This window comes from Ranitomeya imitator, chromosome 3 (genome assembly GCF_032444005.1).
Source record: "Ranitomeya imitator isolate aRanImi1 chromosome 3, aRanImi1.pri, whole genome shotgun sequence".
Lineage (NCBI taxonomy): Eukaryota > Metazoa > Chordata > Amphibia > Anura > Dendrobatidae > Ranitomeya > Ranitomeya imitator.
In genome coordinates, this window is record NC_091284.1 from 670,691,080 (window position 1) to 670,835,258 (window position 144,179).

Sequence of the window (144,179 nt, forward strand, 5' to 3'; positions counted from 1 at the left end):
GGAGCGAACTGAACGAATGCAAAAACATTGACAGCTGGCATGGAGTAACGATCTGAGAGGAGTTAAATAGAGAATCCAACCAAAGGATAAACCACGTCACCTGTGTAAGGAACCTCAGAAGCAGCAGCTTCACTCATAGCCACCAGAGGGAGCCCATAGACAGAACTTGCCGAAGTACCATTCACGACCACAGGAGGGAGTTCGACAACAGAATTCACAACAGCAAAGATGGTGATGCTTCCCACAGGTGAAGCAGGGTCCCCAGGGCTCCCAGTGGGTTTGGCAGGGATGGTGAATGCTGGCAAATAAATGGAGGACACAGGGTTGCAGTCTTTACCTGGTTTACTGATGTTGTAGTCAGCCTCAGTCCAGGGTAGCGGCAACAGGTGTTGATGGAGTCCAGGCAGCCTGAAGACAAGATGAATTCCCTTTGTCAGGTCAGTTTGGGAGCCTTCCACTTTGCACTGATTGCTAGTCCCTTGCTGCCTGTAATGTCCTGACAAGGTCCTCGGTTACTCTCTGTCCTGGGACAGTCCCTGCATTGTAGGCAGCTTGAGCCGTTCTCTTGGGGTCTCTGTACACGGTGACTCTGGGCTCTAATTGTTGTTGTACCTCAGGTATTATGTGGGCATGCCACCTTCAGCTTCCTGCCCTCCGATTCTGCTGTGGGACTTGCAGTTCCACACAGCCTCGGGCTCCCGGTTCCCAGTTTCTGCGCTCAGCCTAGAGGGGCCCAATCGCAGCCCTCCTCTAGCTCTTAGGTCATTCTGTGCTCCTTCACTGTCTGCTATCAACTGTCAAACTCCTCCTCCAGACCAGGATGTATATCAGGGAAGTTCCCCTTAAACCGGATTTAGAGCTCCTCCTTCTGGCCTGGAGTCAGAAAGTATTGCATGTAAGATTACCTGCCAAATGGAGTTCTCCTGTCTCCAGGTATGGCATTACCCTCCCAAGAGGAAGGCAGCACCACTGTGGTACCGTGTACCCAAACTCCTGGGGTGCCACATTATACAGTGCAGTGACGAAAAAATAATTTACCGTATATACTCAAGTATAAGCCGAGATTTTCAGCCCAAATTTTTGGGCTGAAAGTGCCCCTCTCGGCTTATACTCGAGTCAAGGTGGGTGGCAGGGTCGGCGGGTGAGGGCGCTGAGGTATACTTACCTAGTCCCAGCGATCCTGGCGCTGTCCCTCCCGTCCCACGGTCGTCTGTGCTGCAGCTTCTTCCCCTCTTCAGCGGTCACGTGGGACCGCTCATTAGAGAAATGAATAGGCAGCTCCACCTCCCATAGGGGTGGAGCCGCCTATTCATTTCTCTAATCAGCGGTAACGGTGACCGCTGATAGAGAAAGAAGCTGCGGCACCGAAGACCGTGGGACAGGCAGAGAGAGCCGGACGTCGGGACCAGGTAAGTATCGCATATTCACCTGTCCCCGTTCCAGCCGCCGGGCGTCGCTCCATCTTCCCGGCGCCGCTCCATCTTCCCGGCGTCTATCTGCGCTCTGACTGTTCAGGTCAGAGGGCGCGATGACGCATATAGTGTGCGCGGCGCCCTCTGCCTGATCAGTCAGCGCAGAGAGACGCCGGGACCGGACGCCGGAACGAGACGCCAGGAGCTGCAATCAAGAGAGGTGAGTATGGCTTTTTTTTTTTTTATTGCAGCAGCGGCACAGATTTATGTGGAGCATCTATGGGGCAGTATGAACGGTGCACAGCACTATATGGGGCACAGATATGGGGGCAGTATGAATGGTGCACAGCACTATATGGGGCACAGATATGGGGCAGTATGAACGGTGCACAGCACTATATGGGGCACAGATATGGGGGCAGTATGAACGATGCAGAGCATATATGGGGCACAGATATGGGGGCAGTATGAACGGTGCAGAGCATATATGGGGCACAGATATGGGGGCAGTATGAACGGTGCACAGCACTATATGGGGCACAGATATGGGGGCAGTATGAACGGTGCAGAGCATATATGGGGCACAGATATGGGGGCAGTATGAACGGTGCACAGCACTATATGGGGCACAGATATGGGGGCAGTATGAACGGTGCACAGCACTATATGGGGCACAGATATGGGGGCAGTATGAATGGTGCAGAGCATATATGGGGCACAGATATGGGGGCAGTATGAACAGTGCAGAGCATATATGGGGCACAGATATGGGGGCAGTATGAACGGTGCACAGCACTATATGGGGCACAGATATGGGGGTAGTATGAACGGTGCACAGCACTATATGGGGCACAGATATGGGGGCAGTATGAACGGTGCAGAGCATATATGGGGCACAGATATGGGGGCAGTATGAACGGTGCAGAGCATATATGGGGCACAGATATGGGGGCAGTATAAACGGTGCACAGCACTATATGGGGCACAGATATGGGGGCAGTATGAACGGTGCAGAGCACTATATGGGGCACAGATATGGGGGCAATATGAACGGTGCAGAGCACTATATGGGGCACAGATATGGGGGCAGTATGAACGGTGCAGAGCACTATATGGGGCATAGATATGGGGGCAGTATGAACGGTGCACAGCACTATATGGGGCACAGATATGGGGGCAGTATGAACGGTGCAGAGCATATATGGGGCACAGATATGGGGGCAGTATGAACGGTGCAGAGCATATATGGGGCACAGATATGGGGGCAGTATGAACGGTGCAGAGCACTATATGGGGCACAGATATGGGGGCAATATGAACGGTGCAGAGCACTATATGGGGCACAGATATGTGGGCAGTATGAACGGTGCAGAGCACTATATGGGGCACAGATATGGGGGCAATATGAACGGTGCAGAGCATACAGGGCACAGATATGGGGCAATATGAACGGTGCAGAGCACTATATGGCACAGATATGGGGAAATATGAACGGTGCAGAGCACTATATGGCAGAGCTATGGGGAAATATGAACGTGCAGAGCACTATATGGCACAGCTATGGGGAAATATGAACGGTGCAGAGCAGTATATGGCACAGCTATGGGGAAATAATGAACGTGCAGAGCACTATATGGCACAGCTATGGGGAAATAATGATCTATTTTTATTTTTGAAATTCACCGGTAAATGCTGCATTTCCACCCTAGGCTTATACTCAAGTCAATAGGTTTTCCCAGTTTTTTGTGGCAAAATTAGGGGGGTCGGCTTATACTCGGGTCGGCTTATACTCGAGTATATACGGTAATTTTTATCTCAAAAAATTTTCTTTAGTCCCAGATTTTACATTTTCACACATGGAAATTGGAAAAAATGACACCAAAATTTGTCACACAATTTCTGCTTAACGTGACAATACCCCATATGTGGTTGTACATTACTACTTAATCACACGGCGAAGCTCGAGAGGGACGGAGCGCTATTTGCCTCCTGGTGTGCAGATTTTCCTAGAATAGTTTGCAGACTCCATATGCAGAGCCCCTAAGTGCTAGAAGAGCAGAAAACCCCCCTCAAGTAACCTCATTTTGCAAATTACACCCCTGCCAAATATTCACGCTAACTGTTGTGTAGGCACACTGTGGAGCTCTTTTAGGGGGTGGGGGCATAGCGCTTTTCAAGAGACTTTGTGCTACCAGTTACGTGGAAGTCCCCTATATTTTTGTTAACAGATGACGGACCTTTTTTGTGGATTGGGTTGAAGCTTTTATTGGGAACATTTTTTATAACATTTGGGATCACATATATCCGGCACTCAAGGCTCAGCACTTACTGTACATCGGGGTTGCCATCTAAATCTCTAAATGACGTGATTCAGATTAAACTCCCGAGGGATCCATTCACTATAATGAGGCAGCAGAGTTACTCTGGACTCTGGCCTCTGTTCAGCGGTATCCTCCTTTTCAGAAGTACACAAAAATGTGGTCGACCACGCTTTTATGAATGCCTAAAAAATGGACACAGCCGGATCGTAGGCCAGACAACGTCCAGAGTGCCTCCATCTGCCTCATTATAGGGAATCTTCTGCCGGGGTTTCTGTCTCAATTACATATTTCAGAGATTTACACAGAAACCCCGGTGTCAGCGCTCTACAAAGTGTGCAGGATAAATTTGAGCCAACCCTTACTGCGATCTTAGGGAGGCAGAAAGAACAAATCAACAGCAGGTGAAAAATGTTTTTTGTTTTTTTTTACGCCATTTCTCGTGCAATATAAGTGATTAGACAACTTTATTCTTTGGCTCGGTGCAATTACAGCGATACCAGATATATAACTTTTGGGGGGATTTGGCTGCTGGCACACAGTAAAATATTGTTTTTTTGGCAAAAGCTTGTTTTTACATCGCCATATTTTGAGAGCTATGTGAGGGCTTGAGTCGTTTGAGGGCTTGAGTCATAAAAGGGCTTGTAATTTAGCGGTACAAGTTGACGTTTTTATTGGTGCCATTTTTAGGCAAATAACATTTTTGATAGCTTTCTATTCTGATTTTTGGGAGGCAGAATGAACAAAAACCAGCAATTCAGGAATTGCTATTTGTTTTTGCTTTTTTATACTGTTTAGCATTTGGTAAAATTCATAAGGCAACTTTATTCTTCGGGTCAGAACGATTACACCGATACCTCATTTATGTAATTTTTTTTATGTTTTGGTGCTTTTTCAACATAAAAAGTTATAGAAAAAAATTATTTTTCATTGCTATATTCTGAGAGCTATAACTTTTTAATTTTTCTGCTGATGGAGCTGTATGGTCGCTTTTTTTTGTGGGACAAGATTACATGTTCATCTATATCATTTCTATTTACATTTATATTTTTGATCATGTTTTAGTCCACTCTTTTCCAGCAATATGATGAAAAAGCATAGTTTGGCAGATAATTTTTATGGTCACAGCATTAAGGGGGATAAACAGCCAGGGGCTGGCACCGTCCCTGGCTGTTAGTGCACAAGCTCCGCCACTAGCAGCGCCGAGTTCCTGCTGTGATCGGGTGGGATGTGCTGATATTTCTGCACCACTTGGATGATTATGCTGTAGTCATTCAGATTGACTGACTGATCACAGCGTCCTGAGTTCGGGGACTGATGGCATGGGTCCTCGCACTTCTTCAGGTGCCGCTGAGAAGTCACTGACAGTTTAAATGAAGGACAGACTTAACAGTCATGATGCAGCAACTGCCACCCATTCTAGACATGCTATGTTGTGTAAAGGTCAACCTAATTTAGTTGAGAGCGGCAGAAACACTGCAACTTCAAAATCTCATCAAATACTTATTATGGGAACATAACCCGAATAATAACCCTGTCAAAAAAACAAAACTGATCAGCTCCTCCTGGCAAAATGAACTAAATGGACAAGTTCAATTTGCAGTGATTGTATTGCTTTAAAGCACCACTCCAGAGTTGTTTTTTTCACCTCTGGAGTGACGCTTTAAGTGTACGCCTCCTGCCCACATTCTTATACTCACCTTCCGGCGACTTCATTTTTTATTGATGGCGCTCTGATCCCGCAGTGCCATCTTGTGCCCGTAACTTCTACCTGGTTGGAAGTCAGAAGCTATGTCACAAGAGCTCAATGCATGTCTATGAGAGCGAGAATGAGGCTCTCAGAGATGTATTGAAAAGGGACCTTCTGTGCTCTCCATGAAATACTGGAGCTGCTGACTAGAGTTGAGCGACCTTGACCTTTTTAGAGTCGAGCCGGGTTTTGCGAAACCCGACTATGTCCAAAGTCGGGTCGAGTGAAATCGGCCGATTATGACGTAAAGTCGGGATCGACCGAAACACGAAACCCAATGCAAGTCAATGGGGCAGCATAGTCGGCAGTGAGTGGGGGCCAGGAAAACACCTAGAGTGCCCATTTTAATGTCAAAACCATCCATTCTTCTTAATGAAGCTTGTCAAGCGTAATTTACCTTAAAATAATTGGAAGGCATTTGAAATTGGGGGTCATTTGGCTAAAGTTGTGGGGGGTAGGGCTGGTTCAAGTAATTAGTGGGCCCAGTAAATCTGGACCACGTCACGGCAGTGGAGCAGGGAGAGGTAAGTATTTCAACTTTGCAAGTGCTGTGATCCTGAGCAAGCAGGGGGGGCCCACTCGTTGGCATTGGCACTGGCACAGGGCCCCTCAAAGTACAGCGGTGTGTTTGCACGGCGGGGGCGCCTCCCACCGGCAGCAACACTTTTGCGTACTATGAGAGGCCCTGTGCCAGTGACGTCGCCAACTAGTATTCCTCCCCCCACCTGATGAAGGAACCTGCACTTTCATCTGCACCTTCCTCTTTGTCCCCGTGTAAGGAGGTATGGTATGCGGGAAGAGCAACCTGACTTTCAGCAGGGTCACAATGTTGTTGTGTAGCGTGCACGGGGAATGTTGCGTTATGGGTCAATGTACCAGCAGACTCATCTATCACTGGCTGGGCAATGGGCACGATGAAGTGGAAACACAGATATAGGCCCAAAGAAGAAAGTGGGCTAAATGCAGTTCAAAATTGGTAACACAGGAATAACCAGGGGGCATTGCAGTGGAGGACAACTGGAATGAGAGGCTGACACAGAGAGTAGGCCCAAATCAGTAAGTAGTCGAAATGCAGTTCAAAATTGGCAACCGTAGTAAACAGGCGGCACAGCTTTGTTCAGTGGAGGAGAACAGCAAGGAGTGGCAGACACCGATAGTAGGCCCCAACCCAACTAGTAGGCCAAATGCAGTCTAACATTAACAACTACTTAACGAGAGGCTGAAAATGGAATTTCAGGACAGGAAACCAGGAGAACAGCAAGGAGTGGCAGACACCGATAGTAGGCCCCAAACCAACTAGTACGCCAAATGCAGTTGTTCCATTTAACCACAATTTAATGAGAGCCTGAAGATAGAAGCTCAGGAAAGGCAACCTGGGGAACACCTTGGAGTGTAACACACCATCTCTCTCCACCCCATACCCATTTTGTAGGCCTAATGCTGTGTACTTTTCTACAACTACTAAACGAGAGTCGGAAGACCGAAGCAATGGCAAGGAAACCTGGGGAACACCTTGGAGTGTAACACACCATCTCTCTCCACCCCATACCCAATTTGTAGGCCTAATGCAGCCTACTTTCCGACACCTACTAAACGAGAGCATGAAGATCGAAGCTCAGGAAAGGCAACCTGGGGAACACCTTGGAGTGTAACACAACCTCTCTCTACACCACGGAAGGGCTGATTCTTAGGAAGGAAGGCTGTTGTAAATAAGCATTGCGCGTCCGAGGGTGATTATATTCTTATTCGGTATCTACTCACCCTCGGACGCGCCATGCTTCTTGATTTGTAATTAATGTTTATTTGCAATGTGCTTTTGACTTACTCAATTATTTTTTTAATTATTGATTTTATTAAATTAATAGTTTAACATCTTATTGGAAATAATTTAAAGGAGACGCGACAGGACAACACTCGGTGGATGCCATATCTGTGTTAACAACTCCAAAAAACTTTCAGTTAACTTCTTGCAGGAGAAAGAAATTGTAGCTGTTGGACCTTTGTAGTACAGTTCCAGATATTTGTTGTGTGTTTGTTTTGATTGTTAAAATGTCTGCATTTGAGATCTCAACACGATCTTATTTTTTATAATCAAATTAATTTTTTAAATATTTTATTAGGTTGGTTCAAGGGGTACACGGGCCGCAGTAGACAGGTCAGTGGAGGCCTAGTGGAAGGAGGGACCGCAGATGCGCCACTGTTTCACCCATACACAATTAGTAGGCCTAATGCAGCGTAGTTTCCAACAGCTACTAAACGAGAGCCGGAAGATCGAAGCTCAGGAAAGGCAACCTGGGGAACACCTTGGAGTGTAACAACAACCTCTCTCTACACCACGGAAGGGCTGATTCTTAGGAAGGAAGGCTGTTGTAAATAAGCATTGCGCGTCCGAGGGTGATTATATTCTTATTCGGTATCTACTCACCCTCGGACGCGCCATGCTTCTTGATTTGTAATTAATGTTTATTTGCAATGTGCTTTTGACTTACTCAATTATTTTTTTAATTATTGATTTTATTAAATTAATAGTTTAACATCTTATTGGAAATAATTTAAAGGAGACGCGACAGGACAACACTCGGTGGATGCCATATCTGTGTTAACAACTCCAAAAAACTTTCAGTTAACTTCTTGCAGGAGAAAGAAATTGTAGCTGTTGGACCTTTGTAGTACAGTTCCAGATATTTGTTGTGTGTTTGTTTTGATTGTTAAAATGTCTGCATTTGAGATCTCAACACGATCTTATTTTTTATAATCAAATTAATTTTTTAAATATTTTATTAGGTTGGTTCAAGGGGTACACGGGCCGCAGTAGACAGGTCAGTGGAGGCCTAGTGGAAGGAGGGACCACAGACAGGCATCGAAGGCCTAAAATAATAACACATGGCTGTAGGCAATTTTAAATTGGTTCCAGGGGTACACGGGCAGCAGTGCCCTGGTCAGTGTAGTAGTAGTTGAAAGAATGGACCGCAGACAGGCATCGAAGGCCTAAAATAAAAAAATTGGGCTGGCTGTAGGCAATTTTAAATTGGTTCCAGGGGTACACGGGCAGCAGTGGTGTGGTCAGTGGAGGCCTAGTGGAAGGAGTGACCGCAGACAGGCATCGAAGGCCTAAAATAATCACACATGGCTGTAGGCAATTTTAAATTGGTTCCAGGGGTACACGGGCAGCAGTGGTGTGGTCAGTGGAGGCCTAGTGGAAGGAGTGACCACAGACAGGCATCGAAGGCCTAAAATATTAACACATGGCTGTAGTCAATTTTAAATTGGTTCCAGGGGTACTTGGGCAGCAGTGCCCTGGTCAGTGTAGTAGTAGTTGAAAGAATGGACCGCAGACAGGCATCGAAGGCCTAAAATAAAAAAATTGGGCTGGCTGTATGCAATTTTAAATTGGTTCCAGGGGTACACGGGCAGCAGTGGTGTGGTCAGTGGAGGCCTAGTGGAAGGAGTGACCGCAGACAGGCATCGAAGGCCTAAAATAATCACACATGGCTGTAGGCAATTTTAAATTGGTTCCAGGGGTACACGGGCAGCAGTGGTGTGGTCAGTGGAGGCCTAGTGGAAGGAGTGACCGCAGACAGGCATCGAAGGCCTAAAATAATAACACATGGCTGTAGGCAATTTTAAATTGGTTCCAGGGGTACACGGGCAGCAGTGCCCTGGTCAGTGTAGTAGTAGTTGAAAGAATGGACCGCAGACAGGCATCGAAGGCCTAAAATAAAAAAATTGGGCTGGCTGTAGGCAATTTTAAATTGGTTCCAGGGGTACACGGGCAGCAGTGGTGTGGTCAGTGGAGGCCTAGTGGAAGGAGTGACCGCAGACAGGCATCGAAGGCCTAAAATAATCACACATGGCTGTAGGCAATTTTAAATTGGTTCCAGGGGTACACGGGCAGCAGTGGTGTGGTCAGTGGAGGCCTAGTGGAAGGAGTGACCACAGACAGGCATCGAAGGCCTAAAATATTAACACATGGCTGTAGTCAATTTTAAATTGGTTCCAGGGGTACTTGGGCAGCAGTGCCCTGGTCAGTGTAGTAGTAGTTGAAAGAATGGACCGCAGACAGGCATCGAAGGCCTAAAATAAAAAAATTGGGCTGGCTGTAGGCAATTTTAAATTGGTTCCAGGGGTACATGGGCAGCAGTGTATGGTCAGTGGAAGTCTAGTGGAAGGAGTGACGGCAGACAGTCTTCGAAGGCCTAACATAACAAAATTGGGCTGACTGTGGGCACTTTTAAATTGGTTCCAGGGGTACACGGGCAGCAGTGGTGTGGTCAGTGGAGGCCTAGTGGAAGGAGTGACCGCAGACAGGCATCGAAGGCCTAAAATAATAACACATGGCTGTAGGCAATTTTAAATTGGTTCCAGGGGTACACGGGCAGCAGTGCCCTGGTCAGTGTAGTAGTAGTTGAAAGAATGGACCGCAGACAGGCATCGAAGGCCTAAAATAAAAAAATTGGGCTGGCTGTAGGCAATTTTAAATTGGTTCCAGGGGTACACGGGCAGCAGTGGTGTGGTCAGTGGAGGCCTAGTGGAAGGAGTGACCGCAGACAGGCATCGAAGGCCTAAAATAATCACACATGGCTGTAGGCAATTTTAAATTGGTTCCAGGGGTACACGGGCAGCAGTGGTGTGGTCAGTGGAGGCCTAGTGGAAGGAGTGACCACAGACAGGCATCGAAGGCCTAAAATATTAACACATGGCTGTAGTCAATTTTAAATTGGTTCCAGGGGTACTTGGGCAGCAGTGCCCTGGTCAGTGTAGTAGTAGTTGAAAGAATGGACCGCAGACAGGCATCGAAGGCCTAAAATAAAAAAATTGGGCTGGCTGTAGGCAATTTTAAATTGGTTCCAGGGGTACACGGGCAGCAGTGCCCTGGTCAGTGTAGTAGTAGTTGAAAGAATGGACCGCAGACAGGCATCGAAGGCCTAAAATAAAAAAATTGGGCTGGCTGTAGGCAATTTTAAATTGGTTCCAGGGGTACACGGGCAGCAGTGGTGTGGTCAGTGGAGGCCTAGTGGAAGGAGTGACCGCAGACAGGCATCGAAGGCCTAAAATAATCACACATGGCTGTAGGCAATTTTAAATTGGTTCCAGGGGTACACGGGCAGCAGTGGTGTGGTCAGTGGAGGCCTAGTGGAAGGAGTGACCACAGACAGGCATCGAAGGCCTAAAATATTAACACATGGCTGTAGTCAATTTTAAATTGGTTCCAGGGGTACTTGGGCAGCAGTGCCCTGGTCAGTGTAGTAGTAGTTGAAAGAATGGACCGCAGACAGGCATCGAAGGCCTAAAATAAAAAAATTGGGCTGGCTGTATGCAATTTTAAATTGGTTCCAGGGGTACACGGGCAGCAGTGCCCTGGTCAGTGTAGTAGTAGTTGAAAGAATGGACCGCAGACAGGCATCGAAGGCCTAAAATAAAAAAATTGGGCTGGCTGTAGGCAATTTTAAATTGGTTCCAGGGGTACACGGGCAGCAGTGGTGTGGTCAGTGGAGGCCTAGTGGAAGGAGTGACCGCAGACAGGCATCGAAGGCCTAAAATAATAACACATGGCTGTAGGCAATTTTAAATTGGTTCCAGGGGTACACGGGCAGCAGTGCCCTGGTCAGTGTAGTAGTAGTTGAAAGAATGGACCGCAGACAGGCATCGAAGGCCTAAAATAAAAAAATTGGGCTGGCTGTAGGCAATTTTAAATTGGTTCCAGGGGTACACGGGCAGCAGTGGTGTGGTCAGTGGAGGCCTAGTGGAAGGAGTGACCGCAGACAGGCATCGAAGGCCTAAAATAATAACACATGGCTGTAGGCAATTTTAAATTGGTTCCAGGGGTACACGGGCAGCAGTGCCCTGGTCAGTGTAGTAGTAGTTAAAAGAATGGACCGCAGACAGGCATCGAAGGCCTAAAATAAAAAAATTGGGCTGGCTGTAGGCAATTTTAAATTGGTTCCAGGGGTACACGGGCAGCAGTGGTGTGGTCAGTGGAGGCCTAGTGGAAGGAGTGACCGCAGACAGGCATCGAAGGCCTAAAATAATCACACATGGCTGTAGGCAATTTTAAATTGGTTCCAGGGGTACACGGGCAGCAGTGGTGTGGTCAGTGGAGGCCTAGTGGAAGGAGTGACCACAGACAGGCATCGAAGGCCTAAAATATTAACACATGGCTGTAGTCAATTTTAAATTGGTTCCAGGGGTACTTGGGCAGCAGTGCCCTGGTCAGTGTAGTAGTAGTTGAAAGAATGGACCGCAGACAGGCATCGAAGGCCTAAAATAAAAAAATTGGGCTGGCTGTATGCAATTTTAAATTGGTTCCAGGGGTACACGGGCAGCAGTGGTGTGGTCAGTGGAGGCCTAGTGGAAGGAGTGACCGCAGACAGGCATCGAAAGCCTAAAATAATCACACATGGCTGTAGGCAATTTTAAATTGGTTCCAGGGGTACACGGGCAGCAGTGGTGTGGTCAGTGGAGGCCTAGTGGAAGGAGTGACCGCAGACAGGCATCGAAGGCCTAAAATAATAACACATGGCTGTAGGCAATTTTAAATTGGTTCCAGGGGTACACGGGCAGCAGTGCCCTGGTCAGTGTAGTAGTAGTTGAAAGAATGGACCGCAGACAGGCATCGAAGGCCTAAAATAAAAAAATTGGGCTGGCTGTAGGCAATTTTAAATTGGTTCCAGGGGTACACGGGCAGCAGTGGTGTGGTCAGTGGAGGCCTAGTGGAAGGAGTGACCGCAGACAGGCATCGAAGGCCTAAAATAATCACACATGGCTGTAGGCAATTTTAAATTGGTTCCAGGGGTACACGGGCAGCAGTGGTGTGGTCAGTGGAGGCCTAGTGGAAGGAGTGACCACAGACAGGCATCGAAGGCCTAAAATATTAACACATGGCTGTAGTCAATTTTAAATTGGTTCCAGGGGTACTTGGGCAGCAGTGCCCTGGTCAGTGTAGTAGTAGTTGAAAGAATGGACCGCAGACAGGCATCGAAGGCCTAAAATAAAAAAATTGGGCTGGCTGTAGGCAATTTTAAATTGGTTCCAGGGGTACATGGGCAGCAGTGTATGGTCAGTGGAAGTCTAGTGGAAGGAGTGACGGCAGACAGTCTTCGAAGGCCTAACATAACAAAATTGGGCTGACTGTAGGCACTTTTAAATTGGTTCCAGGGTAACACGGCCAGCAGTGGCCTGGTCAGTGTAGTAGTTGTAGAAAGAAGGGACCGCAGACAGGCTTCGAAGGCCTAACATAACAAAAATGTCAAAACAATGGTATTGTCAGTGCCAGGCATTGAAGGATGTCAGCGCCTAGACTACACATTGGTGAAGCTGTGAGAGATAATTTTGCTAGTGGTAGAGCACTGTTTGAGCTGGGGGGGGGAACTGGCTTGTGGCCGGCGGTACAGGCACAGGGCCCCTCATATTACAACGGTGTGTCTGACGTTGGGTGCGCACCACCACCGCCAGAGACACTTTATTGTACTATGAGGGACCCAGTGGCAGTGCCGTCGACCAAAAGCGGCCACACCCACCTCTTCAGACAAACAGCACTCTCAAGGGTCCAAGCGCAAAGTGGCGATAGCACGGCCCCGTGTGGGGAGTTTGGCCATTTCGTGAGGTGGAAACATGTCGTATGCTGGACAATCAGGTGAAGAAAATTACGAGATTGGAAAAGTCATTCAGAATAGTCCACAGGCAAGACCTTTTCATAGGAAAGCTAGGTGTCAGCCGGGCAGGGTGGGGCAAAAGATTTTGAAATCCAGTTGTGGTTCATTTTAATGAAGGTTAGATCATCTACATTTTGGGTAGCCAGACGAGTCCTTTTTTCTGTTAGTATTGAACCTGCAGCACTGAATACTCTTTCTGATAGGACACTAGCTGCCGGGCAAGCAAGCTCCTGCAATGCATATTCTGCCAATTCTGGCCAGGTGTCTAATTTGGATGCCCAGTAATCAAATGGGAATGACGGTTGAGGGAGAACGTCGATAAGGGATGAAAAATAGTTTGTAACCATACTGGACAAATGTTGTCTCCTGTCACTTTGAATTGATGCTGCAGTACCTGTCCTGTCTGCGGTCATAGAAAAATCACTCCACAACCTGGTCAGAAAACCCCTCTGGCCAACGCCACTTCTGATTTCTGCCCCTCTAACACCTCTGGTCTGCTGGCCCCTGGAGCTCGTGTGAGAACGATCACGGGCGCTGTGTGCAGGGAATGCCAGAAGCAAACGGTCAACAAGAGTTGATTGTTTTGTTGCTAATATTAGTTCCAAGTTCTCATGTGGCATAATATTTTGCAATTTGCCTTTATAGCGAGGATCAAGGAGGCAGGCCAACCAGTAATCGTCATCGTTCATCATTTTTGTAATGCGTGTGTCCCTTTTGAGGATACGCAAGGCATAATCCGCCATGTGGGCCAAAGTTCCCGTTGTCAAATCTGCGGTTGTGCTTGGTTGAGGGGCAGTTGCAGGCAAATCTACGTCACTTGTGTCCCTCAAAAAACCAGAACCCGGCCTTGCCACGCCACCAATTTCCCGTGCCCCCGGGAAAGCTTCCTCATTAAAAATATACTCATCCCCATCATCCTCCTCATCCTCCACCTCCTCTTCGCCCGGTACCTCGTCATGTACACTGCCCTGACCAGACAATCGCTGACTGTCATCAAGGCTTTCCTCTTCCTCTGGTGCAGACGCCTGATCCTTTATGTGCGTCAAACTTTGCATCAGCAGACGCATTAGGGGGATGCTCATGCTTATTATGGCGTTGTCTGCACTAACCAGCCGTGTGCATTCCTCAAAACACTGAAGGACTTGACACATGTCTTGAATCTTCGACCACTGCACACCTGACAACTCCATGTCTGCCATCCTACTGCCTGCCCGTGTATGTGTATCCTCCCACAAAAACATAACAGCCCGCCTCTGTTCACACAGTCTCTGAAGCATGTGCAGTGTTGAGTTCCACCTTGTTGCAACGTCTATGATTAGGCGATGCTGGGGAAGGTTCAAAGAACGCTGATAGGTCTGCATACGGCTGGAGTGTACGGGCGAACGGCGGATATGTGAGCAAAGTCCACGCACTTTGAGGAGCAGGTCGGATAACCCCGGATAACTTTTCAGGAAGCACTGCACCACCAGGTTTAAGGTGTGAGCCAGGCAAGGAATGTGTTTCAGTTGGGAAAGGGAGATGGCAGCCATGAAATTCCTTCCGTTATCACTCACTACCTTGCCTGCCTCAAGATCTACAGTGCCCAGCCACGACTGCGTTTCTTGCTGCAAGAACTCGGACAGAACTTCCGCGGTGTGTCTATTGTCGCCCAAACACTTCATAGCCAATACAGCCTGCTGACGTATGCCAGTAGCTGCCCCATAATGGGAGACCTGGTGTGCAACAGTGGCAGGTGCGGATGGAGTGTTTGTGCGACTGCGGTCTGTGGACGAGCTCTTGCTTCTGCAGGAGGACGAGGAGGAGGAGGAGGAGGAGGGGGTGCGAACGGCTACAGACAACTGTTTACTAGACCGTGGGCTAGGCAGAACTGTCCCAAACTTGCTGTCCCCTGTGGACCCTGAATCCACCACATTTACCCAGTGTGCCGTGATGGACACGTAACGTCCCTGGCCATGCCTACTGGTCCATGCATCTGTTGTCAGGTGCACCTTTGTGCTCACAGATTGCCTGAGTGCATGGACGATGCGCTCTTTAACATGCTGGTGGAGGGCTGGGATGGCTTTTCTGGAAAAAAAGTGTCGACTGGGTAGCTCGTAGCGTGGTACAGCGTAGTCCATCAGGTCTTTGAAAGCTTCGCTTTCAACTAACCGGTAGGGCATCATCTCTAACGAGATTAGTCTAGCTATGTGGGCGTTCAAACCCTGTGTACGCGGATGCGAGGCTAAGTACTTCCTTTTTCTAACCATAGTCTCATGTAGGGTGAGCTGGACTGGAGAGATGGAGATCGTGGAACTAGCGGGGGTGCCGGTGGACATGGCAGACTGAGAGACGGTGGGAGATGGTATTGTTGCCGCCGGTGCCCTAGATGCAGTGTTTCCTACTACGAAACTGGTGATTCCCTGACCCTGACTGCTTTGGCCTGGCAAAGATACCTGCACAGATACAGCAGGTGGTGCGCTAAATGGTGGTCCTACACTGCCGGAAGGGATGTTGCGTTGATGACTAGCTTCATTGGCCGAGGGTGCAACAACCTTAAGGGACGTTTGGTAGTTAGTCCAAGCTTTCAAATGCATGGTGGTTAAATGTCTATGCATGCAACTAGTATTGAGACTTTTCAGATTCTGACCTCTGCTTAAGGAAGTAGAACATTTTTGACAGATGACTTTGCGCTGATCAATTGGATGTTGTTTAAAAAAATGCCAGACTGCACTCTTTCTAGCATCGGATACCTTTTCAGGCATTGCAGACTGAGCTTTAACCGGATGGCCACGCTGTCCTCCACCAGGTTTTGGCTTTGCCACGCGTTTTGGGCAAGATACGGGCCCGGCAGATGGAACCTGTGGCGATGTTGATGCCTGCTGCGGCCCCTCCTCCTCCTCTGCTTCAGAACTGCTGCCGCCTGCACCCTGTTCCCCCAATGGCTGCCAATCGGGGTCAAGAACTGGGTCATCTAATAACTCTTCTTGTACCTCCTGCGCAACTTCGTCTGTGTCACCGTGTCGTTCGGTGGTATAGCGTTCGTGATGGGGCAACATAGTCTCATCAGGGTCTGATTCTTGATCAGCACCCTGCGAGGGCAATGTTGTGGTCTGAGTCAAAGGACCAGCATAGTAGTCTGGCTGTGGCTGTGCGTCAGTGCACTCCATGTCAGATTCAATTTGTAATGGGCATGGACTGTTAACTGCTTCACTTTCTAAGCCAGGGACGGTATGTGTAAAGAGCTCCATGGAGTAACCCGTTGTGTCGCCTGCTGCATTCTTCTCTGTTGTTGTTTTTGCTGAAGAGGACAAGGAAGTGACTTGTCCCTGACCGTGAACATCCACTAACGACGCGCTGCTTTTACTTTTACCAGTTTCACGAGAGGAGGCAAAAGAGCTAGAGGCTGAGTCAGCAAGATAAGCCAAAACTTGCTCTTGCTGCTCCGGCTTTAAAAGCGGTTTTCCTAATCCCAGAAAAGGGAGCGTTCGAGGCCTTGTGTAGCCGGACGACGAACCTGGCTCCACAGCTCCAGACTTAAGGTACCGTCACACATAGCGACGCTGCAGCGATACCGACAACGATCCGGATCGCTGCAGCGTCGCTGTTTGGTCGCTGGAGAGCTGTCACACAGACAGCTCTCCAGCGACCAACGATCCCGAGGTCCCCGGTAACCAGGGTAAACATCGGGTAACTAAGCGCAGGGCCGCGCTTAGTAACCCGATGTTTACCCTGGTTACCATCCTAAAAAGTAAAAAAACAAACGCTACATACTTACCTACCGCTGTCTGTCCTCGGCGCTCTGCTTCTCTGGTCTGGCTGTGAGCGCCAGGCAGCCAGAAAGCAGAGCGGTGACGTCACCGCTCTGCTTTCCGGCTGACCGACGCTCACAGCCAGAGCAGGAGGAGAGCAGAGCACAGCGCTGGAGGACAGACAGCGGTAGGTAAGTATGTAGTGTTTGTTTTTTTACTTTTAGGATGGTAACCAGGGTAAACATCGGGTTACTAAGCGCGGCCCTGCGCTTAGTTACCCGATGTTTACCCTGGTTACCAGCGAAGACATCGCTGAATCGGTGTCACACACGCCGATTCAGCGATGTCTACGGGGAGTCCAGCGACGAAACAAAGTTCTGGACTTTCTTCCCCGACCAGCGATCTCCCAGCAGGGGCCTGATCGCTGCTGCCTGTCACACTGGACGATATCGCTAGCGAGGACGCTGCAACGTCACGGATCGCTAGCGATATCGTCTAGTGTGACGGTACCTTTAGGTGCAATATTTTTTTCCCCACGACCACCTGATGCTCCACCACTACCACTACCCTCATTACCAGCTGACAATGAACGCCCCCGGCCACGACCTCTTCCACTAGACTTCCTCATTGTTTTAAAAACGTAACCAAACTAACGTTATTTGTTGCAGTCACACAACTTATACGGTGAGCTATAACTTCAGTATGATTTAGCTACCCCTTTACAGGTTGGTGAGACCACAGCGAAAATCAGGCCCAATGTTACACACTCTTTTTTTGGTGGCTGCAAATTAGAGAGATGCCCCACACGCAGGACTGTCACTGAAGCACAAATGTTAATATTAATGTCACACTATTATTTTTTTTTTATTTTTATTTTTTTCAGGAACACTTTAGAAACCCCCCCAAAAAAAAAAATTTGATTTTTGCAGGGAGAATTTAGAAAACAAATGTAACAAACTATATGCTTTCTATGGGCCACTGAGTGAGAGATGACGCACACAGGAATCAGGAGTGGCACACAAGCCCAGAGGCCAATATTTTTCTACCAATGATTGATGGAGTTATTTTCTCTGGTAGATTTTGGAACCCAAATCAAGGAAAAAAAATATAGGCTTTCTATGGACCACAATTGGAGAGAGAGAGAGAGAGAGAGAGAGAGAGAGAGATGGCACACCCAGGAGTCAAGACTGGCACACAAGCAGAAAGGCCAATATTAATCTCCCACTGTTTTTTTGGGTTGTTTTTTTTTTTTTTTTTCAGGGAGACTTTAGAAAAAAAAATAATAAAAAAAATATGATTTTATCAGGAAGAATTTAGAAACCAAATAAAATAAAATGATTTTTTCAGGGAGAATTTATAAAACAAATAAAACCAAAAATAGGCGTTCTATGGCCCACTGACTGAGAGATGACGCACACAGGAATCAGGAGTGGCACACAAGCCCAGAGGCCAATATTTTTCTACCAATGATTGATGGAGTTATTTTCTCTGGTAGATTTTGGAACCCAAATCAAGGAAAAAAAATATAGGCTTTCTATGGACCACAATTGGAGAGAGAGAGAGAGAGAGAGAGAGAGAGAGAGATGGCACACCCAGGAGTCAAGACTGGCACACAAGCAGAAAGGCCAATATTAATCTCCCACTGTTTTTTTTGGTTGTTTTTTTTTTTTTTTTTCAGGGAGACTTTAGAAAAAAAAATAATAAAAAAAATATGATTTTATCAGGAAGAATTTAGAAACCAAATAAAATAAAATGATTTTTTCAGGGAGAATTTATAAAACAAATAAAATCAAAAATAGGCGTTCTATGGCCCACTGACTGAGAGATGACGCACACAGGAATCAGGAGTGGCACACAAGCCCAGAGGCCAATATTTTTCTACCAATGATTGATGGAGTTATTTTCTCTGGTAGATTTTGGAACCCAAATCAAGGAAAAAAAATATAGGCTTTCTATGGACCACAATTGGAGAGAGAGAGAGAGAGAGAGAGAGAGATGGCACACCCAGGAGTCAAGACTGGCACACAAGCAGAAAGGCCAATATTAATCTCCCACTGTTTTTTTTGGTTGTTTTTTTTTTTTTTTTTCAGGGAGACTTTAGAAAAAAAAATAATAAAAAAAATATGATTTTATCAGGAAGAATTTAGAAACCAAATAAAATAAAATGATTTTTTCAGGGAGAATTTAGAAAACAAATAAAACCAAAAATAGGCGTTCTATGGCCCACTGACTGAGAGATGACGCACACAGGAATCAGGAGTGGCACACAAGCCCAGAGGCCAATATTTTTCTACCAATGATTGATGGAGTTATTTTCTCTGGTAGATTTTGGAACCCAAATCAAGGAAAAAAAATATAGGCTTTCTATGGACCACAATTGGAGAGAGAGAGAGAGAGAGAGAGAGAGAGAGAGAGAGATGGCACACCCAGGAGTCAAGACTGGCACACAAGCAGAAAGGCCAATATTAATCTCCCACTGTTTTTTTTGGTTGTTTTTTTTTTTTTTTTTTCAGGGAGACTTTAGAAAAAAAAATAATAAAAAAAATATGATTTTATCAGGAAGAATTTAGAAACCAAATAAAATAAAATGATTTTTTCAGGGAGAATTTAGAAAACAAATAAAACCAAAAATAGGCGTTCTATGGCCCACTGACTAAGAGAGAGAGAGAGAGATGGAACGCTTAGTACTGGCACACAAGCCCAAAGGGCAATATTAATCTCCCTTTTTTTTTCCAGGGAGAATTTCTAAAACCCCCCCCAAAAAAAAAATAGGCTTTCTATGGCCCACTATTTGTGAGAGAGATGGGACGCTCAGGACTGGCACAGATGGCACGCTCAGGACTGGCACAGAAGCCCAGAGGCCAATATTAATCTCCCTTTTTTTCTGGGAGAATTTATAAAACCAAAAAAATACTTAAATAGGCTTTCTATGGCCCACTATTTGTGAGAGAGATGGCACGCTCAGGACTGGCACAGATGGCACGCTCACAACTGGCACACAAGCCCAGAGGCCAATATTAATCTCCCTTTTTTCAGGGAAAATTTATAAAACCAAAAAAAAAATTAAATAGGCTTTCTATGGCCCACTATTTGTGAGAGAGATGGCACGCTCAGGACTGGCACAGATGGCACGCTCACAACTGGCACACAAGCCCAGAGGCCAATATTAATCTCCCTTTTTTCAGGGAAAATTTATAAAACCAAAAAAAAAATTAAATAGGCTTTCTATGGCCCACTATTTGTGAGAGAGATGGGACGCTCAGGACTGGCACAGATGGCACGCTCAGGACTGGCACAGAAGCCCAGAGGCCAATATTAATCTCCCTTTTTTTCTGGGAGAATTTATAAAACCAAAAAAATATTTAAATAGGCTTTCTATGGCCCACTATTTGTGAGAGAGATGGCACGCTCAGGACTGGCACAGATGGCACGCTCACAACTGGCACACAAGCCCAGAGGCCAAAATTAATCTCCCTTTTTTCAGGGAAAATTTATAAAACCAAAAAAAAAATTAAATAGGCTTTCTATGGCCCACTATTTGTGAGAGAGATGGGACGCTCAGGACTGGCACAGATGGCACGCTCAGGACTGGCACAGAAGCCCAGAGGCCAATATTAATCTCCCTTTTTTTCTGGGAGAATTTATAAAACCAAAAAAATATTTAAATAGGCTTTCTATGGCCCACTATTTGTGAGAGAGATGGCACGCTCAGGACTGGCACAGATGGCACGCTCACAACTGGCACACAAGCCCAGAGGCCAATATTAATCTCCCTTTTTTCAGGGAAAATTTATAAAACCAAAAAAAAAATTAAATAGGCTTTCTATGGCCCACTATTTGTGAGAGAGATGGCACGCTCAGGACTGGCACAGATGGCACGCTCACAACTGGCACACAAGCCCAGAGGCCAATATTAATCTCCCTTTTTTTCAGGGAGAATTTATAAAACCAAAAAAAAAATTAAATAGGCTTTCTATGGCCCACTATTTGTGAGAGAGATGGCACGCTCAGGGCTGGCACAGATGGCACGCTCAGGACTGGCACACAAGCCCAGAGGCCAATATTAATCTCCCTTTTTTTCAGGGAGAATTTATAAAACCCAAAAAAAAATAAAATAGGCTTTCTATGGCCCACTATTTGTGAGAGAGATGGCACACTCAGGACTGGCACACAAGCCCAAAGGCCAATATTAATCTCCCACTGTATTTTTATCAGGGAGAATTTATACACCCCACAAAAAAAATACAGAAAAATGAAAAGGCTTTCTATGGCCCACTATGTGAGAGAGATGGCACACACAGGGATGGCACTCTAGCAGAAATGCCAAATTGCCAATCTTAATCTCCCACCAAAAAAAAAAAAAAAAAAAAAAAACAGGGAATGTCCTACAATTACTATCTCCCTGCCTGAAGTAATCTCAGCCAGGTATGGCAGGCAGCTACTATCTCCCTGCCTGCAGTAATCTCAGCCAGGTATGGCAGGCAGCAATAAGGAGTGGACTGATGCACAAATGAAATAAAAAGTGTGGACAAACAAAAAAGATAGCTGTGCAGAAAGGAAGGAACAAGAGGATTTGTGCTTTGAAAAAAGCAGTTGGTTTGCACAGCGGCGTACACACAGCAATGCAGCTATCAGGGAGCCTTCTAAAGCAGCCCAATGAGCTACAGCGCTGAGGGGAAAAAAAAAAAAAAAAAACTTCCACTGTCCCTGCACACCGAGGGTGGTGTTGGACAGTGCAAATCGCTGCAGCACAAGCGGTTTTGTGGTTAATGGACCCTGCCTAACGCTATCCCTGCTTCTGACAAAGCGGCAGCAACCTCTCCCTAAGCTCAGATCAGCAGCAGTAAGATGGCGGTCGGCGGGAACGCCTCTTTATAGCCCCTGTGACGTTGCAGACAGCAAGCCAATCACTGCAATGCCCTTCTCTAAGATGGTGGGGACCAGGACCTATGTCATCACGCTGCCCACACTCTGCGTTTACCTTCATTGGCTGAGAAATGGCGCTTTTCGCGTCATTGAAACGCGACTTTGGCGCGAAAGTCGCGTACCGCATGGCCGACCCCGCACAGGGGTCGGATCGGGTTTCATGAAACCCCGACTTAGCCAAAAGTCGGCGACTTTTGAAAATGTTCGACCCGTTTCGCTCAACCCTACTGCTGACAGCTCATTTTTTGCAGGAGACCGACAGGAGCAACACTGGAAAAGAGAGCAAATGACTGTTTTTCCACTGCATTTTTTTCTTGATGCTTTTAGAATGAGTCTGCGTCAAAATATGCAATAGCATACTGCTTTGATTATTGCATCTACAGTTTCTTGCAAAAGTATTGACCTCTTTGGCCTTTTTTGTGTATTGCTTCCTCACAACTTGAATTTCACGGTTTTTAGGGTTTGTATTAGTTCATGTAATGCATACACCTGTGAGCATTTGGTTTTCTATTTATTGTGAAGCAAGCAACAAATAGGACAAAATTACTGAAAATGTCAGTGTGCATAACTATTCACTCCCTAAAGTCAGTACTTTGTAAAGTGTCTTTTTGTGGAAATTACAGCTGAAGGTCACTTTGGTAAAGTCTCTGAATTTTCCACATCTTGCCACTGGGATTTTTGCCCATTCCTCAATGCAAAACTGATCTAGCTCCTTCACATCAAATGTTTTCCTCTGGTGAACAGCAATCTTCAAGTCTGACCACAGATTCTAAATTGGATTAAGGTCTGGGTTTTGACTAGGTCACTAAACATTAACACGTTTTCCCTTAAACCACTCAAGTGTTGCTTTAGCAGTATGCTTTGGATTATTGTCCCGTTGGAAGGTGAACCTCCGTCCCAGTCTCAAATATCTGAGAGACAAACAGGTTTTTCTCAAGAACATCCCTGTATTTCGCACTGTCCATCTTCCCCTTGACTCAGACCATTTTTCCTGTGCCTGCTGCCAAAAAAATCCCCAAAGAATGATGCTGCCAGCACCATGTTTCACAGTGGCACAGTGGGAATAGTGTTCTTGGGGTGATGAGCTCTGTTGGCTTGATGCCAGACATAGCGTTTACTTTGGTGGCCAATAAGTTAAATTTTGGTCTCATCCGACCACAGCACTTTCCTCTATACATTTGGGGAATCTCCCACAAGTCTCAAAACAAGCCTAACAATTTTTGTGTATAAGTAAAGTCTTTTTTCTGCCCACTCTTCCATAGAGGCCCCCTCTATTGGGTGTACGACTTACTGTGGTCGTATGGACAGATGCTCCAGTTTCGCTTGGGAACTCTGCAGCTCCTTCAGGGTTACCTTTTGTCTCTGTGCTGCTTCTCTGATTAATGCCCTCCTTGCCTGGGCTGCGAGTTATGTTGGGAAGCCATCTCTTGGGAGGTTTGTTGTGGTACTATGCTCTTTCCATTTGATGATAATGGATTTGATGATGTTCCTGAGGATCATTGGAAATTGGGTTTTATTTATTTATTCATTTTCTATAACAGACCCCTGACTTGTACTTCCCAACAACTTGAGCTTAGCTAAACGCTAAGGTGGTGGTGGTGGTGGTGGTGGTGGGGGGGTTAATACTTTCGCCTCTCACTGTATAAACACTTCTGTACTCACAGACACATGCTGGTAGCTCTGACTATCTATATCCACTGATTTACTTACAATGGGGGCATCTATATAAACAAACACATGCAGAGAAAGCAGGTGCCTAACCTAAATAATGCACATAACATACGACTACCACCACCTGTCACGGTTTTATAGCCTCTTGTGAATAAAGCTATTGACTGAACACAAGAGGGGTCATGCAGTTTCTCTCGTAACTACCATACAAGTCAATGGTCTTCAATGAGCTGTGCTATCGGTGCTCTGAGTTCGGTGTAGTATTTCAGAAAAAATACTGAATGTTCTCACTAAAGCTGCCTACACACCAACATTTACAGAATTTCCCAAACACAAAAAAGTAATGCCTTAAGATTGCACATATAGCAACATTTTTAAGTGTGAACGACCAAATAGCATCTGTGGATTTATACTGGACAATAATAATCATTTCAACTGACTGGAAACAAATTGTAAAAACCTCTTACAGAAAATTGGCCTCTATAGTTAAAGTTCCCACAACAAGTTTTTGATGTTTTAGATTTTCTGCTCCTCTTATGTAAGTTAGATTATTTGAATTTTCTCAGTTTTTTTAACATGTGTTTTATCTAGTTTTTAACTCTCTGGGTTTTGTCCTTTTGGTGTGTCATGTTTTAAATAAAGCGTCTTTGTTTTTAATACTTCCTGGTATTTGGCTTTAACAAAACTTTATTAAAACTGTCATGTGTAGCTTACATGCATTTTTTATGTGGTTTTGCAGTAGAAAAGAACTAAAAATGCACCAATTTTTTAGCTGTGGATTTTCTGTATCTAATGCAATTCTGTGGAGAAAATCCACATATAAAACTCAGCATACTCGCAGGAGAAATTGACATGTTGCAGATTTCAAACACACACAAAAAAATAAATACCCAGCTCAACCTTCAGCAAAAGTCCAACAGATGAAGGAGTCCCTGATCATGCCACTGCATAATGTCCCGTGAAAGTGCGGCGCCCCAGGGTCCTGGTTGTCACAGTGGTATTGCTTTCCTCTCGGGGAGAGTGATGCTATGTTTGGAAGCAAAGAAGGATAACTGCATCCAGGTATCACAAACATTCAACACATTTCACACTCTAGGCCACCAGGGGGAGCTCTTGCTCTATTTATTAGGTCACTCCCCACATTGGTAATACTGGTTGCCTGTAGGGAAAGTTAGTTAGTTGCTGGCTGAGCTCCGCTCAGGTAGTTGGTCCTTGACAGGGGTGGGATCCTGTCAGAGAATGAAGGAGACGGACACGGAGCTGTGCATGCCCTCAGAGCTGCAGCTCCTAGAAAAAGACATCGAATGCAGAATTGTATTGCAGTGAGCGTGCAAAAGAAGTCGTAGCAAAGGAGTGGATATCAGAAGGTGACCAGCCCTACACAGGCTGCTTCCTTCTGAGGTGCAGAAGCCCGATAGCCGGAACACCGAGGGAGTAACGACCTTTATGCCTTGCTCCAGAGACCGGCAGGACAGCTAATTTCATTTTATCTGTCCGCCCTATACCCAGGAGGCATGATGGCACCCCTCAGAGGCTGGGGCATGATAGAGTCCCTATAAACCACCTCAAGCCACCAGTCATACAGGTTTGTCCTTTCCTATCCGGGGGACAGAGAGAGAGAGACATAACATCTACAACAGTTGTGAGGACCTTATGAGAAGGAGGGAGGGACTACAACATTGCAGCGCTAGAGGAAGGCTACTGATTTCCACCTGGACAAGGTGACTCTGGACTTGCCTCCAACCCGGCCGGACTCTGCCAGCCCTGTGATCTGGTGCCCTGGACTGTGGATGCTGAAGTCTTCAGTAAAGGTAAAGAGACTTCGACCTTGTGTCCTCATTCTTCTCTGCTCCTCTCACCATCCACCATCTACACACCGGGAAGCCCTGGGGACATACTTCACCTGTGGGAAGGTATACCATCTAGCTGCCATAACATCACCCCAGCGGACCCCTTAAGGCAGTGTCGGTCACCCTGACCGAATACCACAGGTGGCGTCACGAACATTCCCCTTAAAGACGTTTCCATTTTACACGGACGTCCCAGGGCCATGGGCCGGGTCAGCCACCGTGACATCCCCCTGTGAACCGAGTACCCCACGGCCCCATGGGGCGCTCCAAAATCAAACAGCAAAGACAATCAGGCATCATTACAAAGTCTCCTTTATTGTAAATTGTTAAAATGTATATAATACATGACCATGGGTTCTAGTGTGTAAGGGGTATGGGGAAAAACAAGTTGAAGAACAAAGTGTGAGTTCGAAACACGTTTAGTTGTCTCATGATGTTTTCCCGTACCCCCTTACACACTAAAATCCATGGTGTGTCATGTATTTTATGCATTTTAATCATTTACAATAAAAGGACATTTTTCAGTGATACCGGATCGGAAGTCGGATTGTCTTTCCTCCTTGATTTCAAACACGCACTGTAGGTCAGTTTACGCAGCATAAAAAAAGGCACATCGGACATGGATATTTCTATAAATACCATCCACTTTGCTAGAACGGTAAGACACTGCGAAAATAAGCACCATCCAAACCCTGTGAAGTCAGCCTAAGCCAGTCAAACACATATAAAACAGACAATTTCGCAATGTACAATTCTGACAGTTTTTCATTATTATCACCCATTTAGGGTATAGTCACACCATATATTGTGGTATTTACAGTCTGGATTTATGGGGGGAAACTTCTACAGCAAGTTCCAAAAGCACACTACCATATCTTATTCACGAAATGTGCAAAAAAAATCAGCATAGTAAATTGTATGGCCAACTTTAAATTTGACATTTTGCAGAAAATTATAAAGTAACTCTCTTATATATATAAGGTGACATTAAGCCGACTTAGTAATGGGGAGGTGCCAATAAGACACCTATCCATTAATAATCCCACAGTCGTCCCAAGTCCCAAGATTGCCTTGCGCAGGCGTGTACTACAGAGGACAGAGAATGAACTTTAAATGCAATATTGCAGCCAGCATGCAGCCAGTGGGTAAGGAAAGGGTGAATCAAACACCCAAAAACTCCGCCCATATGACCGAAAACCAGTCCCGCCAAATTCAGGTGACAGGTTCCCTTTAAGGGGTCCGCTGGGGTGATGTTATGGCAGCTAGATGGTATACCTTCCCACAGGTGGAGTATGCCCCCAGGGCTTCCCAGTGTATAGATGGTGGATGTTTGAGGCGCAGTGAAGAACGAGGACACAAGGTTGCAGTCTCTTTACCTTTTACTGAAGGCTTCAGCATCCACAGTCCAGAGCACCAGAGCACAGGGCAGGCAGAGTCCGGCCGGTTTGGAGGCAAATCCAGAGTCTCCTTATCCAGTTAGAAACTGCTAAGCCTCTCATAAGGTCCTCACAGATGTTGTAGATGGTATTGATGTTATCTCTCTCTCTGTCCCCCAGATGGATAGGACAAACCCGTATGACTGGTGGCTTGAGGCTTTTTACAAGGACTCTATCATGCCCCGGCCTCTCGTGGGTGCCATCTTGCCTCCTGGGTATAGGGCGGATCAGCAACTTGCAGTTAGCTGTCCTGTCGGTCTCTGGAGCAAGGCTTAAAGGACTGTTGCTCCCTCGGTGTTACAGCTACCGGATCCTGCACCTTAGAAGGAGGCAGCCTGTGAAGGGCAGAACTCCTTCTGGTATCCACTCCTTTGCTATGACTTCTTCTCCCTCTCTACAATACAATTCTCTTTTTTTGTCCTTTCTTAGGAACTGCCGCACATCGGGCAGGCGCAGCTCTGTGACCTTCTGTCTAGGCCTATGACAGGCTCCCACCCCTGTCATGGACCAACTACCTGAACGAAGCTCAGCCAGCAACTGCCTAACTTCCTCTCCAGGCCACCAGTTTTACCTAAATGTGAAGAGTGCCCTAATAAATAGGAGCATAGCTCCCCCTGGTGGACTGGAGTATGAAATGTGTTGTATGTTTGTGTTACCTGGTAAAGAACTCTCCTTTATTGCCTCCAAACGTAAAATCACTCCCCCCTAGAGGAAAATGATATTACTGCAATGACCAGGACCCTGGGGCGCTGCATGAACATACCATGAAGGGTCACACAAATAGTTTGGAGCATTCCAATTCATTGTGTTATTTTCCTCAATATAAAGCAGCAAGGAGTTTGTCTATTCAACCTGTAGTAGATCGGCTGTGTGCTTGGAAATACTTGTAGACACGGGAACACTGTCTCTTAAGATCTAGTCACCGAAGCTCTGCTCCCTGCATTTCATTCATTCCCGTCGTTTACAGCCAGGAGCAGTCCCATTAGCAGCGCTCCCGGTTGTAAAATGTAAATGCCCCCAGATATGGATTATGCCATGGGACTGACTGTATGGCGGACAGGTATGTGTATATTGTTGGTTTTTTATTTTGACTTTATTCCAGGATATCAAGGGCTTCGCTTGGATTAACTGTAACAATAAAATCATCAAACTGTATGTATTGTTTTACTTCATTAAAATTATTTTTTCTTACTGTGTGTGTTTTATTAACCCTTTAACGACTGTGGGATTATTAATGGATAGGTGTCTTATTGGCACCTCCCCATTACTAAGCCGGCTTAATGTCACCTTACAATAGCAAGGTGACATTAAGCCCTCATTACCCCATATGCCAATGCTACAGGCAGTGGGAAGAACTGGGCAAAGCTCCAGAATTGGCGCATCTAATAGATGCGCCTTTTCTGGGCAGCTGCGGGCTGCTGTTTTTAGGCAGGGGGGTCATATCCATGGCCCCTTACCAGCCTGAGAATAGCAGCCCGCACCTGTGAGTTTTGCCGGGTTGGTTATAAAATATAGGGGGTCCCCACGTCGTTTTTCTCTTTCATCCCTTCTCCCATGCTCGCGCTGATCGCCGGCAGAGAAGGGGAGAACGGATGACAGCCGGCTTCACAGCACCACACGCAGGGGGACAGCAGCTTACAGTACTGCTGTTTCTCCCACGGTCATCTGTGTGCACGCTGTTCTCCGTGTGCACGTGTGCGGGCCGTTTGGCGGGCCGTGTGTCTGGGGAAAAACGAACATGACATGTCCTCATATGAACTCGAGCCTGGGAAAATATTCTGAAAAGTTCCCAGGCTCGAGTTCATATGATCCAGCAGAGGGCGCATCACCACAACTCGAGGTAACTACAGGTCATTCACCTACATTCCATTCATTTGCTGGGTTTTTACAGGCAGGGGCAGCTGCATTAGCAGGCTTCTGCTTGTAAAATTAGTTAACCCTTTCAGATGGATTTACAGAGTGGGACGAGAATGATCGTCGGAAGGTAAGGAATATTGTTGTTTGTTTGTTTGTTTTGTTTACATTTGTTTCAGGTGATAAGGGTCTTCAGGTGGATTACCAGTATAATAAAATTTTACAACAACCTGTGTATTTATTTCATTAAAATACTTTGTAATAATGTGTGTGTTTTTTTATCCATTTCATATTATTGGATTAATAATGGATAGGTGTCATAATTGACGCCTCTCCATTATTAATCTGGCTTAATGTCACCCTACAATAGCAAGGTGACATTAACCCTTCATTACCCCATATCCCACCGCTACACGGGAATGGGAAGAGAGTGGCCAAGTGCCAGAATAGGCGCATCTTCCAGATGTGCCTTTTCTGAGGTGGCTGGGGGCAGATGTTTTTAGCCAGGGGGGGCAATAACCATGGTCCCTCTCCAGGCTCTTAATATCTGCCCTCAGTCACTGGCTTTACCACTCTGGCGGAGAAAATTGCGCGGGAGCCCATGCCAATTTTTCCCGCGATTTAACCTTTTAATTTAATAGCTAGAGCGCCAAAATTTTGCACACACACACTACTAACATTAGTAGTGTGGAATATGCAAAAAAAAGGGATATGAGATGGTTTACAGTGTAAACCATGTCTCATATCATGTCGGGTTTCAGAAGGAGATAGGAAAAGCCGGCAATTGAATTACCAGCTTTTCTGCTATCTAGTGCTGTATTATATATTAATATATATACATATATGTGTCTCACTGACACATATATATACAGGTCCTTCTCAAAAAATTAGCATATAGTGTTAAATTTCATTATTTACCATAATGTAATGATTACAATTAAACTTTCATATATTATAGATTCATTATCCACCAACTGAAATTTGTCAGGTCTTTTATTGTTTTAATACTGATGATTTTGGCATACAACTCCTGATAACCCAAAAAACCTGTCTCAATAAATTAGCATATTTCACCCATCCAATCAAATAAAAGTGTTTTTTAATAACAAACAAAAAAACCATCAAATAATAATGTTCAGTTATGCACTCAATACTTGGTCGGGAATCCTTTGGCAGAAATGACTGCTTCAATGCGGCGTGGTATGGAGGCAATCAGCCTGTGACACTGCTGAGATGTTATGGAGGCCCAGGATGCTTCAATAGCGGCCTTAAGCTCATCCAGAGTGTTGGGTCTTGCGTCTCTCAACTTTCTCTTCACAATATCCCACAGATTCTCTATGGGGTTCAGGTCAGGAGAGTTGGCAGGCCAATTGAGCACAGTAATACCATGGTCAGTAAACCATTTACCAGTGGTTTTGGCACTGTGAGCAGGTGCCAGGTCAGCATGAAGTGCTCCAAAATCTCCTGATAGCTAGCTGCATTGACCCTGCCCTTGATGAAACACAGTGGACCAACACCAGCAGCTGACATGGCACCCCACACCATCACTGACTGTGGGTACTTGACACTGGACTTCAGGCATTTTGGCATTTCCTTCTCCCCAGTCTTCCTCCAGACTCTGGCACCTTGATTTCCGAATGACATGCAAAATTTGCTTTCATCAGAAAAAAGTACTTGGGACCACTTAGCAACAGTCCAGTGCTGCTTCTCTGTAGCCCAGGTCAGGCGCCTCTGCCGCTGTTTATGGTTCAAAAGTGGCTTTACCTGGGGAATGCGGCACCTGTAGCCCATTTCCTGCACACACCTGTGCACGGTGGCTCTGGATGTTTCCACACCAGACTCAGTCCACTGCTTCCTCAGGTTCCCCAAGGTCTGGAATCGGTCCTTCTCCACAATCTTCCTCAGGGTCCGGTCTCCTCTTCTCGTTGTACAGCGTTTTCTGCCACATTGTTTCCTTCCAACAGACTTACCATTGAGGTGCCTTGATACAGCACTCTGGGAACAGCCTATTTGTTGAGAAATTTCTTTCTGGGTCTTACCCTCTTGCTTGAGGGTGTCAATGATGGCCTTCTTGACATCTGTCAGGTCGCTAGTCTTACCCATGATGGGGGTTTTGAGTAATGAACCAGGCAGGGAGTTTATAAAAGCCTCAGGTATCTTTTGCATGTGTTTAGAGTTAATTAGTTGATTCAGAAGATTAGGGTAATAGGTCGTTTAGAGAACCTTTTCTTGATATGCTAATTTATTGAGACAGGTTTTTTGGGTTATCAGGAGTTGTATGCCAAAATCATCAGTATTAAAACAATAAAAGACCTGACAAATTTCAGTTGGTGGATAATGAATCTATAATATATGAAAGTTTAATTGTAATCATTACATTATGGTAAATAATGAAATTTAACACTATATGCTAATTTTTTGAGAAGGACCTGTATATATATATATATATATATATATATATATATATAGTATATATGTTGTTACGATTATTTGAGCCCATGGATCCATTGTATGTCCGTATTGCAAGCCTGCGAGAGAATCTCGCAGTACAGATGCCATACGGATTACATATGGAGGATGCCATGCGCAAAATACGTTGACACACCCTGCCTAGGGATGACATACGGATCACTATTTTGGGGACTTTTCTGCGTATTACGGCTGTAAATAACGGAACGTATTTTCATACGCTGAGTGTGACGCCGGCCTAAGACAGGGGTCACACTTGTGACTGCAATGTGAAAAACTCGTGTGAGTCTCTCGCCTCAATACCCTGGCACTGCCGCCGCAGCATGTATTTCTATGCAGCTGAACGCTCCGGTCCCAAGTGCCTGCGGCCGTGTCGGTTATTGAAGCGAGAGACTCGCACGAGTTTCTCACATTGCAGTCGCAAATGTGACCCCGCCTAAGGCTCGGCATTTTTACTACGCTTCTTTGATGCATTTTTTTAATGCTAATTTTCAGCTGCGTTTTAGGCCTCGCACATCAGTATTTTTGGTCAGTATTTCATCAGTATTTGTATGCCAAAACCAGGAGTGTCTCCAAAACACAGAACATGTGTCAATCTTTTAATTATAGTTTTTCTCTATAAGTTCCACTCCTGGGTTTGGCATACAAACACTGATGCAAAAATACTGATGTGTGAATAAGGCCTTATACTACCAGCAAAGCCTATGAGATTTTTATGAAATGCACATATATTTTTTGCATCAGTATTTTTTGCTTTGCATGGTTTTTTGGACATAGAGCATGTCACTTCGTTCAGCGTTTTTTCAGCATTTTTCACCCATTGACTTGAAAGGGTGGTGAAAAAATGCTGAAAAAATGCACCAAAAATGCAGGTATCATTTTTCTGCGTTTTTTTTGTGTCAAAACCTGATTCTATGGAATAGTACTTTTTTTTCAACACTAAACTTTATCAGCATGCAAAAGAGACAAATCTTGCATGCCAAAACTTCAACAAAAAAATGCATAAAAAAGCTGCAAGAAAAAACAAGGAAAACATGCTTTTTTCCTGCAGCTTTTTTCTAGCCAAGAGATCAGGTATTGCTGCAGAAAAAAACTCTGAAAAAACACCTAGTGTCAACTTACCATTAGGCTGTGTGCACACAATGCGGAATCTGTGTGGATCTGCAGCGGATTATTCCACGCAGAAACGCTGCAGTTCCGCACAGTGATTTACAGTATGTAAATCAATAGGCAAAAAAAAAAGCTGTGCTAATGGTGCGGAAAAATCCGCATTGAATCCGCTGCGGATTGAAAAGAAGTGCATGTCACTTCTTTGTGCGGAACTGCAGAGTTTCTGCACCCTTCCATTATAGAAATCCGCAGTGGTAAAAACCGCAGAAAATCCACACAAAATCCGCATTAATTCCTCATAAAAAATGCACAAAATCTGCGGTTTCTGCCAGGAGATGCGGATTTTGTGCAGAAAATTCTGCACCCCATTCCGCAACCTGTGCACATAGCCTTAAGGTCAACCTGAAGGCAGAGCAGGAGGCATAGAGCAGCAGCCTGAACCAATGATGAGACCAGAGATGTGCCTCAGACTACCTGTAGACTCTGTAGTTAAACTGTAGTCACAAATCACACCTAAACCTAATAAGCAGCTAAAACGCATGAACTTAGGAAAAGCCCCTATCCCCTGTAGGTAGTGACTTACCTAAGGCCGGGATCACACATGTGAGAAACATGTCCGTGTCTCGCATGTGAAATCCAAGCTCTGGCGCCGGCACTCCAGAGCGGAGCGTGCGGCTCCATGTGTTGCTATGTGGCCGCACGCTCCACTCTGGAGTGCCGGTGCCAGAGCTTGGATTTCACATGCGAGACACGGACGTGTTTCTCGCATGTGTGATCCCGGCCTGACACTTTGACTGGGCAATCATTTTAATGAGATGGTGTGGCCACCAGCTATCCTATTTCCAGTTCTCTTGCTGTGGAAGACATTATCAGGATAGAAGTGTGATGCTTCACAAGGGCAGCCTTTACTAAATCTCTAACATAATAATCATAGCAATTAAATTAAATGAGCAGCGTTTATGCCACAGAAACCTTCTAAATCGAATAATGACACATCATTTACATAAGTCTAATTACTAACTCCCATGTTGAGTTCAGATTATTTTAGGTGCAAAATGTTGGTAATTTGTATTACTACCATTTAATTATGGATAACGATTATTAATTTGTAGAAATGAAAGATGCAAATACTTTACTCATTGAACAACATTCATCGTACAGCATATAAAACTATTTTACAAATAAAAACTGTCATTTCTGATATCTTCTGTGGGAGAAGTAATTACTTTTACTTGGCTTTTAAAGGGGTTGTCTCAGGGGCAGATATACCTCCAATGCAGCTGCATCAGGGCCCGAAGGTGGAGAGGGGGCCCATACAGGACGGCTAATATGGCAATCTGGACTAATATTGTAAAGGAAAAAGTGTTATGCAAGTAGTGGACAACCCCTTTAAAAGGACTCTGTCAGCACAGAATAAGGCTGTCGTCACACTAGCAGTATTTGATCAGTATTTTACATCAGTATTTGCAAGCCAAAACCAGGAGTGGGTGATAAATGCAGAAGTGGTGCATATGTTTCTGTTATACTTTTCCTCTATTTGTGCCACTCCTGGTTTTGGCTTACAAATACTGATGTAAAATACTGACCAAATACTGCTAGTGTGGCGGCAGCCTAACTGTTAAAACCAAGTCCCACTGCTCGGTGCTTCATGGTGGGGCCAATCATTTATATAGACATTCCCATAGAAGGGTAAAGTTGGAAGGGACCTCCTAGGTCAACTGGTCCAACCCCCTTCACCACACCGATGGGTCTCTGTGAATTCAACTACATTCCGTTCGGACTGTGCAACGCCCCAGGGACATTTCAGAGGATGATGGCGTGCTGTCTTGGACACAAGAATTTCGAAACCGTCTTGCTGTATCTGGACGATGTCATTGTCTTCTCCAAGACTTATGAGGACCACCTGAAGCACCTGGCCGAGGTGTTTGAAGCTCTGTCCAACTTTGGACTAAAGGTAAAACCATCCAAATGCCATCTGTTAAAGCCGAAAGTGCAGTACCTGGGCCATGTGGTGAGCGCTGAAGGAGCGGCCCCAGACCCTGGCAAGGTCACTGTGATCAGAGACTGGCCGAAGCCCAGCAACCTCCATGAAGTTCGGCAGTTCCTCGGGTTGGTAGGCTCCTACAGAAGATTTATCAAAGACTTCACCAAGAAAGCCGCACCACTGCAAGACTTGTTAATGGCCCAATCCAAGAAAACCAAGGGTAAGAATACCCCATTTGACGGGGACGACGGACTGGAGAGATCCTTCACTCATTTGAAGTTGGCTCTGATGGGAGATGAGGTACTGACTTACCCTGAATATGACCAAACGTTTGTGCTGTACACGGACGCCAGCAACATGGGACTAGGAGCCGTGTTGTCCCAGGTCCAGAAAGGCAAAGAAAGGGTAATTGCCTACGCCAGCAGGAAACTTCATCCCACCGAAAGGAACCTTGAAAACTACAGTTCCTTTAAGCTGGAGTTCCCCGCCATCGTCTTGGCAGTGACAGAGAGATTCAAGCACTAACTGGCCTCAGCAAGATTTACCGTCTTCACGGATAACAATCCCCTGACACATTTGGACACAGCAAAACTAGGTGCCTTGGAGCAACGGTGGATGATTCGGTTGTCCTATTATGATTTCACCATCAAGTACCGTGCAGGGCACAAGAATGCGAATGCCAATGCATTGTCTAGAATGCCCAACTTGCCGGAAATAAGAGAAGATTCAGAAACACTCGAAGAAATAGAGTTACCAGCTTTCCATCACCCAAGGACGACTCAGCATTCCCATCACCTGAGGAATAGGCACCAAAAGAAGCCAGACGCCACCCTGAACCCATTGCCACACCATGGGTGGGCAGAGACCCAGGACAGTGACCCCGCGGTCCATCTGGTGAAAGAACTCTTGACGCAGGCAGGTTCACACCCTGGTCCAGATGATCCACAAGAGACGCAACAACTGTGGAAGGAGAAAGGCAACCTATTTATCTACAATGGTAAGCTGTGCGGAGAAACATCGACCCACGCACTCACAAGTTAGTTTGGCAGATAGTGGTCCCAAGACAAGATACGCCAATGGTTCTGGAAGCGTACCACGATGTAGCAGGACACTCGGATGGAAGAAGTTAGAGATTTTACTTCGTGGAAGGTTCTACTGGGTTGGCATGAGAAAAGCCATCGAAAAGTGGTGCCAAGAGTGTGGCCCATGTAGCTTGCGCAGAAAGTACCGTGACAGCCAGAGGGCACCCCTACAGCCCATAGTCACCAAACAGCCACTTGAACTGGTGGCCTTAGACCATGTGAAGCTAACTCCAAGTCGGTCAGGCTATGTCTACGCTTTGGCTATTGTGGATCACTACTCCAGATTCCTGGTAGTCATACTTGTCAAGGACCTGACAGCAAAGACGGCAGCCAAAGCCTTCCAACAGCACTTCTGTAGACCACAAGGATACCCAGAGAAAGTGCTTACTGACCAAGGACCAGCTTTCGAAGCGGAAGTGTTTCAAGAATTCTGCAACCTCTACGGATGTAAAAAGATCAGAACCACACCGTACCACCCACAAACCAACGGAATGTGTGAGAAGATGAACCGAGTAGTGATTGACCTACTGAAAACCTTACCTATACAAGGAAGGAACTTATAGCCAGAAAAGTTACCAGACTTGGTAGACTTATACAACCACATTCCAGTGAATTCCACCAACTGCACTCCAGCATACCTGATTAGAGGAAGATCCAGCAAACTACCTGTTGATCTAGATATGGGAGTCCTAACCCCAGAAAATACCTCATCCATCTGATGCAGATTGTGATACAGAAAGACAACAAAGCTACCGCCAAGTACAAGAGTGTGTTGAAAGAAGTCTATCACAAGCGAGACAAAGCAAGTAAGAGACTATAACCAACATGCCCCTGCAATTCCCTTGTCACCATGTGAACAAGTGCTCAAACGTAAAAGAAGATTGCACAAACTTGATGACCAGTGGGAAGCAGAACCTTACACTATTCTACCTTCCAACTTTGACAACACAAAAGTCTGCCTTATCAGCAAAGATGGAGGAGAAACTTCAACTGCAGTATCCAGAGACCATCTCAAAATATGCCCTGATAAATTGAGAAACAGAGAAACAGACCCAGGAACATCTCCACCCATGGAACCAGAGGAAAAGAAGATTCGCACTGTTCTTGGAGATTTTCCCCAGTCTTGGACTCAAGTACATCAGGCCATCGTGATACCTGTCTTAACTTTTCCCCAGCTGGAAATACCAGAACAAAATGTGGTTACAGACCATCCTGAACCAGAAGAGACTCTGCACCAACAGGTTCAAGCAGCAAATGTCACCACAGCAGTGGAACAAGAAAATCTACCCTCTGCTATTGGTGAATCTGTTAGACCTATGGTGAATCTAAGAATTCTAAGAAGACGCAGACTCTTGCCCAATTTACTTACAGATAGTACACACACGCAAGAGTATGCAAGAGTCCCTATAAACCGCCTCAAGCCATCAGCCATATGGGTTTTGTCCTATCCGACTATGGGGACAGAGAGAGAAACACCACATCTGTGAAGACCTTATTTGAAGCTTATGCAGTAAGGAACTACACCACTACAGCGCAAGGGAAGGCTATTGATTTCCACCTAGACAAGGGGACTCTGGACTTGCCTCCAAACCGTCCGGACTCTACCTGCCCTGTGATCTGGTGCCCTGGACTGTGGATGCTGAAACCAACAGTAAACAAAGTAAAAAGACTGCAATCCTGTGTCCTCGTTCTTCACTGCACCTCTCACCATTCTACCATCTACATACTGGGAAGCCCTGGAGATATACTTAGCCTGTGGGAAGGTATACCATCTAGCTGCCATAACATCACCCCAGCGGACCCCTTAAAGCAGCGTCGGTCACCCTGACCGAATACCACAGGTGGTGTCATGAACATAAACCTTATCCCTTTAAAGACCTTTCACTTTTATATGGATGTCCCAGGGCCACGGACCGGGTCATCCACCGTGACATCCCCCTGTGAACCGCAGGACCCGGTACCGAGTAACCCCTTGCCCTGACGGGGTGCTCCATCTGTATTACTCCTCCTCACATACTCTATGTTGATGATGTGTCTCTAACAAATGTGTTATTTAGTTATGCTTAGCAGCTGATGTAAATGTATTATTAATACATCTAAAAATTCTACTAAATTAGTAGTAAGATTATGTTGTTAATGCTAAATTCACATAGCCAGTGTTAATTTTTGAAGGAACTGCTAGCCTGGCTTGTTAGTTCCACACAGTATGGCAGGCGCGGTATTGTATAAGGAATGCAGCTCTGACTGTGGAGCCCATATAACAAACAACAATAAAATACGGTCAGTGCCCAGTTCCCCCCTCGCATCACTCCCCTTGGTGATGCACTAATTGGGATGCCCAAACCGGCCAATGGTCCCAAAAGGGGAATGGTCCCACTGCCACTCCTACCGAGGTTAGATCCAGGTGTCCGTGCCAATAACTTCCTCTTTTCCCCGGCGGACACCTGGAAGTTTTTGTCCCACCCTCCCTCCCTTATAGGGGTTAATGGGGGTAAATGGCCACACTAACTGGTGGAAAAATGTAAATTTGTAAATTATATTGTAATATTAGAAAATGTATATTGGTGGGAGGGGGGAAGGCACTGGTTACAACACACAGGTCTCCACAGTCCTTGTGGTCTATAGAAATGTTCTAAATCATTCAAACCTTGTAATTTTTATTTTTGTCTGCTTTCAGCTTCCTGACAACTGGCCTTTCGTATGCTGCCCAACATCTGGAATGTTTGATTGGGAGGTCAACTGTCTCCGGCATAGTCCGGTCTACCTGTGTGGAAATCTGGTCCAGACTTCATCAAATGGTCATGCCTGTGCCCAAGATGGAAGAAAGACTGGATGCGGATTGCGTGTGGGTTTCAGGAGCATTGTCAATTTCCAAATTGCATTGGAGCCCTTGATCGCAAACACATCCGTGTGCGTAAGCTGCCAAACTCAGGGTCCCAAGTCTATAATTATAAACAATATTTTTCGGTAGTGTTGTTGGCTGTGGTTGACAGTCACTACAGGTTTTTAATTGTAGATATTGGGGCCTATAGGAGAACTGGAGACTCTAGAGTCTTCAATTCTTCCATTATGGGTCGGCGGCTGCGCAATAACCAGTTGGACATACAACCACCACGTCAACTTCCAGGCTCCAATGAAGAATCTGTGCCGTATGTCCTTGTGGCAGAGGAGGCCTTCCAGTTAGCCAGACATGTAATGAGGCCATATCCCCGTCGAAACCTGGACCACCGGCTTAGGATATTTAACTTGCGTCTATCACATGCACGGCGACTGGTGCAGTGCGCCTTTGGCATTCTTTGTCCTCCAGTCCGCAATTCAGCTGAGTGAAGGCAATATCAATGAGGTCATCAAGGCTTGTGTGGTCCTACATAATTTCACCCAACTTCATGAATGCTCATCTGATGGTGTTGGACAATGTGGGTAGGCCTACACCACATGTCATCCCTCAGCGTCATCCACTTTCAGGACTGAAAGTCCGTGATATCTTTACTAATTATTTTCTTACACCTCAGGGTGCTACTCCCTGGCAAGAGCATGTCTCTATGTTCTAAGTTTCAAATTTTTGTCTATATAAATATCATTTTTTCATTTAAGTTACTGTGTGTGTTGATTTTACTTATTTAAAGAGATTGTTTTTAATATAATTTGGTATGTTGTAGTAATTATTGTACGAAGAAACATAAATTTGCTTTTAAAACTTTTTCATAACGCCAAAAACAAATTTTCTAGTAATCCAAACCATATTAAAGTCATATGGTTTTTGTGGCCATAGAAATTTGGCCATACATATTTGTCACACATACTTTAAAATTTAAAGCATAAACCAAATTTATTTAGCAACAGCAAAAGACATAACAAAAACAAAATTAAAGATTTTGAAAAGTTGTTAGAGGTGATGGCGGCAGTCCAGACTCACTCTCTTGCTGCATTTGTTGGCCAAATTGTCCTTCATCCTGTGTGGGTACATACTCTTGGCCATGCCGTATATTTTGCCCATGGTCAGATTGGAGAGTAGCCAAGTGACCATAGGGATATTGGAGATGTGATTCCTGGGGATTATGGAACCCACGTGACTCATACCCCCCAATATGGCCATGTCGTCCAAACCCAGGTTGGAACCAGCCTCCAACACTGGGTCTGTACAAGTGGCCATATTGGGAAGGTTGGTTATAGGATGCCATTTGTGCCTGTTGTGGCCATGGTTGGTTTTGTGGGGGAATGGGTTGAGGTGTAGGCACACGTGGAGGAGGTGCATCAGATCCCTGTTGATCATGCACTTGGGGGTTTGTAGGAAGTCTCATGAGATTACGGGGTGACAGTTGCCACCTCTCCAAGAATTCAAACACCTCATATGGGGTATTGGGGGTGTGCATGCATCAATAAGGATCTGAATGCACCCTCTCACACGTAGCCTCACCTCACGGGGTAAGGGGCGAAGGTACCGTGTCAGACTGCGTGAGTATGCTTCCTCACCCTCATCCCGAGCAGCCCTGGACAGATAATTAAGAACCCCTGTATCCATATGCCTCCTGGAATCTGAGGCAGGGTTCTCTCTCCTTTGTTGCCCCTTGCTTGGATATGACATCAGGCTGTGGGGAGGCCTCCAGAGGTACACTAGGGCTGCTGCTGTTTCCTGGATCTTCCAAGCTGACGGGTCCTAATGCAGCCGTGGGTGCTGGTGCAGCTTCTGTGCCTGTTGTAGGAGGAGCTTCTGGTGCTGGTGCAGAAGGACCTTGAGGGATGCAGATAGAAGGCTGAGAGGGGCCAGCCACCTCTTCACCTTCCCTGACCGGATCAATATTGGCCTCAGATTCAGACCCTGTCTCCCTCTCAGTGAGGTTGGACTGAGTTCTGTTATGAAAGTGTGAAATAAAAAAAATATATAAAACATATGACCATAAAATACATATATGTAATGTGGTGTGATGTAAGAACTTACCGTCTGAGGTCCATACTGGGATCCAAAAAAGCAAGCCGATCATAATAAATGTACTTCCACTTTGTTGGTGCGGAAGCACCACTCCTGGCCCGCTACTGGCGTTCCCACCTATACTGGTCCCGGATGCTGCGCCAGCATCTCATAACATGTTCCACTGCAATGACAGACAATAAAATAATGTATAAGGACATTGCGCACAGTGAATCAACAAGTTTAGTGAGATTTTACATAGTCATATGGCCTAGTAAGCTGTATTTTTTAAACATTATCTTCATTCATAATAATTGTATAAAAAAAAATCACACTAGGATTTGAAGGGATAGGGTTAAAACCTGTTATTTAGTGCAGTTTATAATATTATTTGCAAAACAGGAATGAACTTACTTACCGTATATACTCAAGTATAAGCCGAACCCCTAATTTTGCCACAAAAAACTGGGAAAACTTAAAGGGACACTGTCACCTGAATTTGGAGGGAACAATCTTCAGCCATAGAGGCGGGGTTTTGGGGTTTTTGATTCACCCTTTCCTTACCCGCTGGTTGCAATATTTGATTGAAGTTCATTCTCTGCCCTCCGTAGTAGATGCCTGCACAAGGCAATCCTCCCTTGCGCAGGCGTGTACTATGGAGGACAGAGAATGAACTTCAATCCAATATTGCAGCCAGCATGCAGCCAGCGGGTAAGGAAAGGGTGAATCAAACACCCAAAAACCCCGCCTCCATGGCTGAAGATTGTTCCCTCCAAATTCAGGTGACAGTGTCCCTTTAATGACTCGATTGCTGTAAGTGAGAGCACCCGAGCTGATCAGCTGATGAACTCCAGTGAACTCTCAAGGCAGGTCAGTGATATGCGGGAGTGATTACCACATCCCCCGATGTATGTGTACACGTATTCTGGGTCCACTGCGGATTTTTCTGCAGCGGATTCCAGCAGATTTGATAAATCCGCAGTGGAAAACCGCTGTGGATTTATTGCGGATTTACCGCGGTTTTTCTGCGGTTTTCACTGCGGTTTTACAACTGCGGTTTTCCATAGGGGCAGTTGTAAAACCGCTGCGGAATCCGCAGAAAGAAGTGATGTGCTGCTTAATGTAAACCGCTGCGTTTCCGCACGTTTTTTCCGCAGCATGTGTACAGCGTTTTTTGTTTCCCATAGGTTTACATTGAACTGTAAACGCATGGGCAACTGCTGCGGACCTGCAGCTGCGGAAACGCTGCAGATCCGCAGCAAAATCCGCATCGTGTGCACACACCCTTACTGTTCTACACCTGAGATCGCCGTGGGACACTCAGGATTACGTGGACTACGGTGAACAGGTGAATATATGTTGGTTTATTATTTTACATTATTTCTAGCAGACTAGGGCATCGGGGATTTGGCGTTAGGTGAGTATAATGGGTTTTTATTTTTATCTGAATGTGTATGTCATTATTTTACATTTTGTTTTTAACTGTGAGCACAGGCGACTGCAGATGAGACCATATTTCTTTTTACTGCAGGTCACCGCAGCAGGTGTCAGTCACAGCTACCGGGTTGCAAGGGGTGGCAGAAACTGGTGTATGCCCCACCCCTTTAAATATGTCTGAGGTAATTGTTTGTAAAATGTTATGCCATTACAAGTGCTGCTGTGTATACGTATGACCTTCATGTATATGCTGTTATAGGGAAAGAGCAGTGCTTAATTTAGCCACTAGATGGGGGCACAGAGAAACATGTGAATAGTTAAGATAGGAGCGGCACGGTGGGTAAGACAGGAAGGACTTCCTTATAGATCTCAGTTGGGGCCAGGTCGCCCGTGCAGCTCACTTGGGCTAGCCAGCCCGTGCAACACCGCACCAAGCAACGTTAAGAAAGCAGTGAAGCCCAGCCATTCGAGGGGTCCTTAGGACTGAAGAGCAGTATTAAGAATCAGTGTTGCAGCAGTAAAGGGGAGAAGAAAGAAAGAAGTCCGGGAAGAGTACAGGGTGCAGATTGTCGAATATGTGGCAGGTCATTGCGTGGGCTGATATCCCTCGATTCGGGGAGAAACGGAAGAGGAGAACCCCCAAATACAGTGAGTCTGGACAAGGAGGACGCTGCGGTATCATCAAAGCCGCTATTACCCCCTAATGTACTGGAGGACGTGGCAAGTAGTGCAGAGAAAGGTGAAGATACATGTGCTGTGCAACTTGTGGTTTATGCTGTGAAATACTTGGATATGCTGAGAAATGGAAACAGTAAAGATGTTCAGTTTCAAGTTGGAATAGACTGTGTCTCAATTCTTGCAATATCATCTGCAGACAGCCTTCAGTGGCGCAGAAGAGAACCTGACGATGCTGGATCTGAAGACACAGGTAGGCTGACTAAGGAGCACCGTGTTTATGTGAGGGGAGGCCGGGGTGCGATGGAGTGGGAGTCCTCAGCCATGACTACTGCCCCGGCCAACCACCCCTACACTTGGCGTAGTCGGCAGGATGTCGAAATCGTGCAGCATGGAAAAGATGTGAGTGATTAGATTGATGTGACAAGAAAAGATGAGACTGCAGCTTTGAGGAAAGGAACAAATGTCTCAGATGTGATTGGAACCCTGGAACAAGTAATTGCTGTGACCAGGAAGACAGAAGATGAAGACATGGTGAATGCTGCTGTAATGGTGGATGTGACTGATATACCGGACTTGTGAAATTCCCTGAAAGAGACTGACAGCATGATCTCTATGATGGCAGCCATGAGGATGGCGGGAAATGGTGTTAGAGTAGAAAACGACAACAGGGACCCCCTCCTTTATGGGAGTATCAGTACAAAGATGGAGCCAAAATTTAACTGTCTATATCCCGCCGGTCCGCCCATGGTGGGCGTGGATGAAGAGAAGAAGGCCTCGCCTTCCCTTATCGAATTCCTGTAAAAGGGTGGAGTGGTCTGAGGCGTCCCCGCCTGGAAATGGGTGGGGCCCAGGAGAAAAACTTGAGTGCAGCTGCGCAGCGTCATTATGTCATTCCGGACTGGCAGCGATGGATCACTCATGCACCCGACACTGCAAGGGCATAGGCCACCTGGAGCTGAAGAAGAGAGGACCCAGCCCGGAAGATTGAGGGGAGACAGCGAGGAGTTCTCTTCTTACCGGTGGCCGGAGTCGCTTCCACTGCAAGATTGGCAGCTGCCAAAGTTGGACGGAGTGCGGAACATGAGTCAGGAGGAGGAACCTCTTCACCCGCAACCAGTGTTGCTGACTCAGTTGGGACCAAGTGCACCGACCGCCCCAGAGGAACCAGCGCCAAAAGCCGAGGCCAAGCCGGAACCCTATGTATCATCGATGGAGTGCGCGGCCGTGGAAGAATTTAGCATTCCCGGGTTGGGCGTGGCTAATGTTCTCGGAACGATGAGTGTACCCCAGCCCCTGAACCCGGAGGGATGTGTTATGAAAGGCAATTCAGTACCACAATGGACATAGCGGTCAGAGCAAATACAGTGATCTGACAATAACCCAAAATCATAGAACGAGCTCTGAGACGTGGGAACTCTGCAGTCCGCAATCCCTAATCCTCTCCAAACAACACTAGAGGCAGCCGTGGATTGCGCCTAACTCTGCCTATGCAACTCGGCACAGCCTGAGAAACTAACTAGCCTGAAGATAGAAAATAAGCCTACCTTGCCTCAGAGAAATACCCCAAAGGAAAAGGCAGCCCCCCACATATGACTGTGAGTTAAGATGAAAAGACAAACGTAGAGATGAAATAGATTCAGCAAAGTAAGGCCCGACATTCTTAACAGAGCGAGGACAGAAAAGGTAACTTTGCGGTCTACACAAAACCCTAAAGAAAACCACGCAAAGGGGGCAAAAAGACCCTCCGTACCGAACTAACGGCACGGAGGTACACCCTTTGCGTCCCAGAGCTTCCAGCAAAAAATTAGACAAGCTGGACAGAAAAAATAGCAAACAAATAGCAAAGAAGAACTTAGCTATGCAGAGCAGCAGGCCACAGGAATGATCCAGGGAAAAGCAAGTCCAACACTGGAACATTGACAGGAAGCCAGGATCAAAGCATTAGGTGGAGTTAAGTAGAGAAGCACCTAACGACCTCACCAGATCACCTGAGGGAGGAAACTCAGAAGCCACAGTACCACTTCCCTCCACCAACAGAAGCTCACAGAGAGAATCAGCCGAAGTACCACTTGTGACCACAGGAGGAAGCTTTGCCACAGAATTCACAACAGTACCCCCCCTTGAGGAGGGGTCACCGAACCCTCACCAGAGCCCCCAGGCCGACCAGGATGAGCCACATGAAAGGCACGAACAAGATCGGGAGCATGGACATCAGAGGCAAAAACCCAGGAATTATCTTCCTGAGCATAACCCTTCCATTTAACCAGATACTGGAGTTTCCGTCTAGAAACACGAGAATCCAAAATCTTCTCCACAATATACTCCAATTCCCCCTCCACCAAAACCGGGGCAGGAGGGTCAACAGATGGAACCATAGGTGCCACGTATCTCCGCAACAATGACCTATGGAAGACGTTATGTATGGAAAAAGAATCTGGAAGGGTCAGACGAAAAGACACAGGATTAAGAACCTCAGAAATCCTACACGGACCAATGAAACGAGGTTTAAACTTAGGAGAGGAAACCTTCATAGGAATATGACGAGAAGATAACCAAACCAGATCCCCAACACGAAGTCGGGGACCCACACGGCGTCTGCGATTAGCGAAACGTTGAGCCTTCTCCTGGGACAAGGTCAAATTGTCCACTACATGAGTCCAAATCTGCTGCAACCTGTCCACCACAGTATCCACACCAGGACAGTCCGAAGACTCAACCTGTCCTGAAGAGAAACGAGGATGGAACCCAGAATTGCAGAAAAATGGCGAAACCAAGGTAGCCGAGCTGGCCCGATTATTAAGGGCGAACTCAGCCAAAGGCAAAAAGGACACCCAGTCATCCTGATCGGCAGAAACAAAGCATCTCAGATATGTTTCCAAGGTCTGATTGGTTCGTTCGGTCAGGCCATTAGTCTGAGGATGGAAAGCCGAGGAAAAAGACAAGTCAATGCCCATCCTACCACAAAAGGCTCGCCAAAACCTTGAAACAAACTGGGAACCTCTGTCAGAAATGATATTCTCTGGAATGCCATGTAAACGAACTACATGCTGGAAGAACAATGGCACCAAATCAGAGGAGGAAGGCAATTTAGACAAGGGTACCAAATGGACCATCTTAGAAAAGCGATCACAGACCACCCAAATGACTGACATCTTTTGAGAAACGGGAAGATCAGAAATAAAATCCATAGAGATATGTGTCCAAGGCCTCATCGGGACCGGCAAGGGCAAAAGCAACCCACTGGCACGAGAACAGCAGGGCTTAGCCCGAGCACAAATCCCACAGGACTGCACAAAAGTACGCACATCCCGCGACAGAGACGGCCACCAAAAGGATCTAGCCACTAACTCTCTGGTACCAAAGATTCCAGGATGAACAGCCAACACCGAACAATGAACCTCAGAGATAACTTTATTGGTCCACTTATCAGGGACAGTCTCTCCGCTGGACAACGATCAGGTTTATTAGCCTGAAATTTTTGCAGCACCCGCCGCAAATCAGGGGAGATGGCAGACACAATTACTCCTTCCTTGAGGATACCCGCCTGCTCAGACAAACCCGGAGAGTCGGGCACAAAACTCCTAGACAGAGCATCCGCCTTCACATTTTTAGAGCCCGGAAGGTACGAAATCACAAAGTCAAAACGGGCAAAAAACAGCGACCAACGAGCCTGTCTAGGATTCAACCGCTTAGCAGACTCAAGATAAGTCAAGTTCTTATGATCAGTCAATACCACCACGCGATGCTTAGCTCCTTCAAGCCAATGACGCCACTCCTCGAATGCCCACTTCATGGCCAGCAACTCTCGGTTGCCCACATCATAATTTCGCTCAGCAGGCGAAAACTTCCTGGAAAAAAAAGCGCATGGTTTCATCACTGAGCAATCAGAACCTCTCTGCGACAAAACAGCCCCTGCTCCAATCTCAGAAGCATCAACCTCGACCTGGAACGGAAGAGAAACATCTGGTTGACACAACACAGGGGCAGAAGAAAAACGACGCTTCAACTCTTGAAAAGCTTCCACAGCAGCAGAAGACCAATTGACCAAATCAGCACCCTTCTTGGTCAAATCGGTCAATGGTTTGGCAATACTAGAAAAATTGCAGATGAAGCGACGATAAAAATTAGCAAAGCCTAGGAACTTTTGCAGACTTTTCAGAGATGTCGGCTGAGTCCAATCATGGATGGCTTGGACCTTAACAGGATCCATCTCGATAGTAGAAGGGGAAAAGATGAACGCAAAAAATGAAACCTTCTGCACACCAAAGAGAAACTTTGATCCCTTCACAAACAAAGAATTAGCACGCAGGACCTGAAAAACTGTTCTGACCTGCTTCACATGAGACTCCCAATCATCCGAGAAGATCAAAATGTCATCCAAGTACACAATCAGGAATTTATCCAGGTACTCTCGGAAGATGTCATGCATAAAGGACTGAAACACTGATGGAGCATTGGCAAGTCCGAATGGCATCACTAGATACTCAAAATGACCCTCGGGCGTATTAAATGCAGTTTTCCATTCATCTCCTCGCCTGATTCGCACCAGATTATACGCACCACGAAGATCTATCTTGGTGAACCAACTAGCCCCCTTAATCCGAACAAACAAATCAGATAACAATGGCAAGGGGTACTGAAATTTAACCGTGATCTTATTTAGAAGGCGGTAATCTATACAAGGTCTCAGCGAACCATCCTTCTTGGCTACAAAAAAGAACCCTGCTCCTAATGGTGACGATGACGGGCGAATATGCCCCTTCTCCAGGGATTCCTTCACATAACTGCGCATAGCGGCCTGCGCATAGCGGCGTGCTCAGGCACGGATAAATTAAACAGTCGACCTTTTGGGAATTTACTACCAGGAATCAAATTGATAGCACAATCACAATCCCTATGCGGAGGTAGGGCATCGGACTTGGGTTCATCAAATACATCCCGGTAATCAGACAAGAACTCTGGAACCTCAGAAGGGGTGGATGACGAAATTGACAGAAATGGAACATCACCATGTACCCCCTGACAACCCCAGCTGGACACCGACATGGATTTCCAATCTAATACTGGATTATGGGCTTGTAGCCATGGCAACCCCAACACGACCACATCATGCAGATTATGCAACACCAGAAAGCGAATAACCTCCTGATGTGCAGGAGCCATGCACATGGTCAGCTGGGTCCAGTATTGAGGCTTATTCTTGGCCAAAGGCGTGGCATCAATTCCTCTCAATGGAATAGGACACTGCAAGGGCTCTAAGAGAAACCCACAACGCTTAGCATACTCCAAGTCCATCAAATTCAGGGCAGCGCCCGAATCCACAAATGCCATGACAGAATATGATGACAAAGAGCAGATCAAGGTAACAGACAGAAGAAATTTTGACTGTACCGTACCAATGGTGGCAGACCTAGCGAACCGCTTAGTGCGCTTAGGACAATCAGAGATAGCATGAGTGGAATCACCACAGTAGAAACACAGCCCATTCAGACGTCTGTGTTCTTGCCGTTCAACTCTGGTCAAAGTCCTATCGCACTGCATAGGCTCAGGTTTAAGCTCAGGTAATACCGCCAAATGGTGCACAGATTTACGCTCACGCAAGCGTCGACTGATCTGAATGGCCAAAGACATAGACTCATTCAAACCAGCAGGCATAGGAAATCCCACCATGACATCCTTAAGGGCTTCAGAGAGACCCTTTCTGAACATAGCTGCCAGCGCAGATTCATTCCATTGAGTGAGCACGGACCACTTTCTAAATTTCTGACAATATACCTCTATCTCATCCTGACCCTGACAAAGAGCCAGCAAATTTTTCTCTGCCTGATCCACTGAATTAGGTTCATCGTACAGCAATCCGAGCGCCAGGAAAAACGCATCGATATTACTCATTGCAGGATCTCCTGGCGCAAGAGAAAATGCCCAGTCCTGAGGGTCGCCGCGCAAAAAAGAAATAACAATCAAAACCTGTTGAACTGCATCACCAGAGGAGCGAGGTTTCAAGGCCAGAAATAATTTACAATTATTTTTGAAACTCAGAAACTTAGTTCTATCTCCAAAAAACAAATCAGGAATAGGAATTCTTGGTTCTAACATAGATTTCTGATCAATAGTGTCTTGAATCTTTTGTACTCTTGCCGAGAGCTGATCCACAGATGAAGACAGATTTCTTATGTCCATCGCTACACCTGTGTACTGAACCACCCAAATGTCTAGGGGAAAAAAAAGGCAAAACACAGTGCAAAGAAAAAAAAATGGTCTCAGAACTTCTTTTTTCCCTCTATTGAGAATCATTAGTACTTTTGGCTTCCTGTACTGTTATGAAAGGCAATTCAGTACCACAATGGACATAGCGGTCAGAGCACATACAGTGATCTGACAATAACCCAAAATCATAGAACGAGCTCTGAGACGTGGGAACTCTGCAGTCCGCAATCCCTAATCCTCTCCAAACAACACTAGAGGCAGCCGTGGATTGCGCCTAACTCTGCCTATGCAACTCGGCACAGCCTGAGAAACTAACTAGCCTGAAGATAGAAAATAAGCCTACCTTGCCTCAGAGAAATACCCCAAAGGAAAAGGCAGCCCCCCACATATAATGACTGTGAGTTGAGATGAAAAGACAAACGTAGAGATGAAATAGATTCAGCAAAGTGAGGCCCGACTTTCTTAACAGAGCGAGGACAGAAAAAGTAACTTTGCGGTCTACACAAAACCCTAAAGAAAACCACGCAAAGGGGGCAAAAAGACCCTCCGTACCGAACTAACGGCACGGAGGTACACCCTTTGCGTCCCAGAGCTTCCAGCAAAAAATTAGACAAGCTGGACAGAAAAAATAGCAAACAAATAGCAAAGAAGAACTTAGCTATGCAGAGCAGCAGGCCACAGGAATGATCCAGGGAAAAGCAAGTCCAACACTGGAACATTGACAGGAAGCCAGGATCAAAGCATTAGGTGGAGTTAAGTAGAGAAGCACCTAACGACCTCACCAGATCACCTGAGGGAGGAAACTCAGAAGCCGCAGTACCACTTCCCTCCACCAACATAAGCTCACAGAGAGAATCAGCCGAAGTACCACTTGTGACCACAGGAGGGAGCTTTGCCACAGAATTCACAACAGGGATGGTCTTTGTCACGGGCCCCTGTATCGGAGGCTGTCATCCGGCCCTGGGTCCATGAAGGGGGATCTGCAGCTCGGCCTTTTTCCTCAGAAGTCCAACCTGTCTCCAACATCGCCATGTCCCTGGGTGGCTCTCACTTCCATTTTTCAGCGGAGGGCCCTTTTTCTACACCTGGGCAGGCTGGCTGGCTGGATTGAAAGTGTTATAAAGAGGCAGAATTAGCAGGAAAAAGAGGTGTGGGCTGAATTGCGCCAACCCGGAGGGGGCGCTCTGGCTGGTCAATGCACCTGCTAGAATATAGGGACATTGACAGAGGGTACGGATTTATCCATGAAGATGGACTGATGCTAAAATCTAGGTGAACGCGGCATCAGTGAAGTTCGGGAAGCCCTTACAAGAAGGGGACCGGGTTTCATTTTTTAAGGAGGACTCCTCCCATGGGTACTACGCGATCGCGGTCACCCTGTACAGGGAAGATGACATGGGACTTTTTCCGGGCCAGGAGCAAGCTCAGTTAGCACCAGACATACATGCCTTGTGCAGGCATGTACTACGGAGGACAGAGAATGAACTTCAATCCAATATTGCAGCCAGCATGCAGCCAGCGGGTAAGGAAAGGGTGAATCAAACACCCGAAAACCCCGCCCCTATGGCTGAAGATTGTTCCCTCCAAATTCAAGTGACAGAGTCCCTTTAAGGAGCTGAAACTCCTAAACCCTTCATCCAATTTTAATGTGTGTGGATACCCTCAAATGAAAGCAGAAAGTCTGAACTTCAACTGCATCTGAATTGTTTTGTTTAAAATTAATTGTGGTAATGTCTATAACCAAAACTAGAAAAATGTTGTCTCTGTCCAAATATATATGGACCTAACTGTATGTCCATGGTAAATGTTTGTATAATGTTATGCCATTACAAGTGCTGCTGTGTATACATATGACCTTCATGTATATGTTGTTATAGGGAAAGAGCAGTGCAAGGCAACACTGCACCATGCAACGTTAAGAAAGCAGTGAAGCCCAGCTTTTAGGGGGGTCCTTAGGACCGAAGAGCTGTATGAAGAATAATATTAATCTTTATATAGCGCCAACATATTCCGCAGCGCTTTACAGTTTAACAGTTTCAAACACAACAGTCATAAGTAACAACGTTAACAATTCAATATTTAAAGCAAAATAAGATGACCCTGCTTGTGAGAGCTTACAATCTACAATGAGGTGGGGGAGATACAAAGTACAGGTGTGTATTTACAATGATGTATTTACAATGATGGTCCAGCCATTTTCAGGGGGTAGGGGATAGTTGGCAGTAGTGAATGGGCTATATACACACACAAGCATAAAATGACTTTGATTAGTGACCGTGATAGGCCGCTCTGAACAAATGTGTTTTGAGGGAGCGCCTAAAACTATGCAAATTGTGGATGGGCCTAATATTTGGGAAAGAGTATTCCAGGGGATTGGCACAGCATGGGAGAAGTCTTGGAGTTGGGAGTGGGAGGTACGGATCAGTGCAGAGGTTAGTCGAAAGTTCTTTACAGAGTGCAGCGATAGGCTAGGCAGATAGACAGAAATGAGGGAGGAGATGTAAGGGTGTGCCGCACTGTGGAGAGCTTTGTCGATGAGAACAAGTTCTTTGAATTGGATTCTATAATGAATGGGCATGTCTGAATACCGAATAGCTAAATGGACAACCCTGGCTGCTGCATTAAGGATAGACTGGAGAGGGGAAAGTCGAGTGAGGGGGAGGGAGGCCAATTAATAGGGCGTTACAGTAGTCCAGGCGGGAATGGAACAAGGCGACAGTGAGGGTTTTTGTTGTTTCAATGGTGAGAAAACGACGGATTCTAGAGATGTTCTTTAGGTGTAAACGGCACGAGCGGGCAAGAGATTGTACAGTATAAGGGATGTCAGGGTGCGATGGAGTGGGAGTCCTCAGCCATGACTACCGCCCCAGCTGACCCCTACACTGTCACGCTGACATCGGACAGCACGATCCCGCAGTGCTCTGACCAACAGTCTTAGGCTATGTGCACATGTTAACCTACAAGAGAAAAAAGTAAACGAAAACCCTGATGTAACTAAGTAAAAAAGAAAAAGTGCATTTAAATAACACAGAGTTTTTAGTAATACTGTTTTTTGATAAAAAAATAGCACAAAAGCCATCCCACCTCGTCACGGTAACTCTGATCGGAACAGTCCTACACTGTCTAATATTAAAACCTTACATTGTGTCAATGTTGACCTCAGTGTGAATAAGGGCAGACAAAAGGACTGGGCCCAACCAGTGAAACACTAGACTGGGGAAGCCTTATATAGTCTCTAGCTCAGAAACAGGGAGGCCACACCCCGGCTTGCACAGAATGCAACAATACAGAGGAAAAAAAAACAACACAAAATTGAGCTTAAATTGAGTTGGTATACATGTTGCGGATTTTTTTGTGGATCCGTGTTTTTTCGCTGCGGAATTGCACCAAATCTGCAAGCGGTAGGTCAATGTTAATCAATGGGAATCCAGAATTGGTTTGCACATCCTGCGGAAAATTCCACACTTATTCATAGCGTTTTATTTTCGGCAGCATGTCAATTCTTTTTGCGGACCTGCAGGGTTTCTCCACCCATTAACTTTCATTAAGTCAGCCAAATCCGCAGCTAAACCACAGGCGTAAAAAGGTTTGCGGATTTGCTGCGGATCTGCGTGCCAAAAACGCTGCGGAAAGGGAGGAGGAAGAGTGTGTGGGTGGAGAATATGTGCAGGTCTGTCTGTGTGTGCTGGTGTCTGCGGCTGCCTGTCTGTACGGCTGTCTGCGGGTGTCTGTGTGTGTTGCCAGGCTTCGTCTTATGGGACTACTACTCCCATCTGGCTATATCTGCTGTCACATATAACAGTGACAGCATGAGTCAATGATGGGACAGTAGTCTCATCATCCAGCGACTGTGTTAAATTGTAAAACAAAACATTCATACTCACCAAACACCTAATCCCCAACACGTGTCTCCTGCAACAAAAATAAAATAATATACTCCCTGTCCGCCGCAGTCCATTTAATGAGGATCCCACGACAATCTCACGTGTAGAACAGTCACATAGAGAGATATGACCTCCCTACCTGGCCTCCGGTGATACACTGACAGGAGCTAATCCCTCCCGTAGTGTATTGCTGCAATGCCGTGAGAGTTCACCGCTGCGTGAGATCGTTCTACACTCGAGATCGTCGTTGGACACTCAGTAGATGGACTACGGTGGACAGAGAGTATTTATGTTGGTTTATTATTTTATTTTTGTTGCAGGAGTTCGAGGGAGTCGGGGATTAGGCGATGCAGTAAGTTTCGTAAATTAAGATTCAATAAAAGAGTCTGTGTGATTATTTCAAATAAAGGACTTTATTCTGGCTGAGTCTTTATTTACCATATAACTATAGGATTAGTACTGGATAGGTGTCTTAATGACACTTCTCCAATACCTATCCGTGGGCTTGATATGACCGGATAATACAAAGGTGACATCAAACCCACAAATATTTCCCCACTTGCTACTGCTACAGGGTAAGTGGGAAGAGTGAGGCTAAGCGCCAGAATTGGCGCATCTATAAGATGCACCTTTTCTCGGGCAGCTGAGAGCTGATGTCTTTAGCCTGGGGAGTTTCACTATACATGGCCCCTTCCCAGGCTATTAATATCAGCCAGCAACTGTCTGCCTAGCCTTTGTTGGTTCGATTTTATAGGGGTTCCCCTGTAAACTAGCCAGTAAAGGCTAAGCAAACATCTGCGAGCTGATATTAATAGCCTGGGAACCTTGATGGCTATTGGCTCCTTCCCAGAATATTAACATCAGCACACAGCTTTCCCTCTGCTGCTTATGAAAATTACGGGGGAGCCCACACAATTAAAAAAATAAACATATTGTGTTTCACGCAAAGTGTATGTGTGTCTTTTATTTAACTCTTTATGTTCCATTTTATTAATGATGGTATCTGGCTGACACATGCATATATAAAGCACTGGCAAAAATTAAGAGACCATACAAAATTTTCAGTATGTCTGATTTTTCTTTTTATAGGTATATTATTGAGTAAAATGTAAAAAAAAAATTGTTATTCTATAAACTACTGAAAACATGTCTTCGAAGTTTCAAGCAATACATTTTGTATTTATTTTCTGAAAATGAGAAATGGTCAAAATAACAAAAAAATGCATTGCTTGCAGACCTCAAATAATGCAAAACAAACAAAACAAAACAAGTTCATAATCATTTAGAAACAACAGTACTAATGTTTTAACTCAGAAGAGTTCAGAAATCAATATTTTGTGGAATAACCATCATTTTTATTCACAGCTTTCATGCGTCTTGGCATGCTTTCCACCAGTCATTCACTCTGCTTTTGAGTGACCTTATGCCACTCCTGGTACAAAAATGTAAGCAGTTCTTCTTTGTTTGATGGCTTGTGACTATCCATCTTCCTCTTGATTACATTCCAGAGGTTTTCACTAGGGTTCAGGTCTGGAGATTGGGCTGGCCATGACAGGGAATTGATGTGGTGATGCTTCATCCACACCTTGATTGACCTAGCTGTGTGACATGGCGCATTGTCCTGCTGGAAAAACCAGTCATCAGAGTTGGGGAACATTGTCTGAGCAGCAGGAAAGTTAGAAAGATAGAACAAAAATGATATATGATATTACCAAAAAGTATCAAGGACAAAAGGTATACTCCAAAGCATAAATGTGTACACAGAAAAAAAAGAGAGTACAAAAAACCCGTTTAAATGATCAAAAAAGATCTTATTTATTTAAATTACATCACATCATCATATTCCAAAAGAAAAATATTTACATGGACCAAAGAATTCAAAAGGTGAAAGACACGAACAGTCAAAGGTCAAAAGCAAACACAAATTGTTTATGGACTGGGAAATTAATCCCCGTTGGACACCAATACATATTACACTTTTAGGGTCCCACAGTACACTGGCAACAATAATAAAACCGTCAAAGCAGAAAAATGTCATAAATTGAGGTTGCCATTAGTGTTATATTTGTATTTGGGGCACCACACGACTGTGAATCAATAAAGTGTCATAGTGCCATCAGATTGGATCTTTACCCATATACAGTAAGTCCTTGTGCGAAAATGAACCACGCAGCCCCAGTCAGTTTATTCTGTAGAGTAAAAGAACAATTTACATTTTACTCAGAAATATACCTATAAAGAGAAAAATCAGACAAACTGAACATTTTGCAGTGGTCTCTTTATTTTTGCCAGAACATTCACTTATATTTGACGTGTGTAAACATTATATTTGAACATGGTATGTAATGATATTATGGTCTTCAATGGAGAATGAAATAGAAGAGGTTGGACAAGGAAATGACATCACAATTCTTTTTTTTTTGTTAAATAATCCTTATTTAGCTTACAAATCCGCAGAGAAAACCACGTGAAAATCCGCATCAAAACCGCGCGTATTTTCAACGTCTTTTCTGCCAAGAGGAAGAATCAGCATAGATTTTTCCAACAGGAAATCTGCACGTGCGCACATAGCCGTACCTGCGGTTGTGTTACCGCCGATAAGAACCACTGCACCGATGTTTCATCTGTGTGACAGCGCGGGAAACACCATAGGAAGCCGGTGAACTGCAAAACAAAACTCAGAAAACAAACAAACATTTTTACACCTGCGCTTTTGCTGCGGATTTGACTGACTTCATTTACCCCTTTACCCCCAAGGGTGGTTTGCACGTTATGGACCGGGCCAATTTTTACAATTCTGACCACTATCCCTTTATGAGGTTATAACTCTGGAACGCTTCAACGGATCCCGGTGATTCTGACATTGTTTTCTCATGACATATTGTACTTCATGATAGTGGTAACATTTCTTTGATATTACCTGCGTTTATTTGTGAAAAAAACGGCAATTTGGCGAAAATTTCGCAATTTTCCAACTTTGAATTTTTATGCAATTAAATCACAAAATACTTAATCAGTAACATTTCCCACATGTCTACTTTACATCAGCACAATTTTGGAACCAAAATTTTTTTTTGTTAGGGAGTTATAAGGGTTAAAAGTTGACCAGCAATTTCTCATTTTTACAGCACCATTTTTTTAGGGACCACATCTCATTTGAAGTCATTTTGAGGGGTCTATATGATAGAAAATACCCAAGTGTGACACCATTCTAAAACTGCACCCCTCAAGGTGCTCAAAACCATATTCAAGAAGTTTATTAACCCTTCTGGTGCTTCACAGGAATTTTTGGAATGTTTAAATAAAAATGAACATTTAACTTTTTTTCACAAAAAATTTACTTCGGCTCCAATTTGTTTTATTTTACCAAGGGTAACAGGAGAAAATGGACCCCAAAAATTGTTGTACAATTTGCCTTAGTACACCGATACCCCATATGTGGGGGTAAACCACTGTTTGGGCGCATGGGAGAGGTCGGAAGGGAAGGAGCACCGTTTTGACTTTTCAATGCAAAATTGACAGGAATTGAGATGGGACGCCATGTTGCGTTTGGAGAGCCACTGATGTGCCTAAACATTGAAACCCCCCACGAGTGACACCATTTTGGAAAGTAGACCCCCTAAGGAACTTATCTAGAGGTGTGGTGAGCATTTCAACCCACCAAGTGCTTCACAGAAGTTTATAATGCAGAACCGTAAAAATAAAAAATTATATTTTTTCACAAAAATTATCTTTTCGCCCCCAATTTTTTATTTTCCCAAGGGTAAAAGAAGAAATTGGACCCCAAAATTTGTTGTACAATTTGTCCATAGTACGCTGATACCCCATATGTGGGGGTAAACCACTGTTTGGGCACATGGGAGAGCTCGGAAAAGGAGCGCCGTTTGACTTTTCAATGCAAAATTGACAGGAATTGAGATGGGACGCCATGTTGCGTTTCGAGAGCCACTGATGTGCCTAAACATTGAAACCCCCCACAAGTGAATCCATTATGGAAAGTAGACCCCTTAAGGAACTTATCTAGAGGTGTGGTGAGCACTTTGACCCACCAAGTGCTTCACAGAAGTTTATAATGCAGAACCGTAAAAATAAAAAATCATATTTTTTCACAAAAATTATCTTTTCGCCCCCAATTTTTTATTTTCCCAAGGGTAAGAGAAGAAATTGGACCCCAAAATTTGTCCAATTTGTCCTGAGTACGCTGATACCCCACATGTGGGGGTAAACCACTGTTTGGGCGCATGGGAGAGCTCGGAAGGGAAGGAGCGCCGTTTGACTTTTCAATGCAAAATTGACAGGAATTGAGATGGGACGCCATGTTGCATTTGGAGAGCCACTGATGTGCCTAAACATTGAAACCCCCCACAATTGACACCATTTTGGAAAGTAGACCCCTAAGGAACTTATCTAGATGTGTGGTGAGTGCTTTGACCCACCAAGGGCTTCACAGAAGTTTATAATGCAGAGCCGTAAAAATAAAACAAAAATTTTTTCCCACAAAAATTATTTTTTAGCCCCCAGGTTTGTATTTTCCCAAGGGTAACAGGAGAAATTGGACCCAAAAATGTGTTGTCCAATTTGTCCTGAGTGCGCTGATACCCCATATGTGGGGGGGGGGGGGAACTACTGTTTGGGCGCATGGGAGGGCTCGGAAGGGAGGGAGCGCCATTTGGAATGCAGACTTAGATGGAATGGTCTGCAGGTGTCACATTGCGTTTGCAGAGCCCCTAATGTACCTAAACAGTAGAAACCCCCCACAAGTGACACCATTTTAGAAAGTAGACCCCCTAAGGAACTTATCTAAATGTGTGGTGAGCGCTTTGACCCACCAAGGGCTTCACAGAAGTTTATAATGCAGAGCCGTAAAAATAAAACAAAAATTTTTTCCCACAAAAATTATTTTTTAGCCCCCAGTTTTGTATTTTCCCGAGGGTAAAAGGAGAAATTGGACCCCAAAATTTGTTGTCTAATTTGTCCTGAGTGCGCTGATACCCCATATGTGGGGGGAACCACCGTTTGGACACATGGGAGGGCTCGGAAGGGAAGGAGTGCCATTTGGAATGCAGACCCCCTATTTATCTAGATGTGTTTTGAGCGCTTTGACCCACCAAGGGCTTCACAGAAGTTTATAATGCAGAGCCGTAAAAATAAAACAAATTTTTCCCCACAAAAATTATTTTTTAGCCCCCAGTTTTGTATTTTCCCGAGGGTAACAGGAGAAATTGGACCCCCAAATTTGTTGTTCAATTTGTCCTGAGTACGCTGATACCCCATATGTGGGGGGAACCACTGTTTGGCCGCATGGGAGGGCTCGGAAGGGAAGGAGCGCCATTTGGAATGCAGACTTAGATGGATTGGTCTGCAGGCGTCACATTGCGTTTGCAGAGCCCCTAATGTACCTAAACAGAAGAAACCCCCCACAAGTGACCCCATATTGGAAAGTAGACCCCCCAAGGAACTTATCTAGATGTGTTGTGAGAACTTTGAGCCCCCAAGTGTTTCACTACAGTTAGCGCTCCCGTGCCTAGCTGCAGTGATCGCCGCTACCTCCTTCCTCTACCCAGATTAAAAGTTGTCCCAACATTGCGCAGATACGCCTGGGCATTACGCAAACATAGCATCACCGAGATCCTTATCCCTGCACTCCCTATACGCTCTAAAACTCTCTAAACAAGCGAGTATGATGAAGGCTCTGGTGGAGCCGAAACGTCTCTTATCGCTTTTTTGAAATATTCTGTTATGCTCCCTGAACACATTGAATAAATTTGTTAATATTTTGGCATCAAATTCCCTGTGAGAGTGCGGTGAAATTTATATTTAGCTATCTACGAGACCATTTGGTCCGTTACACCTGCACCCCAATTCTCTGATAGAGTGCACACTATATCCGTTACTAATCCTAACCCTACTCCCAACCGTAAATGTAATCTAAACCCTAACCGTAACTTTAGCCCCAACCCTAACTGTAGCCTTAACCCTAGCCCCAACCCTAACCCTAACCCTAGCCCTAGCCTTAACCCTAATGGGAAAACAGAAATAAATACATTTTTTTATTTTTTCCTAACTAAGGGGGTGATGAAGGGGGGTTTGATTTACTTTTATAGTGGGTTATTTAGCGGATTTTTATGATTGGCAGCCGTCACACACTGAAAGACGCTTTTTATTGCAAAAAATATTTTTTGCGTTACCACATTTTGAGAGCTATAATTTTTCCATATTTTGGTCCACAGAGTCATGTGAGGTCTTGTTTTTTGCGGGACGAGTTGGCGATTTTATTGGTAACATTTTCAGGCACGTGATATTTTTTGATCTCTTTTTATTCCGATTTTTGTGAGGCAGAATGACCAAAAACCAGCTATTCATGAATTTCTTTTGGGGGAGGCGTTTATACCGTTCCGCGTTTGGTAAAATTGATAAAGCAGTTTTATTCTTCAGGTCAGTACGATTACAGCGATACCTCATTTATATCTTTTTTTATGTTTTGGCGCTTTTATACGATAAAAACTATTTGATAGAAAAAATAATTATTTTTGCATCGCATTATTCTCAGGACTATAACTTTTTTATTTTTTTGCTGATGATACTGTATGGCGGCTCGTTTTTTGCAGGACAAGATGACATTTTCAGCGGTACCATGGTTATTTATATCTGTCTTTTTGATCGCGTGTTATTCCACTTTTTGTTCGGCGGTATGAGAATAAAGCGTTGTTTTTTGCCTCGCTTTTTTTCTCTTACGGTGTTTACTGAAGGGGTTAACTAGTGGGACAGTTTTATAGGTTGGGTCGTTACGGACACGGCGATACTAAATATGTGTACTTTTATTGTTTTTTTTTTTAAATTTAGATAAAGAAATGTATTTATGGGAATTATATATATTTTTTTTCATTATTTAGGATTTTTTTTTTTTTTTTACAGATTTGGAAAAAATTTTTTTAACTTTGTCCCAGGGGGGGACATCACAGGTCGGTGATCTGACAGTTTGCACAGCACTCTGTCAGATCACCGATCTGACTTGCAGCACTGCAGGCTTACCAAGTGCCTGCTCTGAGCAGGCGCAGTGAAGCCACCTCCCTCCCTGCAGGACCCGGATCCGCGGCCATCTTGGATCCGGGCCTGCTGCAAGGAGGGAGGTAGGAGACCCTCCCAGCAATGCGATCACATTGCGTTGCTGCAGGGATCACAGGGAAGCCCGCAGGGAGCCCCCTCCCTGTGCGATGCTTCCCTATACCGCCGGCACACCACGATCATGTTTGATCGCGGTGTGCCGGGGGTTAATGTGCCGGGGGCGGTCCATGACCACTCCTGGCACATAGTGCCGGATGTCAGCTGCGATAGGCAGCTGACACTTGGCCGCGCTCCCCCCATGAGTGTGGCTGATCGCGTATGACGTACTATCCCGTCGGTGGGCATACAGGCCCACCCCACCTCGACGGGATAGTACGTCAGATGTCAGAAAGGGGTTAAAGTCAATGGGTGAAAAAATCTGCAGAAACGCCCTTGTCATTGAATTAAGGCTATGTGCACACGTTGCAGATTTCCTGCAGATCTGCAGCTTTTTTTTCCGCGCAGAAACGCTGCAGATCTGCAAGTGATTTACAGTACAATGTAAATCAATGGCAAAAAAATGCTGTGCTGATGGTGCGGAAAAATCTGCACGGAAAATGCAGCAGATTCAAAAAAGGAGCATGTCAATTCTTTTTGAAGATCTGCTGCGCTTCTGCACCCATTCCATAATAGAAATCTGCCAGGGGGGAAAAAGGGAAGAAATCCGCACAAAAATCTGCAACGTGTGCACAGACCAAAAAAAGGAGCAGATTCTGACCTGAATTTTCTGCCAAGAAATTCAGAATCTGCACAGGAAATTCCACAGTCCGCTATGTGCACACGTAGGAAATGTGGTGCAGAATTTTCTGCACTAAATCTGCATCTGCAGATTTGATGCAGTTTCTATGCAGTTTCTGTGCAGTTTCTGTGCAGTTTTTGTGCAGTTTCTGTGCAGTTTCTATGCAGTTTCTGTGCAGTTTCTGTGCAGTTTCTATGCAGTTTCTGTGCAGTTCTGTGCAGTTTCTGTGCAGTACAATGTAAATCAATGTGAAAAGAAAAAAGCTGTGCACATGGTGAAGAAAAATCTGCTGCAGAAACGCTGCAGAACTGCACAAAAGAAGCGACGTGCACTTCTTTGAAATCTGCAGCGTTTCTGCACAGATTTTTCTGCACCATGTGCACAGCTTTTTTCTTTTCACATTGATTTACATTGTACTGTAAATCACAGTGCAGTTCTGCAGCGTTTCTGCTGCAGAAAAATCTGCTGCAGTTCTGCACTAAATCTGCATCGTGTGCACATACCCTTAAAGGCAACGTGTGCACATAGCCTAAAGGATTCCATAGCGTTTTTTGCCCATTTCCGCACAGAAAACCACTGTGAAAACGCATAATAACGCACTGTGTGCACATCGCCTTCGGAGACGCAAGTCCCTGCAATATGTCACCTGTCCAATGTATTGGAGGCGGTGATTTCGCACAAAAGCCGGCAGAAGACATGTGCTCTGTCACTGAACGTGTGCACATGCCATCAGCAGCACACAGAGCACAGCTGCGCTGAACTAATAAATCCCCCTGTAATTTGTGCTCCACACCTCCGGCCATGCCCGCCCTCCTCGGGAGTTCCCGGAGCGCCCCGCCCCCTCCACTGTCCGTGTACGTACTGTAGCATCGATCTCAGCAGTCATTGCATCACGTGATAAATAAAATGCCGCCTCCTGTTACACCACGTGACCTGAGTATCCGCCCCCTCCGTATTCTCCGCCCCTAGAAGTAGAATGCTGTGTTGCTAGGAGACGGAAGAAACTTGGCAGAAAGCGTTTTGGACAGGTATGAGGGGCGACTAGAGGCAGCGCGGTGTCAGACGGTCCTAGTCACGGTGACAGCAGCTGCGCCGCTCCCGGGACGGTGGTGCCGCTAGATCTCTGGTCTGTGTTAGCGCTGGTCCCGTTGTTACTGGTTAGATACACATCAGTGGGGCCGCGCATGGCTGCTGTCCTAGGGAGCACGACCTGTCATTAGAGGGGATTCCACCAGTGACATCAATGTGATGTTTAACCGATGAACGGGGGTCCCAGGTCCTCTTCTTATTAGCAGCAGCACATGAGTGATCACTCACTGCGGTCAGTGGGGTGGTCTCATCGCTGTGGTCAGTGGGGTGGTCTCATCGCTGCGGTCAGTGGGGTGGTCTCATCACTGCGGTCAGTGGGGTGGTCTCATCGCTGTGGTCAGTGGGGTGGTCTCATCGCTGCGGTCAGTGGGGTGGTCTCATCACTGCGGTCAGTGGGGTGGTCTCATCACTGCGGTCAGTGGGGTGGTCTCATCGCTGTGGTCAGTGGGGTGGTCTCATCGCTGCGGTCAGTGGGGTGGTCTCATCACTGCGGTCAGTGGGGTGGTCTCATCGCTGTGGTCAGTGGGGTGGTCTCATCGCTGCGGTCAGTGGGGTGGTCTCATCACTGCGGTCAGTGGGGTGGTCTCATCACTGCGGTCAGTGGGGTGGTCTCATCACTGCGGTCAGTGGGGTGGTCTCATCACTGCGGTCAGTGGGGTGGTCTCATCACTGCGGTCAGTGGGGTGGTCTCATCGCTGCGGTCAGTGGGGTGGTCTCATCGCTGCGGTCAGTGGGGTGGTCTCATCGCTGCGGTCAGTGGGGTGGTCTCATCGCTGCGGTCAGTGGGGTGGTCTCATCGCTGCGGTCAGTGGGGTGGTCTCATCGCTGCGGTCAGTGGGGTGGTCTCATCGCTGCGGTCAGTGGGGTGGTCTCATCGCTGCGGTCAGTGGGGTGGTCTCATCGCTGCGGTCAGTGGGGTGGTCTCATCGCTGCGGTCAGTGGGGTGGTCTCATCGCTGCGGTCAGTGGGGTGGTCTCATCGCTGCGGTCAGTGGGGTGGTCTCATCGCTGCGGTCAGTGGGGTGGTCTCATCGCTGCGGTCAGTGGGGTGGTCTCATCACTGCGGTCAGTGGGGTGGTCTCATCGCTGCGGTCAGTGGGGTGGTCTCATCATTGCGGTCAGTTGGGTGGTCTCATCGCTGTGGTCAGTGGGGTGGTCTCGTCGCTGTGGTCAGTGGGGTGATCTCGTCGCTGTGGTCAGTTGGGTGGTCTCGTCGCTGCGGTCAGTGGGGTGGTCTCGTCGCTGCGGTCAGTGGGGTGGTCTCGTCGCTGCGGTCAGTTGGGTGGTCTCGTCGCTGCGGTCAGTGGGGTGGTCTCGTCGCTGCGGTCAGTGGGGTGATCTCGTCGCTGTGGTCAGTGGGGTGATCTCGTCGCTGTGGTCAGTTGGGTGGTCTCGTCGCTGCGGTCAGTGGGGTGGTCTCGTCGCTGTGGTCAGTGGGGTGATCTCGTCGCTGTGGTCAGTGGGGTGGTCTCGTCGCTGTGGTCAGTGGGGTGGTCTCGTCGCTGCGGTCAGTGGGGTGGTCTCATCGCTGTGGTCAGTGGGGTGGTCTCATCGCTGCGGTCAGTGGGGTGGTCTCATCGCTGTGGTCAGTGGGGTGATCTCGTCGCTGCGGTCAGTTGGGTGGTCTCATCGCTGCGGTCAGTGGGGTGATCTCATCGCTGTGGTCAGTGGGGTGGTCTCATCGCTGCGGTCAGTGGGGTGGTCTCATCGCTGCGGTCAGTGGGGTGATCTCGTCGCTGTGGTCAGTTGGGTGGTCTCATCGCTGCGGTCAGTTGGGTGGTCTCATCGCTGCGGTCAGTGGGGTGATCTCGTCGCTGTGGTCAGTTGGGTGGTCTCATCGCTGTGGTCAGTGGGGTGGTCTCATCACTGGGTGGGGTGGTCTCATCGCTGCGGTCAGTGGAGGTCTTATTGCTGCGGCCCCAGAAATCTAACATCACATGCCCTGTGGATGTTGATTGGGGGAAATCTATGTGTTGTGGAGGATGTTTTGTTTTATTGCTCCATTACATTTTAACTGAGTAACACTAACTCTTTTTTTAATACTCTTGACCACGATGGAAAGCTCTGTTCTTTGCCTCTCCCTTTTTTGGGGTGTATTGCTGCGGAATATGTTGGTGCTATATAAATAAAGATTATTATTAAAGCATTTTCCTTCATCACTGTAAAAAAAACCCACATCTACGTGGCTTCTAAACCACGGCTTTAACCTGTTCAGACTTCAGTTGCATTGATATTTAAACATACTCATTTGGAGCAGATGATGGCAGTGCAAGGTCCAGCGCCTGTGTCCTCCTCGGAGTGTTGTACTTATCAGAATAATTGCTGATTGCCATAAGTGTTTACACAGGACGATGCCTCTGCGAACAATTACTTTTTGAGCTGCACAAAAAATAATTTCACCTGATGAAAATATCAAATGTGGTACTGGTCCGTCATATGCCGCCTCCCTGACTTTGGTGCAGGCTCGTAGGCCAAACCTGCATCTTTCCCGCAGATGATGGCTGAATTATTATGATTTGCTGATATAGCGCCATCATATTCTGCAGCACCTTACAGACATTGTCATCACTGTCCCCATTCAGCCATCATCTGCCTCTATCTATTTAACCTGTTTAATGCTGCTGTCAATCTCTGATAGCTGCATTCAACATGTCCCACTTGGATTTTACCCCAAGTTCCAGGGCATCACTTGATAAAAGGAATGATGTCATTCAAAAGTACAACTTGTCGTCCATATAGCTATGGGGGACTCACAATTAAAAAAAAAAATTACTGCTCTTGGAAGATGGGAAGGAAAAAACTGACTGGGGAAAGCAGGGGATAGGAATTAGATGCATTTTTTTTAAAGGTATAAAGACACTTCCCTTACGACCTCCTTCACATGTCCGTGTTTCCGATCCATGTGGCATCCGTTTTATTCACAGATATCACACCTACCCATTGTAATCTAGTAATGTCCTTGTGAACCACACTTTTTTTCCCAGCAGCACGGATGACAAGGGTCAAAACTAGTCTATGGGTCCAGGAAAAACACGTTGCGCACACGAATGGTATTCATATGCTGTCCGTGTGCCGTCCATGTGCCATCCGTGTGCTGTAAGTGTTTAGCATTGCCAAGTATAAGAGAAGCTTTGTCATTTCATTCTTTCTTTATCCATGCTGGAAAACCACTGATGGCACACTGATCCAAAACACTGATAACACCGGCGCTGTTTTCTCCAGTCACCTTCCACGACAGCATCATCGGAGGATGTCTCCCAGCCCTAATGGGGGACAGGAAACAGAAGAGGTTAAATACCCCTCCCCTTCCTACAACCTTCAGGGTTTTTCCTGTCCCCTATGGGGCATGAAGAGGTTTTCGATGGTGCTACCGTTGCCGGCGATCTGGAGCACCCCACGTTAACTTTTAATGCTGGGCATCTGAGGTCGGGTGCTCCGCTCTCCTCCTCTGGTGGCTGCTCCCTTCTCCACGTGTATCGTGTGACTCAGGACCTTCCCGCCCCTCCTGCCCTCCCTCAAGAGGTAAAGCGGGGCGGTGATGTGCGGCCTGGGTCCTCCTGTAGCTCGCCGGCATCCCACTCCTCCGTGCTGCTGATTCCATGGGTTCACGCGCACTGGAAGTGACATTGGCCCCAACTTCCGGTTCACTTCCTGTGCATTCCACGCTTGAACGCACGTGCAGGTGCTGGGTCCTTCGAATTCAGTAGCCATGTGGGGCATACTCTTTGCGTTCCCCTCATTCTACCTGGAGGGGAGGAACACAGAATGACACTGGGGGGGAGGCTTTGCTTAAAATCCTGGTCGAGGATGCCGCCAGGTAAGACTCATTGTCTATGTTCCCCTGTGACTGTGGACACACTGACCTGGACGGTGACAAACCCTCCCTATCTGCATCTGCGGAACCCAGCATTCCCCCTCCTACTGTAAGTAGTGGGTGATGGTTCCCTGCTATCCAGGTACATGTAGCCCATGGGTTACTTAGTATACCTTCGCTCTCTCTTGTTAGGGAGGAAAGGTCCCTGCCCTGAAGGATAAGATGAACCACAAGTGTGGAGCCTTGCACGGATGAGGTGTTACGTACGGAGCAGCCCTCCCTGCTGGATAGCATCAAAACCCTCATAAAACAGGAAGTCCAATCCTCTATGGCTACTTTTTCCCAGTCCCCAGTACCACAACCGCCTCCACCTAAGAAAAGGAAGATGACACCTGTGGAATCTGACTCAGCCTCGGGCAAAATTCGTACCTCAGGTTTGGAGGATTTTTGGGAGAATGAGGGTTCCACTTCCACCCCTAAATCAGAAAATAAGAAATATTACTTTTCTTCCGAAGATATGGAAGAACTAATTAGTATGGTGAGAGGCACCATGGAGGCTGAGGAGGAGGAAGTAAGACACTCTCTACAAGAAGAGATGTTTGGGGGGCTGAAACCTAGAGATCAGAAGGGGTTTCCTATACATGACAATGTACAGAGCCTTATCATTCAGGAGTGGGGCCTCCCTGTAACATAGTAACATAGTAACATAGTTAGTAAGGCCGAAAAAAGACATTTGTCCATCCAGTTCAGCCTATATTCCATTATAATAAATACCCAGATCTACGTCCTTCTACAGAACCTAATAATTGTATGATACAATATTGTTCTGCTCCAGGAAGACATCCAGGCCTCTCTTGAACCCCTCGACTGAGTTCGCCATCACCACCTCCTCAGGCAAGCAATTCCAGATTCTCACTGCCCTAACAGTAAAGAATCCTCTTCTATGTTGGTGGAAAAACCTTCTCTCCTCCAGACGCAAAGAATGCCCCCTTGTGCCCGTCACCTTCCTTGGTATAAACAGATCCTCAGCGAGATATTTGTATTGTCCCCTTATATACTTATACATGGTTATTAGATCGCCCCTCAGTCGTCTTTTTTCTAGACTAAATAATCCTAATTTCGCTAATCTATCTGGGTATTGTAGTTCTCCCATCCCCTTTATTAATTTTGTTGCCCTCCTTTGTACTCTCTCTAGTTCCATTATATCCTTCCTGAGCACCGGTGCCCAAAACTGGACACAGTACTCCATGTGCGATCTAACTAGGGATTTGTACAGAGGCAGTATAATGCTCTCATCATGTGTATCCAGACCTCTTTTAATGCACCCCATGATCCTGTTTGCCTTGGCAGCTGCTGCCTGGCACTGGCTGCTCCAGGTAAGTTTATCATTAACTAGGATCCCCAAGTCCTTCTCCCTGTCAGATTTACCCAGTGGTTTCCCGTTCAGTGTGTAATGGTGATATTGATTCCCTCTTCCCATGTGTATAACCTTACATTTATCATTGTTAAACCTCATCTGCCACCTTTCAGCCCAAGTTTCCAACTTATCCAGATCCATCTGTAGCAGAATACTATCTTCTCTTGTATTAACTGCTTTACATAGTTTTGTATCATCTGCAAATATCGATATTTTACTGTGTAAACCTTCTACCAGATCATTAATGAATATGTTGAAGAGAACAGGTCCCAATACTGACCCCTGCGGTACCCCACTGGTCACAGCGACCCAGTTAGAGACTATACCATTTATAACCACCCTCTGCTTTCTATCACTAAGCCAGTTACTAACCCATTTACACACATTTTCCCCCAGACCAAGCATTCTCATTTTGTGTACCAACCTCTTGTGCGGCACGGTATCAAACGCTTTGGAAAAATCGAGATATACCACGTCCAATGACTCACCGTGGTCCAGCCTATAGCTTACCTCTTCATAAAAACTGATTAGATTGGTTTGACAGGAGCGATTTCTCATAAACCCATGCTGATATGGAGTTAAACAGTTATTCTCATTGAGATAATCCAGAATAACATCCCTCAGAAACCCTTCAAATATTTTACCAACAATAGAGGTTAGACTTACTGGCCTATAATTTCCAGGTTCACTTTTAGAGCCCTTTTTGAATATTGGCACCACATTTGCTATGCGCCAGTCCTGCGGAACAGACCCTGTCGCTATAGAGTCACTAAAAATAAGAAATAATGGTTTATCTATTACATTACTTAGTTCTCTTAGTACTTGTGGGTGTATGCCATCCGGACCCGGAGATTTATCTATTTTAATCTTATTTAGCCGGTTTCGCACCTCTTCTTGGGTTAGATTGGTGACTCTTAATATAGGGTTTTCATTGTTTCTTGGGATTTCACCTAGCATTTCATTTTCCACCGTGAATACCGTGGAGAAGAAGGTGTTTAATATGTTAGCTTTTTCCTCGTCATCTACAACCATTCTTTCCTCACTATTTTTTAAGGGGCCTACATTTTCAGTTTTTATTCTTTTACTATTGATATAGTTGAAGAACAGTTTGGGATTAGTTTTACTCTCCTTAGCAATGTGCTTCTCTGTTTCCTTTTTGGCAGCTTTAATTAGTTTTTTAGATAAAGTATTTTTCTCCCTATAGTTTTTTTAGAGCTTCAATGGTGCCATCCTGCTTTAGTAGTGCAAATGCTTTCTTTTTACTGTTAATTGCCTGTCTTACTTCTTTGTTTAGCCACATTGGGTTTTTCCTATTTCTAGTCCTTTTATTCCCACAAGGTATAAACCGCTTACACTGCCTATTTAGGATGTTCTTAAACATTTCCCATTTATTATCTGTATTCTCATTTCTGAGGATATTGTCCCAGTCTACCAGATTAAGGGCATCTCTAAGCTGTTCAAACTTTGCCTTCCTAAAGTTCAATGTTTTTGTGACTCCCTGACAAGTCCCCCTAGTGAAAGACAGGTGAAACTGCACAATATTGTGGTCGCTATTTCCTAAATGCCCGACCACCTGCAGATTTGTTATTCTGTCAGGTCTATTAGATAGTATTAGGTCTAAAAGTGCTGCTCCTCTGGTTGGATTCTGCACCAATTGTGAAAGATAATTTTTCTTGGTTATTAGCAGAAACCTGTTGCCTTTATGGGTTTCACAGGTTTCTGTTTCCCAGTTAATATCCGGGTAGTTAAAGTCCCCCATAACCAGGACCTCATTATGGGTTGCAGCTTCATCTATCTGCTTTAGAAGTAGACTTTCCATGCTTTCTGTTATATTTGGGGGTTTGTAACAGACCCCAATGAGAATTTTGTTACCATTTTTCCCTCCATGAATTTCAACCCATATGGACTCGACATCCTCATTCCCTTCGCTAATATCCTCCCTTAAAGTGGACTTTAGACAAGACTTTACATAGAGACAAACCCCTCCTCCTCTCCGATTTTTTACGATCCTTTCTAAACAGACTGTAACCCTGTAAGTTAACTGCCCAGTCATAGCTTTCATCTAACCATGTCTCGGTTATTCCCACTATGTCAAAGTTACCTGTAGATATTTCTGCTTCTAGTTCTTCCATCTTGTTTGTCAGGCTTCTGGCGTTTGCGAGCATGCAGTTCAGAGGATTTTGTTTTGTTCCAATCTCCTCACTGTGGATTGTTTTAGAAATGTTCTTACCTCCCTTCTGAGTATGTTTTCCTGGGTCGTCTTTGTTCAAGTCTAATGTTTTTCTTCCCGTCCCCTCTTCTTCTAGTTTAACGCCCTCCTGATGAGTGTAGCGAGTCTTCTGGCGAATGTGTGTTTCCCAGGTTTGTTGAGGTGTAGTCCGTCTCTGGCGAGGAGTCCATCATACCAGTAATTCACACCGTGGTCCAGGAATCCAAATCCTTGTTGTCTGCACCATCGTCTTAGCCAGTTGTTTGCATCAAGGATCCTGTTCCATCTCCTGGTGCCATGCCCGTCTACTGGAAGGATAGAAGAAAAAACTACCTGTGCATCCAGTTCCTTTACTTTCTTCCCCAACTCTTCAAAGTCCTTGCAGATTGTCGGTAGGTCCTTCCTTGCCGTGTCATTGGTGCCAACATGTATCAGAAGAAATGGGTGGACGTCCTTGGAGCTGAAGAGCTTTGGTATCCTATCGGTCACATCCTTGATCATTGCACCTGGAAGGCAGCATACTTCTCTTGCAGTTATGTCCGGTCTGCAGATGGCTGCTTCTGTGCCTCTCAGTAGTGAGTCTCCCACCACCACCACTCTTCGTTGCTTCTTGGCTGTACTTTTTGCTGTCACTTGTTGCTGTGTGCCCTTTTCTTTTTTGCTTGCTGGTATTGCTTCATTCTTAGGTGTGCCATCTTCATCCTCTACAAAGATTTGATATCGGTTCTTCAGTTGTGTGGTTGGTGATTTCTCCATGGTCTTCTTGCTTCTTTTGGTCACATGCTTCCACTCATCTGCTTTTGGAGGTCCTCTGACACTTTTTGCACCTTCTGTGACCAGTAGAGATGCTTCTGTTCTGTCTAGAAAGTCTTCATTCTCTTTGATGAGTTTCAAAGTTGCTATTCTTTCTTCCAGACCCCGCACCTTTTCTTCTAAAAGGGCCACTAGTCTACACTTCTGACAGGTGAAATTGGATTCTTCTTCTGGTCGATCTGTGAACATGTAGCACATGCTGCAGCTCACCATGTAGGTTGTCACATCTGCCATGTTGCTCCTAGATCCTGCTGACTTGCTGTGTGTTTTCCTTCTTGTGTAATCTACTCAGCCAAGCTCTCTTGCAATAATGTCCTACCGCGCGGTTTGGTGATGCTTTCGAAGCAGCTGGTCCTGGCTGTACCCAACGATCTTCTAGCTTAGGGAGACTTCGCTTCTCCCAGAAGGCACCTGGAATATGCAAATTAGCCTCCTGAAGCTTGAATCCCTGGTTTGGTGATGCTTTCGAAGCAGCTGGTCCCGGCTGTACCCAACGATCTTCTAGCTTAGGGAGACTTCGCTTCTCCCAGAAGGCACCTGGAATATGCAAATTAGACTCCTGAAGCTTGAATCCCTGTAAAAGGTCTTAGTGTCCCTTTAGAGCTAAAAAATCGTTTCCCCCGGACGGGGATGGTTCCTTATGGGAAATCCCTAAGGTGGATGTGCAGGTGTCTAGGGTAGCCAAAAAGACGGCTCTTCCCTTTGAGGATTCTTCCCAGCTCAAACATCCTATAGATCGGAAAATCGAGAGCTTGTTAAGGAAATCCTGGGACACCTCCACCAATCTGCTTAAAACGAACGTGGATTCAACATGCGTCGCCAGGTCTCTATTCTACTGGCTACGCACGTTGGAAGTTCACCTTACTCAAGGTACTTCTACAGAGGAGATACTGGACTCCCTTTCCCCTCCTACAGAAGGCAACGGGGTTCCTGGCTGACGCTTCTTCTGAGTCCATCCAGGTGGCGGCGAGATCTGCTGTCCTCGCCAATTCATCCAGGAGAGCACTATGGCTAAAGTCTTGGGTAGGTGAATTTACTTCCAAATCTAAGCTGTGCGCTATTCCCTTTCAAAGCCACTATGTATTCGGCTCAGTCCTGGACGAGATCCTAGATAAGGCTATGGACAAAAAGAAATTCCTTCCCGAGCAGAAAAGTTCTAGGAAGCGTTGTTTTCGCCCTCCCCCGGGACTAACCCTCAGTAGAAAAATCCAAAGTAACATTCATCAGCTTGCATAGAGCACGCCAGAATCGAGAAGTGAACTGTACTCCTCTATCAGAGACTATGTGTAGAGGAAAACCGTGAATCCGGAAGATGTAAGCTATGAAGATTCTTGCCAACTCTGGAGCAGAAGGTAAACCAGGCAAAGGGACAAAATGAGCCACCTTGGAAAATCGATCCACGACTACAAAAATGACCGAATGTCCAGAAGAGCGAGGAAGATCAGTATTAAAATCCATGGCGATGTGTTGCCAGGGAGCCGAAGGAAATGGAAGTGGATGCAAGAGACCGTAGCGTAAATGTCTAGGAACCTTGTTCCTTGCACAAGAAAGACATGAGTAGACAAAACTTCGGACATCTTGTCACCAATAATAGCGTGTGATGAGAGCGAGTGTCTTCTTGTACCCTACATGGCCTGCTAATTTGGAGGCATGACCCCAACGTAGAACTCGAGACCTTTTGTTAGCCTGGACGAAGGTCTTACCTGGAGGTAAAGTAGACATGCTGATTGGAGCTACAAGAATGATCTTGCTGAGATCCATGATATTTGAAGGTTCTTCTTCTACATTGGATGCAAGAAAAGATCTGGACAAGGCATCAGCTTTAAAGTTTTTGTTGCCAGGACGGAAATGTAATTCAAAGTTAAAGCGGGCAAAGAATAACGACCATTTGGCCTGTCGGGGATTTAGTCTTTGCGCAGAACGGATGTATTCCAGATTCTTGTGGTCAGTATAGATCTTGAAAGGGTGAACAGCTCCCTCCAGCAAATACCGCCACTCCTCCAGCGCCAACTTGATGGCCAATAGTTCTTTGTCGCCAATGGCGTAATTTCTCTCCGAGACGGAGAAGATTTTGGAAAAGAAACCACAAGTAGCCAATTGTCTGGAAGATGATCTCTGGGAAAGTACAGCGCCAGCGCCAATGGCAGAAGCATCTACCTCAAGGATGAAAGGCTTGTTGACCTCAGGACGACGAAGTACAGGAGCGGAAGCAAAGGTTTGCTTAAGAGACCGAAATGCTTCTTCAGCTTCCGAAGTCCAGATGTGAGGATTAGACCCTTTGCGAGTCAAGGTAGAAATTGATGAGACCAGAGTAGAGAAATGTGGAATATAAATTGCCGGTAGTAGTTTGCGAACCCGAGAAAGCGTTGAATTGCTTTTACCCCTTGAGGACGTGGCCAGTTAAGAACGGCAGACATCCGGATCCATCCATAAGCCTGAGTCAGAGATGACATAGCCGAGAAACGGTAACGAAGATTGTTCAAAGACACACTTCTCGAGTTTGGCATAAAGATGATTCTGTCTAAGACGAGATAGGACTTGGCGGATATCTCTCCTGTGGGAAGCAAGATCCAAGAAAAACACAAGAATGTCGTCCAAATATACCACCACACAGGAGTAGAGTAGATCCCGGAAGACATAATTCACAAACTCCTGGAACACCGCTGGAGCATTACACAGGCCAAAAGGCATTACAAGATACTCATAGTGGACATCTTGGGTGTTAAAGGCGGTTTTCCACTCATCTCCATAACGAATACGGATTTGGTTGTAAGCTCCGCGAAGATCTAATTTCGTGAAAATTCGTGCTCCCCTCAGGCGATCGAACAGCTCTGAAATAAGAGGTAGAGGATACTTGTTTTTGATTGTGAGATTGTTGAGGCCTCGGTAGTCAATACATGGACAGAGGGATCCATCCTTCTTCTTTACGAAGAAAAAAACAGCACCTGCAGGAGAGGAGGACTTGCGAATAAAGCCTTTAGCCAAATTTTCCTGGACATATTCAGTCATGTACTAGAAGGGAGGGGAGGAAATGAATCCAAAAAGATAACCTTATGTCTTAATAGTAAAATTGCTTTATTGAAGTGTAAGGCAAGAAGACAGTGATGACAACAGAGTCATCCAATCGTGCATGAAAACAGTAAGTGCATATGGGACACTAAGAAAGCTGCCTGCCAACCCATAGTAGAAAATTAATTAGCAGTCAATAGCATATAGGGTTAAGGTTACAAGACCAATAGGGGACAAAACCTAAGTCAGGGGAAGGTGTTCCAAAACGCGCGTTGGGGCGGACACTGGGACGCTGCACCTGCCAAGTACCGTTTTTGGGGTGATGTATTAACTCTTTCTCTTACTGTTTTGTATAGCCCTTAATTACTATGCTATGCTGAATGACATGTTAAACATTGCACTACTATGTATACTATATGGCGGCTTTTGCACATTAGTCTATTATGGCTTAGGTTTTGTCCCCTATTGGTCTTGTAACCTTAACCCTATATGCTATTGACTGCTAATTAATTTTCTACTATGGGTTGGCAGGCAGCTTTCTTAGTGTCCCATATGCACTTACTGTTTTTATGCACGATTGGATGACTCTGTTGTCATCACTGTCTTCTTGCCTTACACTTCAATAAAGCAATTTTACTATTAAGACATAAGGTTATGTTTTTGGATTTATTTCCTCCCCTCCCTTCTAGTATATGTTTTTGATAACTGTCTTGATCCGATACTAGGGCAGAATAAGTTCTACTGGGAACGCTTTACTTCATATATATATATATATATATTTTTTTCTGTATTATACTTTGATTATAATCTTCCCAGATGCGAGTCTATAGATACTCTCTGCCTGTGGCTACCCCTATTCTTTTTCATTTTATATTCAGTCATGGCCTGGGTCTTGGTTGGAGACAACAGATAGATACGACCCCGGGGTGGAGTGGAGCCAGGTACAAGATCGATTAGGCAGTCGTATGGCCGATGTGGAGGCAGGATCTCTGCTTCTTTCTTGTTGAAGACATCCAAGAAAGACAAGTATGAGGAAGGTAAATTAGCAGGCACAGAACTTGGACGAGGTGGTTTTCTTGGCTGAACAGGAAGCAGGCAGTTACTCTGACAGAAGAGTACCCAGCGCAGGATTTCACCAGACCGCCAGTCAAGACAAGGCTCGTGAGTCCTCAACCAAGGAAGACCAAGCAAAATAGTATGGGACAAAAAGGGCAGCACATAGAAGACGATCTTCTCCCGATGCAGGATTCCAATTTGGAGTTACAACTCTTCTGTAACCAAGGTAACAGACTCCCGCAGAGGTTGACCATCGACCGCTGCAATCTGTTGAGGAGTCTCCAGGGATCTGTTCGGAATCCACAAGCTCCTAACTGCCTCGAGTTGGATGAAATTCCCGGCCGCCCTGGAATCTATGTAAAGCCGGGTTCACATTGCGTTAATGGCGTCCGTTAGACGGACTACGTTACACAGTGGCATAACGCGGTGTAACGCAGTCTGTTAACGCTGCCATTAATTCCTATGTCGGACGCATCGCTAGCGTATGCCCACAATGGGCGTGCGCTAGCGATGTACCGTCATTGAGTGACGGACCCTGAGACGCGGGGTGCAGCGTTTCCGGGTCGTCACTGCTAGCGCAGATAGAGCATCTGCTAGCTCTATCTGCGCTAGCGCGATGGAATGTCGGCATTTGCGTTAACAGCAGCCCGTTAACGTATGTGTTGAACTGGCTGCTGTTAACACAATGTGAACCCGGCCTAAGCAAAATCAGAAAAACGCTTGTTACCCAGATGCAAAAGAACTCAAAGATTGAGGGGTTATGAGGGTTCAGGGATACCTAGGGAGACCTATCTTACCTGTCCTAGGTTGAGGCGTTTCCCGGCCTCAAAGGACAGGAATGCAAAAGATGAGCTGCACTACCACAATAGAAACAAAGACCTTAAGCCAGTATCTCCTTCCGGCGCTGTTCCGCAGGTTGGAGACGATCCACCTGCATGGGCTCTGGGACAGAAACAGCAGAAGTCGTCACAGGAGACAGACAGGAAGGACACAAAGTAGCCAAAGGAAGACGAGGAACTCTCCTCTCCCTAGCGGATTCTCGGGTACGCTCTTGGAAACGTAAGTCTATGCGAGTTGCCAGGGATATTAGATCTTCTAAGGTAGCCGGAGTATCCCGACCCACCAATTCGTCCTTAATTCGAGACGATAGACCTCGCCAAAAGGCTCCCACCAATGCCTCATTGTTCCATCCTAACTCAGATGAAAGTGTGCGAAACCGAATGGTGTATTGACCCACAGACAGAGAACCCTGATGAAGGTTAAAAAGAGACTCGGTGGTGGAGACCAAATGACACGGTTCGTCTGAATACTTTACGAAAAGTATCTAAAAACTTGGATAATTGAGAGACAAGAGTGTCACCTCGCTCCCAGAGGGCGTTTACCCAAGCTAAAGCCTCTCCCTCTAAGTGGGAAATTACAAAGGCCACCTTTGCTCAATCAGTAGGGTACTGCATAGGGAGCAACTCGAAATGGAGTTGGCACTGATTCAGAAACCCCCTACATAATTTAGGATCCCCACTGTAACTAGATGGTTTAGCCAGGTGAGGCGGTGGGTGAGGAACCGAGGACTGAGAGGAAACAGGAGCAGGAGACTGGAGGACACGAAGGCGATCATCCGCGGATGCCATAAAATTAAGGATGTGGGTTTGAGTGTCACGCTGCTGAGCAAGCTCCTGTTGGAGACCTGCCAGCTGCGGAGCACTCCCAGGGTCGGAGGCCTGCAGAGTGAGAGACGAGACTCCATGGAATTTAAGAAGGACATGATCCTAGACTGGTTCTCTCAGAGAAACAGTAGTTCCTTTTGGGTAGGAGTCGGGGTACCAGCGGGGTACCAGCGGGGTCCATGGCCTGATTGTCCTGTCAGCTCTTTTGGAACTCCTAAAGTGAACCCGCAGAACCACGACAACGAACCTCCCAAGGGTGAGCTGGCCAGTTGGACCACCCCAATACAGGGAGTGTTAGGGGCAGGCCCGAGGGAGACTATTGCCACAGAAGCTGATACCCGGGGACAGAAAGTAGGAGCGGAAAAGACGCAGAACTGGTTATAACGGAGACACAGGATTGACTGGCAATGACTGAGACTAAGAATAGGCAGGATATGGCGGACGCCCAGGACAGACTGGATATGGCGGGAACACAGGACAGGCAGGGTATGGCAGAAACACAGGACAGGCAGGGTATGGCGGAAACACAGGACAGGTAGTGTATGGCGGAAATGCAGGACAGGCAGAGTTTGACAGATGCACAGGACAGAGCAAGGTATGGTGAACACACAGGACAGAGCAAGGTATGGCGAACACACAGGACAGAGCAAGGTATGGTGAACGCACAGGACCGAGCAAGGTACAGAGGGACCTGGGTCAAATGAGGACAAATGACAATCAGGCATGGAGCAGAGGAAGGAGTTACCTTAAATAGGAGAGACGCAGAAGGACTTCCAGGTCAGGGTCCTCCAGGGTCAAAGAGAGGAGGAACGGAGCGTCTGCAGAGCAGAGGAAGGAAATGCGCAGAAGGAGTTGGAGAGAGGAGTGCGCACGATGGGAGCCAGGGACCGGCAACGAGGCTGGAGGAGAAGAGACCGGAATGCGCACGCACGCTGCAGTATGTAAGTATGTCGGCGAACGGGGGGCGGAGCGGCAGGCGCGGCGGCGCTGAGCGGCACCGTGAAAACCTAGATGTGGCAAAGACCCTGGAAATCCTGAAATCCCTGGGCTGGATCCCAAATTTTGAAAGATCGGATCTTCATCCTTCCACAAGGAAGAAGTTTCTAGGAATCGTTCTAGATTCAGAGATGAGGACATCCTTCCTACTCAGGGATCTTGAACTCGACCTCGTCCAAAAAGTTTCCAGATTCAGGGACCAGAGGTAACCTACCTTAAGGAATTCAATGTCCATCCTGGGATCCCTGACTGCGTGTATCCAGGCGGTATCCTGGGCTCAAGCTCATACAGGAGTCCTACAGTCTCACGTACTTCTATATTCAAGAAGACATCAGGGTCCACTGACAAATAGAATTCCACTTCCCGGTCATGTGAAATCGGCCCTGTTGTGGGGGCTCGACTACCGAAACCTTCAGCGGGGGATCAGTTGGGATCAGCTTCCCCTGAAGATACTCCTTTCGGACGCCAGTCAGAGAGGCTGGGGTGCAGTAGTAGAAGGGTCTTACTTCCAGGGGTTGTGGCCCCTAAACATCAGCTCCTCAAATTTGAGAGCTGAAAGCAGTGGAAGCATTAAAAGCCTCATCAGCCCAGATTCAAGATCATCACATGCATGTCTATTTAGACAACATGACCACAGTGGCCTACCTCTGACACCAGGGGGGACACAAAATATGCCAGTCTAAAAGCAATCACGGCAAGTATTTGTTCTTAGGCAGAAAAGCATCTTTTGCCCATATCGGCAGTACATCTAAAAGGATCAAACAATATTCAGGCAGACTTCCTCAGCAGGAAAGACGTCCATCTGGAGGAGTGGTGCCTGGACCAAGCGGTCTTCTTGTCCCTGACTTTGAGATGGGGGAGTCCCGACGTAGACCTGTTTGCCAATGGCCAAAATGCAAAGGTGAGGACGTTCTTTTCCCTCTGTTCCGCAAGCGGCAAACACCACTTCTGATCGGCGGTGAAATCATCCCCGCTGGTCAGAGAGCTGCGGTTCCCACGCTGTCAAAAGACAGCGTGAGCGCTCAGCTGTGATCGGAGCTATACAGTTTACCTCCGGTCACTGGTGTCAGCAGATGGGACTACAGCTCCCATCAGCTGACACCTGCTGCCGCTAATAACGAGAGCAGGAGCGGCTGATGGGTGTATTCATTAGCCGACTCCTGCGCTGTAAATAATTTAAAAAAACGCCATGGGTTCTCCTGTATTTTTGATAACCAGCCAGGCAAAACTCACAGCTGGGGGCTGCAACCCTCAGCTGTCAGCTTCAACAATAATAAAAAAAAATAATGTAATAAAACAAAAATAAAAAACAACACTATCCCTCACCTGTCCATTGTTCTGTCCCACGTCGTAATTCATGTCTGTGGGAAAAAACAGTTTTCATCCTGGATGGTGCCAAGATGCGACCGTTCAGGCTGAGAACCACTGGTGAATGAGCTGTTGCAAGTGCAGACTCAGTGATCTGTGGTTACCTCCGATCACTGAGGCTGCATTCCCAGCCGGGCTGAACTTCCGTGACCTCTGTGAGATCCCCGCTAGCACCGTGAGAAAAACGCTCACGGTGCTAGCGGGGATCTCACCAAGGTTAACACAGTTCAGCTGGCTGGGAACGCAGCCTCAGTGACCGGTGGTAACTTCGATATTTGTTGTGTAGATCCCACCGACCCATCCATAGGTTGGAGAAAACATAGTCTTTAAGCCTAATTCCGGGGGGTGTGCATTGTTTCCAAGTATATCTAAGTGTATCCAGAATGAGAAACCCAGACCCATACTTTTATTGCCAAATTGAAAAATCCATTGAGAATGGGGGAACAACAGTCTAAGAGGGCCTTATCCATTTGTATGGGGGCAAAATCCTGATGATGGTAGGCCTGTGCCCAGTAGGATTACAGCAGTATGGTGAGGTATGGTAAGAATCTATTTCTACCAGTGATATCAAGAACAGGATTTTTGGATCTAGCCTTGGTGGAGACACTTTAGATTTTCTCCAATATACAGGTGTCATATTGTTTTTCTGCTTTTATTACTTTTCTTCACACTACGAAACACAGAATTTGACTTATAACATGCAGATATCATCACCATGCCGAAGAAAGGTGGTAAAAAGTCTGGCAAGTTAAGCCGTATGACTGAAGAGGAGCGGTTACTCTACATGCAACAGAAGATGATGGCAGAGGAAGAACAGAATAAGAAGAAAGAAGACATGTTAATGCAGTTCCTAAAGGTACTCATTCATAGTAATCATTTATTAAAGGGAAATTGTTTTAAGGGAACCTTTCCCTGGATTTTTTCAGTGGAAACTAAATATTCTTCTAATTAGTGCTGCTCCTATTCCTTTTGGAATAGCTTTTGATATTTTGTTTTTTCTTCTGTTCCAATGTTTTGCCGTCCCAGAAATAAAGATCCAAATTTTCCCTTCAACTAACTGGGCATATACAGTACAACTAAACTTCTCTTTTGGCCCAGCTGTTTTTTTGATCGGCCAGCGACAGAGAAGAAAAAGCAAAAGCCCACAAAAATGATATGGTATATGCCCAGTTAGTTGAAGGGAAAAATTCCAGCGAGCATAGACTTTGGAATGGAAGGGGGCAGAAGAAAAAGAAAACCCACCAGCATCGTGTGTCTTAAATGCTGCTGTCATAGACTAACAGCAGCGACCAGCGCTCGGCTCCATTCGCTGCAGTCACGAATGGGCAAGTTATGGGCAAGTTACACTATGGCTGCAGCATGCCATAGACATCTGTAGGAAAGACCCCAAATGTATCCGTGTCGCCATATGACGTTTGCTGTGTGCTTCATATTCTAAAGCTTAAATAATGGGCTTGAAAGAAATGCAGATGACTGCCTTACTGGTCGGTGTTCCTCTATGTGTGGCTAGGACACTCAGTTTGTTTTTTGTGATGGTTATATATGTATGATGATTACATCTCTATAGGACAAACTTGCTAAAGAAGAACAAAGCAGCAAAATTAACATGAGCAAGCTGAATGTACAGTGGCGTGCCGTACTGCGAGAAGCGAAGGCCAAGGAGCTGTGCAAAGACATAGAGATTCTCCATCAGACGTTTGAGAGAGTTGTGGACTGCAAGGATAATGTCATCAAGGTGTGAAACTGTGAAGGTGACATGGTGTCAGGCTATAGTGTGAAGCTATCTGGGTACCATCAGAGTACCAGCACATTCACTCAAGGAAAATGCAGGAAAGCTCTCGCTGGTTCCTCCATCTTGCTTTCTCCCTTGCTCTCACATGAGGAAAGAGACCTGATTCGCTAGGTCTTTCCTCATGTGCTTTCATTGCAGGACCTTAGGTATCCATGGTTACGACCACTAATATAGTGACAGCTCGTTGCTAATGGTCGTAACCATGGATACCTAAGGTCCTGGAATGCCTGCACATGAGGAAAGAGACTTAGCAAATCAGAAAAACTATACTACATTTCTAATTAGAGGAATTAGCTAATACTATTATTATATCTACTACATATTAGGGTAGGATCTTGGCTATGGGAATACCCCTTTTAGCCCCCCATACACATTAGACTAACGTCGGCTGAACCTGCTGATCTCAACAGGTTTAACCACCTGTCTAATGTATATGGTGGCCCCCAAAAGTTGATCGTGAGGGGAGTTAAGGATCCAGCATGTCTGATTTTGGACTACCGATCCTTTTGTTCTCCCTGAGATGAGCTGCCTTCAGAGATGTCTGGCAGCGGCCCTTATAGTGAACGCAGGAGATAGCTGCTGTCCGAATGTCATTTGGCCAGCAGCCATCTATGGTTTATGGGGGGCTTTGAGGTCCATTTACACTGCATGATTATTGCGAGCAAGCGTTGCCAAGAATAATGGCAACCTACACGCACTGAACAATCTCTAATAAACCGTTCAGTTCTCACCCGAAGAGCGGTCAGTCTGTGTAAACCGGCTATTAAACGACCGCGGATCAGCAAACAAGTAGCTGGTCAGCCGTCGGTTTGTGTACACAGGCCCGTATATGTAAAAATCTTGAAAAATACATGTTAAACTGGAAATCTAAAATCATGTTCGGTGTTTCTTGTCCCTGCCATCTGGGACCACATAGTCGTGGCTACATAAGTATGCCGCAGCAACATCGCACTTGTGTGACTTCTCGCAGATCAGCCGTTCTTACCGGTCATCTGGTACCAAGCTGCCGCCCAGCAGAACCTGAGCTGTGGATCTGTAATCAGCCTGGCTTAGAAATTATTTATTAGCTTGTCTGAAAGGCTCTTTGATGGATAACTACAGTGAGAAAATTTAGTTTTTTAACAAATCAGTTTTATTTATGTTTATTTTAGCCGGAGATTACTTATTGTTCCAAATTGTACAGGGTGGGCCATTTATATGAATACACCTAAATAAAATGGGAATGGTTGGTGATATCAACTTCCTGTTTGTGGCACATTAGTATATGGGAGGGGGAAGACTTTTGAAGATGGATGGTGAGTGACCATGGTGGCCATTTTGAAGTTGGCCATTTTGGATCCAACTTTATTTTTTTCCAATGGGAAGAGGGTCAAGTGAAACATCAAACTTATTGAGAATTTCACAAGAAAAACAATGGTGTGCTTGGTTTTAACGTAACTTTATTCTTTCATGAGTTATTTACAAGTTTATGACCACTTATAAAATATGTTCAAAGTGCTGCCCATTGTGTTGATTGTCAATGCCACCCTCTTCTCCTACTCTTCACACACTGATCGCAACACCGCAGAAGAAATGCTAGCACAGGCTTCCAGTATCTGTTGTTTCAGATGCTGCACATCTCGTATCTTCACAGCATAGACAATTGCCTTCAGATGACCCCAAAGATAAAAGTCTAAGGGTGTTCGGTCGAGAGACCTTGGTGGCCATTCAACTAAACTTGGAGCATTTCTTTTATATTGTTTAGGCCTTTATATTCCCTACAGATCGGCTAAAGTCCTGAGACCCAAGTGATTTGCTCAAAATACTGGTTAAAAGTACAAAATGTAGAGGGGCAGAAGCGCTACCTTCCTGCCTGAGCGTGCACATAGGCAGAGAACAGACTCTTTGGGCACTCTTCAAAGTGTTTTATGCCAGATTTCTGTCTTAACACTTTGATAAATCGGAGCCATAGACTTTTTATTGAGCTGTAGTCTACGCGCGTACTTAGGCAGGAGGTGAATGTTTCTGCCTCCTAAACTGTGCAGTCTTTCCATCATCAGTGGGGTCTAGGTCAATGAGGTCTGCAGGGAATTTAAGGACCTACAAAATAAAAGGATGCCTCTAAGTTTAGGGCCTGTGCACATACTGCAGATTTGTCCTTTTTTTTCTGCGCTGATTTGTCACAAAACCTAAAGGGTTTCCTAGTACCGGTAAAGTGAATGAGAATGCTGAAGTGTCGCGCACACGTTGGTTATTTGTGACTTGCAGATTTGGTGCAGGATGTCAATTATCTCAGCTTTTTTTGCTGCAGTTTTCATCCGTACTAATGAGTGGGAAAAAATCTGCACCAAAAATTAATTAAAAACGTGCCTCTTTTATGCAGCGAATCTCTGCACCAAATACTTAATGTGTGCGCATGCCCTGAGTCACACATTAAGACAATCATGCCCGGTCGTGGTATGAGGAGCCAAGGGGAAATGGCTGCCGACTTGGCATTTGGCCAACAGCTATCGAAGGCTTGTTTCCCCCATCTGTGTTTGTACTGTGACCACGATGCTATGAGTCTTCTGACCCGTACCTGTCAGTCTCATATATGCCCCTGGGGCGGTCTAGTTCAGATCTGGAGACAGTCTGTGCATCACGCACTAGATTAGGGCCATGAGACACACATGCGTGAAACCAGCATGACTTGTATGACCAGGTATCGATCCGGTATCAGGTATAATACTTAAAACACTTTTAATTTACCCCTGTGCCTATGACATAGACCTAGTTGTAGTGACCTACTCAGAGCAGGGCTGATCTTAGTGTGTTCAAGATCCAGGATTCTATTACTGTGTATAAATGTTGGAATCTCATGAATTTCTAACGGTTCTTCCAGTCTCTAATAAAAGACGTAGATGAGGCGGAGGAGCAGTACGCACACGCTCTGCGCAGTCACCTCCAGAACATTGACCAGTTACTGGAGCTGCAGCGGGAGCGCCTGGACCTGCTGCAGGAGGAGTACCAGCAGGAGATGGAGGCCATCCGGAGAGAGTTCGATACTGAGAGGTGAGCGCATCCACTGCAACGTTCCATGAAGCATTGACGTCCTGAGAAAGCTCTCCATTACGGGCCATTCCTATTGTAGGGCGATGTTGTGTCCATCTGCTTTATTAATTATATTTATTTTGTCTCATTACATTTACAAGTATTTACAAAATGTAAAAGATCCGGTTTCTCCAGAGAACCTCTCTTTTCTCCTGGGCGAGTGACCTGTAGGAATGAAGGGTGCACCATAATGGCTAGCCCGGACTATGGGAAAGAGTCTTTTAGAAGGGAAGCTGATTAGATATCTACCTGATGATGGAGAGTTTTCCTCCCGGTAGTCCGTACGCTGTTATTTATAACTGGCAATGATGGATTTCTTTTACTCGTTTCATAGACCTAATCATCTCTGGCCCCATTGGGGCTCACAATTTTAATTTCCCATTATTATGTTTTTGGAGTATAGGGGAGAAAGAGTATTGGAGGAAACCCACACAAACACGGGGAGAACATACAAACATGGCCACCGTGGGGCCCATTGACTTTCAGGCCGCGTTCGTATGATGGGTGTTTTGTGAGATGATATATGTAAAGCCGCTTTGTTTTTGAGGCTTTCTGGTATTTGGCTTTGACAAAACATTATTGTTGTATTGGTGTATTTTGCATCATTGTAGACTGCAGGATTGGAGGATCTTGGGCCCCAGTGCAAACTCTCTAAACCGAGTCCCATCTATCACAGGTCTTCTCATATTGGCCAAAGGGAACTTTTGGGCCCCTGTAGTCTCCAGGGCCCGGGTGCGACAGATGAATCTGCACACAATATGTCGTAGTTACTCTTCTGCACTCCACGATAATTACTTTCAAGAATGCTGGTCATTTTTTATGGAAGCCCTGACAAAGCCTTCAGATGCCGGTGTGATCAGAGCCAGTTTTGTTTTACGACTTCAACAGTTTGACTGCCTGAACAAACCTATAAAATAAATTATTAATAAAACCTAAATTGTCAAGCCCTGAACACTCCATGACGGATTTATACATTATTTAGCGGGTTGTGTGGATCAGACTACAGCCGAATCTACCTCTAACATCTGTTAACCCCCATAAATGCTGCTGTCAATCACAGACAGTAACGTTTAAGCCACTTAATCATGCCATGGTGTCTATTCCAGACGCCCATTACTCCTCTCCTCTGCCACTTGATTGCTTAATTGAAGGGTGCTGTCAGGATGCCATAGCAGCTGGGGGCTCCTGAAGACCCCAGGCACTACCATGTTGTTACTCCTGAAAAGCCCAGCCGAAGTCAAGATATTGCAACATATAAAACAAGCAATCAAATGATCACACCCGATGGGATCGAAAAGATAAAGCACAGGGTAAAAAAAGGGTTTTTGTGTATTTTTTAAATCCCCTCCAATTCTCTAATTAAAATAAAGAAATACAAAAATAAACATATTCGATATTGTAAAAGTACAGTCTATGAAAATATACAATTGCCAAGCTCATGCGGTAGACTTAAGGAAAAAGTAAATCAAAAATCTAAAATTGCTGTTTTTTGGGTGTTGCACCTTCAACAAAAATGCAATAAAAGTGCTTAAAATTGTATGTACCCCAAAGTGGAAGTATTAAAAGCTACAGCTCGGTGCACGAAGAACAAGCCCTCATACAGATCCATCGACAGAAAAGTAAAAAAAAAATAAGTTTGGGGTCTTGAAAAATGGCAACCTAAATCCAAACTTTTTACATGGCGTACAATTTTTTTTTTAAGCCACGATGAGCTTTTGGTGAGTTTTTGATGTTGCACATTTTCAGCTCCTTTTAGGTTGTTAGGATGGTTCATGTTGTTTGATTTTTACTGGAAAATGAATGTCGTAAGAAATACAAAAGTTATGGGGAGAAGAAGGGAGGAAGGGAAGGGAGAAGGAGCTATTGGGAGAAGGGGAGGAAAAAAATGAAATCACAAAAATGAAATTTGGGCTCATCTTTGAGGGTTTAAAAGAGTTGTGCCCCTCCCTATTTTCTCTTGCTTCCCCTAGCATTGATTGACAGGACCATTTCTGCCAATCTGTGCCATGGTGGAGTTGTTGGGGATCCGTAAGTGAGGTGGGTGCTGCACCTTGACATCCTCTATATACTGCTGACATATTAGAGTTATATAGAACCATTATTAATGTGCTCAGTTCCTTTATAATGTGATGATGTAGCTTCCTACAGTTTAGGGATTATAAGAAAAGATGAGCTGAAAATTGTCCTGCAATATCGATTCTTTCAGGAAGTCCAGCTTAATAATGCATTGCACATGCACTTCCTGCTATTTGACCATTACAGTCATTTCTGATCTTCAAACTTTTAACATTTTCCTAAACCATTAATATACTTAGACATCGTTGATTGATTTTTATGTATGCATATATAATATATATATATTTTCTGGGTAAGTGCTGACACCTAGTGGTGAGGTAGTGTTTTGCTGCTGCTTTTCATAGATGAATAGATGAGGACACGTATTAGGATTTTCCAGGTTCAAAGGGATGAAAAGTGTTTATGTACACCAGCCAGATGTGATAAATCTAAGATGGATTTGTTCTTGATATAAACTTTGTGGTTATTGCAAAACGTGAAACTCAAGTGTTTGATGTCATTTTATTACAATGGCTATTTAATGAATTCAGTCCTATAATTTAAGCATCTATTATCATAATAAAATTTCCCATTGGGTCAAAAGATGGAGTAGATTAATCATACGGTTTAGAGCAAAATTGGGTATTGCTTTGGGGTTATGATAGGCATTACAGATAACGTCTGCGGTTCTTAAAGTGGGTTTTGCATTGTTACATTTGAAGAGAAATAAAAAAAAAGGAATATTAAGACTTAAAGAGGTTGTCCACTACATTTACACTGATGACTTATCCTTAGGATAGGTCATGATGTCTGATCGCCTGTGGTCTGACACCCGGTACCTCAGCCGATCAGCTGTTACCGGTGTCAGCGGCCGCTGGCAGGAAGTCCTCACTTGTGGAGCTACTCCATCTGCTTGTAGTGGCCACGGCAGGGTACTGCACATCTGCCTACTGTTGATTTGAATAGGAGGCGGATGTTCAGTACCTAGCCCCGGCCACTACCGGAAGACGGAGAAGGTCAGCAAGTGAGTACTTCCTGCCTGCGGCCGCCGCTGCCGGCACCATTGACAGCTAATCGACGGGCGTGCTGGTTGTTGGACCCCGGCCGATTAGACATTGACCTATGGATAGGTCATCAGTGTAAAAATAGTGGACAACTGCTTTAAGATACGGTAAGTTTGACTATATAAAGGTGGAAGTATTTATCTCACTTAATAGCACTTAGGCCATGTAAACAGGTTGAGTAGTTGGTCAGTATTTGTTGTAGGTGATAAATACAGAAGTGGTGACGTGTTTCTATTATACTTTTCTGACTTACAAATACTGAGGTAAAAAACCTCACCAAACTAAACGTGTGCATGTGGCCACACAGTGACTCTCAGATTGAAGAAGGGTCTTAATGCATTTATATGAATGACAGCTCCTGACCCCTAGTTAAAAACGTTTAGGATTTGAGAAAATCTACTTGTGACCATAAGACTGGGGCTACATGGTAACGTGTGTCTGGTGACCGCTATTCTCAGACAAGTCGCGTAACTAAAATCACGTGTGAAACTTGTCTTGTTGTGGCATGACTATTTTAGAACTGTGATTTTGCTGTAAAATAAAAATGGCAAACAGAATGCGACAGAAAATCCAACATATTGGGAAATAGTTGCCGGAAGTTGTAGTGTGACACCATAACAAATCCTTAGATGCGGTGTCGCAGTGTGCTGCTGCGATTTGGGTTCCTCAAGACAATGAACTCGCAGTAAGGCCACGGTCACATTAACGTTTCATAGTCTTACACAATTCTGTATGTGGCACTATAAAATATTGTTTCACCCTCTACACCTGCCTTGGACGCTGTCGGAGTGTCTGTGGATGATCTCTATAGCCAAGTGGCGTTCTTTGGTATGGCGACTCGCGTCCTGCCTTTGTGAGGGCTGTCAGACACTTTTTCTACATTTATACTGTGACAGTCTCATACTTTTCCAAATGTTTTGGATTTTCTGCCGCTGATCGCCAATCGCTCACAACACATTTGCCATAGACTTCACTGCAAGTTTCACGAAACTTATCTGCAACTCGGCTGTTCTGTTCTACAACAAAATCCCATCTCTAAAATAGTTGCGCTACAGCAAGTGACGGACATGTTGCACAGATGTTTTTGTCGCGCGACATTTCTGAGAATTGCTGTCTCACGACACGTGGCCAGATGTCCCCAGCCTGCTGCTGAAATGTCGTCATGTCTGTAATTCTCTTAAACAGAAAGATGATCATTGAGCTGAATGAGAAGGAGATGTCCTACCTGGAGAACATGATGCTGGCCATGGAACAGAATACTCTAGAAAGTGAGAATGAAGCTAAACAAGAATTTCAGAGTATGAGGGATGACATTAAAAACAAGGTAATTGCAAGGGTCCAAAGTATTAACTGGACTACGCGTGCTACTGGCATGTCATAATCACTAGTTCAAGGAATTATAAGTTGATAACTGAGGTCTTGTGCAGGGTAAGCACACGTTATTTGTGCCAAGGCACAAAAGATTCTGTTATTTGTACAAAATATGAAACCAATTGTCATGCTTGGTAATGAGGTGTTGGCACATCCCTAGGCTACTCCATAACAACCTCTCGGACCCCACCGATCCTAAGAGCAAAGAGTACGTAGCACTGGCGTATCGCCGCATTCCCTTCACTGTTTTGTCCTGGGGGAATAGGGCCAGTTGCCTTTTCCTGAACATTCAGGGGTCCAGGAACCCACACAAGGTATGAAGATTTAGAAGGGAATGTGGGACTACACCAGCTCCCTTTCTACATTAGATTTGGAGATGGTCCCAACCAGTGGCATAAGCAGGGGTTGCAATCGCACCTCAGCCTACAAGGTTCCTTTGCCCATATTAAAAAAAACTATTGTAATCCAACTATTGTAATCCAAGATACTTGGGGTCCTGTGGGAAATATTGCATTTGGGCCCAAAAACTTAAAATTGTGTTACTGGTCCCTAAGGTCAAATCTTTCTGGCTCTTCATATTAATATGCCATAACTTTAACATCAAACTTTTAGTACCAAAATCCAATCGATTTGTATTTCCTATAGAAAACCAATACTGGAGTATTCCTATATGATCTAAGGTTTCAGTTGTGATCGCTTCTTCCCACCCCCCCCAGAAATCCTTCAGCAAATATACCATAAAATTAAACCTCTTGTCCATTCTGCATTTGACAGAATTTAGAGGAGAAACATTCGCTTCGTGTGATTCTGGAGGGAACCGTGGAGGACCTGTGGAAACAGTTCCAGCAAGCCTTGAAGAACTACACAAATGCCACCGAGGACCGCAAAATTGCATTTGAAACCTTAAAAGCAAAAGATGAAAAGAGCTCGGAAGAAATTGCTTATCAGATGAAAAAGCTTCAGAAGATTCAGGTAAGGGTGGTTTCACACTTGCGTTTTTGTCTGCAGCGTTTTTTGCACAAAAAAACGCATGCGTTTTTTTTCCTATATTTAACATTGAAAACGCATGTGTTTTTTGTTGTACGCGTTTGGTCGCGTTTTGAAACGCATGCGTTTTTTTGCTGCATGCGTTCTTTTTCAGAAATGCAACTTGTAGTATTTTTGAGAGGCTTTTTTTGACACATAAAAACGCATGCGTTTTCATGCGTTTTTTTTTGTGTCAAAAAATACATTGGAGTCAATGGAAACGCATGCGTTTTTAAGCACATGCGTTTGTTTGCTTTAAAAACGCATGCGTTTTTATAAAAAAAAAACAGAAAACACACTGATATGCCACCCCCCACCATAAAGGTGATAAAGGGATCCTAACCCTAACCCTAAAGGGATCCTATCCCTAACCCTAACCCTAAAGGGATCCTAACCCTATCCCTAACCCTACCTCTAACCCTAAAGGGAGCCTAACCCTACCCCTAGCCCTAACCCTAAAGGGATCCTAACCCTAACCCTAATCCCTTTAGGGTTAGGGTTAGGATCCATTTAGGGTTAGGGGTAGGGTTAGGGGTAGGGTTAGGATCCCTTTAGGGTTAGGGTTAGGGTTATGATCCCTACCCCTAACCCTACCCCTAACCCTAACTATTTCTGTTTATAGTGGGTTTTTTTACTTTATTTTGATGATTGGCAGCTGTCACACATTTCTCAGCATGCGTTTAAAAAACGCAAACGCATGAAAAAACGCATGTAAACGCGTCAAAACGCCGCGTTTTTTTCACCACATGCAAAAACGCATGCGTCAAAAAACTGCAGCGTTTGCACGCGTTTACATGCGTTTTTTCACTATGCGTTTTTTTTTTTTTAAACGCATGCGTTTTGAAATGCAAGTGTGAAACCAGCCTAACTCACGAAATCATTAAGTGTTTGTAATAATACAGATTATTTAGCCTTGTAATTAGAATGGAACAACAATGTATTGAGAGGAGTTTTGGGAAAAAAAATTACAATAAAACATCATTAGTAATTTAAAGGGTTAAAGTAACTCACTAAAATAAAATATCTGACGTCAGAATGAATGGACTCTATAAATCACGTATTTTTAACAATGTTTTTTTTTCATATCACAATCTGTATTAGACATAAAAATTAGAAATATTGTAATTTTCACACTGGCCAATGGAACGTTAATAGCAATTGGGCTCATAGCCATCGGCGTTAATAAAATTGTTCCAATGTTTTTCCCGAAAAGTCGGACATGTATCATGCGAGTGCAATGCGATTTTTCTCACCCAATCCATATGACATCCATATGACATGTGTATGCAATCCTTATGCAAGGCGATTTTAACATTAACTTTTACATAGAGTAATTCTCTATGTAATTTAGCCATAGTTTTCAAAGGAAATATTCTTCAGTTCATAAGTAGAAATATGTGAGTGAGATATATAATCATTGTTTTGCGTGTGTAGCTTACTGAACATGTATTCAATTCATAAATAAATAAAAGAAAAAAATGGCGTGGGGTCCCCCGACATTTTAATAACCTGCTGAGGGAAAGCGGACAGCTGGGGACACATGTTTAGGGGTAATAAAGGTGGAGCTTCCCAGGCTATTAATATCAGCTTACAGCTGTATACTTAGCCTTTACTGGTTATTAAAATGGGCGACCCCCCCAAAAAAAAATGATGGCGGGTCCCCTGTAATAAATAAGCATTAAAGGCTTGGCAGACAGCTGTGAGCTACTACTGATGGGGTAGAATGGGGCCATGGATATTGGCCCCCTCCCAGACTAAAATCATCAGCTCTCAGCTGCCCAAGAAATGGCACATCCATAAGATGCGCCAATTTGGCGTTTAGCCTCTTCTCTTCCCACTTGCCCTGGTGCGGTGACAAGTGGGGTAATAGTATTGGGGTTGATGTCAGCTTTGTATTGACAGCTGACATCAAGCCCAGGGGTTAATAATGTAGAGGCGTCTATAAAACACCCCCATTAGTATCCCCATAGTAAAATTGTAAACAAAACACAACCTGAATAAAGTCCTTTATTTGAAATAAACACAATTTTAAAAATGTAGAATAAAAAAGCAAACTTATACTCGCCTGTCTGACGAGAAGATAATCCACTTATGCCCATGTCCCCAGTAAAAGACAAAAGAAATAAACCACCATATTCCAAACCTGTCTAACAAGAAGATAATCCATTTGTCCCTTGACAAGTTTAGCTCTGCTACATCTAGATGCCATCCTGAATGTTGGCATGAAGCAAGCTTTCAGCCTGGCATCCAGCATAAACACCGAGCTGCGCGTGATAGCGCGGCATCATTGTCTCACAGTGAAGTGAATAAGGTGAGCAGAGTTCATAGCTGATGAACTCCGTTCACCTCACTGACGTCACCGCTAGGGCGTGAGAAAGTTCTCACAGCTGAGGGGGATTGGTGGATCCTGTGTTACCGGATATGTCTAGAGATGTTACCTGTTACTTTAATCCTGTGGAAAACTCTTCCTAAAAGAACAAAGTATTAGTTCAAAATTTGCCCCATTGCCAGTGAGAATATTGCAAAATTATGTTTGTTTTTTTTAAAATACAGATCGTGATCTGAAAAAACAAACAAAGGAACACTGCCAACATTTTTTTTTTTAAATATATGAAACACAAAAACCTGATTTAAACAATACATCATTTGTGACACACTTTCTTTAAGAGGTTCTACAAGATTGGAAAATTGTATGATTTCCATTTCTACAAACATGTGTAAAAATAATACTCCTTACTGCTTTACACTCACGGACCCTGGAAAATTTTCTTTCGATGTATGTGTTAACTGCAAACTCCTGATGTATGTAGCGATATATGTATATATGTTATCTACAGGCTTCCATGGTAGAAATGTAGAATAATGTGTGTCAATGCGTCACAATGCGTCACGAATGTTAGTCAATGGAGAAAAAACGCATCCTGCAAGCAATTTTGCAGGATGCGTTTTTTCTCAAAAACGACGCATTGCGACGTGCAGTGCACAATGCTAGTGTGAAAGTAGCCTTATTTTACAGTTTTTCCTTGACTGGTTCCTGACTGGACACTTAGTCTGACTTTACAGTCATGTGGTAGAATGTGTCGCTATAAAGAGCTCACTGAATTGGAGCGTGATACTCTAATTGACACAGATGTTACAAGTCGGTTCGTGAAATCTCTTCTCTCCTAAATATTCCATGATCAACGCTGAGTAATGTTATCGAAGACATAACATTATAAGGCCTCATTCACACATCAGTATTTTTCATGTACTCAAAAAAGTGGTACCGGTGTCATCTGTTTTGGTACCCGTGCCAACACTGATTTTCATGGATAAATAAGCAAATTACAAAGCTTCTCCTATTCTTTGCAGTGTTAAACATGGATGACACTCTGATGCCACCCATGTGCTGTACGTGTTTTTCACGGACCCATAGACTTGTATGGGCACTTTTCATCTGTGCTGCCGGTAAAAAAACAGACTTGTCTCTGAATTTTGTAAAGAAACACAGTTCGTGAAAAAACACAGACATGTGAGTAGCACCCTAGATTATAATAGGTACATGATGTATTCGTGAAAACCAGACATCGGAATGAGGCTTAAAGCGGGTCACCGAGTACTGGGGCACATAGTACATAAAAGTCACTAACTCTCAGATGACTCAATAACTGCAGAGTCCTCCTTTGGTATTAACATCAGCACGGAAACTGTGCCCCAGATGCTTCATGACATGGGTTTCCATGCCTGAGCAGCTGCATGCATGCCTTACATCACCAAGCACAATGACAAGTGTTGGATTGAGTGGTGGAAAGCCGCAACTGGACTCTGGAACATTGGAAACATGTTCTGTTTAGCAGTCTGGTGGACGAGTCTTTGTTTGGTGAATGCCAGGAGAACATTATCTGCCTGGCTGCGTTATGCCAACTGTAAAGCTCGGGGGAGAAGGGATAATGTTTTGGGGGCATTTTTCATTGAGTGGCATAGACCCCTTAATTTTAGTAAAAGGAAGTCTTAAGGCAATTCTCAATTTGCGATTGAAAAGTGACTATACATTTGTTATTACCTCTTTATGGAGAAAAGTAAAATAAAAAACAGCAATTCTGCTGTTGTGTTTGATGATTTCAGTTTCCCGCCAATCACATGCTTCACAAATAAGGTGTTCCTGTTATTCTGGGGGGTCAGGACGATTCTGGTGATACCAGAAATATTTACCGTATATACTCGAGTATAAGCCGACCCGAGTATAAGCCGACCCCCCTAATATTGCCACAAAAAACTGGGAAAACTTAATGACTCGAGTATAAGCCTAGGGTGGGAAATGCAGCAGCTACTTGAAACCTGCTTGAAACCAGGGATTCAAGCTTCAGGAGGCTAATTTGCATATTCCAGGTGCCTTCTGGGAGAAGCGAAGTCTCCCTAAGCTAGAAGATCGTTGGGTACAGCCGGGACCAGCTGCTTCGAAAGCATCACCAAACCAGGGATTCAAGCTTCAGGAGGCTAATTTGCATATTCCAGGTGCCTTCTGGGAGAAGCGAAGTCTCCCTAAGCTAGAAGATCGTTGGGTACAGCCGGGACCAGCTGCTTCGAAAGCATCACCAAACCAGGGATTCAAGCTTCAGGAGGCTAATTTGCATATTCCAGGTGCCTTCTGGGAGAAGCGAAGTCTCCCTAAGCTAGAAGATCGTTGGGTACAGCTGGGACCAGCTGCTTCGAAAGCATCACCAAACCAGGGATTCAAGCTTCAGGAGGCTAATTTGCATATTCCAGGTGCCTTCTGGGAGAAGCGAAGTCTCCCTAAGCTAGAAGATCGTTGGGTACAGCCGGGACCAGCTGCTTCGAAAGCATCACCAAACCAGGGATTCAAGCTTCAGGAGGCTAATTTGCATATTCCAGGTGCCTTCTGGGAGAAGCGAAGTCTCCCTAAGCTAGAAGATCGTTGGGTACAGCCGGGACCAGCTGCTTGGAAAGAATCACCAAATTTTTGCCTGTAGGACATTATTGCAAGAGAGCTTGGCTGAGTAGATTACACAAGAAGGAAAACACACAGCAAGTCAGCAGGATCTAGGAGCAACATGGCAGATGTGACAACCTACATGGTGAGCTGCAGCATGTGCTACATGTTCACAGATCGACCAGAAGAAGAATCCAATTTCACCTGTCAGAAGTGTAGACTAGTGGCCCTTTTAGAAGAAAAGGTGCGGGGTCTGGAAGAAAGAATAGCAACTTTGAAACTCATCAAAGAGAATGAAGACTTTCTAGACAGAACAGAAGCATCTCTACTGGTCACAGAAGGTGCAAAAAGTGTCAGAGAACCTCCAAAAGCAGATGAGTGGAAGCATGTGACCAAAAGAAGCAAGAAGACCATGGAGAAATCACCAACCACACAACTGAAGAACCGATATCAAATCTTTGTAGAGGATGAAGATGGCACACCTAAGAATGAAGCAATACCAGCAAGCAAAAAAGAAAAGGGCACACAGCAACAAGTGACAGCAAAAAGTACAGCCAAGAAGCAACGAAGAGTGGTGGTGGTGGGAGACTCACTACTGAGAGGCACCGAAGCAGCCATCTGCAGACCGGACATAACTGCAAGAGAAGTATGCTGCCTTCCAGGTGCGATGATCAAGGATGTGACCGATAGGATACCAAAGCTCTTCAGCTCCAAGGACGTCCACCCATTTCTTCTGATACATGTTGGCACCAATGACACGGCAAGGAAGGACCTACCGACAATCTGCAAGGACTTTGAAGAGTTGGGGAAGAAAGTAAAGGAACTGGATGCACAGGTAGTTTTTTCTTCTATCCTTCCAGTAGACGGGCATGGCACCAGGAGATGGAACAGGATCCTTGATGCAAACAACTGGCTAAGACGATGGTGCAGACAACAAGGATTTGGATTCCTGGACCACGGTGTGAATTACTGGTATGATGGACTCCTCGCCAGAGACGGACTACACCTCAACAAACCTGGGAAACACACATTCGCCAGAAGACTCGCTACACTCATCAGGAGGGCGTTAAACTAGAAGAAGAGGGGACGGGAAGAAAAACATTAGACTCGAACAAAGACGACCCAGGAAAACATACTCAGAAGGGAGGTAAGAACATTTCTAAAACAATCCACAGTGAGGAGATTGGAACAAAACAAAATCCTCTAAACTGCATGCTCGCAAACGCCAGAAGCCTGACAAACAAGATGGAAGAACTAGAAGCAGAAATATCTACAGGTAACTTTGACATAGTGGGAATAACCGAGACATGGTTAGATGAAAGCTATGACTGGGCAGTTAACTTACAGGGTTACAGTCTGTTTAGAAAGGATCGTAAAAATCGGAGAGGAGGAGGGGTTTGTCTCTATGTAAAGTCTTGTCTAAAGTCCACTTTAAGGGAGGATATTAGCGAAGGGAATGAGGATGTCGAGTCCATATGGGTTGAAATTCATGGAGGGAAAAATGGTAACAAAATTCTCATTGGGGTCTGTTACAAACCCCCAAATATAACAGAAAGCATGGAAAGTCTACTTCTAAAGCAGATAGATGAAGCTGCAACCCATAATGAGGTCCTGGTTATGGGGGACTTTAACTACCCGGATATTAACTGGGAAACAGAAACCTGTGAAACCCATAAAGGCAACAGGTTTCTGCTAATAACCAAGAAAAATTATCTTTCACAATTGGTGCAGAATCCAACCAGAGGAGCAGCACTTTTAGACCTAATACTATCTAATAGACCTGACAGAATAACAAATCTGCAGGTGGTCGGGCATTTAGGAAATAGCGACCACAATATTGTGCAGTTTCACCTGTCTTTCACTAGGGGGACTTGTCAGGGAGTCACAAAAACATTGAACTTTAGGAAGGCAAAGTTTGACCAGCTTAGAGATGCCCTTAATCTGGTAGACTGGGACAATATCCTCAGAAATGAGAATACAGATAATAAATGGGAAATGTTTAAGAACATCCTAAATAGGCAGTGTAAGCGGTTTATACCTTGTGGGAATAAAAGGACTAGAAATAGGAAAAACCCAATGTGGCTAAACAAAGAAGTAAGACAGGCAATTAACAGTAAAAATAAAGCATTTGCACTACTAAAGCAGGATGGCACCATTGAAGCTCTAAAAAACTATAGGGAGAAAAATACTTTATCTAAAAAACTAATTAAAGCTGCCAAAAAGGAAACAGAGAAGCACATTGCTAAGGAGAGTAAAACTAATCCCAAACTGTTCTTCAACTATATCAATAGTAAAAGAATAAAAACTGAAAATGTAGGCCCCTTAAAAAATAGTGAGGAAAGAATGGTTGTAGATGACGAGGAAAAAGCTAACATATTAAACACCTTCTTCTCCACGGTATTCACGGTGGAAAATGAAATGCTAGGTGAAATCCCAAGAAACAATGAAAACCCTATATTAAGGGTCACCAATCTAACCCAAGAAGAGGTGTGAAACCGGCTAAATAAGATTAAAATAGATAAATCTCCGGGTCCGGATGGCATACACCCACGAGTACTAAGAGAACTAAGTAATGTAATAGATAAACCATTATTTCTTATTTTTAGTGACTCTATAGCGACAGGGTCTGTTCCGCAGGACTGGCGCATAGCAAAGGTGGTGCCAATATTCAAAAAGGGCTCTAAAAGTGAACCTGGAAATTATAGGCCAGTAAGTCTAACCTCTATTGTTGGTAAAATATTTGAAGGGTTTCTGAGGGATGTTATTCTGGATTATCTCAATGAGAATAACTGTTTAACTCCATATCAGCATGGGTTTATGAGAAATCGCTCCTGTCAAACCAATCTAATCAGTTTTTATGAAGAGGTAAGCTATAGACTGGACCACGGTGAGTCATTGGACGTGGTATATCTCGATTTTTCCAAAGCGTTTGATACCGTGCCGCACAAGAGGTTGGTACACAAAATGAGAATGCTTGGTCTGGGGGAAAATGTGTGTAAATGGGTTAGTAACTGGCTTAGTGATAGAAAGCAGAGGGTGGTTATAAATGGTATAGTCTCTAACTGGGTCGCTGTGACCAGTGGGGTACCGCAGGGGTCAGTATTGGGACCTGTTCTCTTCAACATATTCATTAATGATCTGGTAGAAGGTTTACACAGTAAAATATCGATATTTGCAGATGATACAAAACTATGTAAAGCAGTTAATACAAGAGAAGATAGTATTCTGCTACAGATGGATCTGGATAAGTTGGAAACTTGGGCTGAAAGGTGGCAGATGAGGTTTAACAATGATAAATGTAAGGTTATACACATGGGAAGAGGGAATCAATATCACCATTACACACTGAATGGGAAACCACTGGGTAAATCTGACAGGGAGAAGGACTTGGGGATCCTAGTTAATGATAAACTTACCTGGAGCAGCCAGTGCCAGGCAGCAGCTGCCAAGGCAAACAGGATCATGGGGTGCATTAAAAGAGGTCTGGATACACATGATGAGAGCATTATACTGCCTCTGTACAAATCCCTAGTTAGACCGCACATGGAGTACTGTGTCCAGTTTTGGGCACCGGTGCTCAGGAAGGATATAATGGAACTAGAGAGAGTACAAAGGAGGGCAACAAAATTAATAAAGGGGATGGGAGAACTACAATACCCAGATAGATTAGCGAAATTAGGATTATTTAGTCTAGAAAAAAGACGACTGAGGGGCGATCTAATAACCATGTATAAGTATATAAGGGGACAATACAAATATCTCGCTGAGGATCTGTTTATACCAAGGAAGGTGACGGGCACAAGGGGGCATTCTTTGCGTCTGGAGGAGAGAAGGTTTTTCCACCAACATAGAAGAGGATTCTTTACTGTTAGGGCAGTGAGAATCTGGAATTGCTTGCCTGAGGAGGTGGTGATGGCGAACTCAGTCGAGGGGTTCAAGAGAGGCCTGGATGTCTTCCTGGAGCAGAACAATATTGTATCATACAATTATTAGGTTCTGTAGAAGGACGTAGATCTGGGTATTTATTATGATGGAATATAGGCTGAACTGGATGGACAAATGTCTTTTTTCGGCCTTACTAACTATGTTACTATGTTACTGTGTTACTATGTTACTGGTAAATTTCAAAAATAAAAATAGATAAAAGTAAAATTAATTGAGACATCAGCCGGTTACGTGTTTTTGAATATCCATATTGAATCAGGAGCCCCATATAATGCTCCATACAGTTCATGATGGGCCCATAAGATGCTCCATATTAAAATATGCCCCATATAATGCTGCATAAAGTTTATGATGGGCTCCATAAGATGCTCGATATTAAAATATGCCCCATATAATGCTGCATAAAGCTTATGATGGGCTCCATAAGATGCTTCATAGAGAATATGCCCCATACAATGCTGCATAGATTAATTATGGCCCCATAAGAAGCTCCATAGATAATGTGTCCCATACAATGCTGCATATGATTGATTATGGTACATAAGATGCTCCATAGAAACATTTGCCCCATAGCCAGCTGCTGTGATAATAAAAAAAAAAAAAAAATCACATACTCACCTTTTGTCCTGAGCAGGCCCCCGGCACTTGCAATATTCACCTGTCCGCGTTTCACCGCTGGGCGCCGCTGTGTCTCCCACATCCTCTGCAGTGACTGTCCAGGCAGAGGGCAAGGCGCACACTAATCGCGTCATCGCGCCCTCTGACCTGAACGTCACAGGCAGAGGACGCAGAAGACACAGCGGCGCCCAGCGGTGGAACGCGGACAGGTGAATATTGCAAGTATTCACTAAATTATCTATAACCCACAATGTTTTGTGTACTGAGGAAATCAACCAGACCTTTTATAAAAGCTGTCATAGTGTCGGCCATTACTACCTCCTGTGGTCGGGCATTCCACAGTCTGACTGCTCTAACTGTAAAGAACCCTTTCCTGTTTAGCTGCCGGAATCGCCTTTCTTCCACCCGTAATTAATATATTTTCTTTTTTTACACTTTAATCACTAAAAAATATATATATATTTTTTTTAGGAAAACTGTAATTCTGGGTGACTTTTCTTTGCTTCCTACTGCTGTGTATATCAGTAAGTCTCCGGCAGCCAATCGCACAGCTATAAGAGTAGTACCGGACGATCAACATAGCGGATATATGTGTAATGACGGATTTATGCATCAAGTAGTTACAGTACTGATCACTCTTTCTTTTATATAGGAAAAAATAACAACCTTGAGGAATAAGGTTGCATCTCATGCTCGTGCAAGTGATGAGCAGAATCGGCAACTGCGGGAGAATAAGGAGGTGGTGCACAAGCAGTTCCAGAAGCTAAAAGGCCAGATGAACCAGACAAGAACTGCGGAGCATAGCCGTCTCACCACTCTGACTGTTCAGAGCAATGCAGCGCTCAAGGAACTGAACAGAATTATAGAGAAGGTATCACCACATGTACTAATATAAATATTCATGGGGTTTATAGGGTCTGTACATACACAATGTGACTCACTGACAGCAGTTTCTACAAGGTGCATTACCCTATTACCTCTTAAGGACCAGGTCTAATTTGGCCTTAAACGGTTTTTGGAACAACTCTTTAATGACTGAATATTTTTTTTGTTGCGTCCCAGGAGCATTTTTCTTTTCATCAACATAACTATGTTAGGACTTTCGTTTTTGTAACATGAGTTGCATTTGTCGGAAGCACCTTTTTGGAATGCATATACTTTACTAACTTTTATTAACTCTTTATGGGGAGCAACAGTTTTTTTTTATCATTTAAATTTTATGCTATTTATATGCAACACAGATTCAGAATAATCAACATCAATCGCCATTTTAATGCATGGCGGCGTAGTGTGTTACTAACGGTAATGTTTGAGACCGTGGTCCCAGCTCTCTTCAGGTCGGGGCTGATTCCTGCCTTTTCTCAGAATCATCCTTACTCCTCGAGGCGAGATCTTGAATGGACCTCCAGACCGAGGAAGATTGACAGTCATCTTGTGTTTCTTCCATTTTCTAATAATTGTGTCTCCTCAACAAGCTGTTTTTCTATTGTCCTGTAGCCCATCGCAACTTTGTGCAGGTCTACAATTTTGTCCCCGGTGTCCTTAGACAGCTCTTTGGTTTTGGCCATGGTGGAGAGGTTGGAGTGTGATTGATTGAGTGTGTGGACAGGTGTCTTTTATACAGGTAATGAGTTCAAACAGGTGCAATTAATACAGGTAATGAGTGCAGAGTAGGAGGGCTTCTTAAAGAAAAACTAACAGGTCTGTGAGAGCCAAAATTCTTGCTGGTTGGCAGGTGATCAAATACTTATTTTGTGCAATAAAATGCAAATTAATTACGTAAAAATAATACAATGTGATTTTCTGGTTTTTATTTTTAGATTCTGCCTCTCACATTTGAAGTGTACCTACGACAAAAATTACAGACCTCTCCATTCTTTGTAGGAGGGAAACCTTGCAAAATCAGCAGTGTATCAAATACCGTATATACTCGAGTATAAGCCGAGATTTTCAGCCCAAATTTTAGGGCTGAAAGTGCCCCCCTCGGCTTATACTCGAGTCACGGTAGCGGTGGGGTCGGCGGGTGAGGGGGTGAGGGCGCTGGGGTATACTTACCTAGTCCCAGCGATCCTCGCGCTGTCCCTGCCGTCCCACGGGCTTCGGCGCTGCAGCTTCTTCCTCTCTTCAGCGGTCACGTGGGACCGCTCATTACAGAAATGAATAAGCGGCTCCACCTCCCATAGGGGCGGAGCCGCTTATTCATTTCTCTAATCAGCGGTGCCGGTGACCGCTGATAGAGAAAGAAGCTGCAGCGCCGAAGACAGGAGGGGACAGCGCGAGGATCGCCAGGACTAGGTGAGTATGTTATATTCACCTGTCCTCGTTCCAGCCGCCGGGCGCCGATCCATCTTCCCGGCCGGCGCCTCCATCTTCCCGGCGTCTGCGCTCTCTGACTGATCAGGCAGAGGGCGCGATGACGCATATAGTGTGCGCGGCGCCCTCTGCCTGATCAGTCAGAGCAGAGACGCCGGGAAGATGGAGGCGCCGGAACGAGACGCTGGGAGCTGCAATCAAGGGAGGTGAGTATGTGTTTTTTTTTTTTTATTGCAGCAGTAGCAGCGGCAGCACAGATTAATGTGGAGCATCTATGGGGCACAGTGAACGGTGCAGAGCACCGTATATGGCACAGCTAGGGGGCACAATGAACGGTGCAGAGCACCGTATAAGGCACAGCTATGGGGCACAATGAACGGTGCAGAGCACCGTATAAGGCACAGCTAGGGGGCACAATGAACGGTGCAGAGCACCGTATAAGGCACAGCTAGGGGGCACAATGAACGGTGCAGAGCACCGTATAAGGCACAGCTAGGGGCACAATGAACGGTGCAGAGCACCGTATAAGGCACAGCTAGGGGGCACAGTGAACGGTGCAGAGCACCGTATAAGGCACAGCTAGGGGGCACAATGAACGGTGCAGAGCACCGTATAAGGCACAGCTAGGGGGCACAATGAACGGTGCAGAGCACCGTATAAGGCACAGCTAGGGGGCACAGTGAACGGTGCAGAGCACCGTATATGGCACAGCTAGGGGGCACAATGAACGGTGCAGAGCACTGTATATGGCACAGCTAGGGGGCACAGTGAACGGTGCAGAGCACTATATGGGGCACAGCTATGGGGAAATATGAATGGTGTAGAGCACTATATGGCACAGCTATGGGGAAATAATGATCTATTTTTATTTTTGAAATTCACCGGTAAATGCTGCATTTCCACCCTAGGCTTATACTCGAGTCAATAAGTTTTCCCAGTTTTTTGTGGCAAAATTAGGGGGGTCGGCTTATACTCGGGTCGGCTTATACTCGAGTATATACGGTACTTATTTTCCTCAATGTATGAGGGTTTATATTTTGTGTAATGAACTGTAGTTTTTATTGGGATAAATACAACTTTTTAATCATATTTTGTGAAGCCAGATGAAGAAAAATGATAAACCTGTAATTTCTTTTTTGCGGCATTCACCATAAGTCTTAGTTTTATAGTTTAGGTCATTATAGATCAAGCAACTTCAAATAGGTGTCTCTCTTTGGATGTCCACTTGTTATTGGATTGTGTTTTTTTTGGTCATATATCTACTATATAAAGCTGAATGTGTGTGTGTGTGTGTGTATGTGTGTGTGTGTGTATGTCCGGGATTGGCATCTGCACCGTCGCAGCTACAGCCACAAAATTTTGTACAGTCACACGTCTGGACCCTGAGAGCGTCATAGGCTATGTTGTGAGGTGAAATTTTAACCCCGCGCTTTCCAATTCACCAAACAATTTTGCCCCTATCTACATAATGGGGAAAAAGTGAAATGAAAAGTGTTGGAGGCGTCGCAGCTACAGCCACAAAATTTTGCACAGTCACACGTCTGGACCCTGAGAGCGTCATAGGCTATGTTGTGAGGTGAAATTTTAACTCCGCGCTTTCCAATTCACCTAACTATTTTTCCCCTATCTACATAATGGGGAAAAGTGAAAGGAAAAGTGTTGGAGGCAAATTGACAGCTGCCAGATGTGAACAAGGGGGACTTAAAGAGTGAGAGCGATGGCGCCAAAGAGTATATACCGTACAGTTGCTAAGGTGGGACCCCGACATGGGATACCCACCACACATGGGGATATGAACACACACACAAAATGCGCCACACACTACCACGTGCTTGAACACATATACCACCCTCAGCACACATTTCACCACACATACACCAACCTCGCCACATAAAAGTCGAAACACAAAAGTCGCCGCTCAAAACTCACCACGCGCAAAACTCGCCACATGCAAAAAATAGGCTCACGCAAAACTCGCCACAAGTGCAAAACTCACCTCATGGAAAACTCGCCACACGCAAAACTTGCACATGCGGAAAAATTGCCACATGCACAAAATTTGCAACACATGCAAAAGTTGCCTCACACAAAACTTGCACATACTCAAAAGGCACCAGACATAAAACTCACCACGCGCAAAACTCGCCATGCGCAAAACTTGCTGCACACAACTTGCTACACTAACCTGTCACATGCAACTCGACACACAAAAAGTTGCTACACACATGTTGCCACACAAAACTCATCTCACAAAAGTCGCTACATGCATGTCGCCACACACAACTCAACACACACAACTTGACAAACAAAACTCGCCCTAAAACACACACAAGTCTGGTATTAGCCTTCAAAAATAAAAATCTGATTAATAAGCAGACAAACTACAAGAGCAACAAATGTACCATATAGGAAATACGGCAGCTGTCAGTCACATGACCTGTCTATTATGTGTATGTGTGAGCTAATATATACTGCCAGGGGGAGGGCTTCTTGTTGGCTGGGGATTTATCAGGCTGCCAATTTATCTTACAAATACTGAGGTAAAAATACTGAGCAAATAACGTGTTAACGAGGTCTAATACAGGAGATCACACAGGTATATACTATATACAGGGGAGATGACACACAGATATATACTATATACAGGAGAGATGACACACAGGTATATACTATATAAAGGAGGAGATGACATACAGGTACATACTATATACAGGAGGAGATGACATACAGGTATATACTATATACAGGAGGAGATGACACACAGGTATATACTATACACAGGAGCAGATTACCTACAGGTATATACTATATACAGGAGGAGATGACATACAGGTATATGCTATATATAGAAGATGACATACAGGTATATACTATATACAGGAGGAGATGACATACAGGTATATGCTATATATAGAAGATGACATACAGGTATATACTATATACAGGAGGAGATGACACACAGATATATACTATATACAGGGGAGATGACACACAGGTATATACTATATACAGGAGGAGATGACATACAGGTATATACTATATATAGAAGGAGATGACATACAGGTATACTATATATAGGAGGAGATGACATACAGGTATATACTATATATAGGAGGAGATGACATACAGGTATATACTATATATAGGAGGAGATGACATACAGGTGTATACTATATACAGGGGAGACAAAGAAAGTCAGAAAAGAAGATATTATACCCAATATTCTCACCATACTCAATCCCAAATGGGAGAGTCACTATGGGAGATATTATATTAAGTCAGGATGGACACTCCTCACAATAGCAATAAACAAAAAACAAATGGAGTTGAAGTCCATAAATATATTTTATTGATTATAAAAATGGCATCCATAGCCAAAAATACATACAAAAAATCATAATTCAAATATATGTAACATATAAATCAACAACAAAAAAGGGGGGTAGATGGTAGCAAAAGGATGGAAAAAAGGCACCGTGTGGGTACTCCTGATACCAAGTTATATATTCGTAAGGTGCATCATGCAACAAAATGTCAGCAATACCTGGGAAAAAGGATCAAACATCTAAGGTTCCTATATAATTTGTGCATATGGCTCTCATTTAATTACAATACGCCCTGCGCACAGGCTAAAGGTGCTCATGGATCTCCCAAGGCCAAAACCCAAAAAATGGAAAAAGTACTATGCATAAACCTTATCAATCCTTACCCAGGTGTCGGTAATCAGGAAGGAAGCCCACACGGTGGCCCCAACGCGCGTTTCGCGTCAGCTTCGTCAGGGGGCTGTGCTGCTAACAGTCCGGGATGTGCCTTATAAACGTGTTTAGTCCTAATGAAAAAATAATCCACCTGGTGCGGCGCATGTCACCGCACGTCCGGCCGGGAATTGCATCCCGGGCGGCATCCAAGATGGCGCCGCGGCCAGTTCCGTCGCGCTGACGTCACTGAACCGCACGCGTCATCAATAGGCGCCGCCCACAATGCCCCAGATACCAGACGCCGGCCGACATGCGCACAATGGAGCGGTGTTTGGCTGTGTGGGAGGTGCCGCAACTAGATGTGGGAGGGACACAACTCCCAAACAAAAACATAGGGGCAGAGAATCCCTAATTCCTCATATAAGGAGCAAAATAAGGGGAAATCAACTCCACAATGATTCAATCTACTCCAATATGCATCAATGAATAAGGGTGAAACATATAGTGCAAATAACATATAAATGTACATTCCACATCAAGGGGAATGTCATAACAACGGCATATATACAAAAAGTTAGAATGAACAATAAATTTACAGAGGCATATTACAAAGTGCAAAGTGCGAATACAAGTGTGTATATAATATTATAAATAAAACAAGAAAACAGTTCTAAAAACTGATATACATTGATGAGCACCAATACAAGTGCAAATCTCTATCTAGAATACACATAATGAAAATATATATATATATATAATTTATTCATTTCTTCCATGAGTGCAATAACTTCCGAAGCATTAGAGGAGAAAGAATCCCAAAGTCCAATATGGACTTCGTTGAAGCAGCCTGAACTCCGTTCAATGGCACATCGAATTGTATGATAATATAAATCACTAAAATAATAAAGAAATCAAAAAAGAAGGGAATTAATAATAAAAACAGAAAAATACAAGAAAACACAAGAATTACACATGAAAAAACCAGACAACAACACTAAATAAATAAAAATTAAAAAATCGGAGACAGTTTCTATAGGAATGAACTAAAACTAAGTTGTTCATTAAGGCCCGCTGGAGCAAGTGTATGCAAAACAGCAATCCAGCGACATTCTCTTTGTGCCAGTTTTTGCTTGGCATCACCTCCTCTTATGCCTGTATGAATCTTCTCAATTCCCCATACTCTAAGATCACTTGGATTGCAATTGTGGTATTTCCGAAAATGTTTCGGAATTGGTTTCAAATCCTCCAAACTCTCCACCTCTTTTGCTGCCTTGATATCACGCACGTGTTCGCGTACACGAACGCGCAACTCTCTTGAAGTCAAACCAATGTAAATGAGTTTACACGTACAGGTAGCATAGTACACTACAAATGTTGTGCTGCAAGTGATGTGTTCTTTAATTTTAAACTCGCGTGTACCATCAGAAGAGGTGAAGGTGGAGGATCTGACCATGTTCCTGCAGGCAAGACAATCTCCACAGGGGAAAAAACCACTCTTTTGTTTTCCTGCACCAAAAGGATCTTGGGGTTTAGCTACGTAGTGACTATGTACTATTAGGTCCTTGATATTATTACTTCTACGTGCTGTCATAAGAGGTCGTGTCGAAAGACAATCCCTTAACATGGGATCGGTAGTGAGGACCGACCAGTGTTTCTCAAAAATTCGCCTCATCTCTTCCCATTTGTGGTTAAACGTGGATATAAACCTGGGTTGATTTTCCCATGTCTTTGTCTTTGTTTTATCTTTTTCAACCAGAAGATCATTTCTCCGCGTATGTTTCGCTCTTAAATACCCTCTCTTTATTGTTCGTCCACTATACTCACGTTGACGGAAACGTTCCCCAAGGTCCACAGCCTGCCTCTCAAAAGATGAATCAGAGGCACAGATCCTTCGAGCCCGAAGGAACTGTCCAATAGGGATGGCTCTTATCGTGGAAGGAGGATGAGATGATGATGAATGTAAGAGGGCATTAACAGAGGTCTCCTTCCTATACATATCGGTGTAAATCTCACCATTCCCCTGTACCCTAAGTGTAATGTCTAGAAAAGAAATCTCCTTTTGATGATATGTGTAGGTGAGCTTGATGTTGGAGCCATTGTCGTTCAATCCTAACATAAATTCCTGCAACTCCAGGACAGGGCCATGCCATATAAACAACACATCATCGATGTATCTTGGGTGGTACAGATACATCGATGATGTGTTGTTTATATGGCATGGCCCTGTCCTGGAGTTGCAGGAATTTATGTTAGGATTGAACGACAATGGCTCCAACATCAAGCTCACCTACACATATCATCAAAAGAGATTTCTTTTCTAGACATTACACTTAGGGTACAGGGGAATGGTGAGATTTACACCGATATGCATAGGAAGGAGACCTCTGTTAATGCCCTCTTACATTCATCATCATCTCATCCTCCTTCCACGATAAGAGCCATCCCTATTGGACAGTTCCTTCGGGCTCGAAGGATCTGTGCCTCTGATTCATCTTTTGAGAGGCAGGCTGTGGACCTTGGGGAACGTTTCCGTCAACGTGGGTATAGTGGACGAACAATAAAGAGAGGGTATTTAAGAGCGAAACATACGCGGAGAAATGATCTTCTGGTTGAAAAAGATAAAACAAAGACAAAGACATGGGAAAATCAACCCAGGTTTATATCCACGTTTAACCACAAATGGGAAGAGATGAGGCGAATTTTTGAGAAACACTGGTCGGTCCTCACTACCGATCCCATGTTAAGGGATTGTCTTTCGACACGACCTCTTATGACAGCACGTAGAAGTAATAATATCAAGGACCTAATAGTACATAGTCACTACGTAGCTAAACCCCAAGATCCTTTTGGTGCAGGAAAACAAAAGAGTGGTTTTTTCCCCTGTGGAGATTGTCTTGCCTGCAGGAACATGGTCAGATCCTCCACCTTCACCTCTTCTGATGGTACACGCGAGTTGAAAATTAAAGAACACATCACTTGCAGCACAACATTTGTAGTGTACTATGCTACCTGTACGTGTAAACTCATTTACATTGGTTTGACTTCAAGAGAGTTGCGCGTTCGTGTACGCGAACACGTGCGTGATATCAAGGCAGCAAAAGAGGTGGAGAGTTTGGAGGATTTGAAACCAATTCCGAAACATTTTCGGAAATACCACAATTGCAATCCAAGTGATCTTAGAGTATGGGGAATTGAGAAGATTCATACAGGCATAAGAGGAGGTGATGCCAAGCAAAAACTGGCACAAAGAGAATGTCGCTGGATTGCTGTTTTGCATACACTTGCTCCAGCGGGCCTTAATGAACAACTTAGTTTTAGTTCATTCCTATAGAAACTGTCTCCGATTTTTTAATTTTTATTTATTTAGTGTTGTTGTCTGGTTTTTTCATGTTTAATTCTTGTGTTTTCTTGTATTTTTCTGTTTTTATTATTAATTCCCTTCTTTTTTGATTTCTTTATTATTTTAGTGATTTATATTATCATACAATTCGATGTGCCATTGAACGGAGTTCAGGCTGCTTCAACGAAGTCCATATTGGACTTTGGGATTCTTTCTCCTCTAATGCTTCGGAAGTTATTGCACTCATGGAAGAAATGAATAAATTATATATATATATATATATATTTTCATTATGTGTATTCTAGATAGAGATTTGCACTTGTATTGGTGCTCATCAATGTATATCAGTTTTTAGAACTGTTTTCTTGTTTTATTTATAATATTATATACACACTTGTATTCGCACTTTGCACTTTGTAATATGCCTCTGTAAATTTATTGTTCATTCTAACTTTTTGTATATATGCCGTTGTTATGACATTCCCCTTGATGTGGAATGTACATTTATATGTTATTTGCACTATATGTTTCACCCTTATTCATTGATGCATATTGGAGTAGATTGAATCATTGTGGAGTTGATTTCCCCTTATTTTGCTCCTTATATGAGGAATTAGGGATTCTCTGCCCCTATGTTTTTGTTTGGGAGTTGTGTCCCTCCCACATCTAGTTGCGGCACCTCCCACACAGCCAAACACCGCTCCATTGTGCGCATGTCGGCCGGCGTCTGGTATCTGGGGCATTGTGGGCGGCGCCTATTGATGACGCGTGCGGTTCAGTGACGTCAGCGCGACGGAACTGGCCGCGGCGCCATCTTGGATGCCGTCCGGGATGCAATTCCCGGCCGGACGTGCGGTGACATGCGCCGCACCAGGTGGATTATTTTTTCATTAGGACTAAACACGTTTATAAGGCACATCCCGGACTGTTAGCAGCACAGCCCCCTGACGAAGCTGACGCGAAACGCGCGTTGGGGCCACCGTGTGGGCTTCCTTCCTGATTACCGACACCTGGGTAAGGATTGATAAGGTTTATGCATAGTACTTTTTCCATTTTTTGGGTTTTGGCCTTGGGAGATCCATGAGCACCTTTAGCCTGTGCGCAGGGCGTATTGTAATTAGATGAGAGCCATATGCACAAATTATATAGGAACCTTAGATGTTTGATCCTTTTTCCCAGGTATTGCTGACATTTTGTTGCATGATGCACCTTACGAATATATAACTTGGTATCAGGAGTACCCACACGGTGCCTTTTTTCCATCCTTTTGCTACCATCTACCCCCCTTTTTTGTTGTTGATTTATATGTTACATATATTTGAATTATGATTTTTTGTATGTATTTTTGGCTACGGATGCCATTTTTATAATCAATAAAATATATTTATGGACTTCAACTCCATTTGTTTTTTGTTTATATATATATACAGGGGAGATGACACACAGCAGGTATATACTATATACAGGGGAGATGACATACAGGTATATACTATATACAGGAGATGACATACAGGTGTATACTATATATAAGGGAGATGACAAACATGTATATACTGAGGTGAAAATGAGAGGTGTGAGGTGAAAATGAAAAGGTGTGAGTGCAAAATGAAAGGAGTGAGGGAAAATAGTGTAGTGATCGGAAAATGACAGATGTGAGGTCGAACTGACAAGTGTTAGGCGGTAATGAGAGGAATGAGGGAGAAAATGAGAGGTGTGAGGGAGAAAATGAGAGATGTGAGGGGGAAAATTAAAGATGTGATTGGGAAAATGAGAGGCTTGATGGGAAAATAAGAGAAGTGACGTGCTATAACTAACCACAGATATTTACTATGCCCAGGCAACGCCGGGCTCTTCAGCTAGTCTAATATATAAAGCTGAATGTGTGTGTGTGTGTATGTGTGTATGTATGTCCGGGATTGGCATCTGCACCGTCGCAGCTACAGCCACAAAATTTTGCACAGTCACACGTCTGGACCCTGAGAGCGTCATAGGCTATGTTGTGAGGTGAAATTTTAACCCCGCGCTTTCCAATTCACCAAACAATTTTGCTCCTATCTACACAATGCGAAAAATTGAAAGGAAAAGTGTAGGAGGCAAATTGGCAGCGGCCAGATGTGAACAAGGGGGACTTAAAGAATGAGAGCGATGGCGCCAAAGAGTATATACCGTACAGTTGCTAAGGTGGGGCCCCGACATGGGATACTCACCACACATGGGGATATAAACACACACACAAAATGCGCCACACACTACCACATGCTCGAACACATATTACCCTCAGCACTAGTGTTGAGCGATACCGTCCGATACTTGAAAGTATCGGTATCGGATAGTATCGGCCGATACCCGAAAAATATCGGATATCGCCGATACCGATATCCGATACCAATACAAGTCAATGGGACATCAAGTATCGGAAGGTATTCTCATGGTTCCCAGGGTCTGAAGGAGAGAAAACTCTCCTTCAGGCCCTGGGATCCATAGGGATGTGTAAAATAAAGAATTAAAATAAAAAATATTGATATGCTCACCTCTCCGGCGGCCCCTGGACTTCACACTGCTAACCGGGAGGCTTCTTTGTTTAAAAAGCGCGCCTTTCGGACCTGTGAATGACGTCCCGGCTTCTGATTGGTCGCGTGCCGCCCATGTGACCGGCACGCGACCAATCAGAGGCCGCGACGTCATTCGCAGGTCCTCAATTCCTATAATTAGCAGTTTTGTGAATGAGAATGACGTCGCGGCTTCTGATTGGCCATGTGCCGGTCACATGGGCGGCAACGTGACGTAGCAACAACACCGTGGGAGCATGCATCTACTCCCACGTGGTAAAATGGTGTTGTTGCTACGTCAGTTACTATATATCTCTGTTCGATGCCCTAAACCGTTATAGGGTATTAGTGTCTCCCTTTTTTATATATTTTAAACATATTTATATCGTTCTTATTGCTTCTAAAATTAACCCTTCAATTTTTAGGTTTTGTAGGTATTTTTTGGTTCCCCAAATATTTACGGGGGGTTTTTATGTGTATGTTCTTAATAAAAGTGAAGTTTTAATCCATGGCCACGATAGGTGTCCTTTCAATTGCATTTTTTATTTTTATTTTTATTCGCATTGCATTCAGCATAGTACTAGCTGTTTTTTAATTTTAATTTTATCTCCCAGCATACAGTATAGCGAGTTTTATTTAATGTATAACTCAATTAGCATTGTATAATACATTACACCCAGCGGGCACATGTGTGCCTGTTTTGTACGCACTAAGGGCACACATTCAATTGCCATTGTTTCATGGGGGATTTAGATCGTCCACAGATATGCTATTGTTTGTAGGTGTTAGTGCACAGCGGGGTGCGGGCAGGGTATCTATATATGGGTCTAGAGACAGTGGGCGGTAACCCTGATGAAGAAGTGCGTGACACTTCGTAACGCGTAGGTTTGGACTGGCCCCACTGAGTCTCCTTAGGCCAAGTGACGTCACTCACTGCTCGGCGGTGTCGGCCATCTTCCACGTGTATCCAGGGACGCCTCCGGCCGGGACGTCTCTGGCTCTACACGCAACCCAAGCAGCCCTTGCCTGCCATACCCGCAGCCACCGCTATAGGCTGTGCCTGATAGCTGCACACTCACCTACCAGAGGGACGGGACTTGTCTCCGGCGCATCGGACTTCTATGAGCGCAACCTCGTCATCCGAATCTGAGGCTAACAGTCCACCCGTGCGACGACACCTACGTACCAAGTAAGGACTATATTTTCAGTAGTCACCATTCATGTGTGCGATCCCCAGGCGGTCATTTGAATATTAGCAGCTACCGCTTAGGATCATATGCGGTTTTGCATAACATAGAAGCAAGGACTATACTATCAGCAGTCATTTTTAATGAGTGTGATCCCTTATATATTATATATAGCAGCTACCGCTCAGGATCATATGCGGTTCTGTACAACATAGGATTATCTCGCATGTTCATTAGTTCTAGCCACCTGTAGCGCGGTATTCCCACTGTCATATAACAGTTTCCTTCTCTTGTTTGTCGGATTGGGCACATTATCCGACTGGGATACCAGCGGCACTTGTGGAGTTTTCACGTGTTGTTTTAGCGCCAGTGTATTTCATTGTTTAGGTATATACTATATATAGAAGGAGATGACATTCAGGTATATACTATATATAGAGGAGATGAGACACAGCAGGTATATACTATATACAGGGGAGATGACATACAGGTATATTCTATATACAGGAGATGACATACAGATGTATACTATATATAAGGGAGATGACAAACATGTATATACTGAGGTGATGAGGTGAAAATGAGAGGTGTGAGGTGAAAATGAAAAGGTGTGAGTGCAAAATGAGAGGAGTGAGGAAAAATAGTGGAGTGATCAGAAAATGACAGATGTCAGGTTGAAATGACAAGTGTTAGGGGGGAATGAGAGGACTGAGGGAGAAAATGAGAGGTGGGAGGGGGAAAATGAAAGATGTGATTGGGAAAATGAGAGGCGTGATGGGAAAATAAGACAAGTGAGGTGCTATAACTAACCACAGATATTTACTATGCCCAGGCAACGCCGGGCTCTTCAGCTAGTATATATATATATAGAGAGAGAGAGAGAAGAAAATTGGAGCAGCAACAAAGTATTTCCCCAGATGATATGCAGAGTTTTCCCAACCAATAATCCATTGGTTTCCAACAATAGAATAAAAAAGGAAAGCAGCACAAAAAAATTAAAAAATGGACTTATTGCCCAATGGCGTGGTGACGTTTCAGATGTAGCATCCTTTCTCAAGCTTGAGACATGCAGCCGTGGGGACTCGAACATATGTTTCGAGCACGCCGAAGACACTTGGTTAGCACCCGAGCATGCTCGGATAGCACCTTATATGAACACTTACACTCATCATCACTCTGCTTCCTTCCCTCTCAATGATTTTTGTACGCACTCATTTACTGCTTCAATACAAAAGATAGGATCAGAGTCAGTATATTGCTGAAAAAAAAATTGATATGGCAAAATGGGGTCAAATATTAGCGAGGACCAACTCGAAAGAAAAAACTAAAAAAATAACTTTTTATGCAATTCATTTAAAATATATATTAGTTTATATGAAACCCTTTAAAAAGGGGACTATTGATTGCCTAATTATATACGGTATCCGGAACAATAATACACAAAAGCTGAAAGTCCCTAATAGGAGCTGTTCACCTACCTGACCTAAGAGGTTGGCACCCTAAACAGTCGACATGGCACTCCCGCTCAACATCGGCAGTCCCTAAACACCCTAATGTTCTCTATGCTGAACAACAATACATAATATTAATATACACATACAAAACTCAATTACTGAATAAAATCTTGGGAACCATAGCAAATAGGTAGCATAAGATAGTGGGTGAATAAAAATCAAATTGTATACCATTCATTGATCTAATTATCCTGTCTGAAAATGGCAGTAAATACAGTGCTTCTATACCGGAACAATCTCCATGATACAACCAGGATGTCACAATGTATGCTCTTAAATGAACTATTTAATGAATCAGCTGCTATAGTAATGTGCATACATCCCAAAATATTGTCACCCTTGCAGGTTACCCACATAAAATGAACATGGACCTAGGAGGTAACTTATCTTATTAATGACGTTTGACTGCCAGATCTCTTTGTCCCGACGCGTTTCCCCCTTAGTTTTGGAGTTCATCAGGGGACCATTTCTTGAAGAGAGACCTTAATAGGTCTAAGGGCCTGGTGGTTTCAGGTTCTGTTCTTCCCAGAAAGCAATGTCTGTGCCGATGAGCCTCTGGATGCCGCCATATTTAAACAGGAACTACCGCCGCCCATTTCTTTCTGGTTGGTTCTTATCAATGAATTGCTGCTAATGTACATGTAGATTTCCTGAAAGTATGACTATAGAGGCCAACGTGAAAATGGCAAGAGTCAATTTTTTTAATACAGATGGTGATATGATAAACCATTGAAAAATTATTAGAAATATATTTAACACAAAAACCTGATTTAACCCTTAACGACCGCCGATATGCCTTTTAACGGTGGCAGCTAAGGGTACTTAATTCACAGCGCCGCTTTTTAACGGCACTGAGAAATAAGGTTATAGCACCCCCAGCATCAGAAAATCTCTGGGGTCTGGGCTACTGGGGGTAGCTGAGACCCCGGAGAACATGATTTAGTCCAGTTTTTACTGTCCCCAGTCCCTTGATCACCGTTATTCATGGATTAACGGCGATCACAAAAAGTCAGATTTCCCATTAATTTCTCTCTCCTCTTATTACCTGGTATGCTGGATATTATCTAGCTTACCAAAGGAAAGAGAAATGGGGTCCCCAGATTCCTCCCCTTCCTGGTACCTCTGGTGTCCCTGGACCCTCTGGCTCTGTCCCCCGCCCTCGGCGTCGTCTTCTGGGAAGAAAATGGCAGGCCCTATCACAGTGATCAAAATAAAAAAATAGTAAATCAAACCCCTCTTTATCACCCCTTAGTAAGATAAAAATAATGAAATAAAAAAAATGTATTTATTTTCATTAGGGTTGGGGCTAGGTTTGAGGTTAGAGCTAGGGTTAGGGTTGGGGCTAGGGTTGGGGCTATGGTTGTCTTAGGGTTACGGTTGTGGTGTGGGGGTTACGGTTGTGTTGGGGTTTGATTGGGGTTAGGATGGTGTTGAAGTTGGGTTTTTGGTTAGGGTTGGGATTAGGGTCAGGGGTAGGGCTGTGTTAGGGTTGGAGTTAGAATTGACTGCATCTAGAATTGACTAGATGCACTGTTTAGGTGCATCGGGGGTCTCCAAACGCGACATTCCAGCCAATTTTGGATTCAAAAAGTCAAACGGTGCTCTCTCCCTCCTGAGCCCTGCCATGAGCCCAAACAGTGGCTTTCCCCCATATACTATGTATCGGTGTACTGAGGAGAAATTGCCCAACAAATGTTGTGGTCCATTTTCTCTTGTTACACTTACAAAAATAAAAAAGTTTGGGTCTAAAGTAAATTTTTTGTGAAAAAAACAAAATGTTCATTTTTTCCTTCCACATTGCTTTAGTTCTCATGAAGCACCTGAAGTGTTAATAAACTTCTTGAATGTGGTGTTTTTAGAATGGTGTCACTTTTGGGTATTTTCTGTCATATTCACCCCCCAAACTCTTCAAATGTGAGGTGGTCCCTAAAAAAATGGTTTTGTAAATTATGTTGGAAAAATGGGAAATCGCTGGTCAACTTTTAACCCTTTTAACGTCCGAACAACAACAAAAAAAATTGTTTCCAAAATTGTGCTGATGTAAAGTAGACATGTGGGAAATGTTATTTATTAAGTATTTTGTGCGATACCGCTCTCTGATTTAAGGGCACAAAAATTAAAAGTTTGAAAATTGCTAAATTTTAAATTTTTTTGCCAAATTTCCATTTTTTCCTAAATAAAAGCAAGTCATATCGAAAAAATGTTACCACTAACATGAAGTACAATGTGTCACGAAAAAACATTCTCAAAATCAGTGAAATACGTTGAAGCGTTCCAGAGTTAAAACCTCATAAAGTGACAGTGGTCAGAATTGTAAAAATTGGCCCGGTCATTAAGTACCAAATTGGCTCCGTCACTAAGGGGTTAAATAGTAGGGAATATTCTGATGATACATTCCCTTTAAATACTGATTACATATAAATAAAAGTAAATTATGTTTTTTTAATATCTCTTATAAACTCCTTTAAGTGTAAAAATGGGAATCTTGTCTATATAAAATAAGATTTTATTGTTTGCTCCACGAACAGGGAGAGCAGATTCTTCGCTTGGCAGAAATGTGTCGAAAGCTGGAAACTGAGGAAGAGAAAGTGCTGCCATTTTACTCCTCCTCATTAAGTGATGCAGAGAAGGAGGAGGCAGAGAGAGCCAGCATGGAGCAGCCGTCTGAGCAGCTGGCACAGGTGAGCATACCTGGGGGCCACAATTTACAAAGCTTTCATTTATTAACGACAACCCTTCCCACATCCATAACTACTGACCATTTTTAAGGCTTCTACTTAAAAAGGAGCTGTAGAGAAATGAACATAGACTTTTACATCAAAGAGCATTAGAGAGGTTCTGAGCGAACATCATCAGGGGCTAAATAGTGTGAACAGCGCCAATCATAACGCTGTGATACCTCCGCAGCATAAGGACCGCAAGCAGGGCTGACTATGTAGTGATTCTTCTTTAATTCCCAACATAAGCATCTTCATTTTTATTACCAATGAAGATGTATACCGTGACAACTTGCCTGTCCATTAGCTCTCAGGTTTGCCCTCTTCTCGGATAGATTGTTGACACACAAAGCACCTTTCATTCAAACTCAGTAGATTAGGCTCAAACTGGCTGCTAATAACTTTATTATCCTCAGAGACCTGGAAAAGCAAATACAGGAGAAGTCTCCGAGTATTTTGGCGTGCTCGGAGATTTAGTTTTTGTCGCCACAGCTGCATGATTTGCTGCCAGACAGCCTGAATACGTGTGGGGATTCCCTAACAAAAAGGCAATCCCCACATGTATTCAGGCTGTCTAGCAGTCGCAAATCATGCAGCTGCGGCAACATAAAGTAAATTTACGAGCGCTCCCAAAATACTCGGAGACCACGTGAGCATGCTCGGGGAAACCTGAGTAACGAGTATACTCGCTCAGCAGTAGTGACTACCATATAATCCGATGTCTAACCCTTCAACGAGCCTTGTAACATAACCAATTCTGCGTGAGAGCTAACTCGCAAGTACCACCTCAGGGAGGGAGCTACCCTATAAGTTCACCTCTGATCCTGTTACAAGCAGCACGACACGGAATGAATGACAGCCTGTTTCAGGGTGTTTGCCCTTCATCAGTGTAGAGCAGTGCCTGGCTGGATGAAACAGGCTTTCTGTAGATCAGACTCTGTCTTGGAATGTAACTCTTGTCGTGTTGTAAAAAGCTCATAAAAGGGTTAGACATTGACTTGTAGGGTAGCTGCCTTCCTTCGGTGGTACTTGCCAGTTAGCTCTATCACTGAACACTAGAACTAATTTGCGTACTTTTCTCTCAGGGAGAATTGTCTGAACGGCTTTATGCACAGCTAGTTTCTTGAAGGAGAACTGTACTTTCCTCAATGTAGCCAGCCAGACTGTAGATAAGCTTCTGGCTTAGCATTTATCCCTGGTCATCTTGCAGGGCTCATTAAATGTTTGGATCATGACTTACAGACTAGTTAGCTCTATTAGGTGATACTTGCAAGATCTAATTTGCATACTTATACTTCAGCACACGACTTGGGACCTCCGTGGCATAAACATCTCAGCAAGTTGATAACAGTATGAGCACCCAAATAGACAATTGCAACTCTTTTGCTATTGTCTTTTATTGTGCTTTTATGCTAATTTGTACTTAAAACATAACACACAATTGTCATCTCATTATGACCACTCTGCATATTAATTAATATCACCTTCTAGGCTCTGACCACATCTACCTGATTAAGAGCCTCTATCACAGATTCGGAAAGACAGACACCTTGGTGCCACCTGACTGACCATTTGTATCACAGCGGGGTTCATCAGGCATTGAGGCATAGAGGTTAAGCTGACATTTACGTATAGATTTTGACGAATGAGTGGGGGCAGAAATACTATTTTTCTGCATTTTCGCTGGACCCAGCTATGTCTTGACTAATATTATTTATTTTTTATTTAATATGTTTCTATTATATAGGAATTATATTGTTTATTTGTATTATCCATATATGTGCATATTGGTATTTATTATATTCTCTATTCCATTTTCTCTTGATATTTAATTATCACATCATTTCTCACCTTATTTCTTTCACTCTGTTCACTCCTTCACTTTTCTTTACATTTCCTATTACGTATGGGCATATTTCTCTCCTTAAATATGGCGCCATATTTACAAGCATTATTTCTTTCCGCCCTCCGTAGCCTTGTGTCACTACATAACGTGTATGATCGCATGATCATATGATCTTGATCGCATAGTGTGCCGTAATGTGCAAGTTACGGTCTTCGACCGCACTATTAATGTGGCGAACAGCAACCATTGGGTAATTACTTTTATTGATTTAACCAATTACTACCTTCTTTCTAATATAAAAGATGCCCCCTCTCCTTCACCTCTTTCTCCTGGATGAAGTAGGGTAGAAACGCACGTCGGGGTCTGAGGTGGTGGCTGAGGCAGTGACACTTCTTGATTTAACATGTGTGGCTAGTATGAATTACCTTTTTATTTATGAAAAACCAAGTACATTTGTGGGTATTCTATTGGACCTCTATACACTTTTAATTGAAATACCACCACCTTTCATGAGTCCTTTGCCATTTAGTTGTAATGCTTCACATTTAACAGTACATCAGTCCCCCTTTTTCTTGTGCTTTTAGTCATAAGTGTTTTTTAGCTAATTATGTTGTGTTTTTCAATAAATTACTTATAAAACATATTTTTGTCTTATTATTTTGAGTAAATCTTAAATGGTATATAGTTGTGAAATTGCTTTGATTTCTCTTTTGCCCTTCAGATGATGCTGGACTACACTGCACTAGATCAGTTTTGGAAGCGGTACAATAAGGTTCTCCTTGAACGTTGGGCACTGGATCGTGAGAAAACTGTCCTTTCTCATGACAACCAGAAACTGCGTGTTTTGCTGAAGCAGTACCTGGACGGCATCTCTGTAAGCAATGAGGTCCTCACCCAGCAGAACTCCCTACTAATTCTCAACAACCGCAGTAGCCTGATGCAGAAGGTTGCCCCACAAGTTCCTGTTACTGACAAGAGGGTTCAGCGTCCGGTCCACAACGTTATCGAAGCGGCTCATGTGGTCAGCCACACACTGTGACCAGACTTGTGCTCTACTGATCACTTTGTATTGGGGGAAGAGAAAGATGAGGATTCAGTTTGTTCTCCTTTAGGATTGTAGATATATTGTGACTCTTTCCAGAAAACTGAAGAAAATAAAAAACGATGAAAATCTCTCCTATTCTTTGTAATGGTCTCCTGGTCGTTCCTCCAGGTGTGTCAATGTTGGCTAAAGAGAAATGGAGGACAGCAGTGAGTTAGTCACCTTGGGGACAAAATTTGTCTTAGTCATGTGGACTGCACTTTTATAGGGTCACTAAGGCACTATTAAGTGGCATTTTATAGAGAGCAGTATGGTAACATGGGGGAAAAAATTAAGGATTTATTTTTGCTACTACAACAATTGCCGTAACCCCCCTTTTTTAACCCCTTCAAGACGGAGCCCTTTTTCGATTTTGCGTTTCTGTTTTTCGCTCCCTTTCTTCCCAGAACCATAACTTTTTTATTTTTCTGGCAATATGGCCATGTGAGGGCCTTTTTGCAGGACAAGTTATACTTTCGAATGACACCATTGGTTTTACCATATCGTGTTGCAATTCCACAACTGTTTTTTGGATTTTTTTTTACCATTATGATTCTCCAGGTCATTACGAGACACCAAACATGTCTAGGTTCTTTTTTATTTAAGTAGTGAAAAAAAAATCTAAAGTTTGTTAAAAAAAAATAAAAATTTTTCTGAAACCCTTAGCTCTTTTATTTTTTGCGTGCGTAGCTGACAGTTTTAATGATACCAATTTGGTGCAGATAAATTCTTTTGATCGCCCATTATTGCATTTTAATGTAATGTTGCGGCGACAAAAAAAATGTAATTCTGGCGTTTTGACTTCTTTTTGCTATGCTGTTTACCGATTGGATTAATTCTTTTTATAGCTTGATAGATCGATCGATTCTGAATGCGGCGATACCAAATATGTGTATGTTTGATTTTTTTATTGTTTTATTTTGAATGAGGCGAAAGGGGAGTGATTTGAGCTTTTAATTTTTTTTATATTTTTAAAAACATTTTATTTTTTTTGCTTTTGGCATGCTTCAATAGCCTCCTTGGGAGACTAGAAACTGCCATAACCAGATCACCTGCATGCAGCAGAATTGCTGACTTGCTATGAGCGCCGACTACCGGGCGGCACTCATAGCAATCCGGTAGTGACAACCATAGACGTCTGCTGAAAACCTCTGGTTCTCATGCCAACCCATCGGTGACCCATGATCACGTGACAGGTTCCCCATTGGGCAGGATTTCTGGCACGCTTGCAGGATTTCCAGCGCGCGTTAAATGCCGCTGTCAAAGATTGACAGCGGCATTTAACAGGTTAACAGCCGCGGGTGGATCGCTGATATGTGCCGGAAAAGATGTGGGTTCAGCACGGAGTCCACATCAAAGGGGGAGACACGACATGTACGGTACTAGTACGGCACATGTTGTGAAGGGGTTAAATGACAGCAGCAATGTAGCGATATAGCTGTGTGAAAAAGTGTTTGCCCCTTCCTGATTTCCTATTCTTTTTCATGTCTCTCACACTTAAATGTTTCAAATCACCAAACAAATTTAAATATTATACAAAAGTAACACAAGTAAACACAAAATGCAGTTTTTAAATGAAACTTAACACCCGGAGCTTTTTTCTGTTTTGCGTTTAATTTTTCACCCCCTCCTTCCCAGAGGCATAACTTTTTTTATTTTTCCGTCAGTTTGGCCATATGATGGCTTATTTTTTGCGGGACTAGTTGTACTTTTGAACGACACCATTGGTTTTACCATATCGTGTACTAGAAAACGGGAAAAAAATTCCAAGTGCTGTGAAATTGCAAAAAAAGTGCAATCCCACACTTGTTTTTTTTTTGGCTTTTTTGCTAGGTTCACTAAATGCTAAAACTGACCTGACATTATGATTCTCCAGGTCATTACGAGTTCAATAAAAATTCCAAACTTTGCTTACAAAAATAAAAAATTGCGCAATTTTCCGATACCAGTAGCATATCCATTTTTCGTGATCTGGGGTTGGGTGAGGGCTTATTTTTTGCATGTTGATCTGACGTTTTTAATGATACAATACGTTCTTTTGATCGCCCGTTATTGCATTTTAATGCAATGTCGCGGCAACAATAAAAAACGTAATTCTGGCGTTTTTAATTTTTTTTAGCGCTACGCCATTTAGCGATCAGGTTAATCTTTTTTTTTATTGATAAATTGGGCGATTCTGAACACGGCGATACCAAATATGTGTAGGTTTGATTTTTTTTGTTATTTTATTTTGAATGGGGCGAAAGGGGGGTGATTCTATTTTTTTATTTTTTCATATTTTTAAAAACATTTTTTTAAACTTTTGCCATGCTTCAATAGCCTCCATGAGAGGCTAGAAGCTGGCACAACTTGATTGGCTCTGCTACATAGAGGCAATGCTCAGATCGCATCTATGCAGTAGAATTACAGCATTGCTGAGCGCAGACCACAGGGTGGTGTTCACAGCAATCCGGCATTAACAACAATAGAGGTCTCCAGGAGACCTCTGGTTGTCATGCCAATGCGCTGATGACCCCCGATCACGTAAGGGGGTCACCGGTGCACGCATTTCCGCCGGATGGCCGGAAGCTCTTGTTAAATGCCGCTGTCAGAGTTTGACAGTGGCATTTAACAAGTTAATAGGTGTGGGTGGATTGCGATTCCACCCGTGCCTATTGCGGGCACATGTCAGCTGTTCAAAACAGCTGACATGTCCCGGCTTTGATGCGGGCTCACCGCCGGAGCCCACATCAAAGTGGGGGTACTGCCATCGGACGTACTATTCGGTCTGATGGCAGAAAGGGGTTAAGGGAAAAGAAAATTCAAACCTACAGGGCCCTGTGTGAAAACATGATTTCCCTTTGCCCTCCCTTAATTTATGTTTTAACTGTGGTTTATCACATCTTTGGGAAGAGGAGTTCAAATTCCATAGCCACACCCAGGCCTGATTACTGTCACATGTTGTGAATTCTGTTGTCAAGCTCCCTCCTGTGGTCATGAATGGTACTTCGGCTGGTTCTGTCCATGGGCTCCCTCTGGTGGCTATAAGTGAAGGTGCTGCTTCTGAGGTTCCTTCCACAGGTGATGAGGTTAATTCGTTAGCTGGCTGCTCTATTTAACTCCACTCAGATCGTTACTCCATGCCACCTGTCAATGTTCCAGTATTGGTCTAGTTCGCTCCTGGATCGTTCTTGTGACCTGTCTTCCCAGCAGAAGCTAAGTTCCTACTTGTTTTTCTCTGTTTGCTATTTTTCTGTCCAGCTTGCTATTTTGATTTTTGTCTTGCTTGCTGGAAGCTCTGGGACGCAGAGGGAGCGCCTCCGCACCGTGAGTCGGTGCGGAGGGTCTTTTGCGCCCTCTGCGTGGTCTTTTTGTAGTTTTTTGTGCTGACCGCAAAGTTACCTTTCCTATCCTCTGTCTGTTCAGTAAGTCGGGCCTCACTTTGCTAAATCTATTTGATCTCTGTGTTTGTAATTTTCATCTTTACTCACAGTCATTATATGTGGGGGGCTGCCTTTTCCTTTGGGGAATTTCTCTGAGGCAAGGCAGGCTTTATTTTCCTATCTTCAGGGCTAGCTAGTTCCTTAGGCTGTGTCGAGTTGCATAGGGAGCGTTAGGAGCAATCCACGGCTATTTTTAGTGTGTGATAGGATTAGGGATTGCGGTCAGCAGAGTTCCCACGTCTCAGAGCTCGTCCTATATTATTTGTAACTTTCAGGTCATTCCGTGTGCTCTTAACCACCAGGTCCATTATTGTCCTAACCACCAGGTCATAACAGTCACACCTGTTCTTAATCAAGAAATCACTTAAATAGGACCTGCCTGACAAAGTGAAGTAGATTAAAATAGCCTCAAAAGCTAAACATCATGCCAAGATACAAAAGAAGTTCTAGGACAAATGAGAAGTAAAGTAATTGAGATCTCCCAATCAGGAAAAGGTTATAATACCACTTCTAAAGCTTTGCGACTTACAGTGAGAGCCATTATCCACAAATGGTGAAAACATGGAATGGTGGTGAACTTTCCCAGGAGTGGCCGGCCAGCCAAAATGACCCCAAGTGCGCAGCGGTGACTCATCCAAAAGGTTACAAAAGACCCCTCAACAATATCCAAACAACTACAGGCCTCAATTGCCTCAGTTAAGGTCAGTGTTCATTACTCCAACATAAGGAAGAGACTGGGTAAAAATGGCCTGCATGGCAGAGTTCCAAGATGAAAACCACTGCTGAGCAATTAGAACATAAAGGTTTATCTCAGTTTTGCCATAAAATATCTTGATGATCCTCAAGACTATTGGGAGAATACTCTGTGGAATGACAAGACAGAAGTTGAACTTTTTGGGAGGTGTATGTCCCATTACTTCTGAAGTAACACAACATTTCAGAAAAGGAACATCATACCAACAGTCAAATGTGGTGGTGGTAGTGTGATGGCCTGGGGCTGTTTTGCTGCTTCAGGACCTGGAAGATTTGCTGTGGTAAATCGAACCATGAATTCTGCTGTCTACCAAAAATTTCTGAAGGAGAATGTCCGTCCATCTGTTTGTGACCTCAAGCTGAAGCGCACTTGGGTTATGCAGCAAGACAATGATCCATAGCACACCAGCAAGATTACCTCTGAATGGCTTAAGAAAAGCAAAATTAATACTTTGGAGTTGCCGAGTCAATGTCCTGACCTTAATCTGACTGAGATGCTGTGGCATGACCTTAAAAAAGCGCTTCATGCTCGGAAACCCTCCAATGTGGCTGAATTACAACAATTCTGCAAACATGAGTGGGCGAAAATTCCTCCAGAGCGTTGTAAATGACTCATTGCAAACACTTGACAGATAGCATCAGTGTCCAGTAGGTGAGTAATATTGTAGTGGTTAGGAGAGGCTTTCAATTTATTTTGAAAATCTTTGGTGTAAAAACAAATATACTGACCAAATAGTGATGAAAACCTGATCCAAAACACTGATGATCAACAGTCAAGTTTTACTTTATGTATAATAAAAAATCACAGACTTCTGAATAAGGTCTAAAACATAGTACTAATGTTCGCCATACTCTTAGATAGTCAGCCACTTTTTTTCTATTCTGGAAAAAAATAATATTTATTATTGCCACATGAGTACAAATCTAAACTTTTAAAATGCTGCATTATTCATCTCACATCTTTATGAATGCCTTAAAATGTTAGAATTGCTATCTGCATCCATAACTATTCCTGTCATGATCCCAATGGCAGGGGATCACAAAAGGACAAGCACAAAAACAAAACAAGCTCTAGAGTGATGGAACCTGAGCTGACCGCGATCCTGAACCTAAACACACAACTAGCAGTAGCCGGGGAACGTGCCTACGATGATTCCTAGACGTCTCGCGCCAGCGGAAGGATTAACTTCCCCTATTAGAAGAAACACAGACCTCACTTGCCTCCAGAGAAACACCCCACAGAAATAGCAGCCCCCCACATGTAATAACGGTGAAATGAGAGGAAAGCACATACGTAGTTATGAAAATAGAATCAGCAAAAATGAGGCCCGCTAAAGCTAGATAGCAGAGGATACAAAAGTGAACTGCGCGGTCAGCGAAAAACCCTTCAAAAAACCATCCTGAAATTACTTGAACTCATGTGCCAACTCATGGAACATGAGGAGTAATTTCAGCCCACTAGAGCAACCAGCAGCAAGGAATCACATATCAGCAAGCTGGACAAAGACAAAAATAAAGCAAAACGTGGAACAGGAAAATCAAAACTTAGCTTGTCCTGAAGATAACAGACGCAGGGAGCAGAGGTAAAAAGACACGCTGATTACATTGATAGCCGGCGAGGAAATGACAAAAAGGCCAGGTTAAATAGGAAACTCCCATAACCTGATGGAACAGGTGGACACCAGAGACCGCAGAGAACACAAGTCACCCAGTACCATCAGTAACCACCAGAGGGAGCCCAAAAACAGAATTCACATTAGTACCCCCCCTCTTGAGGAGGGGTCACCGAACCCTCACGAGAACCACCAGGGCGACCAGGATGAGCCCTATGAAAAGCACGGACCAAATCGGCAGCATGAACATCAGAGGCAATCACCCAAGAATTATCCTCCTGACCATAACCCTTCCACTTGACCAAATACTGGAGTTTCCGTCTGGAAACACGAGAATCCAAGATCTTCTCCACAACATACTCCAATTCACCCTCCACCAGCACCGGAGCAGGAGGCTCAAGCGAAGGAACAACAGGTACCTCATACTTCCGCAACAACGACCGATGGAACACATTATGAATGGCGAACGATGCCGGGAGATCCAAACGAAACGACACAGGGTTAAGAATTTCCAAGATCCTATAGGGACCGATGAACCGAGGCTTGAACTTAGGAGAAGAGACCTTCATAGGAATAAAATGAGAAGACAACCACACCAAGTCCCCAACAAGAAGTCGAGGACCCACGCGGCGACGGCGATTAGCAAACTGCTGAGCCCTCTCCTGGGACAACTTCAAATTGTCCACCACATGACTCCAAATCCGATGCAACCTATCCACCACCATGTCCACTCCAGGACAATCAGAAGGCTCCACCTGACCAGAGGAAAAACGAGGATGAAACCCCGAATTACAAAAGAAAGGAGAAACCAAGGTAGCAGAACTAGCCCGATTATTAAGGGCAAACTCGGCAAGCGGCAAAAAGGAAACCCAGTCATCTTGATCAGCAGAAACAAAACACCTTAAATAAGTTTCTAAAGTCTGATTAGTTCGTTCCGTCTGGCCATTCGTCTGGGGATGGAATGCAGACGAAAAGGACAAATCAATGCCCATCTTAGCACAGAACGTCCGCCAAAATCTAGACACAAACTGGTATCCCCTGTCAGAAACGATGTTCTCCGGAATGCCATGCAAACGGACCACGTTTTGAAAAAACAGAGGGACCAACTCAGAGGAGGAAGGTAACTTAGGCAAGGGTACCAGATGAACCATCTTAGAAAAGCGGTCACACACAACCCATATGACGGACATTTTTTGAGAGACAGGGAGATCCGAAATAAAGTCCATGGAAATGTGCGTCCAAGGCCTCTTCGGGATAGGCAAAGGTGACAACAATCCACTGGCCCGAGAACAGCAAGGCTTAGCCCGAGCGCAAACTCCACAAGACAGCACGAAAGAACGCACATCCCTCGACAAGGAAGGCCACCAAAAAGACCTGTCCACCAAGTCTCTAGTACCAAATATTCCAGGATGACCTGCCAACACAGAAGAATGGACCTCGGAGATGACTCTACTGGTCCAATTATCCGGAACAAACAGTCTTTCCGGCGGACAACGATCAGGTTTATCCGCCTGAAACTCCTGCAAAGCACGTCGCAAGTCTGGGGAGACAGCCGACAAAATCACCCCATCCCTAAGGATACCAGTGGGCTCAGAATTTCCAGGGGAGTCAGGCACAAAACTCCTAGAAAGAGCATCCGCCTTCACATTCTTTGAACCTGGCAGGTATGAAACCACAAAATTGAAATGGGAGAAAAACAGTGACCAACGAGCCTGTCTAGGATTCAGACGCTTGGCAGACTCAAGGTACATCAAATTTTTGTGATCAGTCAAGACCAGCACACGATGTCTAGCACCCTCAAGCCAATGACGCCACTCCTCAAATGCCCACTTCATGGCCAAAAGCTCCCGATTACCAACATCATAATTCCGTTCAGCGGGCGAAAATTTTCTAGAAAAGAACGCACATGGCTTCATCACTGAGCCATCGGAGATTCTCTGTGACAAAACCTCCCCCGCTCCGATCTCGGAAGCATCAACCTCAACCTGAAAAGGAAGCGACGTATCTGGCTGACGCAACACAGGAGCAGAAGAAAACCGGCGCTTAAGTTCCTGAAAGGCCTCTACAGCCGCAGGAGACCAATCAGTAACATCAGCACCCTTCTTAGTCAAATCCGTCAAAGGCTTAACAACACTAGAAACATTAGTTATGAAGCAACGATAAAAATTAGCAAAGCCCAAGAACTTCTGTAGACTCTTAAGAGATGTAGGCTGCGTCCAGTCACAAATAGCCTGAACCTTGACGGGATCCATCTCAATAGTAGAAGGGGAAAAAATATACCCCAAAAAGGAAATCTTCTGAACTCCAAAGAGACATTTAGAACCCTTTACAAACAAAGAATTGGCCCGCAGGACCTGAAACACCTTGCTGACCTGCTGAACATGAGACTCCCAGTCATCAGAAAAAAACAAAACATCATCCAAATACACGATAATAAATTTATCCAGATATTCACGGAAAATATCGTGCATAAAAGACTGGAAGACAGAAGGAGCATTAGAAAGTCCAAAAGGCATCACCAAATACTCGAAATGGCCCTCAGGCGTATTAAATGCGGTTTTCCACTCATCACCCTGCCTTATCCGCACAAGATTATACGCACCCCGAAGATCAATCTTAGTGAACCATTTAGCCCCCTTAATGCGAGCGAACAAATCAGTCAACAATGGCAAAGGATACTGATATTAGACTGTAATCTTATTCAAAAGACGATAATCTATGCAAGGCCTCAAGGAACCATCTTTTTTGGCCACGAAAAAAAAACCTGCTCCCAAAGGGGACGAAGATGGACGGATATGTCCCTTTTCCAAGGACTCCTTAACATAATTCCGCATAGCAGTATGCTCTGGCACTGACAGATTGAACAAACGACCTTTAGGGAATTTACTGCCAGGAATCAAATCTATAGCACAATCGCAATCCCTGTGAGGAGGAAGCGAACTGAGCTTAGGCTCCTCAAAAACCTCCCGATAATCAGACAAAAATACCGGAACCTCAGAAGGAGTAGATGAAGCGGTAGAAATCAGAGATGCATCATCATGAACCCCCTGACATCCCCAGCTTAACACAGACATTGTTTTCCAGTCCAGGACTGGGTTATGAGTTTGTAACCATGGCAGACCAAGCACTAAAACATCATGTAAATTATACAGTACCAGGAAGCGAATCACCTCCTGATGAACGGGAGTCATACGCATGGTCACTTGTGTCCAGTACTGAGGTTTATTCATAGCCAAAGGTGTAGAGTCAATTCCTTTCAAAGGAATAGGAACTTCCAGAGGTTCCAGACTAAACCCACAGCGATTGGCAAATGACCAATCCATAAGACTCAGGGCAGCGCCTGAATCCACATAGGCATCGACGGAAATGGATGATAATGAACAAATCAGAGTCACAGACAGAATGAAGTTAGACTGTAAAGTACCAATGGCAACAGACTTATCAACCTTTTTTGTGCGTTTAGAGCATGCTGATATAACATGAGCTGAATCACCACAATAAAAACACAATCCATTTTTCCGCCTATAATTTTGCCGTTCACTTCTGGACTGAATTCTATCACATTGCATTATCTCAGGTGCCTGTTCTGAAGACACCGCCAAATGGTGCACAGGTTTGCGCTCCCGTAAACGCCGATCAATCTGAATAGCCATAGTCATGGACTCATTCAGACCTGTAGGCGCCGGGAACCCCACCATAACATCTTTAATGGCCTCAGAAAGGCCATCTCTAAATTTTGCAGCCAGAGCGCATTCATTCCACTGAGTAAGCACCGACCACTTCCGAAATTTCTGACAATATATTTCTGCTTCATCTTGCCCCTGAGAGAGAGCCAATAAAGCTTTTTCAGCCTGAATCTCTAGGTTAGGTTCCTCGTAGAGCAAACCCAATGCCAGAAAAAACGCATCCACATTGAGCAACGCAGGATCCCCTGGTGCCAATGCAAATGCCCAATTCTGAGGGTCACCCCGCAGGAAAGATATAACAATCTTGACCTGCTGAGCAGGGTCTCCAGAGGAGCGAGATTTCAAGGAAAGAAACAACTTGCAATTGTTCCTAAAATTCAGAAAACTAGATCTATCTCCAGAAAAAAACTCTGGGATAGGAATTCTAGGTTCAGACATAGGCGTATGTACAACAAAATCTTGTATATTTTGAACCTTAGCAGCAAGATTATTCAGGCTGGAAGCCAAACTCTGGACGTCCATGATAAACAGCTGAGGTCAGAGCCATTCAAGGATTAGGAGGAGGAAAAAAGCAGCCAAGCTGCAATTAAGGCTAGACAGCAAACACTGAGGAGGGGAAAACAAAAAAAAAAAAAAAAACTTCCTCAGACTACTTTTCCTCCTACTTCAGCCAAAACGATGACCAATTTTTTAGGGCCGGCTATACTGTCATGATCCCAATGGCAGGGGATCACAAAAGGACAAGCACAAAAACAAAACAAGCTCTAGGGTGATGGAACCTGAGCTGACCGCGATCCTGAACCTAAACACACAACTAGCAGTAGCCGGGGAACGTGCCTATGATGATTCCTAGACGTCTTGCGCCAGCGGAAGGATTAACTTCCCCTATTAGAAGAAACACAGACCTCACTTGCCTCCAGAGAAACACCCCACAGAAATAGCAGCCCCCCACATGTAATAACGGTGAAATGAGAGGAAAGCACATACGTAGTTATGAAAATAGAATCAGCAAAAATGAGGCCCGCTAAAGCTAGATAGCAGAGGATACAAAAGTGAACTGCGCGGTCACCAAAAAACCCTTCAAAAAAACATCCTGAAATTACTTGAACTCATGTGCCAACTCATGGAACATGAGGAGTAATTTCAGCCCACTAGAGCAACCAGCAGTAAGGAATCACATATCAGCAAGCTGGACAAAGACAAAAATAAAGCAAAACGTGGAACAGGAAAATCAAAACTTAGCTTGTCCTGAAGATAACAGACGCAGGGAGCAGAGATAAAAAGACACGCTGATTACATTGATAGCCGGCGAGGAAATGACAAAAAGGCCAGTTTAAATAGGAAACTCCCATAACCTGATGGAATAGGTGGACACCAGAGACCGCAGAGAACACAAGTCACCCAGTACCATCAGTAACCACCAGAGGGAGCCCAAAAACAGAACTCACAACACATTCCATTCAGTGGAGCAGAATGCCACGAGAGTGCAGGAGCAAAGTGAGTATTTTTTTATATGTGTGAATGTGTGTGGTCTCCTACTGTATATTGTGAGGGCTGTGTTTGCGGGTTCACACTGTCTATAAGAGGGGCTGTGTGGTGGCTTATTCTGTATATAGGGACTGCATGTGGGGCATCAAAATATACCTGGGGTCTGTGTGGGGGATCATACTTCATATACTGGGGCTGTAAGGATTATCATACTGTATAGGGGGCTTTGAGGAACGTCATATTATATATAGGGAGGCTGTGGGGGCCATCACATTGTGTTGTTCATCATATTGTGTATTGGGTGCCTGTGAAAACCATCATACCATGTGTGAGGGGCTGTGAGGACAATCATACAGTGTGTGGGAGAGACTAGGAGACCATCATACTGACTTTGGGGGCCATCATACTGTGTGTGGGAGGGCTATGGGGACATCCTAATGTGTTGGGAAGCAGTAGGGACATCATACTGTTTGGGGTTGGCTGTGGAGAAATCATACTATGTGGATGGAGATGTTGATCGAGGTACAAGAACTGAATAATAAGAGTAGTATGATTTATAAAAAGCAGTAAATTATATGGTGTTGATTAGCTGCTAGTAGTAAGAATGCATATTACACTAAGCCATTTCCTAACATGTATTAGCACTAGCAGAATACTTAAAGGGAACTTTATTCCTCCTGACAGCATTCGGGTTTCAGTCACGGGAGTGGCGCCGGCGTGGGTTCAGTCACCACTTTTTGGATAGAGGGCAGCTGTAACCATAACCCCAGCACTGACTGACAGCCGGGTGTAATGCCGCTCTCTATAGGGTGGGCCATGTATATAGATACACCTAAATAAAATGGGAATGGTTGGTGATATCAACTTCTTGTTTGTGGCACAATAGTATATGGGAGGGGGAAAACTTTTCAAGATGGGTGGTGACCATGGCGGTCATTTTGAAGTTGGCCATTTTGGATCCAACTTTATTTTTTCCAATGGGAAGAGGGTCATGTGACACATCAAACTTATTGAGAATTTCACAAGAAAAGCAATGGTGTGCTTGGTTTTAACGTAACGTTATTCTTTCATGAGTTATTTACCGCATATACTCGAATATACCGTATGTACTCGAATATAAGCCGACCCGAGTATAAGCCGACCCCCCCTAATTTTGCCACAAAAAACTGGGAAAACTTAATGACTCAAGTATAAGCCTAGGGTGGGAAATGCAGCAGCTACCGGTAAATGTCAAAAGTAAAAATAGATACCAATAAAAGTAAAATTAGTTGAGACATCAGTAGGTTAAGTGTTTTTGAATATCCATATTGAATCAGGAGCCTCATATAATGCTCCATAAAATTTATGATGGCCCCATAAGATGCTCCATATTAAAATATGCTCCATATAATCCTGCATAAAGGTTAATAAAGGCCCCATAAGATGCTCCATAGACACATTTGCCCCATATAATGCTGCACAAATGCTGATTATGGCCCCATAAGATGCTCTATAAAGATATTTTCCCCATATAGTGCTGCACAAACCTTGATTATGGCCCTATAAGATGCTCCATACAGACACTTTCCACATATACCGTAATGCTCCACAAACGTTAATTATGGCACCATACAGACACTTGCCCCATATAGTGCTGCACAAATGTTATGGCCCCATATAGTGCTGCACAAACGTTATGGCCCCATAGATGCTCCATACAAACACTTGATGGTGATGAGTGACTGTCAGGGGAAGCAGTCGGCTTCGTAGAGGCTTGTCTGAGCGGCTGCAGGATGCCCTGGCGTTACATCCCACACCAAACTCTCTCGAGGACACCATGACTCAGGCTGTCCGGATGGACCGCAGGTTGCGGGCCAGAGGGGTGATGCAGGTGAAGACTCCATTGTTTTCCAGTGGGAAAGAGACTGTGCCTGAGCCCATGGAAGTAAGCGCTCTCACCTTAAAGGAAAAAGAGAGAAAACGCCGGCGGCAAATGCAGTTATGCTTCTACTGTGGTGAAGCTGGACATTGGAAGAAGGAGTGTCCTTCCTGCCCATTATCGACTCGGTCGGTGGGAAACGACTAGGTCTGAGTGGTTATCGAGGAGATTACTCAGACCCGCAGGTATACTTTTCCTCGTTTTCTAAGGTGTTGCTTCAGGTGGAACTGTTAGTGGACGGTTGTTCTTCTTTCTCTACAGCGTTTGTGGACTGTGGGTCATCCATCAATCTGATTGACTCCCAATTGGTCACACGTTGCAAGATAGGGACAGCTAGGCTCAAGACTCCAGTCAAGGTGGTGGCCATTGACTCCTCCCCCCTCACGAAAGAGGAAATTCTCTTAATGTCTGATTTGTTTTCGCTCAGAGTGGGCGCTCCTCACGAGGAAAAGCTAAGTTGTTTTGTTCAGGACAATCTGCCAGCGGGGTTGGTATTGGGCATGCCCTGGTTACAACGCCATAATCCAGTTATTAATTGGAAAACGGGGGAGATTGTTCAATGGGGGTCTAATTGTTCTAAGTTATGTTATAAATCTGCACTGTTGGTTGAACCTGTCAAATCTGTGCCTGTGTCATCTGTCGAGCTGGAAGGTATTCCAGGGTACCTGATAGACTTCGAAGATGTGTTCTCAGAAAGTGAGGCCGAGACGTTGCTGCCACATAGACCTTTTGATTGCACCATCGAGTTAGTCCCGGGGGCTAAACTACCTAAAGCCCTTCTGTTTAATTTGTCTGGTCCTGAGAGCTTAGCTATGAAAAATTATATTGCAGAAAGTCTTCGCAAGGGACATATACGTCCCTCTGTCTCACCTGTGGCGGCGGGGCTCTTTTTTGTAAAAAAAAAAAAAAAATGATGGCGGTTTACGTCCCTGTCTCGACTTTTGTGAACTTTATAAGATAACAGTTCGGAATACGTATCCCCTTCTGTTGATTCCTGATTTATGTAATCAACTATCAGAGGCTAAATGGTTCTCCAAACTGGATCTTCGGGGAGCATATAATTTGATGAGTCCGGGAGGGGGACGAATGGAAAACTGCGTTCCTCAGGTCTGAGGGACTGTTTGAAAATTTAGTCATGCCATTTGGTCTTACCAACGCCCCTGCCATATTTCAGAATTTCATAAATGTTGTATTTACTGATCTCATTGGTCGTTTTGTTGTGATTTACTTAGATGATATTCTGATATACTCATCTGACAGTCAGTCTCATCTGAGTCATGTACAAACAGTCCTCCAAAGACTTAGAGAAAATCATCTGTTTGCTAAGTTGGAGAAATGTTTGTTTTTTGATCAAGAGTTATCTTTTTTGGGGGTGTGTCTAGACTCCAGACGCAGAATATCCCTCTTACCGGAGGTCAAGCAGGAGACAATTCAAGCTCGAGTCCGGTACTTACTGGAACATTGAATTTCCATAAGGATCGTGATGAAAGTACTTGGCCTAATGACGGCCTGCATACCATGTGTCAGATGGGCACAGTCACACTCAAGACCCCTGCAGAGACAGATTCTGTCTATTTGGGATCGCCATCAAACTTCTCTAGACGCTCCCTTGAAGCTATCAGGACCAGTACGGAGATCTCTCCACTGGTGGACATAGACAGAGAACCTAAAGGTGGGCGTATTATGGTCCACCTCCCCCTGCGTAGTGGTCACCACGGACACCAGCGCATGGGGCTGGGGAGCTCATCTACAAGGCAGAATCTTCCAGGGCAAGTGGCCAGCAAACATCAGAGACAGATCCTCCAACTTCAAAGAACTATATGCCGTATGGGAGGCCTTAAGACAAATTTTCAGCTGGGCAGAAGATACAGTCCTATCCATAACAGCAATCCACCTGGAAGGTTCTCAGAACGTGATAGCAGATTACCTGAGCAGACGGCGAGTGTGTCCAACAGAGTGGGAACTGAACCAGAATATCTTCCTGAAGTTATGTCATCAGTGGGGAACCCCCAATATAGACTTATTTGCAAACATAAGAAACTCGAAGGTCTCAAAATTCTTCTCTCTGAACCCCTTGGATCATCCAGACGGGGTAGATGCCTTGAGTCAAAGGTGGGTGGAACCTCTCTCATATGCATTTCCACCCCTGGCATTGATTCCAGCTGTTCTACGAAAGATCAAGGAGGACCGAGCAAAGGTCATTCTGATCATTCCATACTGGCCAAGAAGAAGCTGGTTCCCTCTACTAGGGACCTTAGCAATCGACAACCCAATCGAATTGCCTCTGCGGGGGGATGTCATTCACCAGGGACCAGTTTACCATCCGAACCCAGGCAAACTCCGTCTTTCAGCTTGGATCCTGAAAGGGACATCTTGAAGGCTAAAGGTTTATCAGATCAGGTCATAGCCACTATCCAGGCTAGTAGAAAACCTGTAACATCAGCCATTTAGTTGAAAATTTGGAAACGATTCTGTCTAGAAGGTGGCAGGTCCGACGTTGTGACTGGCTCTCCGGACGTGCCTGGTATCTTAAACTTCCTACAAAAAGGGTTCAACAAGGGTCTTAGACCCAGCACATTAAAAGTACAGGTTTCAGCACTAAGCTCCTTTTTAGACTACCCTTTGGCATCTCACCCATGGATAATAAGGTTCATTCGGGCTACCCAGAGAATGCGTCCCACCATTAGCCAGTTGTCTCCATCCTGGGACCTTAACTTAGTCCTCAGGTCCCTGTGTAAAGGTTCTTACGCTCTGGGTGAGGATATGCCTATTTCAATTCGTACACGGAAAACTGCTTTTTTAGTGGCGATCACCACGGCCAAGAGGGTGGGTGAAATCCAAGCCCTATGTACCAGAGACCCGTATCTTCAGATCAGGGATGATAGTTTAATTCTGAAACTAGACCCGGCATTTATTCCAAAGGTAGGCTCTGCTAAAAATAGAAATCAGGAGATAGTGCTTCCCTCTTTTTGTAACAACCCTTTCAACGCGAAGGAGAAAGCCCTCCACTTGCTGGATGTCAGACAGGCGGTTATAGATTATTTGGAGGCTACAAATACTTGGCGTATAGATCCAAACCTTTTTATTCTTTTTGGGGGAAATAACAGGGGTAAGAAGGCCTCAAAGGCCTCACTTGCACGTTGGATCATGACTGTAATCTCAGATGCTTACCAGTCTGAGGGGATTTCCCTCCAGTAGGTTTACGTGCCCACTCTACATGCGGTGTTTCTGCTGAACGGGCAGGAGCATCATTAGAACAGATCTGTAGAGCCGCGACATGGGCCAGTGCTGTTACCTTCTGTAAACATTACAAACTTGATGTTATGTCTGGTGTTGTGAATTCTGTGATCAGGCTCCCTCCTGTGGTCACGAGTGGTACTGCGGCTTCTGAGTTTCCTTCCTCAGGTGATGAGGTTAAGTCGTTAGGTGCTGCTCTATTTAACTCCACCTAGTGCTTTGATCCTGGCCTCCAGTCAATGTTCTAGAATTGGTCTTGCTTCCTCCTGGATCGTTCCTGTGGCCAGTCTGCTCAGCATAAGCTAAGTTCTGCTTGTGTTACTTTGTTGCTATATTTTCTGTCCAGCTTGCTTTTTTGGTTTTGCTTGCTTGCTGAAAGCTCTGAGACGCAGAGGGAGCACCTCCGTTAGTCGGTGCGGAGGGTCTTTTTGCCCCTCTGCGTGGTTGTTTGTAGGTTTTTGTGTTGACCGCAAAGCTATCTTTCCTATCCTCGGTCTATTCAGTAAGTCGGGCCTCACTTTGCTAAATCTATTTCATCTCTGTGTTTGTATTTTCATCTTAACTCACAGTCATTATATGTGGGGGGCTGCCTTTTCCTTTGGGGAATTTCTCTGAGGCAAGTTAGGCTTATTTTTCTATCTTCAGGACTAGCTAGTTTCTCAGGCTGTGCCGAGTTGCATAGGGAGCGTTAGGCGCAATCCACAGCTACCTCTAGTGTGGTTTGATAGGTTTAGAGATTGCGGTCAGCAGAGTTTCCACGTCTTAGAGCTTGTCCTATGTTTTGTGGTTTTTGTCAGGTCACTTGTGTGCTCTGAACTTCAAGGTCCATTGTGGTTCTGAATTACCTATTCATAACAGTACTGGAGGCCGAAAGTACTATGCTTCTCAATAGAGGGAAAAAAGAAGTTCTGAGACCATTTTTTTTTCTTTGCACTGTGTTTTGCCTTTTTTCCCCCTAGACATTTGGGTGGTTCAGGACACAGGTGTGGTGATGGACATTAAAGGTCTGTCTTCATGTGTGGATCTTCTCACTGCAAGAGTACAAAATATTCAAGACTTTGTGGCTCAGAATTCTATGTTAGAACCAAGAATTCCTATTTCTGATTTGTTTTTTGGAGATAGAGCTAAATTTCTGAGTTTCAAATATAATTGCAAACTGTTTCTGGCGTTGAAACCTCGCTCCTCTGGTGACCCAGTTCAACAAGTTAAGATCATTATTTCTTTATTACGTGGCGACCCTCAAGACTGGGCATTGTCCCTTGCGCCAGGAGATCCTGCATTATGTAATATTGATGCATTTTTTCTGGCGCTCGGATTACTGTACGATGAACCTAATTCAGTGGATCAGGCAGAGAAAAATTTGCTGGCTCTGTGTCAGGGTCAGGATGAGATAGAGATTTATTGTCAGAAGTTTAGAAAGTGGTCTGTGCTCACTCAATGGAATGAATGTGCTTTGGCAGCAATCTTCAGAAAGGGTCTCTCTGAAGCCCTTAAGGATGTCATGGTGGGATTTCCTATGCCTGCTGGTCTGAATGAGTCTATGTCTTTGGCCATTCAGATCGGTCGACGCTTGCGTGAGCGTAAATCTGTGCACCATTTGGCGGTATTATCTGAGCATAAACCTGAGCCTATGCAGTGCGATAGGACTTTGACCAGAGCTGAAAGGCAAGAACACAGACGTCAGAATGGGCTGTGTTTCTACTGTGGTGATTCCACTCATGCTATCTCCGATTGTCCTAAGCGCACTAAGCGGTTCGCTAAGTCTGCCACCATTGGTACGGTACAGTCGAAATTTCTTTTGTCCGTTACTTTGATCTGCTCTTTGTCTTCCTATTCTGTCATGGCATTTGTGGATTCAGGCGCTGCCCTGAATTTGATGGACTTGGAGTTTGCTAGGCGCCGTGGGTTTGTCTTGGAGCCCTTGCAGTGTCTTATTCCATTGAGAGGAATTGATGCTACGCTTTTGGCCAAGAATAAGCCTCAGTATTTGACCCAGCTGACCATGTGCATGGCTCCTGCGCACCAGGAGGATATTCGCTTTCTGGTGTTGCAAAATCTGCATGATGTGGTCGTGTTGGGGTTGCCATGGCTACAAGTCCATAACCCAGTATTAGATTGGAAATCAATGTCTGTGTCCAGCTGGGGTTGTCAGGGGGTACATGGTGATGTTCCATTTCTGTCTATCTCATCATCCACCCCTTCTGAGGTCCCAGAGTTCTTGTCTGATTACCGGGATGTATTAGATGAGCCCAAGTCCAATGCCCTACCTCCGCATAGGGATTGTGATTGTGCTATCGAGTTGATTCCTGGTAGTAAGTTTCCTAAGGGTCGACTGTTTAATTTATCTGTACCTGAGCACGCCGCTATGCGGAGTTACGTAAAAGAATCCTTGGAGAAGGGTCATATTCGGCCGTCGTCATCGCCATTGGGAGCAGGGTTCTTTTTTGTGGCCAAAAAGGATGGTTCGCTGAGACCTTGTATTGATTACCGCCTTCTAAATAAAATCACGGTCAAATTTCAGTACCCCTTGCCGCTGCTATCTGATTTGTTTGCTCGGATTAAGGGGGCTAGTTGGTTCACCAAGATAGATCTTCGTGGTGCATATAATCTTGTGCGTATTAAACAGGGCGATGAATGGAAAACTGCATTTAATACGCCCGAGGGCCATTTTGAGTACCTAGTTATGCCATTCGGACTTGCCAATGCTCCATCAGTATTTCAGTCCTTTATGCATGACATCTTCCGAGAGTACCTGGATAAATTCCTGATTGTATACTTGGATGATATTTTGGTCTTCTCGGATGATTGGGAGTCTCATGTGAAGCAGGTCAGAATGGTGTTCCAGGTCCTGCATGCTAATTCTTTGTTTGTGAAGGAATCAAAGTGTCTCTTTGGTGTTCAGAAGGTTTCATTTTTGGGGTTCATTTTTTCCCCTTCTACCATCGAGATGGACCCTGTTAAGGTCCAGGCCATTTATGATTGGACTCAGCCGACATCTCTGAAGAGTCTGCAAAAGTTCCTTGGCTTTGCTAATTTTTATCGTCGCTTCATCTGTAATTTTTCTAGTATTGCTAAACCATTGACCGATTTGACCAAGAAGGGTGCTGATGTGGTCAATTGGTCTTCTGCTGCTGTGGAAGCTTTTCAAGAGTTGAAGCGTCGTTTTTCTTCTGCCCCTGTGTTGTGTCAACCAGATGTTTCGCTTCCGTTCCAGGTTGAGGTTGATGCTTCTGAAATTGGAGCGGGGGCTGTTTTGTCGCAAAGAGGTGCTGATTGCTCGGTGATGAAGCCATGCGCCTTCTTTTCCAGGAAGTTTTCGCCTGCTGAGCGAAATTATGATGTTGGCAATCGAGAGTTGCTGGCCATGAAGTGGGCATTCGAGGAGTGGTGTCATTGGCTTGAAGGAGCTAAGCATCGCGTGGTGGTCTTGACTGATCACAAGAACTTGACTTATCTCGAGTCTGCCAAACGGTTGAATCCTAGACAGGCTCGTTGGTCGCTGTTTTTCTCCCGTTTTGACTTTGTGGTTTCGTACCTTCCGGGCTCTAAAAATGTGAAGGCGGATGCCCTGTCTAGGAGTTTTGTGCCCGACTCTCCGGGTTTGCCTGAGCCGGCGGGTATTCTCAAAGAGGGAGTAATTGTGTCAGCCATCTCCCCTGATTTGCGGCGGGTGCTGCAAAAATTTCAGGCTAATAAACCTGATCGTTGCCCAGCAGAGAAACTGTTTGTCCCTGATAGGTGGACGAATAAAGTTATCTCTGAGGTTCATTGTTCGGTGTTGGCTGGTCATCCTGGAATCTTTGGTACCAGAGATTTGGTGGCTAGATCCTTTTGGTGGCCGTCTCTGTCGCGGGATGTGCGTTCTTTTGTGCAGTCCTGTGGGATTTGTGCTCGGGCAAAGCCCTGCTGTTCTCGTGTCAGTGGGTTGCTTTTGCCCTTGCCGATCCCGAAGAGGCCTTGGACACATATCTCTATGGATTTTATTTCGGATCTCCCCGTCTCTCAAAAGATGTCGGTCATTTGGGTAGTTTGTGATCGCTTCTCTAAGATGATCCATTTGGTACCCTTGTCTAAATTACCTTCCTCTTCTGATTTGGTGCCATTCTTCCAGCATGTGGTTCGTTTACATGGCATTCCAGAGAACATCGTTTCTGACAGAGGTTCCCAGTTTGTTTCGAGGTTTTGGCGAGCCTTTTGTGGTAGGATGGGCATTGATTTGTCTTTTTCCTCGGCTTTCCATCCTCAGACAAATGGCCAGACTGAACGAACCAATCAGACCTTGGAAACATATCTGAGATGTTTTGTTTCTGCTGATCAGGATGATTGGGTGTCCTTTTTGCCGTTGGCTGAGTTCGCTCTTAATAATCGGGCCAGCTCGGCTACCTTGGTTTCACCGTTTTTCTGCAATTCTGGGTTCCATCCTCGTTTCTCTTCAGGGCAGGTTGAGTCTTCGGACTGTCCTGGTGTGGATACTGTGGTGGACAGGTTGCAGCGGATTTGGACTCATGTAGTGGACAATTTGACCTTGTCCCAGGAGAAGGCTCAACGTTTCGCTAATCGCAGACGCTGTGTGGGTCCCCGACTTCGTGTTGGGGATTTGGTTTGGTTGTCATCTCGCTATATTCCTATGAAGGTTTCCTCTCCTAAGTTTAAGCCTCGTTTCATTGGTCCGTATAGGATTTCTGAGGTTCTTAATCCTGTGTCTTTTCGTTTGACCCTTCCAGATTCTTTTTCCATCCATAACGTATTCCATAGGTCATTGTTGCGGAGATACGTGGCGCCTGTGGTTCCATCTGTTGATCCTCCTGCCCCGGTTTTGGTGGAGGGGGAGTTGGAGTATATAGTGGAGAAGATTTTGGATTCTCGTGTTTCGAGACGGAAACTCCAGTATCTGGTTAAGTGGAAGGGTTATGGTCAGGAAGATAATTCCTGGGTCTTTGCCTCTGATGTCCATGCTGCCGATCTTGTTCGTGCCTTTCATATGGCTCATCCTGGTCGGCCTGGGGGCTCTGGTGAGGGTTCGGTGACCCCTCCTCAAGGGGGGGGGTACTGTTGTGAATTCTGTGATCAAGCTCCCTCCTGTGGTCACGAGTGGTACTGCGGCTTCTGAGTTTCCTTCATCAGGTGATGAGGTTAAGTCGTTAGGTGCTGCTCTATTTAACTCCACCTAGTGCTTTGATCCTGGCCTCCAGTCAATGTTCTAGTATTGGTCTTGCTTCCTCCTGGATCGTTCCTGTGGCCAGTCTGCTCAGCATAAGCTAAGTTCTGCTTGTGTTACTTTGTTGCTATATTTTCTGTCCAGCTTGCTTTTTTGGTTTTGCTTGCTTGCTGAAAGCTCTGAGACGCAGAGGGAGCACCTCCGTACCGTTAGTCGGTGCGGAGGGTCTTTTTGCCCCTCTGCGTGGTTGTTTGTAGGTTTTTGTGTTGACGGCAAAGCTATCTTTCCTATCCTCGGTCTATTCAGTAAGTCGGGCCTCACTTTGCTAAATCTATTTCATCTCTGTGTTTGTATTTTCATCTTAACTCACAGTCATTATATGTGGGGGGCTGCCTTTTCCTTTGGGGAATTTCTCTGAGGCAAGGTAGGCTTATTTTTCTATCTTCAGGACTAGCTAGTTTCTCAGGCTGTGCCGAGTTGCATAGGGAGCGTTAGGCGCCATCCACGGCTACCTCTAGTGTGGTTTGATAGGTTTAGGGATTGCGGTCAGCAGAGTTTCCACGTCTCAGAGCTCGTCCTATGTTTTGTGGTTTTTGTCAGGTCACTTGTGTGCTCTGAACTTCAAGGTCCATTGTGGTTCTGAATTACCTATTCATAACAGTCTGGTAATCAGACTGCTTTTAGGAGGAAGGTCCTCCAAGCAGTAATCCCAACCTAAGGAAGTGCTTTGGTACTCTCCAGGGTGCTGTCAGGAGAGACGTCCTGGAAAATAGGCATTAGGCCTACCGGTAATTATGTTTCCAGGAGTCCATCCTGACATCACTGGTAGTTCCCCCCAGTCTTGTCATATATATTATGATGTAATGTGATTCTTTCATTAAAGTTTTTATTTCCATTATTCCGTGAGATGGTTCTTGTTACAACACTGAGGAATTGTGGGTGGGACCGGACCATTAAACTCTCGTGTGTTTCCTGTCCCGGCAAGGAGGAAGAGGACGTCCTCCAGGTGCTGTCAGGATGGACTCCTGGAAGCATAATTACCGGTAGGTCTAATGCCTATTTTTTCATGAGTAATGGTGAAATCAACATCATGCTGATTAAGGCATAATCTAGCGATTAAACATTGTCATTGTTTTTAATTGTTTTAAAGTATTTCGTACCATGGAGAGGCAGAGTGAAGTAGGAGGAGTTGTTCGTTGTGCACATCTCACATCATGTCCGTCCATCCACTGACCCGTAGAAGTGCCAGATCGGCGCGAAACGGCCGTCGTCTGGACCTACACACTCTTTTGTATGTACACCCCCGAGCCGTGAAGATTTTATCATGATGGAATAAATATTTACCTGTTTTAGAAGATTGGTGAGTGCTACCACTTTCTTTTGCCTGTGAGATGCATGTACATGTTTTTTCGGCTAAGCACCCGAGATCAAGTGACCAGCTTTAGCTGTAAGTTGGTGGGTTCGACTAACGAGCACTCTGGTGGTGCGGTCAGCTGTTTTCTCGTTGAATGACAACATATATATATGTGTGTGTGTGTTTGTGTGTATATATTTATATTTAGAGTAGCATTAATTTTGTTTATCTTCATATCACCTGCTAAAGATAAATCCAAAAAAGACATGCAGAAGGTTGACGTAGAATCAGTGAATCGAAAATTCAAAAGAATTTTCATTAATGTGATTGATGAAATCCACACATTCCTGTGTCACGCCAAATTAATCAAAATATCGTCAATAAAAAGTCCATACCATACTATCGAAAGGCCAAAAAATAAACCTCTGCCAACTATAGCACCGCTAATGAAGGAGAAAATTTTGATCTCATAGGGGCATCCTTTATCTCTAAAAAAAATATATTGGTTATTAAACATAAAAACATTATGACTTAATAAGAATTCAATTGAAGATCAAATAAATTGCTGTAACTCAAAAAGATACTGTATGTGGCAATGGGGAACTCAATTGCTGTTATGGCCATATCATGCGGAATACTTGAATATATGTTGACGATATCTCAACAGAGAAACCTGGTATTGTTTTTCCACATAAAATTCTAATAAACAGAGCACATCTATGCTGTCTTTTAAAAAGCCAGGTATCCTGCGAGTAAGGGTACCGTCACACTATACGATTTACCTACGATCACGACCAGCGATACGACCTGGCCGTGATCGTAGGTAAATCGTAGTGTGGTCGCTGGGGAGCTGTCACACAGACAGCTCTCCAGCGACCAACGATGCCGAGGTACCCGGGTAAACATCGGGTTACTAAGCGCAGGACCGCGCTTAGTAACCCGATGCTTACCCTGGTTACAAGCGTAAAACTAAAAAAAAACAAACAGCACATACTTACATTCTGGTGTCCGTCAGGTCCCTTGCCGTCTGCTTCCCGCACTGTGACTGCCGACCGTAAAGTGAAAGTGAAAGCACGTCACCGCTGTACTCTGCTTTCACTTTACGGCCGGCAGTCACAGTGTGGGAAGCAGACGGCAAGGGACCTGACGGACACCAGAATGTAAGTATGTGCTGTTTGTTTTTTTTTAGTTTTACGCTTGTAACCAGGGTAAACATCGAGTTACTAAGCGCGGCCCTGCGCTTAGTAACCCGATGTTTACCCTGGTTACAAGCGAACGCATCGCTGGATCGCATCGCTAGATCGGTGTCACACACACCATTCTAGCGATGACAGCGGGAGATCCAGCGATGAAACAAAGTTCCAAACGATCTGCTACGAGGTACGATTCTCAGCAGGATCCCTGATCGCTGCTGCGTGTCAGACACAGCAATATCGTAACGATATCGCTGGAACGTCACGAATCGTACCGTCGTAGCGATCGAAATGGCAGTGTGTGACGGTACCCTAAGTGGCTGCAGATAACCATCAACCCAAGCACTGAGCCGCTCATTGAGAGACCCAATGCCTGGATTGATGGGTTTGTGGGAAAGGTGCAAATGTATCTTTGTGGCAAACCATGAAAAATGGCAGTATCTGGATTAATATTTATAATCTTTGACAGCCAATTTATGACCTTCATCCAAATGTTTCTTGAAGCCATTCTGAAATGATACTGTGGTACTATTTTGGTTAGAGAACAATTTTCTGTATGTATTTTCATCATCTAATTATTAAATGAGATATTAGATTCTAATATATCATAAACCCGCTTAGTATATAGACCAGAATCCATAATCAGTACAGAACCACCCTTGTCTGAGGCAGGAATAATTATATTCTTATTTTTTTGTAATTGAGATATTGCCTGCTTGTTTTTTCGTAAGATTATACAGTAGCTACGGCAAAGGTGGTTTGTGGTAATGGATTTTGATATATCAACCAATGTTGGAAATTGATCTAAAATCAGTATCCTGGATTTCAAGGGACAATAATGTAGATTAGATGTTCAAAAACTGTTACCTTCAGTTATTATATAATCTCGTATGTCATTTTCACTTTGTAAATCAGACAAAACACCATGAAATTTGCTCATCAAATGTACATCCATTGTAAATCTTAGATGTACTATTAACATTAGATAGAGCATCATAGTTATTTACAGTAGTTCCACAAGTTGATGATTTGCTGTCCATCGCAAAATGTCGTGTAACAGTAAGCAGTCTTGAAAAACAATTGACATCGAGAATTTAAATATTAATATTGAACTAAAATAATTTCAGCCTATTGGTTCGGTTCTCAACAACAGTCCCGGTCTCTCATGTGGACATTCGGGATAGTTAATTGCCCACCCCTGCCGTAAACTGCTAAATGTCCCTTATTGGTCAGCCTATTCTTCAAATATATGTCTATGCAGGGAATTTAGGCCCTTATTCATAGAAAAGTCCCTTTTCTTTTTTGTCTAGCTTTTGTTGGCTAATTTTGAGCCAACCTCTTAAAAATGACACACATTGATTATAAATTTTGAGCAAAAATGGTCTTTAGTTTTGTCTTTAACATTTTTGCAACTTTTTAGCGCCATAAGTTGCAAGTTATACAATATGGCACAACAATTGTGTCAGTGTATCTGGTGCACATAAAATCATTCCAGGGTGTGAATGCTGTACATTTGCGATAGATTTTGTAGCTTTTCAAAAAGTTACAAATAATGAATTAGCCAAAAATATCTGTAAAGCCCCAAACCCTGCCCAAAATGACGAACATAAAAAAAAACAAAAAAACAGGCAAACATAAAATAGACTTTAAAAAAAAGCACAAATGAAAAGGAGAATAAAGGAGTGAATGGAAAACATAAAAAAACTAGACAAAGAAAGGCGCAAATGCAATAATGAATCGGGCCCTTAGAGTTTTCAATCAGAAAACTCCCTGGCTGCTACCACGATGCAGTAATAAGTTAATCAGCGGTGAATTTTGTGCTTATAAATAAGGATAAAGGTACAGATTAACATTAAGACTTCAGAGGGCTCTTTTCATTCATTCCTAATTAAAAATTTGGAACTGGTCCCAAAAGGACGATCAGAATTTTAACATACAGTACTCAGATGCTGCATCCCAAAGAAACAAGTCTAGTTTTTTTTAAATTTTATAAAACTGCTTCATTGAAAAGCAAATGTGACAAAACCACTATAAAACCTGCATTTAATGTGCTGTTTCGCCATAGTTTTGAGCAATGTTTCTCTGATACAGACGTGCAGCACTACCAGTACTTATGAATATTCAGTAATAGAAAAGACATAATGAACTCATTTCCCTCAAAAGACAGTTACTACTGCTTTGCCATGTGTTGTCATTAACCTCTTCTTGCCATGGCCAACTTTCATGTTTTTTCCTTCCTGTCTTGCAAGAGCTATAACATTTTTTGTTTTCCATCGGTAAAATCGTACAAGGACTTGTTTGCGTGATGAGAGTACACGCCTGGGTGTTATCCAAGTATCTTTGGCGTGCTCGGATATGTTCGAGTCCCTGTGGCTGCATGTTTTGTGGCTGCTGGCAAGCCCCGCATGTGTTGCGGATGTCTAACAAACAGGTGATGGCTTTTCTAAGAGGGTTTTTTTTTTCCTTGGTGCGCTAACATTTTATGGATACCATTTTGAGCTTTGAATACTTTATATTGCATTTTTAGGGAGGTGAGGGGACTAAAAAACAGCAATTCTGGCATTTTGCTTTTTTATTTCTTTATAGCATTTACTGTATTTATTGGTAG

At 44.5% G+C, this 144,179-nt stretch overlaps 1 protein-coding gene across 1 annotated transcript; it reads left to right on the plus strand.

Moving 5' to 3' along the window:
* Positions 1-61,154: 61,154 nt before the first annotated feature.
* Positions 61,155-117,843, plus strand: CCDC65 (coiled-coil domain containing 65). Its single transcript, XM_069758340.1, has 9 exons — positions 61,155-61,228; positions 78,339-78,490; positions 79,202-79,369; positions 82,287-82,456; positions 86,800-86,938; positions 87,760-87,957; positions 98,157-98,375; positions 114,634-114,786; positions 117,390-117,843. The coding sequence occupies exons 2-9, from the start codon at positions 78,350-78,352 to the stop codon at positions 117,705-117,707; spliced, it is 1,506 nt and encodes a 501-aa protein (XP_069614441.1). The 5' UTR covers positions 61,155-61,228; positions 78,339-78,349; the 3' UTR covers positions 117,708-117,843.
* Positions 117,844-144,179: the final 26,336 nt, after the last annotated feature.

Excerpts from the sequence above, each read along its gene's own strand:
- CCDC65 (XM_069758340.1), top strand. The coding sequence starts at position 78,350 with ATGCCGAAGAAAGGTGGTAAAAAGTCTGGCAAGTTAAGCCGTATGACT. Across the intron at positions 86,939-87,759 it reads GGGATGACATTAAAAACAAG|AATTTAGAGGAGAAACATTC; the intron begins GTAATTGCAAGG and ends TGCATTTGACAG. Across the intron at positions 87,958-98,156 it reads AAAAGCTTCAGAAGATTCAG|GAAAAAATAACAACCTTGAG; the intron begins GTAAGGGTGGTT and ends TCTTTTATATAG.